This window comes from Callospermophilus lateralis, chromosome 9 (genome assembly GCF_048772815.1).
Source record: "Callospermophilus lateralis isolate mCalLat2 chromosome 9, mCalLat2.hap1, whole genome shotgun sequence".
Lineage (NCBI taxonomy): Eukaryota > Metazoa > Chordata > Mammalia > Rodentia > Sciuridae > Callospermophilus > Callospermophilus lateralis.
Genome location: NC_135313.1, coordinates 51,614,346 through 51,758,524, shown reverse-complemented (window position 1 = coordinate 51,758,524; position 144,179 = coordinate 51,614,346). Strand labels below are relative to the sequence as shown.

The following is a 144,179-nucleotide window of genomic DNA, read 5'->3' as shown; positions in this document are numbered from 1 at the left end:
TATTTTTTTGGAGATTAATAATGGGATTTGTGTTTTGATTTCTTGCTGAGATAGTTTATTAGTGTTTAGAAACGCTACTGATATCTGTATGTCAATTTTGTATCTTGTAAGTCTATTGAAATTATTTATTAGTCCTAGTAGTTTCTGGAGCTGGGTCAGTTGGAATGGGCCTGGAGCCTGGTACCACTGGTGACTGCAGCTGCAGGGACTGGCCTGGAGCCTGGGACTGGCTTAGCATCAGAGCAGGCCATAAGCTATAAGGTCTGAGTCCATGGAGGCAGACATAGGCTGTGGGGTCATGGGACTACTTGCTGTTATATGGCTCTGGAAGCTATGTCTGCAAGTGCTTTCCTAGCACTGGGGCAGACCTGAGCCTGGGTCCATGGGCGGGTGGTCTGGCACCAAGTTTCACTGGGAGAGGGCTGATTCTGGTGTTTGTGGCAAAAGAAGGCTCTCACTTCACCGTCCTCCCCCACACAGAGGATGTCTCTCTCCATACTCTGCTGCCTGGGATTGGTGGAAGGATGACATGAGTAAACTGAAACTGTCCTTCCTGCCTTCTTCATTATGTGTCTTTTCTTTTCTTTCTTTCTTTTTTCTGTTTATATCAACTTTATTTATAACAGCTAAAAACTGGAAAAAATAATAGGCAAATGGATAAACAAAATGTGGTATTCACACATTCAAATAAAAGGGAATGAACTGATACAACATAAATTTCAAAAGAATTATGCTGAGCCAAGGAAGCCAGAATAATAGGTATTGTAAGGTCACATTTTTATGAAATTGAAGAACAGGCAAATCTAATCTATGGTGATAGAAATCAGATGAGTGATTGCCTCTGTAGTAGGCAGGGAGGAATATGGGGATTGACTAGAAAGGGTATGAAGGAACTTTCCAGAGTGACGGAAAATTCTATATATTGATTGGTGATTATATGTCTGTCTATAATTCTCAAAACGTACAGAATTACCTATTATCTGTGCATTTATGTAAAAAATAAACAAAAATAAATAGGGTCTAGTTTGGTAGGTTGTGAACTTGCTGCATTTCGGGGTCTGTCTGTCCCACTTTGGAGTATTCAGTCCACACACTGAGCTAGTCCCTTCACACCTATTCAGGCCTGGAACCAAACCTAAGTCTACTTATTTCCCTCTGTCATGGGCTTCTGGGCTTCCCTGGTATTCAGGATCTGGGCTGCACATGTGACTCAACACAGGGGCCAGGGCTCCACTCCAGGAGTTGTGTGGTCAGTTCTGATCATGATGTCCAACCTTCCAGGGATCATAGTGTCATTACATCAATGGCCTGATGGTAGTGATCCTCACTGCCAAATCCTAAAGAGGAAAAATCTCGTCTTCTTCAGTGGCACCAGCTTGAACAACCTGGCTGCGGGCTGGCTTTGTGGGGACCATTCGTGTGCAGGGCTCTGCTTCGCAGCTGTATTTGAGAATGTGATGGTGATTTTCAATCTTCCCTGAGATACTCAGCTTCCTGCCTGGTCTCATCATCACCCTAATTTTCCTCAAAAACCAGTGTGTTTCTGTGTTCATCAGTTGGAATATGATAGAGAGGTTATCTATCACTATTGTCCCTCTTGGTAGGTGGCTTCACATTGCACAAGGTTTTAGTGTCCTATTTGTCTATTGATTTTCAATTCACCCCCGACACCTTCACTATAGTGAATGAGCCCAGAAAAGCCCTGTGACCAGCACAGATACAGGCCTGTTTGCTCTCTCATATTCAGCTGCCTTTAGAGTGCTCTGTGTATACAGATGAATTAGGTATCATTTTGTCACATTTTTTTTTTGGTTTTGTACCAGAAGTTGATTTCAATGGGGAGCTTAACCTCTGAGCCACATTCTCCGCCATTTTTATTTTTGAGACAGAGTCTTCCTGTGTTGCTTAGGGCCTTGGTAAGTTGCTGAGGCTGACCTCAAACTGGTGATCCTCTTGCCTCAGCCTCCTGAGTCACTGGGATTACAGGCCTGCGCCAATGCACATGGCTTCTTCTCCTTTCTTTAACCTTCTATCAATTTTATATGCTGTCAATCTATTCGTTTATCTAGGCAACATTTACTAAGTACCTATGAGATGCAAAGCATTTCTTTGAAGCACTTATAACAGTAACCTTAGGCAAATCATTCAGCCTCTGCAGGCTGAGCTCAGCTCTCCAAGAATCCTTTGGTGGTTTAACAGGAAGAACTTTCAATTAAGGGAGGCTTCTTTCTTATTTCTGCTTTATATCCATTTGCCTTATCTGGATTTCTTATTTCTTGGGAGGTATTTTCTTATATGATGTTCTTCTAATTAATGTTTCTGCAAGATGAGTCCTGGAAATTCCATGCACCATCTGGCAGGTACATTTTTTTTTTTTTTTTTACAATGGTCTCTTTTGATGCGTGTTACTTCTGTGACACCAATTGTAATGTTTCCTCTTTCACTTATTTTATTTATTTGAATTTTCTCTGTTTTTTTAGTGTAGCTAACATTTTGCCAATTTTATCTTTTTATAAAACAAACTTTTAGTATTGTTGATTTTTCCTATTGTTTCCCTATTATCCATTTCATTTATTTCTGCTCCAATCATTAACATTTCTTTCCTTCTGCTAAGTTTAGCTGAGTTTATTCTTCCTTTTCTTGCTCTTTAAGGTACAAAGCTAGGGTGCTTATTTAAGATCTTTCTCTAATTGTAGTACAGAATTTTATCACTGTAAACTTCTCTCTGGGTATTGGTTTTGTTGTATCCCAGAAGTTTTTGTTTGTTTACTTTCATTTATCTCAAGATATTTGTAATTTCCCTTTTTTAAAAATTTACATATGACAGCAGAATGCATTACAACTCATATTACACATATAGAGCACAATTGTTCATATCTCTGGTTGTATACAAAGTATATTCATGACAATTCGTGTCTTCATACATGTACTTTGGATAAGGATGTCTATCTCATTCCACCCATAACCCCATGCCCCCACTCTTTCCCTCCCATCCTCTGTCCTATATAGAGTTTGTCTATTCCTCCATTGTTCCTCCTCACTACCCAACTATGAAACAGCCTCTTTATATCAGAGAGAACATTCGGCATAGAGTTTTTTGGAATTGGCTAACTTCACTTAGCATTATATTCTCCAACTCCACCCACTTACCTGCAGATGCCATGATTATAGTCTCTTTTATTGCTGAGTAATATTCCATTGTGTATATATGCCACATTTTTTTTATCCATTTATCAACTGAAAGGTGTCTAGGTTTAGCTATTGTGAATTGTGCTGCTATAAACATTGATGTGGCTGTGTCCTTTAGTATGCTGTTTTTAAGTCCTTTGGGTATAGACCAAGGAAACAGATAGCTGGGTCAAATGATGGTTCCATTACCAGATTTCCAAGGAATCTCCAAACTGCTTTCCATATTGGTTGCACCCATTTGCAGTCCCACCAGCAGTGTATGAGTGCACCTTTTCCCACACATTCTTGCCAACACTTTATTGTTGTTAGTCTTCTTAATAGCTGCCATTCTGACAGGAAATCTCAGAGTAGTTTTGATTTGCACTTCTCCAATTGCTAGAGATGATGAGCACTTTTTCATATATTTGTTGATTGATTGCAGTGTGGATCTGAGACATTACAGTTTCTAACCTATATTCTTGTAGTACCCATGCAGATTGTCCATACCTCACCTTGATGTTGGGCTTCCAGACCCTGCATGTGTCCCTCAATGTATGCTACTGCAAATAAAGAGGGTGGTGGCAATAGCGGAGTTACCTCGAGATAATAGTAGAGGTGCCCCAAGATGAATGTAAGGTCTTACAGTGATGGGCTGAAAGGGTGGGCCTTACACTCTCTTTGGGATGCCTGTTTTGAGATGCAGCTGCTTCTCAGCCCTGTCATCAAAAAGGTAGGGGCTATTGCGTGGGGAAGGTTATGGTGATGACTGCAGTGTCCCAAGATGGAAGTGGGTTAGGCTTGGGTTCCCAGGGGTTGGAGGGGGCAAACTCTGACCTACCCTGGACCTGGGTCCTGCAAAGTCGATGTGGGTGGATCTGGGCCAGGCCCTGGGCTCCCATGGTTGTCTGCTGGTCTGAAGTGACAATCCTGTGCTGGTGGCTGGGCTCTGGTGGGTGAGTCTAATTTCCCTTTTGATTTATTCTTTGACCCATTGCTTTTCTAAGAGTGAGGTGCTTAATTTCCAAGTAGTTGAGAGTTTTCCAATATACTGTTACTAATATGATGTTGACTTCTAATTTCATTCTATTTTGGCTGGAAAGGATACTTAGTATGATTTCACAGTTCTTAAATTTAGGACTTGTTTTATGACTTAACATGATGTATCCTGAAGAGGGCTCTGTATATACTTGAGAAGAATGTATATTCTATTGCTGTTGGGTGGAATGCTGTGTGTGTCTCAGGCTCATTTTGTCTATAGTGTTATTCAAGTCCACAGCTTCCTGATTGACTTTCTGAGTATGAGGAGGGCGCACTGTGACCTTTGTGTTTCAAAACAAATGATATTTCACAAGGTCTTTAGTTGAAGTATCAAGAAAATAATTTTAAGGGCTTTAATTTTGTTTTGGTATTATTCTTTTAATCAGACTACACCTGATACAAACTTTTCATTAGCAAATTTTGAAGTAATATAGAATAAAAGTTTCCTGCCACTCAAAGGAAACTACTTTTTTGTTTGTCCATTTTTTTTCTCTACACCTAGGTGTATCCAGAATCTATTTCCCTTTTATTAAATAGCCCTTGAACAATTAATGAAACATGTATTTTTTTAAATATGTACTTCACTTTGCTTCTGCTTTCTGTTTTGTTCTTAGGAAATATTTCTTTTTTCTTCTTACATTTTAATCATCATAGATTTATCCTGGGGCTTATCTGGCACTGCTAATTTCATTTCATTATTTTTCTGACTTAATAATTTTTGAAGTTTTCTTAATTTTAAGGTGTTTTACTAAATTACTGGATTATTTATTCATGAAAAAAGTTCTAGTTGATTCATTTCTTATGCCTTTACATATCTGCAATATTTTTGTCTCCTTTGCAAATAAATCAAATGCCAACTAATTCATGACTCTTAAATTAAAGACCATTTTAATTAAAATTTTGGAAACAATTCCTCATAACTTGCTAGAAAGCCTTTCCAGATAAAAAGTTGAGAAACACTTGAAGTTTTATTTTTTAAAATTGATCATAAGTAACTTTTTGCTTTGTGGATATTTGCATGATATTTTTCTCTTTACCCTTGACAATCAAGATTTTCAGTAAAATATGTCCAAGAATGTGTCTCTTTGCACATATTTTCCACAGAGTTCTATAAATGTATTTCAGTCTGCAAAGAAGTACTTATCATGTATGTGTAGTATGTCAAAATACACTGTACTGTCATGTATATCTAAAACGAACAATAACAACAAAAAAGCTTCAGAGATGTAAATCTTAAAAAAATAATAGAAGGTACTTATCAGTATTTTTTGAGTATACTGAAAATATTTTTGCTCCCAAGTTCTTTCTCTCCCATAGAAACTTATTGTTGCTAATTTTATATGAATTCTCTGCTTATCGTATTTGTGATTTTCCTTCTCCTCTTTATCCTTCCCTCTCCATTCCAGTATAGATCCTCAGGTTCACCTCACTAATCATTCCCACGTTTGAGTGTTAGAATCACTTGGAGAACTTTTTGTTACACACATTCTCAGGCCCTACTCTACCAACTGAATCAGACTCTGCAAGGGTTTTGTCATGTGTGTGTGTATTTGAAAAGCTATTCATGGAAGTTGAATGCAGTTCTTAGCAGCAGTTGAGAACCAATATTGTACATTGTGTTTCTGTCTATGTTTGTGTTGATTCTGTACTTCATTTTAAATTTCGCTAATTTCATTTTCCCTATTTTCTTATATATCCCACTCTATTTTTGCCTTATCTAGTGTCTGTGTCAATTCAGTCCACCCCTTATTTCACAGAGTCAATGAATCAAGATGGAGTCCCTGTTTCTTCAATGCTCACAGGCATACTTTCCCTCTAAACCTTAAAGAGATTAATGTCCTCCATTTATGCTATGAAATACTTCCATTGGCTTATTGAATTGGAAGGATGCAGCCAAGTCTAATATGCCACTTGGCAAGGCATGTCTGCTTGCTTTGATAGCCCTCACTGTATACTGCTGTGCTACCAGACTTTCTCAGAGTGGGTACCAAACAAAGGTTAATCAGCAGGTTCTCTAGTACAAAATATCTATTTTATAAATTCTTTTATTTACTACTGTTTTAACAGAGGGAAATGGGTTCTTTTTCTCTGATTACTCTTTTAAATATGAATAGGTGACTTGATTCCTCAATAATATGCTAGAAGAAAACTTCAGCTCCTGTGGATGCTGAGTGTTCTCAGGAACTCCCTGTGTCTGCCCTTACCTATCACAAAAGACATCTTTCCTGCACTTCATTGCAGCCTGTGTTCTTTACTCTTGGCCAACTTCCATTTCTAGATGATGTGGTTTCATTAATGGGTGTTGGAAAGAAGCTATTGATAGATAGTGGAGGCGTGAATGATGGGATAAATTCTAGCTCTCTCAGAAAATAAATCTTACTTGTAAGGGGTTGGTGCTGGTAGTTCTGAAACTCCCAGGAAGTGAGTGGAAACTTTCTCTTCCATAATTTCTCTGTAGTCATGTTGTTTCCTAGGTCTGGATCCATAGTATCTTTTATAGATATGTCAGCCACACAATGTAATTCCAAAATTTTCTTGTAGCTACATTTAAAAATGTAAATGAAAACAATTGAAGTTAATTTAATAATATATTTAACACAGTATGTAAAAATTATTGTCTAAATGTGCAACCAGCACAAAATTTTTTTCATGAGATATTTTGTTCTTAGATTCTCTCAAAGTCTTTGAAATCTGATGTATATTTTACATTTACACTTACAAACATTTCCATTTGAAATAGCCACATTTCAACTGGGTTCTGTGGTGCATGCCTATAGTCTCATTGACTCAGGAGGATGAGGCAGGAAGATCAAAAATTCAAGGCCAGCCTTGGCAACTTAGTGAGATTCTCTCTCAACATAAATGAAGGAACAATCAAACAAATAAATAGGCTAGGGATATAGCTCAGTGGTAGAGCACTTCTGGGTTCAATTTTCAGTTCTGACCTACTCCTTCAAATAGCTACTTTCAATTGCTCAGCAACTGTACATTGCTATCATATCATTAGCTCAGGGCATTGATCATTTCTAAATCAGATCAGTTATGCAATTTTATAAAAATTTTCCCCAAAAGTGTAGTAAAATTTTCACATGTAACTGTCTTCTATTATATTATGACTTTGTATCTCTTTTAATATTCTTATACAAATTTCTGTGGAGGCATTTATTTGACTGTTGTAAATTCAACACAGCTAAGTATCCATTATTACCTCCTGGTAATCCTCCTGTAGGATCCTGACACTTAAAATTAAAGAATAACTAACTTTATTGCTTTGAGTATTAAATATAAAGTATTATCTAATGACAGCACATTAATTAATTATTTGCCTTTTTTGCAATGAAAAAGAAAACAAAATAATAATAACTACTTATTTGCCTTTGTTGGGAAAAAAAAAACGATGTTTAAAATCCACATACTTGGCTGATTTAAGCTGCCTTACATAACATTTGTTCTCTTTTTGGTACTCTGGATGGAACTCAGGTGTGCTTTACCTCTGAGCTATATTCCCAGCATTTTTTAATTTTGAGACAGGATCTTGCTAAATTGCTTATGGCCTCACTAAGTTCCTGAGGCTGACCTCACACTTGTGGTTCTCTGGCTTTAGCCTCCAGAGCTTCTGGGATTATTGATGCACACCATCACACCCAACATTTCTCAGAAGTCTTTGAAACTAGATGTTTTGTTCCCTCAAAATGTAACTAGTTCTATATCTATGTGCTAAGAGCTGACCAATAAACTAAACTGTTTTCTTCTTCCAGAACATCAGCTTCATCTGCTTCTGGTGAGTGTGTCCCCTACTCCCACAGTTACCAGAGGTGGTGGTGCAGGACTGAGAGGCAGGTGATAAAGGATGATCCCATCTGACATTGTGTGATCTGTTAGAGACCTCAGGCCACCTAGGTTTTTAAATGGCATATCCTTGTCTTTCAGACAAAGAACACATAGTTGGATAAAGCAGGCCTACAAAGAGGAAAAAATAGTCCTGTTCTAAGGGAAATTTATTTCAAGTTTGGAATATACTTTTGGCCATGATCTTCCTAAGATTAGAAATCACTGTTGTATTTGCCCCAATTAAATGTGAAGTGCTGATAGGTCCTTTCACATGCCAACTCATTCAATTCAATTCCCCTCAACCCTTCTTCACTTCAATTTAGAATATTCTTGGTTGGAGAAATAAGAATATTCCTGTGAATACTACTATAATGCCCTTGTTGTGGAGCACGTGATTGACATAAATAAACATTCAGAATTATCTCCCACCCTTGACAATATAACTAGTATTTTTCAGAAGCCTATTTGGCTTAGTTTACCACAGTCTGTGTCATGAAGAGATGTGACATAATGTGATTCTACTGGGACAGAGATTATAATTGTGGGATGCTGGTGGTGCACCTAGCTGGTGACTATTTCATTATAGCATGATGTCCAGTTTTTGAAAAATCTCAGCAGAGTAAACCTTTAAGGATAATTAAGAACTTTATTGGAGATAGCTAGCTGCCCCCTTCTCTGGGGTGTTCAAAGGGATCTCCCAGGCTAAAGTGATACCTCAAAATTAGTTCAAATAATTTATCGTGGCATTAACTGAGTAATTCTTTCCTGGAGAAAGGGAGAAATAGCTCTGTTTCCATTCGTCCACAGGTTTTTTCAGCCTTACCCTCTATTCTTCTGTTTGCTCTGCAAAGGCCACAGAGGACAGATATGAACACAATTCAAGATTCATTTCCTCACAAAATTCTGGCCTAACTAGCTTAAACAGAATTTCCCAAGGTGCTTGTTTAGTAGTTATGAAAACATTTTATCAAAATGTGAACACACTGAAACTGTGGATATGGAATTAATTTGGAGGAACTTTGGGAGAATGTATGCTTATGGGTATCTTTTTGTATTATATTTGAGTGATCTGATTTAATAATTTAAATTAGATCATGGTCAACTTCTGAAAAACAGGTTCTTTCTAAACAGAGTTTCCTATTTTGAGGAAATTCTTTTTGTACTAAGGTAGATCGCTTTCTTGGATGAAGAACACATTATTATTGTATATCTTGGACCACAGAATAAATGAGATAACAGTATGGTCTATGTGGAGAGCTATTCAGAGACAGTTTGCAGAGCAGCTTTGAACTCAAGGAAGAGAAAAGAATGCTCACTCTGTTCCATTTTTTATAACAGTAAATCTCATAGCAGCAAATATGTAAGGCTGTGTGGAAGGAACATGTCTTTGGAGAATAACATTACTGAGCTGGGATAGCAATTTTATCACGTCAGTAATGTAACTTCTCATACAATGTTTAAATTCTCTGTTTTTTTTTATGTTTATATAGGTGGTTACTGATACCTACTCCAGAGAGTTGTTGAGGTGAAAAGAATGAAAGTTCTTCAACCATTTTGCCAGCTCTGTAGTAGGCATTTCATAGGTACTATTTTCTTTGCTCTATGTGTAATAATAATAAAAAAATTGTTATTTGGTAGACCTCTGCTATTTCCCTATTTTAAAGCTATATCCATTTAATTGATAATAAGAACATGAGAAAGTATAAGTCACAGTTTGCTAGCACATAAGCCATGGAGGTGTCTGATAAAAACAAGTGAAGGGATGTATCCCTATATATGTGATTGTGACGCCATTTACATCCTTGCTATGACAGGAAAGCATACATGTTAGATACAACTCTGTCTTCACAATGTAAAGGGAAAGCTGAAAAAATATTGCTTTTAAACATTTTAAAATGATTAAATTTTAAAATAAAATAGCTATTTTAAAATAAGGGAAAACATAAAGCATATTCATGATTTGGAAATAATTTTCTTTGCAAAAAAAAACAACCTTTTATCACATCCTATGTTGATGTGGGCTCATAAAAATTTAGTATAAATTTCAAGTTTTCATGAAAATCTGATGGTGCAAATTTTTATTTCTTTTTTCCCTGGAGGTATCCGTGAAGAACTCCTCTTAAAGATGGTGTACAAAAGTGAAGATAAAATGAAGTGTATTTTACAGGAGAATAGATATTTTCATGAATAAATTGATGTGTGCTAGTAAATTCAATGTGGAATATTCCTTTCTTGATATAGTAGCAATTCAAGTGTAAGCAGGTTAAATTTAGGGTCCTCTTAAACACTATTTCTGCACTATTTCTTGGCAGTCCTTCTGAATGATGAATACGTCATTTCAAAAATTTATCTGGGGAATTTTATAGACTGGGAAGAGAAGTTTATTTTAGTTTTTTTTTTAATATTGTGTGCAGATCTCTTCTTTATTGTTACTTTCAGTCAGTTTAAAGAGCTTTTTATAAAACAGTTTTTATTTCAGAATGTGTTATTTGGAAATAATTTAAAGAATATAATAAAGGGGATTTTATTTCAAACTCGTACATGTTCATTGATGCCATCTGCAATGGAGAAGCACTTTGAAATGCTTTAGGAAGCTGAGCAACCTCTGGCAGTTTCTTATATTTCATCTGTCTTTACACACTGCTGTGACAGGAGCAGAGTGGCACATGGCAAACTGAGATCCCTGAGGACTTTTGTTGTTGCTGTTGCTGTTTGAGAGATTATTCATGCCTCATTCAACAATAATTCCTCTGACTGCAACAATCATTTTTTCCCACTCTGTCTCAGTAACAAGTCCTATTGACAGTCCTCTACTCATCTTTGTTTGTACATTTTTGTAGAATTTTCTTTTCCCAATTCACTGGGACAAGATGCCACTCTGAACAGAGCACAGGGAGACCTGATTTTTACATCTCCTTTGTATTTCTTAAGTATGAACTCCAGTTTGTCACTTATTAAAGTAGACAATTTTTCCATAGGTACCTAGAGAGAGAACAATCTAGTGATTAAGAGGTCCATGCTAGCAAGCAAGAGCTCAAGTAGGAGGTCAGCCTACAGGAATATTTGATTTTAATTTAGAGGGACAAATACTAAAATTGTGAGTTTAGGCAGAGCTCCTCAAGATGATTTGATAATTAATGAGTAAGTATGTATGTACCAGAAGGGCCTTTTTCAGATTGATTAAATCTGATCGGAGTCACTTTGTAAATGTGTGTATATCCATGTGTCTGTGAAAGCATGCATTTTCCAAGGTATGCAAAGATAAATTAGGTGAAATTTAGGGAAATTTTTCTAAAGTAATTTTGGATGCAGATCCTAGAGTATGATGATGTTGTAGAAGAGCAAATAATCTACAAAGTTGTAACAGCTTGAAAGGGAATATGCTTTTGGTTCATCTGGGTGATATGATGGCCACAGGTCCATATAAATAGCTGCTTTTTGAACTCTGGAGTAAAAAATATGTCACCAGTAAGAGCTTGTTATTTGTTGGTAACAACCCATCAAATGCATCCCTCACCTCACAATCATCTGATGTCACCTAATGTCATATGTGGTATAAAACTGATGGACGATTCAACATGTATTCTATCCTCCTTCATCTATGTTCTGTATGGCAGAGATGAGACAGCTTTCTCGGACTCCTTTTAGAGCAGATGCCCCAGATATATTCAAGTCAGATACATTCTGGAGAAGCTTGAATGCAGAGCAGGAAGATGTGGGGGAATAAATTGAGCGCCTGGTGGGGTCATGTATTCTCTTGATGCAGGGCCTGACTCAGGAGCCTGCTCTCAGCAGTAGCTTCCTGATTCTTGGAGCTAAGATGAGGCACTTCCTTCAATCTCCAGTTTCTGACTGAGACCAGGTAGAAATTTCCTTGCTCGACCAGTTTTGCAGTGATGATCTGAGCATCATTCTGGAAGCTCAGCCCAAGAGAGCTTTCTCTTGACCATCCAGCCATTTAAAAGCATTTCATTCCTGATGTGAAATCCCTCTGGATCATGATAGCTACTGTGTCTTCTGTGTTCAACACAAACTGACACGCAGATACTTGATTATTTTTCTCTTCCTGTGATTCGTTCCCTTTTAATCAGTAAAGACATTAAACAATATCTACTTGAGGTCAATGTTAGCAAATAATTTTATCTATATTCACCACAGAAACATAATTTGTGTAAAATTCATCCAAGAGGTTCAGAGGTAAAGTTGGCATGAGGACAATTTCAATCTGGGGACTCTTTCAGAGTTAATACCATCTATCTACAGTGTCAATAGTAATCTATTCCAAGAACAATGAAAAGCCAGCTATTGACTCACAGTAGTCATCTAGAATTTTGCAGCTCAGTTAATAACCATTTATATAGGGATGAAACTCAAATTTTATAGGCACGAGTATTTTATGAAGACTTGACATATTTCCTGATTTTTTAAATAAAATTCTGACATAAGGAACGAGAGAATGGTATTTTAGCAAAAGGGAAAAGTTTGGGTTTCTTTTTGCTGGTATATTTTTCTAATTTTTATGTGTTCTTTGAAGTCATTCCATACAGACTTGGCAATGTAGAGATGGGTTTATTTTTATTCTTTTCACTTTGAATAAACTTTTTTTAAGAATATTTTTATATTTATAAAAAAATTGTGGAAATAGTACACAGAGGAGTTTCCAGACATCCTCTCACACAGTCTTCCTTATCATTAGCATTTATATTAATTAATTATAATTAGTAAACCAATGTTATTGCATATTATAAACATTAGTCCATAGTTTATTCAGTTCCTCTAATTTTCTTTTTTTTTGCCCCAGGTTTCATTCAGGACACATTACATTTAGCTGTTCTCTTTCCTCAGGTTCCTGTTGGTTTTGATGACCTTGACCGTTTGGAAGGGTCATACTCAGGTATTGTGTAGACTTTGCTTTAACTGAATATTGCCTGATATTTTTCTCATACTAAGACTAGAGTTATGGGCTTTGGAGAGGAAGACCACAAAGATGAAATGCACCATTCATCACATCACATCACAAGAATATATATGATTGACATGACTTACTACTGTCAATCTTAATAGTGATTTCCTGACTGAGGTAGGCTTGTTAGCATTCTTTACTGTAAAGTTATGCTTTTTTGTCCTTTTAAAAGGAAGTCACTATGCATAGTCCACACTAAGGACTGAGAAATTATGTTCCATCTGCTTGAGAGTGGAGTATCTGTATTAATTTTCTGGAATTCTTCTGCATGGAAGATTCATTTATTACCCCTCCATTTATCTGTTTATTTCAGCATATGCTCTTGCATATTTATTTTATCATTGGGTCATAACCAAGGCTACTTTAGTTTATTCTTTATGTAATCTCAACTTTGACCACCGAGAGCTCAGAGTTCTTTCATTTGGCTCCTATGTCCCTCTGACATGCAACATTTGTGTGTTTTGTTCATTTTTTAACACTTCCTTGCTTTTGATACTACAGATGCTCTAGCCACATCTTATGTATTTCTTGCCTCACTTCTAGTATCAGCCTTTTCTGCTAGGAACCTTGCTTCATTCAGGTTAAGAATGGTATTAGAAACTAAGATTTGTGCACTAGATGTGTTTATTACTACTGAAGAGTCTTTACTTCTAGGTCCTCTTTCCTGGCAGAGCAAGAAAATATATAAATGTATACTAACCTGTGTATATACATGTATCTGTAAATATTTGTATATGAAATCATCTGTATCTATATTAAGATAAACATGAGTTCGTATTTATGTTTCCAAACACTATAATCCATTACCACATGGATCATTGTAGCCTCCTTTAACTTTCCTGTATCCTCCCACTCCAATAGTGGGAAACCTGGCTCCCATCAGTCACCCATTTATTTAGTTGTTCAATTCTAGTGTGCATATATAATAATATCAGAATAACCTGTACCCCTGGAAAAACAACTTTCTCAGCTCAAGTACTATGTTGGTCAACTTTCAACTACTGTAATAAAAATCTGAGGTAAATAAATTTTTTTAAAAAGAAGAAAGCTCTCTTTATGCCACTTCCCATAGTATCAAAATCTTATTATAAAGCTTTAAGACACAGGTCTTTGGAGGAAACAAATCCAAACAATAGCAAATACAATTTATTTTTTATTTTTTTTGGCTTTGTTTTTACTTTAGTGTTACTGTTTCCAATGATCACTTCACACCTTTACTTTAGTGTTACTGTTTCCAGTGATTTCTTCACACCTTTATTATATGATTTGAATGTTTTGTCACATCCTGCATTCCATACAGGGATCCCCAAATTTTTTTAAATGGTTTTGAAAAATAATATATATATTTTTTCTTTTGTGCTAAGAAGTCCTTCAGTTTTCACAAATGTGTAGTGTCATGTACTCCAAATTAGAGTATAATGCAGAACAGTTTCATCACCATAAAATTCCTCCGTGCTTCTATTTAATTCTCCCCACTCTCCTGGATGCTTGTCAACCACTGATCTTTATCAATTATCAATTATCAATATAATTTTGCCTTTTTGAATGTGATATAATTGGAATTAAATAACATCTAGCCTTTTTAGATGAAGAAATTTGTATTTAAGTTTTGTTCATGTCTTCTCATCTCTTAAACAGGACATTTTATTTTATTGATGAGTAGCATTCCATTGTATAGATTTGTCACAATTTACTAGTTCTCTAACCTATTGAAAAGACATCTTGGTTGCTTCCAATTTTTGATGATCTTGAATAAAGCTGCTAAAAACATTCGAGTGCAGATTTGGTGTGAACATAGGTTTTCAAATGAGCAAATACCTAGAAGAGTGGTAGCTGGTCATATGCTAAGCCTAAGTTCAGCTATGTGTTAAACTATTGAACTATTTTCCAAAATGACTGTACAATTTTTCATTCGCAACACAGCAATAAATGAGAGTTTTGTTCTACATCCTCACTGGCATTTGGTATTGTGAGGACTTGAATGTTGAAGTATATACTAGAAATATATATATATATATATATATATATATATATATATATATATAAATTTATATAAAAATATATACATTATACTACACACACTACTTTGAAGTATATAGTAGATATATACTTCATCATTGTTTCAATATGAAATACCCTAATGACATAATGATGAGCATCTTTTCATATGCTTATTTCTACCTGTATATTCTCTCCCGGGAGGGAAAGAGTTAGTGTGGATTTTTTGCCCAACTTTTAATTGAGTTTTTTTTTCCTATTATTGGATTTCTAGTTTACTGTGATTTGTATTTAAGTCTATGTTCCATTTTGATTCCATTTTAATTTTTCGAAAGGTCAAAAGGTCTGTGTTTAGATTCATCTTCTTAAAAACGAATGTCCATTTGTTCCAGCACCACTGATTGAAAAGACTACCTTTTCTCTATTGATTTGCCTGTGTTCTTTTGTCAGAGTTCAATGGACTATATTTATTTGGATCTATTTCTGGATTTTTATTCTGTTGCATTGAGTTATGTGCTTATTCTTACCAATATCTTACTGCCTTGATTATTAGAGCTTTGGAGCAAGCCTTAAAGTCAGGTCATGTCAGTTCTGCAGCTTTGTTCTTTGTCAGTATTATGCTGACCTGGCTGGGCTGGGGTGCTGCCTTCCACAGAAATTTAAGAATCAGGCTTTCAATATTTATACAATATCTTGTTATGATTTTTATTAGAGTTGCATTGAATTTATGGATCAAGATGGGAAGAACTGACATCTTAACAGTTCTGAGTATTCCATTGACTCTAGAATATCTTCCCATTTATTTAGTTCTTTCATTTCTCTTACCAAAAATGTATAGGTTTCTACATGTAAGTCCTTTATGTATTTTGTTGTATTTATACCCATGCAATATTTTGGCAACTGTAAACAACATTGTGTCTTTAATTTCACATTCTGATAATTCACTGCTGATGCATAGGGCAGGGATTGTCTTTTGTTTTTAATTTTGTGTCCTGTGGTCTCGCTCTAATCACATGTAAGACTCAGGAGACTTTGGTTTTGTGCCTCTTTGCTTTTAGTCAATTCTATGGAATGTTCTATGTAGATAATCATGATATCTGCAAGCAAGGCTGTTTTCTTCCTTCCCACTGATATGCCTATTGTTTCCCTTTCTTGCCTTATTTTACTAGCTAGGACTTCCAGTGTGATGCTGAGTAAAAGTGCTCAAGGAGACATTTTTCTTGTTTCTAGTCTTAGGAGAAACATCCTATATCTATAGATATTCTTTATGAAGTTGAGGAAATTCTTCTCTATTCCTAGCTTTCTGAGAGTTTTCCTCAAGAATGGACATTATTTCATTCTTCTTTATGGCTGAGTAATATTTCATTGTGTATATATACCACATTTTTCTTTATCCATTCATCTGGGGCACCTAGGTTGGTTCCACAGCTTAGTTATTGTGAACTGAGCTGCTATAAGCATTGAGGTGCCCATGTCACTATAGAATTCTGATTTTAAGTCCTTTGGGTATATACTGAGGAGTGAGATAACCAGGTCAAATACAATTCCATTCCAAGATTTCTGAGGACTCTCCCTACTGCTTTCCACAGTGGCTGCAACAATGTGCAGTCCCATTCAGCAATGCATGAGTGTACCTTTTCCCCCACATCTCACCAACATCTATTGTCATTTGTATTCTTGAATAATTGCCATTCTTACTGGAGTGAGATGAAATCTCAGTATAGTTTTAATTTGCATTTCTCTAATTGCTAGAGATGTTGAACATTTTTTTCATGTATTTGTTGACTGATTATAGTTTTTCTTCTATGAAGTGCCTTTTCAGTTCCTTTGTCCATTTATTTATTGGGTTATTTCTTATGAGTGTTAAGGTTTTTTAGTTTCTTTATATATCCTAGAGATTAATGCTCTGAGGTACAGATGGCAAAGATTTTCTCTGTTCTGTAGGCTCTCTCTTCACCTTGTTGATTGTTTCCTTTGCTGTGAAATGAAATTGTGGTATTTGCCAGTAAATGGATGGAACTGGAGACTATCAGGCTAAGTGAAATAAGCCAATCCCTAAAAACACAAAGGCTGAATGTTCTGATAGATGGATGCTTACACAGAACAAGTGGGGTGGGGAAGAAAGAATAGAAGTTCATTGGATTAGACCATAGGTAATGAAAGAAAGGCAGGGTCATGAGAATAGAAAAGACAGTAGAATGAATCAAACATAACTTTCCTATGTTCATATATGAATACAACCAGTGTAACTCCACATCACGTACAACCACAAGAATGGGAAGTTATATTCCATTATGTATAATATGTCAAAATATACTCTACTGTCATCTTTAACTAAAAAGAAGAGATAAAAAATTAAAAACAAAAAGAATGGGCATTAGATTTTTTATCAAACACTTTTACTTTATTAATTCATATGTTCATGTATTTTTTTCTTTAGCCCATTGATGTAATGGATTGCATTAATGAACTTTCAAATGTCAAGTCAGTTTTGCATGCCTAGCATAAATCCTATTTGGTTATGTGTATAATTACTTGTACCTGTTGTTGGATTTGATTCACTAGTACTTTTCTGAGAATTTCTGCATCTATGTTCATGAGGGATTTTGATTGTTACAGTTTTCCTTTCTTGTAATAGCTTTATTTGGCTTTTGTATTAGGGCCTCATAGAATGAGTCAAGATGTATTTCCTCTGCTTCTGATTTCTGGAAGAGACTGAAGAATTGGCATTGTTTTCCCTTAAATATTTAATAGAGTTTACTAGTAAAACCATCTGGACCTGATGCTTTTTTTTTCTTTTCTTTTCTGAATATATTTGTTCTTAGCTCAATTTATTTAATATATTTAAGCCTACTCGAATTATTTATTTCTCTTTGTGGAGTTTTGGTATCATGTGTCTTTCAAGGGATTGATTCATTTCATCGTAATTATCAGTTTGTAGGCAAACAGTTTTTCTCATCATACTTTATTTTCCTTTTAATATTTATGGCCTTGGTAATGACACCTCCTACTTCAATGTTTATATTAGAAATTTGCTTCTTCTCTATTTCATTCTTGGTTAGCATGTTATAGATTTATCAAGTTTATTGATCTTTCAAAAAAATAAGCTTTTTCTAGGTGTGGTGGCATGTCTGTAAACCCAGTGCTTGGGAGGCTGAGGCAAGAGGATCATGAGTTCAAAGTCTCAGCAATTTCTTGAGGTCCTAAGCAACTTGGCAAGACCCTGACTCTAAGTAAAATACATAAAAGGACTGGGGATGTGGCTCAGTGGTTAAGCATCCCTAGGTTCAATCCCAGGTACCAAAACAAACAAACAAAGGAACAATCCAAAAAAGCTTTGTTTTCATTTATCTTTCTCTATTGTTTTCTTGTTAACAACTTTATTAATTTCTTTTATAATTTTTTTAAATTTAATTTCTTCTGCTTTTTAGGCTTAAATTGCTTTTCTTTCTAGTTTACTAAGGTAGAAGCTAGGATGGTTAATTTCAGATCATTCTTCTTTTCTAATATTCACATTTAATGTTGCACATTTTTTTTCTCTAAGCCCTGCAGTCCACAAATTTTGATGAGTTGTATTTTATTTAGTTCAAAATATTTTCTTGAGATTCTTCTTTGACCCATGAGCTATTTACAAGTTGCTTAGATCTTACATCTAAAAGAAAAGGAGTCCTTCACAGGTTAGTTTCTCTAATTTCGTAATATAATAACTTCATATTCATATAATCAGTTGATATCCAGATACAATTTTCATTTGAAACATCAAAATATTTAACTGTAAATTTTATATTTAAGTCTCTTAGTATATCAGAAAGTGAGTTTCAAATGTGTTAACATAATAAAATTAAAATTCAATGAAATTGACCCATCTTTTATCAACCCCATGGTTAACCATGTGCACAGGTAATATTTTCTAAAATTTTATGAATTAATAACTTCAGTTTTGGACAAATGGATGTTTCAAATTATATTTAACAGTAGGCGAATGCTTTCATTCTTTCTTTTGAGGATAAAAATCCTAGTCAAAATTTTATTCAAGCACTCAAGTAATGTATCTGATAAAAATGACATCTATATTCAATTGACTTTATAGTTCAGAAGAATTTGTATAACATGTAAATGGATTTCTACATTACTGAAAAAATATAATAATTTTACTGAAAATGGTATGCTGTAAAATTTCCACAGATAAAAAAATGTGCTTGGTTCCAATATAATAAAACACATGTAAAGGGAATTATATTAGCTTTATTTCTCGCTGGAATTATCTGAAACCTAAAGTTTTAGGTAAAAAGTTAGGGAGGGGTTGATGATCTTCAAATATTACCCCCAGTTGAGAGGATGCTTCTATATTTTGGTTGCATGTAAATGCTGTAAGATTCTGCCTGACCCTCAGGACATTTGAACTCTCAAGGGTAATGATGGTATTCAGCCCCTTTGCCACCCATTCCTGAAAGTGTGTCTTTCTCTCTACAACATACTTCAGTGCTGAGGGCTTGGCTTGCCAGTGTTTCTCCTACTGACCCCTTTTACTATCTCCTGTCTCTCAGGGAGAGTGTAACAGAGGATAGGCCTAATGGTGAAGGAACTCACACCCACTGGCATGATGAGACCAAGAGCAATTATACTCTATAGAAAGGACACATGAACCTGCAGCAGAGAAAGCAAACCAAATAACAAGGACACATGGCTTTAAAGGACACAGACCTAAAGGGAGAAACAGAATAACACATTTTAATTCATATGCATTATAATTTATATACTTCCAAGGGATATGATTAGAGTCCATAAGTGGTGTTTGGAGGAAAAAAAAACCATAATTTTTACGATTTTAAATACTTAACAGAAATCAAAAAGGGAACATAATAATCAAGCTACTTGTGTAGATAATTTGATAAAATATAAACTCTTAACATAATACAAAGAAAGAAAATTATGACTACATTGATAAAAGCTCTAAAAGACCACATAAGCTAATAATAATTCCATAAGGAGAAAACGGAACAGATGGAGACATATGCTGGACAAAATCCTTCCTGCAAACAACAAAATACACTCTGGCTACTTGACTAAGTAAATGAATTGATTAAAATGTATTTGGCAGAATCCCCACAATTGGCTGGAAGCTAGCTTGACTATGGGGATAATAAACATAATGCCCCAGAAAAATGTGGGGGATTTTTAGCAAAAACATGATGGTCCTCACCCCTGGATACCTTTGCCACTAGAATTGAGGGTCAGATTTTGAAGTAAACCAGGAAAAGTGCTCAAGCACAGAGTGCTTCTACAGCACAAATGGCACTGCACGGCTGCTTTAGGAACAGAGGCCAAATTTCTGTTCCCTATTATTCCCAGAGAGTGTGGCCTCTCCACTTTTAGTCTTATCTGAAGACCAGTTCTCTCACTTGAAGATCATGTCTGATAACGTGGAGGGTAGAAGTAACATTGTGGAAAATTACTATTTATGGGTGACATTTCAAGATGTTAAGCATCTACAGATGACCAATATCCAATGGATGATATAATATTCCAAATATTGATACAGGGTCTTGGAGATAAAAAGAAATTTGAGTTTTCAGATGAAAAGTGTTGGTTACATCACAGAAAGGATTAGTTTTAAAAGCCAGAAACACAGACATATAAGGGATAAAATTCTCTTGATGAACTATCAGTTATTATCATGCTCTCTGAGGAATATCCACACTGCTTCCCATAGTGGTTGCACCAATTTGCAGTCCCACCAGCAATGTATGAGTGTGCCTTTTCCCCCACACTCTCACCAGCACTTACTATTGCTTATATTCTTGATAACTGCCATTCCTACTGGGTGAGATGAAATCTTAGAGTAGTTTCAATTTGCATTTTCTCTAATTACTAAAGATGTTGAACACTTTTTCATATATTTGTTCAGTGCATGTATATCATCTCTATTTAGTTCCTTAGCCCATTTATTGATTGGGTTGTTTGTTTTCATTGGTTTTAAGTTTTTTGAGTTCTTTATATATCCTGGAGATTAATGCTATATTTGATGTGTGTGTGGTAAAAATTTGCCCCCATACTATAGACTTTCTCTTCACATCATTGATTGTTTCTTTTGCTGAGAAGAAGCTTTTTAGTTTGAATCCATCCCATTTATTGATTCTTGATTTTATTCATTGTGCTTTAGGAGTCTTGTTAAGGAAGTCGTGGCCTAATCTGTCGTGATGAATGTTTGGGCCTACTTTTTCTTCTATTATGTGCAGGGTCTCTGGTCTAATTCCTAGGTCCTTGATCCCCTTTGAGTTGAGTTTTGTGAATGGTGAGAGATAGGGGTTTAATTTCATTTTGTTACATATGGACTTCCAGTTTTCCCAGCACCATTTGTTGAAAAGGCTATTCTTTCTCCAACATATGTTTTTGATGCCTTTGTCTAGTATGAGATAACTGTTTTTATGTGAGTTGGTCTCTGTGTCTTCTATCTGTACCATTGGTCTACATGTCTGTTTTGGTGCCAATACTATGCTGTTTTTGTTACTATTGCTCTGTAGTGTAGTTTAAGATCTGGTATTATGATGCCTCCTGCTTCACTTTTCTTGCTAAGGATTGCTTTGGCTATTCTGGGTCTCTTATTTTTCCAAATGAATTTCATGATTGCTTTTTCTAGTTCTTATGAAGAATGTTATTGGGATTGTAATAGGAATTGCTTTAAGTCTGTATAACAGTTTTGGTAGTATGGCCATTTTGACACTATTAACTCTGCCTATCCAAGAACAAGGGAGATTTTTCCATCTTCTAAGGTCTTCTTCAATTCCCTTCTTTAGTGTTCTGTAGTTTCCATTGTAGAGATTTTTCACCTGTTGTGTTAGATGGATTCCCAAGTATTTTATATTTTCTCTGGATTGGGTGTATGAGTGTGTGTGTGTGTGTGTGTGTGTGTGTGTGTGTGTGTGTAGAGTCAATACTATTCTGTTTTCAGACACAAATATCACCATTCCCCAAGTTTTGCTCCTCTTTTTCTCCTCCACTTCTTCTTCTTTCCCCTACCCTCTCTTCCTCATTTTTTCTGGGTCTGCTGCCTTTCTATGACAGAGTCCTTGGCACATTTTCCAGGCTGTCACTCCTGCTGTGTCTCAATGGTCAGTGTTCTCTTTGGAAATAAATTAAAATCAGCTTTGTCTTCATGGTACCATTTCTAATCCTTTTGCTATTGTTGGTTGATGTATATTTAGCCTTTTACTATCATTTCAATGAGTCCTCAGGAAGCAAGGGATATAAATCTGTTTCAAGTCTCCCATCAGGACCTGTAAATGTCCTTAAAGTGTTTTATAAAAATTATTTTTGTAATGCTAGTATGGTTATAATATTAAAAAACTTGTGAATCATTTATGATTCTTTTCCTTACATTAAATTCAAACTGATAATGTGTCTCCCCTTTTTTTTAAAGTGATAAGAAAGCACATCCTGGAGAATATTTAACACTTGCACTTTCTTTTATGTAATCTCATTCAGCATTTTCACTCATTTCCTTGGTCTGAAATGGAAAGCTGCTGGCCAGCCACCTGAAAAAGGATGACAAGTATAGAAGGTACCAGCCATCAATCATTATCCCTCTTGAAAATTAAATAAAGTTAAATAAAATACATTTTTTTACTGGCAAGCCAAGCCCTCAACCCTTTATATACTTTAAAGGGGGATCCTGGGGTGAAGATATTTGAACATGTCATGCAGACATGTGGAGGAGCACGGGCCCAATGGCATCTCCTCTGTCAGGGGACATGAATGGTTACCTGTGTGTTTCATTGTCTCCGACACCTTGTCAGTGGAACGATTCCCATCCTACACTTATGGGGTTGGCTGAACATCCGACATTAACATAAGACTGAAGAGATTAAAAGCAGTCTATTAGTCACATGTACTCAAATCCTGGGGAAGGAGGACAGTTCCTCCTATGCAGGGCATTGTGGGTCTGTGGGACCAGAATGAATAACAGGAGCTATGGTAGGAAGGACTTCATAATGATAACATGGTAGAGGGCCTCTTGGTTCCCAGGAGAGATTGAGATTTGGGAATAATTCTACAAACTGGCAGGGAACTGAAATCCCCTACTCAGACATAAATAGGAACTTCGCCTGGTCTGTTTGATAGGAACGGCATTTGGCTAGGGAAACTTATTCACAGGAGCAGAATGTGGAGGAGGACTTGCACTTAAGCCATTTGAGTTCCTCCCAATTTCCCCAAATGTCGAGGACACACATAGTGTTGAACCTTAATTTAAGTTCTTAAGTAATGATGTGTTCCATAAATGGACAAATAATTTTTAGGTGAGAACACGGAATCTAATATTGGTTTGTTTATTTTTTTTTATTGTTACTTAATTAGATTTACCAGATTTTCTTTCTGTGTGAATACATACTACACATTATTGAGAAATCTTCAATCTCTAGTAATTTGACTCCATTAAGAGGTTTAGTTAGCTGAAATCTCTAGCAAAGTTGTTCCAGCCTGAAGGATTTAACTCAGTTTTATCTCTATATAAAATACAACAAGGGCTGGAGATGTGGCTCAAGCGGTAGCGCGCTCGCCTGGCATGCGTGTGGCCCGGGTTCGATCCTCAGCACCACATACAAACAAAGATGTTGTGTCCGCCGAATACTAAAAAGTAAATATTAAAAAATTCTCTCTCTCTCTCTCTCTCTCTCTCTCTCTCTTTAAAAAAATAAAAAAAATAAAATACAACAAGTTAACTTGATTAAATGGTGCAAAGGACCCATGCTGGCCACTCTCTCAGTTGAAATCAGAGCTGTTGAACACATAGAGTGAGAAATAAAATTTTGGGTTCTCCTTAAATAGATCCTTGTTGGTAGAAATTCTACATACTTCCTTGGTTACTTACTGATGCCTTAATACTAATAACTAATAAATTTTGGAGACAGTCTAATATATCATATAGGCAACTCAGAATTACTACTTTCAGGAGGAAGAAAGACTTAGTAGGCAAATGGAGAAGAATTTAAACAAAGTAATGTTTGGTTTAGTGACCAATGGAAACGTTTGTGAATGAAAATCTTTTTGATCCATGGAATGTTAAATTCATCTTTGGGTTTAGGAACTCTCATTCAGGGAAAGAATATCAGTAAGAGAGGAAATCTGGCATAGTAGAAAGAAAATTGGACTGAACCAAGTTTTTTGAGATCCTTCTTTGTATCAATTAGTGAATCTCTCTTTGTCTGTTTCTTCCCATATCTATAAAATGAGGAATTAGTCAAAATAATCTCATAGGCATGATCCAGCTTCAAAATCGTGTAATCCGAGAAGTCTCAGGACTCTTACATTTTATGATGCTGTCAGAGGCAGTGTTTTCACAGTGCTCAGGACATCTGCATTCTATTAGGATAGGTATCAGTCTCCTTTGCCACTTACATTTCCTTTTTATGGGGGAACCTGTCTTCCAATCATTATTCCTCCTGGAAATTAAATAAAAGTCTAACAGGAGTGTCAAAGCATAAACAGACTAATAAATGTTTTAATGTAGTCACCTTGTTAATTTTCAGAGAACACCATAAAGGGGCCATAAAATACACTCCTCAGCTAAGAACACTGTCAGCCTTTGGCTAAGACATTGCTCCCTGGTATTTTAGAAACTTCTTTCTAGCTGCTGAAAAAAAGAGCAGGACTATTTTTGAAATGGTATTTAATAGAACATGTATGCAAAATGTCTTTGAAAATTAAAAAGCACTAGAGGCATAAAGGCCATTTAGTCAACTAGCCAATAATTGGCTCCCTGCCCCCACCCCCCAAAAAATGATTTGAGCTGCAGTACCCACAGCCTTTCCTGTGATGTCACAGAATCCTCAGAGGTATGTTTGTCCCTCAGTCTAGGATATTAGTAATACTGATAGCTAATGTTTATTCAGAACTTACTATTCAAAGGGGTTCATTGTCATTTAATCTTCACACTCTGTGATGTATGTGGATATCATTCTTATTTTATATGTGAGAAAAGAACTAGAAGTGAGTTTAAGTAACTTGTCCAAAGAAAGTCACACAAGTCTTAATTTGATTTATGGTGGTCAGAGAACACAGTCTGTAAGGTTTTAGTTTCTTGAAGTCTATTGATACTTGCTTAATAGACCTGCTATATGTAGTCCTTCTTGGTACTTTTCCCACATGTACTTGGAAAGATTGGGTTTTCTACAGTTATTAGATGTAATTTCTAACAGATTAAAGTAGCAGATAGTGCTATTCAGATTTTCTCTACCTTTACTTATTTTGTTTTTCTATTTGTGTCAATTACTGAAACAGATGTCTTAATCCCATTTAAGAGAGCTTCATCACCATGACCAAAGACCTCCATCTCCTACTACCATCAGTGTGGGAGGTTGAATTTCAGTATGTGAATTTTACGGGTACACAAACATTCAGATCACAATCATTATTTCAGAGAAATTATAAGAACTCTGATACAGTACACCTTAATCTCTCCTCTTTAACATTGGTGTGCTCATATACAAGTATTATGATTTCATTAATACAGTGTTTTCCATTTGGTTTACATATACGTCTCTTAAGATAATTAAGGAAAAATGCATAGTGTCTTATTTTTAATCACATACTTACAGTTTATGGTAATCTTCATTTCTTTCTGTAGTCTGAGTCAGTCTCTAGTATCTTTTCTTTCAGACTAAAGAACTTATTTTAGCATTTCCTGTTGTTCCTGTCTGCTGGCAATTTTCTCATTTTTTTGTTAAATCCATAAAAATCTTTCCCACTTTTCTTATTAGAATAATAGCTTCAATGGTATTCTATTCTCTGTTGACTTTTGATCTTTTCATTTAGCATTTTGAATATGTATTTCTCACTTCTTCTGGGTCTCAGAGCTTCTAAGAAGCAGTTTTTGCTTGTTGTGTTTTGAAGCTTACTTATTTACATGAATAAAAATTGGTATAATTTGGTCCCATGTTCATAAAAGAATGAATTAGAACTTTTATCATTGTGAAATGATCTTTGTTCTTTGTAATATTTTTGCTCTGATATCTATTTTGTCTTGTATTAGCATAGGCATTCCAGCTTTCTTTCATTAGTATTAGCATGGTTTATCTCTTTACAACCTTCTACTTTAAATCTGTCTGGGTCTTCTATTTAAATTGGGGTTCTAGCAGGTGGCATAGACTTGAATCTTGCTTTGTCTCTAAACTGATCTGAGAATTTCTGATTTTTAATTATGTTTTCAGAGTGTTTACATGTAATTATTGCCCCTCAGGCAATTATTTCAAAGCCTCTGGTAGTTTTTTCTAATGCATGCACAGGGTACTACTTAGCTAAAATTACAAGAATTCCCTCTAGATCTCTGGAATTCCTGTTCTATGCAATGCTATTCTCTTTGATACTAGGTTCTGCACATTTAGGCATCTTGGTCTCCTCAAACTTTCATTTCTATCTCCTCAACTCAGAGTCTACCAAGCTGTCCCTGGGTTCTCCTTCCCCGTGTTGCATCCAAAAATCTCATTTCAGGCTATAATCTGACACTTGTGGAGCTCACTTCTTTGTTTTCAATCTTTTGGAAATCAAACTTCTGTACTAAATTATGTTCGTATTTTGTTCTGATTTTAAATTTTTTTTCGGGTGTGAGGTAAATCGAGTCTTTGTTATTCTATCTTGATCAGAAAAGGAAGCCCTAGACAATGAAAATTTAATTCATAAATACTATGCATGGATGATTCAGTTGTCATCTCAGTCATGACACTTTTGCATATATTTACTTTTTGAGATATAACATATTACTGTAAAGTGCACAAACCCTAAATGTACACTTTAACAAATTTTATATATGTATGCATATATGACAACAAACTACTGAGAGGAAAATATAGAACATTTCTATTACAATAGACAGTTCCCTCCTTATCCTTCTCTGGTATCTACCATCCCATCTGGTATCTACTTTTGTAATTTCTAGTACCATAGACTACTTTTACTGTATTTAAATTTCATGAGTTGAATTGTATGTACTCTTGTGCCTGGATTCTTTCATTCATAATGTTTTTGAGATTTATCTATGTTGTTTTATCTATGTTGTTGTATTGTCGATTCATTCATTTTTATTGCTATGCATGAAGTCCTCATAATTTGTCTATTTATTATTCTGTTGATGACTATTTTGATTGATTTAAGTTTGGGATTTTGTGAATAAGTTTGCCATAAATATTCTTATAGTCGTTCATTATTATTATGTTTTTCTGGGGGGAATTTAAAAAAGCAAGAAAACCACTTATTGTAATTTGTTGTTGGAACTACATTGTGTGATTTAGAATTATTTAATTTTAAATTATCTATTTGTAGGATACTTTTGTGAATCTACACTAAAGCACCATTTATGTTGACCCCAAATTACTACATATTTTGAACTGACTAGTCTCTAAAAAATAATTTGTGCATAAGATAATGGTAATTCTAATATAATCTTGACTAATTAATTAATCATTAAAATTTTATTTTAATAATATTGCCACTAATCACTTATTAGTTACCATTAATCTTAAAAATATTTTACCTTCACAACAGTCTTAAAAAGCAGTAGTGATTATTCACTTGTAACTTGTGAAAATATTGAGGCTGACACATGTTAAGTGGATTGTACGTGGTCACAACTATACATAGTGAAGCTAGACTCTGAGTCCAAGTTAGTCTGGCCTCTGAGACTAAGATTCCTTTGTCAAAGCAGAATTATTTTGTGTAACATTGAGGGTCTCCTACCATTTCCAAATTACATATAAGAGGTTGTGAGGGGAAAGGGGGGCGGGAAACAAGGGAGAGAATTGAACAACAGCAGATGAGGTAGAGAGGGAAGATGGGAGGGGAGGGGTGGGGGGATAGTAGGGGATAGGAAAGGTAGCAGAATACAACAGTCACTAATATGCCATTATGTAAAAATGTGAGTGTGTAACCGATGTGATTCTGCAATTTATATTTGGGGTAAAAATGGGAGTTCATAACCCAATTGAGTCAAATGTATGAAAGATGATATATCATGAGCTTTGTAATGTTTTGAACAACCAATAAAAAAAAGAAAAAAAAGCAGAATTATTGATAAGTGCTGGTGGTAGGAGAACAGCTAATTTCTATGTATTAGTTGAAATTTCATGATGGCTAGCTGATCCTCTTATTATGATTTTTGGCTACCAAGTTAGTTCTCTCAAGTACACAATTACAACACATTGTAATTCAAAATTCATGTATTGGCAGTGTGGCTATGTCAATAAAAAGTTATACACTTGTTCACTTAGAAAGAATTTTTAGTGGTTCAGAGACTGTGAGATATTGATGCCAATCTTATGATAGCTTTTACACATCCTCAGTCTGGCTCTGTCAGTCTAAATCAATCCTGGTTATGACATCTTCAGCATCATCACACCCATAATAAATCTCCTCTTAACCAAATCATTTTGTGTGAGGAAAATGCCATAAATCAATTTTATTTCTAGAAGTCTCTTTAGTTTCATAAAAGTGACTAATTTCCCAGTTCACAAAATTATTAAAAGTTTCTTTATGAAAATCACTTAGTTATGGTCTTGTTCTGTCAATTCAATCATTAGTTTATTATAACAATAATAAAAGAGTCATAAAGGACAGAGAGCAAGATGAGCACACACTAATTTCCTCTGACAAGGCACATGGTGATTATGGCAATGGAAAATGGAACTCTTATTATTCGGGAAGTCCATTACTAGGGCGTATTAGGATGTAGTTCACAGAGGCATTTATTTCAACTGCACCTGTTAGTCAAAGTTCTATCTCAGCATTTAAGCATATGTTTTCCAAGGTTATGGCTAGGCCACTTAAGTGTTTACTAGGGGAAGGCTTAAATTACAAGGACCTAAGCTGACTTTGAAAAATAGACTCACCGAAATAAATGCAATTTAAGTTGGTTGAATTTTAGGCCAAAAGGATATTATCAATAGTTCTGTGGATTAGTAAGGGAATAATTTATCATAATCATTAGATTCTGGCAGTGATCAAGAACTAGAATTTTACATAGTTGGGTGTGAGTCACAAGGTGAATTTAGCAAATGAATATAAATCTAAAAATAAAAGTTATTTTTCAGATGTTTATAAGGACATTTCCTTCTACCACAATAGAGGAAGTATAAAAGAGAAAAAATGGAAAAGTTGGACATAACCTGAATAATCCCATAATAGCTTACTCAGAGACTATTAAAGATCTGGGTTGTATCCACAAGATCAATAGCAAAATGGCTCTAAGAAATTTTGCAAGTGGAATTTCCAAGTGAGCAGGGTAGCATAAGGCTTTGCTAGTCAAATTTTACTCTACATATGTGAGTAAGCTATTACTAAGCATTATGTTCTATATTCCATATTTAATTAAAGTTTATATATATGTATAAAGAACGCTTTAAAAATCAGTTTCCCTTTATTAGCAAATCTGAGTTATGCTAAATGAAAGTAAGCTTTCAATGAAAAGAGTTTTCTTTTTTGTTTCTTTTGGTGAAAATGGCAGTTGGTTCGTTTATTACAATAATATAATATTTATTGAGAATAAACTATGGGCCAAACATTGTTCTTGGAATAGAGGGCACAGCAGGGTACCATTTCAGTCTAGGATTTAGCCTAGTAAAGTAAACATGATATGTAATGTGTAAAAATAAGAAAATCAATTAATAGTCTCGTGATAAGTACAAAGAACAGCTCGTCACTCAATAGAGGTGTTGACACTTTCTGGTAAGAGCAATCAGAGAAATGTCCTCTGAGGGGGCTACTCTGAAGTAAGATTGAGTGAAAAGAAGTGGATCAGGGCCAAGTTTGAGTGAAAACTTCCAAGCAGAGGGCACACAGCGCAAAGGCCTTGAAGAAGGTGTAAGCTTGCTTTTTGAAGTGTGAGAAAAAATCAGGATGGCTGGAGGATAGCAAGAAAGTGGGGAAAGAGCTCTCTAAAAGTAAGTATGCTAAACAACAGAGATTTTAATATCTCCCTTGCAGGTTGTTAAGAGAACTGGCGTGTGCCTACTGTGTGCCAGTGCTTATGTTATGAACCACAGATGAATACTTTTGTTCATTGTGTGAGCAAGACCTGACATATTCAGGATGGGATTTTAAAAAATAATTATGCTATTTTATTCATGCAGAGATGAACAGTTAACAGTTACAGTTTGTAGGCTATTTTCATGTATCTTATATATTTCTTAGGTTTTTGAAGTAGAGTACTGCATGCCTGCTCACTTGCCATGAATGTGCCGTGGTCCTTTTCTGTATTATCCTAACTTAAAAGACTGAATGTTTTCTGTTTTATGCAGATGGTAATTCTCAATAAGGGGGTTGATGTCAAAGAATAGAGACACTTTGGATTAGGCAGGAGGGAGTAAAGGGAGGGGAGGGGGTCCGGAGGTAGGAAGGAGAATAGAATGAATCGTACATTATTACCCTGTGTGCATATCTGACTATTAAAACTGGTGTAAGTCCACATAATGTACAACCAGAAGAATGAGAAGTTACACTCCATTCATGTATGGTGTGTCATAATTCATTCTACTGCCATGTGTAATTAATTGGAACAAATAAAAAAATAAAAACAAAAATAATAAAAAAAAGCAATTGTAGGCAAGATTGCTACTTTTCTACTTAAACAGAAGTGGGGAGAATTTTTTTCAAAAGACCCAGGATGGCTTTTAATTAAAAGATACTCATCCTTTCCATCTTCTAAGCTGTTCTTCAATTTCTTTCTTTAGTGTTCTGTAGTTTTCATTGTGTAGGTCTTTCACCTCTTTTGTTAAGTTGATTCCCAAGTATTTTTTTTTTTTTGAGGCTATTGTGAATGGGAGAGTTTTCCTAATTTCTCTTTCAGAGGATTCATCACTGATGTATAGAAATACATTTGATTTATAGGTATTGATTTTATATCCTGCTACTTTGCTGAATTCATTAATTAATTCTAGAAGTTTTCTGGTGGAGTTTTTTTTTTTTTTTGGATCCGCTAAGTATACAATTATGTCATCAGCAAATAATGACAGTTTTAGTTCTTCTATTCCTATTTGTATTCCTTTAATTTCTTTCTTTCTTTTGTCTGTATAATTGCTCTGGCTAGAGTTTCAAGGACTACGTTGAATAGAATTAATATTGTCAAAATGGCCATACTATCCAAAGTATTATACAGATTCAATGGGATTTCTATTAAAATTCCGATGCCATTTCTTATAGAAATAAAAAAGGCAATTATGAAATTCATTTGGAAAAATAAGACACTGAGACTAGCCAAGGCAATCCTTAGCAAGAAAAGTGAAGCAGGAGTTATCACAATACCTGACCTTAAACAAGGTCTGGAGATTCCTACAAAGCTATAGTAACAAAAACAGCAGGGTATTGGCGCCATATCAGACACATAGATCGATGGTGCAGAATAGAAGACACAGGGACCAACCCTGTGCAGAATAAGGACACAGGGATCAACTGTATGAGATAAATACAGTTATCTCATTCTAGACAAAGGTGCCAAACCATACATTGGAGAAAACATAGCCTCTTCAACAAGTGGTGCTGGGAGAACTGAAAATCCATATGTAGCAAAATGAAAATAAACCCCTATCTCTCCCCAGGCACAAGACTTAAATCAAAGTGGATCAAGGACCTAGGAATTAGTCCAGAGACCTGGTGCCTAATACAGGAAAAAGTAGGCCCATATCTTCATTATGTCAGAGTAGGCCCTGACTTCCTTAATAAGACTCCTAAAGCACAAGACATAAAGTCAAGAATTAATAAATGGGATGAACTCAAAGTAAAAAGCTTCTTCTCAGCAAAAGAAACAATCAGTGAGGTGAAGAGAGAGCTTACAATTTGGGAGCAATACTGTAGGCTCACAGTCATCAAACAGAGCACTTATCTCCAGAATATATAAAGAAGTCAAAAAACTTAACACCAAAAAAAAAAAAAAAAACACCCCAATAAATGGGCTAAGGAGCTGAACAGATACTTCTCAGAAGCAGCTATACATTCGATCAACAAATATATGAAAAAATGTTCATCATCTCTAGCAATTAGAGAAATGCAAATCAAAACTACTCTAAGATTTCATCTTACTCCAGTCAGAATGTCAGGTACCAAGAATATAGACAACAATAAGTGTTGGCAAGGATGTGGGGCAAAAGGCACACTCATACATTGCTAGTGGGACTGCAAATTGGTGCAACCAATCTGGAAAGCAATATGGAGATTCCTTAGAAAACGTGGAATGGAACCATCATTTGACCCAGCTCTCCCGTTACTCGGTCTATATCCACAGGACTTAAAATCAGCATACTATAGTACCACCGCAGCCACAGCAATATTCATAGTTACTCAATTCACAATAGCTAAACTGTGTAAGCAACCTAGAAGCCCTTAAATAGATGAATGGATAAAGAAACTGTGGTATATATACAAATGGAATATTACTCAGCATTAAAAGAGAATAAAATTATTGCATTTGCAGGTAAATGGATGGAGTTGGAGAATATCATGCTAAGAGAAGTAAGCCAATCCCCCAAAAGCAAAGGCTGAATGTTCTCTCTGATACGTGGATACTAATCTAATGGGGAGGAGGTAGGCATGGGAAAAATGGAGGAACTTTGGGCAAAGGAGAGGGAGTGTAGGGAGGGTGCATTAAGGCAGGAAAGATGTTGGAATGAGATGGACATCATTATCCTAGGTACAAGTATGCCTGCACATATGGTGTGATGCTACATCATGTACAACCAGAAAAATGTAAAGTTGTGTTGCAGTTGTGTACAATGACTGTTACATCCTGCTGTCATATATGCCTAATTAAAATAAATTAATTAATTAAAAAGAAAATTTTAAAAAGATGCTCATCCTTATTTTTCTAATTTCCCCATCATTCTGTGCTGCAGGGGAAGATGTTTTGCAAATAAAGGTAGACATTTTCTTTGTTAAAAAAAAGGACAATTATTGTTAAAACTACTGGTTTGTAAAACCCAAAGGCATCTTCACAGATACTTTATCAGAGAAAATTGTTATTTAGCAATATTCTTCCGGGAAGATTTACAAATACAGACAAAAGTATTTGAAGAATTGAAATGTTTCCTAAATCTACAGTGAAATAGTTATAGCCTAAACATTCATATTGTTGTAGAGCATGCTATTTTAATATATTTGGAGTCACTCTTATATAAACCTACAATCATAATAGCTTAGAGGCAGAAGGTACTTTAGAGATTATTTAGTCTTTTAATTTCACATTTTACAAGCTGTACTCCAAAGTAGATTTTACTAAATATTAACAAGCATTTCTCTCTCTCTCTCTCTCTCTCTCTCTCACACACACACACACAGTTGAAAAATCAGGATTCTAAAATAAATTTTGTGACCACTTTTTTTTGTAGGACTTCTCAGAGCTTTAGCATGATAATACATATTTAAAATTTTAATAGCATTTATTAAACTTATTTTATCAATTGTCCTATTCTCACCCCGATCCATGGAAGAGTTTACAATTCTGATTTTACTAGCATTTTATAAAACATAATTTGTAAAAATAATGCGACTGACAGTCTATTTTTCTGTTACTATAAGAAAATGATTGAAGCTGAGTGGCTTATAAAGAAAAGAACTCATAGTTTTGGAAGATGAAAGTGCAAAAGCAGGTGGTTCCATCTGTTTGACCTCTAGTGAGGGCCTATGGCAGATGATATCACAATGGCAGGAACATGTACAGAAGAGATCACAAAGTGATACAGGAAACCAGAGGAATTCAGGGACTAGGCTTGATCATTTTATCAAAACTCATTTTAGTGGGAACTAACAGGCCCATGAACACTACATACAGCTCTTCCAGAGAGCTAGTTACCTTGAGCTAGGTCCCACCTCTTATAAGATTACGTTACCTCCTGAAACTGTAACTCAAGGGACCAAGTTTTTAACTTAGGAACTTTTGGGATATGTGCTCAAACCATACCCAAAACATTGCAGTAGCCTACGGGTAGCTTTTCACATAAATCAGGAAACTTCTCTCTTAAGCATTCATTATATGTGACTATTTTTTTTCCTGTTGTTGTTGTTGCAGGGTGGGGTGGGGTGGTGGTTACGGAGATTGAACTCAGGGGCACTCAACCACTGAGCCACATCCCCAGCCCTATTTTGTATGTAGAGACAGGGTCTCACTGAGTTACTTAGGGCCTTGCCAAGTTGCTGAGGCTGGCTTTGAACTCTGATCCACTTGCCTCAGCCGTCTGAGCCTCTGGGATTACAGGTATGAGCCACTGTGCCTGGCTAAATGACTGTTTAACTTTGGTTTGAATAATTCTAGTGATGGAGACCTTCTTATGCCATATCTGTATTTTTTTTTTGTAATTAGAACCTGTTATTTTAATTCATTTAATTAATAAATATAAGGAAAAAAGCAAACACTTATTGAGTACTTATTGACAGAAATTGTTTTTAAACACTTTTGTATCTATTAAGTTATTGAAGGCTTATGACAAGTTTATGAAGTCAGATAAGGTGCTATTTTGCCCTTCATTACCATTAAGTGACATGGCATAGGAAATTTAAACATCTTTTTTTTGTTTGTTTGTTTGTTACCAGAGCTTGAACCCAGGGGTGCTTAACCACTGAGCACATTCCCAGACCAGTTTTTTGTTTTAATTTTAAAAATATTTTCTAGTTAGTTATATATGAAAGTAGAATGTACTTTAATACATTGTACACAGATGGAGCACAACTTCTCATTCCTCTGGCTCTACATGGTCACCCCTATAGTGTAATCATACATGTATATAGGGTAATAATGTCTGTCTCATTCTACTGTCCATCCCATCCTCACAGCCCCTCCCTTCCCCTCACTCCCCACTGTACAATCTATAGATCCTTATTCTTCCCTACTCTTCCCCCACCCCTATTGTGGATCAGTATCTGCTTATCAGAGAAAATATTTGGCCTTTGGTTTTTGGGGATTGGCTTATTTCATTAGCATGATATTTTGTAGTTCCATTCATTTACCTGCAAATGCCATAACTTTATTCTTCTTTAAGGCTGAGTAATAGTCCATTGTGAATATGTACCACATTTTTTTATCCATTCATCTGTTGAAGGGCACCTTCATTGAGTCCATAGTACAGCTATTGGGAATTGAGCTGCTATAAATGTGGCAGCATTACTGTAGTATGCTGATTTTAAGTCCTTTGGTATAAACCAAGGAGTGGTCTAGCTGGGTCAAATGTAGTTCTATCCCAAGTTTTCTGAGGAATCTCCATACTGCTTTCCATAATGGTTGTACCAATTTGCAATCCCACCAGCAATGAATGAGTGTACCTCTTCCCCACATTATCACAAACATTTATTATTGTTTATATTCTTGATAACTGCCATTCTGACTGGAGTGAGATGAAATCTTAGAGTAGTTTTGATTTGCCTTTCTCTAATTGCTAGAGATGATAAACATTTTTCATATGTTTGTTGAGATGAGATTAAACCTCTATCTCTCACCCTGCACAAAAAATCAACTTAAAGTGGATCAAGGATTTAGAACAAAGACATTGTGTCTAATAGAAGAAAGAGTAGACCCAAATATTCATCGTGTCGGCTTAGGACATGATTTCTTTAACAAGACTTCTAAAGCACAAGAAGTAAAATGCAGAAGCAATAAATAGGATGGGTTCAAACTAAAAATCTTCATCTCAGCAAAGGAAACAATCAATAACATGAAGAGAGAGCCTACAGAATGGGAGAAAATCTTTACACCCACAATTCAGATAGAGCACTGATCTCCAGGATATATAAAAAACTTAACACGAAAAAACCAAATAACCCAATCAATAAATGGACTAAGGAACTGAATAGATACTACATAGAAGAAGAAATACAATTGATTAATAAGCATATGAAAAAATGCTTATTATCCCCAGACCGTTTTTTGTTTGTTTGTTTTGAGACATGGTCTCACTAAGTTGTTAAGTTCTCACTAAGTTGCTAAGGCTGGCTTTGAATTTGTGATCTTCCTGTCTCAGCCTGCTGAGCTGCTGGAATTATGGACCTGCAGTTAAACATCTTGATTGAGGACACAGAGCTAGTAAATGGTGCAGCCAGCAATTAGAGGCACTATGACTCCTAGGTCCAAAATTTTATCCCTACACTGGAAAATACTCTAGAGACTTATGTTCATATTTTTTCCCCAAACAACAAGACATACTTCAAATTCATCGTTCATATGACTTTTCAGAGTTTTATTGTTAATCAAATATAGGCACTTTTCCACATGAAAAGATTATCATATCTTCTCTAAGTCTTCTCTCTTTCAAATTATTCATTCCTAATTCCTTCAGCCCTTCTTCAGTATGACATTTCCACCCATTCTACTCCCTAAGTTAGTATTCTAGTTTGACACGTTTTTTTCTTAAAATTCTCTTTGTGATATTTTTGAATTAAAAAATAATATAAGGTAAACTGTGAAATCAAAGCTAGATACGGATACTGAACTCTGACTTCATAGATTGTATTGATACACATTTCCTCACTTGTAAAAATAGGGACAATAATAAGTATTCTATACATTGACTGTGAGGATTAAATCAGATCGTACATATTTAGAACATCTTTATTGGACCTGGCACAACATAAGCAGCATGACAAATGCTGATTCTTTTCTCATTTCTTTGGATGATAGTGATCTGGTCCATACTTTTGAGTTCCTGGACTAACTTCACTTGAACTTTTCATCCAGACATCATTCTTTCCATTCCAGTGTCTTTTCTGGAAGATGAATGCATTTCTTCATCTGATTTCCAGAGATTCCTTTACTTTATAATGACTTTTTTGGGGATCTTTTCCCCTAAAACTGGAGGAGGACCCAAATCCTGGCTGTGTGTAGGCTGAAAAAGAGCACCACAAGATGTATCAGTCTGCTTTTGGCTACTATAATAAAATACCTGATTATGGACAACTTATAGAGAAGAGGTTTATTTAGCTCATAGTTTCGGAGGCTGAAATTTCAAACAATGTGATACTGGCTCTGATAGCACCATCCAGTTGTGCCTGATCGTGGCAGGAACGCTTGTGAGAAGGAGAGGTCAAGTGATGAGACTGGAAGTGAGGAGGGACCAGTCTTGGTATTTTATAATAAACTTCTTGCAAGAAATGACTGGGATTGCATGAGGAACTATTAATCCCTTTGGTGATGATGACCCCAGAAATCTAATCATTTTTGTACTAAGTGCTTCCTCCTAAGAAATCTTTAAAAAATCCAGCCACTTCTCAATATCACCACACGGAGGACCAAGATCTCATCACATAAACCCTGAAAGACAATACCATACCCAAACTAAAGTCAGTGTCTACACCCGAATCCTCAGAACCTGTGAATATGTCACCTTACATGATAAGTCATCACTCTTCATGTGATTAAATTTAGGATCTCAAAATGGAAAGATTATCCTGGTTTATCTGAGTAGGTCCCATGCAATTACATAGGTCCTTAGGATGAGAAGACAGTAAGTCATAGCCCAAGAGAACAGGTAAGAAAGGAATCAGAGTTAAAACTTAGGGTGAAGCACACTGAAGAGGAAAGAGAGCCCCAAGCTACAGAATACAGTCAGCTTCTAGGAGATGAAAGAGACAAGGATGTGGAGCCCTGTGGACACTCCTGACCTTCAGAGTTATGGGATAATAAAGTGTGTTGCTTTAATTCACTCTGTGTAGAAATTATTTTACAGCATGAGTAATAATCTAATACAAAGCCTGACCATGTATCAGTTAATCTAATTATTTTAGGACTCAGATTCCTATTGGAGATATAAGACATGGAGAAACCTTTTACAAGTACCAGAACATAAAAAAATAATAAATGATAATAGGGGTGACAAAAGAAGTAGTAAAAATATTTATCACCCTTATTATTTATTAGACCCACATATAACACATGTCACTAAAATTTTGAGACCAATATTGTTCATTGTTTAAGACTATTTAGAATTATGCTGATTTCTGGCTTCACTGTTTAAAACTATTATATATCTTATGTCTGCTTAATGCTTCCAATTAAAATAGTATCTCAATTAAAATAATATTTGAACATGTAGTATGGTTCATGAGGCCCTTCAGAACCTGCCTTATGTCAGTCTTCTGTGCTGCAATCACTCTGTACATCCCTCCATCAGGGATTTTCATTTACTATTTCTTCCTAGAGTGTAGGACCCACTCCTTATCATTCCAATATCACATCCTCAGAGAGGTCTTATTTTGATGGCATCAGTTCATATTTTCCACCAACTAGGCACTTTCCCTCATATTCTTACTTCTTTGGCTTCATGGTACTTATCTTTATGTCGAATTACAATATATTTGCATGTGTTCACATTTTGCTATCCAGCTTCTTTAAAGCTCCATGAATGCAGTAATTTATTTATCTTGTTCTTTACTGTGTGTTCAATGTAATTGCTAGTCTCTTGGAGCATCCAAACATGAACCTAGTGTGGGTAGTGACTGCCACTTGTGGTAGTTCAACTCTCAAATATCAAATGTCCTGATAGTTGTCTCTCTGCATATGGCTCGAGAGCAGCTCTTCTGTTTGCTAATGGTTGAGATTTCTCAGCCTCAACTGAACATCCTAATATGACTCTGTGTGATTTCCAAATCCTGTTTCTTTACTCTGGTTTATAGTTCAATTTATTAAGATCTAAGACTTATGGGCTAAAATTCCAGCTACTACTCCAGCTTACAGTATATCTACCTCTAAGATTCTTGTTGACTACTCACAGCTCAATTGTCTGTCCACTTCAAATAACTTAAACCAGTTTTACTGTTTCAATTTTTCTGTAGTTTCCACCTATATGCAGGTGGAAACTACAGAAAAATTTCACACATAGCATAGGAATTTCTTAAAAATACTTCAAAACCTGTTTTTTAAAAAATATTTTTGTCCTCCATTACTTTTAGTTATTTTATTAACCTCTCAATACAGTATTGTTGTGATTGCCTTAGAGAATTAGTTATTTTATAGCAATTAAAAATTTAAAAAATCTATTATCGTTTTGTGCTTATCCATGGATTTTCATCTCTGTATGTAGATCCAAGTTTCTGTCTTGTATTGTGCTCTTTCTTGTGAAAAACATCTTCTCGTGTTTCTTGTCATGCAAATCTCCTGGCAATTTTTTGTTTATGAAACATTCATTTTTGCTTTTATATTTTTTGAAAGATATTTTTTTTTCCTGGGAATTTTCTGGGTTGACAGAAATTTTTCTTTCAGTAACTTTAAGATGCCACTTCATTATCTTTTTAGTCTACACAGTTTCTGACAAGAAGTCTGCTTTAATTATTATCTTTAATATTTTATTTGTAATATGCCTCCCTCCTCCAACCCAGCCTGCCTTAATGTTTTCCTCTTCATTGAAGTTCTGCTATCAGGTGTGATGTTTCTGTGTTTTGTTTTATTTTTACTTTATTTTATTTTTAAATAGGTATTTATCCTTCTTGCAGTTCTCTAAGTGCTTTGGATTTTCAGTTGAATGCCTTTCATAATTTACTTTTGGAAAAATTGTTAGTTCCTGTCTGTTCAAATATTTCTTCTGTCCTTTAATCCTTCTCATCACAATAATAAGGATGGCAATGGCTCTGTGTTGTGCTGGCCTAGTCTCAGTCTTTGGTCCTTAGCTTTGGGTTTGGGCTTTTTAATATTGCTGTGTTTTCTTCACATGGTGGTCAAACTCTGTCTTTTTTCTGTGGTTAATTTTGAGCAAAACTTTCCTGACCTTTCCTAAGTGTTAGAAGATCACCTCTGCTTGGCCTGGAGTAGGATCTTTGGGACAGGATCTTCCTTTGCCCTCTCCCCGACCCCCAACCTGACCAAGCATAAGAATGTACCTTTTCTATAGTAGCTCAGTCACAGTGGGTGTATTCCTAGTCCTTAGAGATTATGGCTTTTGTTCCCCTTTTCTTATTGACTCCAAGGCTTTGCTTCAAATGAGACCATGCAGAGATGTAGGGTTTCCTGAAATTTTCTCCCCACCATCCACTAATCACAGGACTGTTCTGCCCAGCGGTTCCATTTTTGAGCTCAGGCTCTGATACTTTCTTTCTCATGAACATCCTGTGGAGATTCATGATGTTGGAGTCAGGGAGCTGATAGAAAAATAAAATCAGCTATGCTTGCAGCCCTCAGCTCTTCCGTAGAAGAGCTACCATGAGACATACTAGGACATGCGATTTAACAATGTGTGACAATTGTAGCAATTTCTTTCAAGCCCCTCACATGGTGAACACTTCTTCTTCCCATGGTCTGTCACAAGTGAGCCAGTTGGCAAGCTTTGTCTCTGGAGAAACTAGTCCCTCTTTGGAAGTCAGCTGATTTGTTTGCTGAGCCTATCTAATTCTTCTACTGGCTAAAGTTAAGATTTTATAGTTTCCCCCTTTTTCTCATTATTAATGTTTGAGCAATGTTGTTCACAGTTTTCTGCATTCTAAGAGAAAGAGCAGAAACCCAGCCAGTTTTAAGACTGATTCTACTTCATGAAAAGCCAATTTTCTTCATTAATGGCTCTGGATTCCTTTCCTTAGGAGGTCTGTAATCTAATAGTAAAGGTCATAGTTTTGTAAACCTTATTTTTACCATGTCAGTTACTTTCACACCACAAACATGCTCCTAATCAGGAGGGAAGGAATCCATGGATTAGCACTCAGGTTGCAGTTTGCCATTTGAAGGATGCATTGAGCCTGGAGTTGACAGGACAGACACAAGTGGACTTCAGACTCTTGTGATATGCTTCTTTCTTCTTTAGACTCCCTTTGCCTGATTCATCATGCAGGTTTTCAAAATTAGCAAGTTCAGCAATTTCTGATAATCATATGACAGGGTTAATAGCACACGCTATTCTGTTAAAAAGAAAACTGTATACATTAAATGATGACAAATATGCTTCTCAGTAGGAGTAATGATTGCTTCATTATAGAGTATAATATTTTAAGAATATTTTTTAAAAGATGGTCATGTTTATATGATTTTAAAAACATGTAATTTCAAATTTTTGTCTTTAAATAAATAATTGGTGCCCAATAATGAGAGTGAAATTAGGAAATAATTTAATCCTGGAGGTAGGTTATCAGTCAATCCCAGTAGGTTCAGAGGTAACAGGCATAGATAAATCTGCCACATGTCACAAGGGATAGATTTTAAAGTAATAATTTAAAAGAATTAACCAGAGAAAGAGGCTTTCTTTGACTGGGGAGGAATTAAAAGATGGCAAAGGCTACAAATGAATATTGCTTTTATTGCAAAAGTACACAGAGATAAACTCATCCCTTGAGGAGTGTTTCCCAACTGAGTGAAGTGATTGTATGGAACAAAGGAGTCTTAATAATAATGAGCAATAATCGGCTCTTACAGCTGACCTTTCCCATAAAATCCCCTAAGGACTTAATGCACGTTGAATATTATACCAATTTGAAATAGTAAAGAGGATTGTTAGGCATAGGAACTATTTCAGATACTGGAAAGACCCATAAACTGTGACAGAGAGAATTTTTAAAGGCTACCCAGGGATTACAAAGCAAATGCCTGTAGGTATTGGATAGGTAACATAAATGAGTAAAGCTGGCTTGCTGTAACACAAATAGAAAGTTTTGAGTGCCCTCTGAAAGATTTTCAAATTTAAGCTGTTTTAAAAATTTATTTTAACTAAATTAAATACGTTTGAAGGCTCTTGGGTCCCCCCTCCCTACCATGCTTTCAACAGTGACATTTTATTATCACATAAACTAAAATGTTCAGTTTCATGACTTGAATCTGTAAGTCTTACCATGTCACACAGTCAACTTACCTGACATATTTACTCACCAGGTAGAGATTGATTCTAAATCCTAAGATCTCCCTAGACATCTTTCACAGTTCAGAGTACTATGATGCCCCCAAATCTCTCCTGAACTTAATAAATTATCAAAACTCTGCTCATGAAGAACCTCTCAAATCAGAACATTGTTTATCCCCTGAAGGAGGCTTATCTGGCTCTTGCTCACTGTGAACTAGGCAGCAGGTGCCCTTCCGCAAGGCTGTCAGAGGGCTGAGAGGAAAAATGAGTGACATCAAGATAAGGCCTTTTTTTCTTTTGTTCTTCATAAAACATTGGCCCAAGAAGGCATGCTTTATCTAGTAAGTAATACTGTTTAACTTGTAGTTGAAAGAATGGAGAGTATGACTTGCATATTGATGTGGGAGATAGCACACATTTTTATGTATAGGAGGAAAAGCAACCACGTGTACTTACACACAGAAAAACCAATAACAAGTAAAAATGAAGTGTAGAGAAGTTTAGAAATAGACAAGCTGGGTCAATTCTATGGTCAGTAGGAATACAATATCTTGTGCTGTCTTCTGGGAGACTAAACAATTTCTGGCTTTGGGTAGAGACGCAAGATTGAAAGCTGTGTTTAGTGGAATCACAATTCCAGTGCTTAGATAGGAGGTGAAATTCTTACCTCATTTGTTATGAACTGTATTTGAGAAGGCAAAGCTCATAGGCTGCTTTTCTTATCTATAGAGCCAACATAATGTTGTTTGAGGGATTGCAGCTGCAAGAATTTCAATAGATTAAATAACTGAATGTCGTACAGTGGGTAATCCTTAAAGAGTTTGTCATATTTTTCTTAATGGAGGCCCATGAATATGCAGGAGCTCATGTTTAATGGATCTTTCTAGTTTAGTGCCTTGAGTGTGAGTTTTAGAGTCAGAAAGGTAATTCTATTATTTGGAACCACTAAATGTTGAAACTTGCTTATTGTTTGTACATCTTTTGAAGCCCCTTTGAAAATTCTTATAAGATTCTCTATATTGACTTAAGTTGATTTTAACATAATGTTAGTCAAACATACTGCAACAGAATAGATAAAATCTCATTTGCTAATAGTCCTTAGATAAGCAGAAAATCTAAGAAAACTCACTTAATATATTAAAAACTACAAATAAATTATGTTGCTTTGCTGACATGACATTTTTGACTAAAATGTGAATGAAATACTGAGTGTATCATAGTCCTGAATCTTAAACCACAGTGTACTATTTATCAACTCAAGTCTCATCTCGCTTCTCCCATCCCAAACTAAAATTATCCAAGCACACAACATAGAGCCATCAGGATCTGGTTACAGTCTGCATCTTAAGATAGACTGGTACTTGCTCAATGCTTCATGCTATTTGGGATATATTTTAAGAGACTCTGTGTAAATACATAAAACAGTAGACAAGAAAGCAAATGTAGATAAAGCATGCACTTTGAAAGAAGCAAAATATTATAATATAAAAATACTTAAAGATTATTCCATTTGTTTTCTTTTTAATGTACAATTTTATCATGGAAGTCAAATTGTAGAAATGATTTCCAGTACCCCCCCACACACACACACTAATAGTTGTTATTTTTTATTGAAATTATTTCAATGACTCTTAGAGGATGGACTTCATGTGAGGCTACCCTGAAGTGCTCTGTCATCACACAGAGTCCATGCTCCAGTGGGAAATTGCTGGCAGCCATTTTGGCAAAGACCCATCCAGGGTCAGGGAAGAAGGCTGATGAAGTAGGTGGGCGGCTTGCAAGCTTACTCCGGATGCTCAACCAGGGGGTGATTATCCAGAAAAGTCACTTTTAAATTTGGGGAGTTGGTAAGCACACTCTGAATTATGGCTTTAATTTGCTTCTATTACTCTACCCTTGGTTGACGTGATAGCCTTTTGGAGATTAAAAAATAATGTTCATTCTAACTTGTAATGCTTCCCAGGAATTGGGGTGAAAGATTATAAAATTAACATTTTACTTTTTTATTTTTATATTAAATTTTTTTACAAGGCAGCCCACCCAAGTTGATCTCTGGCTATGTTGTGACCATTAATCAGGAAGTTAAGGCTGACTCTGGCTGATTTCCACTGCTACAGTTTTGACTAAATTTCTTGCCCAAGGAAATGTTTAGAAAATTCAAGTCTCAATATCCTTTCTTAAATAGTGTTAAAATACCTTCCAGAATATGGAATATACTATATTTCTTTCCTATGTTGCTGAAGATATTTTCTTTCTGAAATATTCATGGGCATTTGATTGGCAAATAAGGAGAATGATGATTGCTAGCCCTTAAAATCTGTATATCTTTTGCCATTAATCTATAATTTGAAAGTATGCAATTCATAAATTTTAGGGTGAACTTAATGTAGACATTTCACTTCTGAAATATTGAATATAATCAAATATATTTTTACATATTTTAGCTTATCATTTTTATTATTATCATTACATTGCCTTCCATTTTTAAAAAGGTACTTGTTACAGTCGATTAGGAAGACAAGATATCAGTTTCATCAAATACACAGCTATCAGAAGTCAGAATATGCCCCAGCTATTGTAGAATCTGGTGCAGCACTTTTCACAGATATTTCTCTCCTTACATGTGACTTGTGAATAGCTTCTTAAGAACATTCTCCTCTGACTAAATCCCTTTTAAGAGAAGAGTGGTTATCTCTGAACAAACCCTACAGAGTAGTCTTTATTTTAAAATTTATTGCTCCAGAATTGAAACCCAAGATCTTTAAGTCTTAAATTCAAGTGATTTCTTGAATAATAGGATTTTTTTTTCTTATTTAGCTGCTATACTAACAATACATTATGCCCAAACTAACCAACTGTATTTCCTGAAATGTCTAAAAACTCTATGGCTGTACTATTACCTTCATCAACAATAGTTAGCCTTGTTATAAATCACAATGTGTCAAAACAAAAACAGAAAAAAAAACACCCTAATCCCTAGATCTGTTTATACCACACACATAGTTGAATCCATAGAGAAAAAGTATTTGCCAAAGTAGATGTGGAGGTGTTGCTGGGGATAAATCCACTGATGGTGTAAATTGAATGAAAACATTAGGATGTGAAAGAGGGACAATGATATAATACATCTTTGTTTATTTATCATACTTCAGGCTTACTCTCAAGTGAGATTTTCTTTAAAAATTACATTAATGAGCAAGTACCATATGGCTTGCAATGAAGATATTGCAAGAGTGGCATAAATCCAGCTGTCCATTTTCACTACATAAGCAAGTTTTATTTGCTGTTTAATTGTTTTTTGTAAAGGAATTTGCTTATGTGCTAAGTACACACAAAATATTTCATTTTCTTTTTATATGGTTAATAATGGATATTGCATCATCATTATTATTTTACATTTACACGGCACCTTTCCTTTGAGTAATTCACATAATTTATAACCAAATCACAAGCCCATTTATGTAAATATTTTGCATGCCTATTTAACAACATTGAAGCTTGCCATGTGTTCACACTCATGGAATCACAAATAGTTTATAGAGGGTCAGTTATGATGAAATGGATTTTATTGATTTTATTTTCTGTTTATTCAAGCTGTGGAATTGGGGAGCAGAGGCAAAACAAGTTAAATAGTAGAAAATGTATCATTACAACCTCAGTTTTCTAACAATAATGTATCTGCCAGGGAGAGGAACAAAAGAAAAAAATTAGGAAGTGATTTTTTAAAAAATTAAATCATTTATTTATTTAAATTTGTTATACATGATGGCAGAATTCAATTCATTTCATATTACAAAGAGGGTAATGTCTAACTTATTGCATCATAATTCCTACCCCTTTGCCCCCTCCCTTCCCCTCTCTCCCCTTTGCTTCATCTAAAGTTCCTTCTTTCCACCCATGCTACCCACCCTTCATCACCATTATGAGTTAGCATCCTCATATCAAAGAAAACATTTGGCATTTGGTTTTTAGGGATTGGCTTACTTCACTTAGCATTATATTCTCCAGCTCCATCCATTTACTTGCAAATGCCATGATTTTATTCTCTTTTAACACTGAGTAATGTTTCATTGTGTATATATACCAAAGTTTCCCTATCCATTCATTCATCCACTGGAGGCCATCTAGGTTGGTTCCACAATTTATCTATTGTGAATTGTGCTGCTATAAACATTGATATGGCTGTGTCCCTGTAGTATGCTGATTTTAAGTCCTTTGGGTATAAACCAGGAGTGGGATAGCTAGATCAAATGGTGGTCCCATTCCAAGTTTTAGCAAGTGATTTTTAAAATGGTCTCTGAATCCATATAATGAATCAATGTAATGCCTTTTTTTTATTTTTAGAATCTCCAAATATTCAAGTGATTTTCAACAACCTTTTCAACCTAGGTATTGATAAGATTGTGTTTTATTGTCTATACATGCAAAAATATTTTACTGAGTGCTAACATTTGTCTGAAACTTTATTATACATTGGTATTGGGCATTAAAATCAGAATAAACATTAATTCAGAATTAACAAGCTTTCACTCTATCAGCTGAGTCAGATCCGTAATATTAGTATTTTATTTATAGTGTATTTTATAAGCTTTTGGTCTCCATGCAAATTTTAAATATTGAGATACTTAACACAATAATATGTATTGAGGCTTCTTTTAGAAAATTGAAAGATTTGACAACATTGAGCTCAGATTTCTTCATAGCAATTGTTTTATGGGGCTATTAGCCATGGCCCCTTTAGAAGGGCATGTCCTCTTTAGTTGCCTACCTCTCCCATCACTAACTGGAAATTGTTAATGGAGCATTATGTTTGAAGCAAGGAAAAGTTAAGAACAGAGAATTATGCTAGGGAAATAAGATGAATGCTGTAGAACATCTGAAATTGTTTAGAGTTAATATTGTGGACTATGAGACTTTGGAAAACTATGAATTAGAAAGTGAAATAATTTCACTTATATTTTAGAAAAAATGTTCTGATAATAGCATGAAGAATGGTTGGAGGGATTGATAAATGGATAGGACAGACTAGGTGAAGAGACTGTTGCAATAATACATGGAAGAATGTTTAGAATAGAAAACTAAAGAGACAAGATTTTATGTTTAACTAGATATGATGGGTAAGAGACAAGTCAGAATCTATGATGAATGCCATGATGTTTTTCTTGTGAGTCTAAATAAATGGTTGGTACCATCAATCAAATGGAAGAAGAGATGAACAAAAGAAGTCATTTATTTTTTTAATATTTTAAAGTTGAAGTGTTTGTGGCCATCCAGGTGGAAATACATTATAGGCAGATGAATATATGACTCTGAAGTTCAAGGGTGTAGAGGTTATTGATACATAATTGTAGTTAGTACACTAGTGGAGGACAAGAGCAGGAGGAAATCCAACACAGAAATCCAACCACTTTTTTGTGGAACATCAAAGAAAGAGTAGTGAAATATGATAGGAAAAGTCATTGTTAAAGTAAGGAATTTTTTAAATGGGTAGAAATAATATATAGTAAAGTGTCGATTGTAGTTGGCAATTGGATTAGATAGATTAGCAAAGCAAAAGTGGAAGTTTAATGAAATAAAATTAAGAAAATGTAAATTAGATGTCCATTTTCAGTAAATATGGCATGATAGAATACCCAGCACAGGAAGATATTTGCATTTACCTGGGACTTTATGAAACAACACTCTTCTTTAAGACTTTGTAATCATAAGCCTGTATTCATTCCAAATTGGGAACTCTGATTTGTACTACACACATAGTTGAAGAACCTCAAGCCCTGACATTAACATAAAAGTGATCATAAGTTGATAAAAACCTCTTGATGTTAAGCAAAATCAAACATGAAATACTTCTAGGTGATATAACTTTAACCCAAGACTTGTAGACCACCATAAATAAAGTTTTATTTAACATGTTCCCCAAATTCAAATAATCAAAACACTCTTGCAAACAATATATCATGAGCAGGAGTCAGAAGATATGACAAACAACAGGATAAACCACTAAAATCTTCCCATCATGGAACAAGTGAATTGAAACCACAAAGTAAATGTGTTATCTACAACTAAAATATAAGAAAAAAAGTGATGCTATATAAAATGAGTAAAAATATATTTAGAATTTATAGAAATGAAAAATAAAATCATTGTCTTAAAAAATACTCAATAAATAGTAGATTAGATACAATTAAAGAAGAGACTAGAAAACTAGAAGGTGGATCTTTCTTTCACAAAAGGTAGTAAGTAGAGATAAAAAGAATACAAATATGAAAAGAAGCTTATGAACCAAATAGAACGTAAAGGGAAGGACAAACATATTTTAATTGAAGTTGTAAAAGATGAGAAAAGAGGTAAAGTTGGGTAACCAAGACATCGTTTAAACAACCAAGCATTTGCTAGAGTTATTGAACAACAAATGCTCCAACTAAAAAAATCCCAAACATGACAAATAAAATCAAATCTTTACTTAAATATATAACAATACAATGTACAGGAATGGAAAAGTAATGTCTTAAAAGCATTTGGAGACAAAGATCTTAATCCACAATAGGAAGTGAATTAGGTTGACAGCAGTTTTCCTTAACAATAAGTGGAGACATCATAATAATATATTTGACAGGTTGGGATAAAACAATCTATGATTCTATACTAAACTAAAAACTATCATTCAGGAGAGAGAGTAAAATGTTTTTATTATCAGATAAACAGAAATCAAGCTTTTAAAAGGCTTAACAGTGTAAAAGAGGGTAGGACAAAGGGTAGAGATATGAAGTGGACACAGAGATGGAAAATAAATTCAAGGTTGGAGAAGCTTGGTAACGTTCATAGAATGAATGAGGGGAATGGATAGAGTAAATAATAACAATGGCAAAAGACAGAGAGAGAGAGAGAGAGAGAGAGAGAGAGAGAGAGAGAGAGAGAGAGAGAACAGAAAATCATTGTTATTAAAATAGAAACTATGAAAAGTTATGTGGCAGCATGGAGACAAGATAGTATTGTATATATGAGTAAGTGAGGGAAAAGAAAGTAACTTTGAAAAACTGAGGGGGAAAATGGAGACAAAGCTGACCAAAACTTGGAAAATAATGGATAAGGGATCCTGAGAATTGAACTAAAGTTTCAAAGCAAAATTCCTTATGGAACTACCCTTACCATTTCTGTTCTTGAACTAAAGAAAAATCACATTTCTAGAACTATAATAGTTTCTGAATTTTACACAGATAGCTTTGGGGAAGGATTTTTAATGGGAATTTTAAGCATGTGGCCATCTGTGGCTTTGGAAATCCAAAATCAGTGATTCCAAAAGTAATTGCTTTACTCTGGAGTGTCAAATAATTTTATTCAGTTCCCTAAAAATTTATTTATTTCATAGTGGGAAAATATTGGAATAGTAATTTTTTCTTTCAGAACCAACATTTAGAGGCTGGCTGGGATGCTGAAACAAGGACGAGTCAGTTGGTATGTGAAGAGTGCGGAACCAGAGACTAGCTCGGCAGGTTGAGTGCAAAGAAAGATGGTTCTTTTGGAATTTTCTGTGTAGCAGCGTAATCGAGACATACTTAGGACAGTGAACTTTGTTTCAGTGATACCTGATAATTTAGTTTAAAATTTTCCTCCCATGTTTTTGACATTCCCATATCTTATTGAGAAACCTATATACACTTGGGAGACTAAGGCAAGTGGTCATACTGGCAAAGGGGTCAAGATGAACCAAAGAGAGCAGCTGTTCCACTCAGGAGCAGATAAAAAACAGCTCCAGCTGATGAGATTTGGGCATTCCCTGGAGCATGGATCTGGATTTGTTGTATAATACCTTGGATGACAAAAGCTTCGAGGACAAGATAGACCTCTTACAATCACATAGGGTTCAAATTGTAATTATGGCTGATTTGGATACTGGAGGAAAGGATAACTTAGAAACCCAAATACTTGGATTAGAGATTTCAGAATCATCTTTAAAATTGTTTCTTAATTTTCATTAAAACTATAATCCTTCATATGCAGAAGACTTAGAATCCTTAGCATACTCTTCTAGTACTTTTAAAAAAACAGTATTTTACAAACCCTTTTATATTCTATATAATTGTATTTTCAAGTCTTTCCAACATTAAGTTATTTGAGGGGAAAAAATAAACATTTTCCTCCCCACTTTCCCTACTTCAACATCAATATGAATTCAAATCTTGAACTGTTTTTTACCTTATATATTATTTCTTCTCATTTGATTTTTTTTCCAAATCATCCAAAATCTGCTTCCACTTTGCTTATTAGATGTGATCTCTAGCTATTGCAACCACAAAAGCCCACACCCCCGCTGAGCTTACCCCTCATTTTTCTTTTAACACAGTCAAATTTATTCCACCTATATTGTTTTGTTTCTGCTTTTTCTGTCATCTAGAATTGTCTTCTCTGATTACTCAAGTCTTTTATTTACTTAAAGCTCAAGTTCCACATCCTCTCACGACATTGAATATCATATATCTTTAATCAATTACTTCAGGGAGGAGAAACACCTTAGTACTATTTGCATCTCTCACATAGCTGGCATTAAAAAACGTAAAACATGCTTAATAAATTCAACAACTTGTGGTTGAATGATCCATATAATGTCTACCTATTTTTTTCTTCTTCTTCTTTTTTAATTGGTGAAGAAAAGGGTAGGAAAATACTGGTATCTTACGATTAGGCAAAGACCTATGGTAAATATGAGAGAGAAAACTTGGTATCCATATGCATAATCTTAGCTGTAGGCACCAAAACCAATAGATTGGTACAATTTTTTATTCTAAATGTTTATGGGATTGACTAAAGAAGATTAAATTACACCAGTAAATCTCAGGGGACTCACTATTTGGAGTAACACAACTGAAACCATGAAATTAATAGACTTTCTTCTCCCACATATCTTTCAACAAAGATTTTATTTTGTGTAGTTAAAATTGCATGTATAGCAACTAAATTTCATTAGGTTTCCTATATATTTCTTTTAGTAGTTATGCATGTTTTTTGTGTACATTTATCTATTATCCACCTATCTGGTCTATCATCTTTAGCAAAAGTTGAATTCTGGACTGTTTTACCTTGTTGCTAAGGTTTGGATGTTGTTTGCCCATACAATATTTCATGTTGTGGTCTCAGGTTGGTGATATTAGGGAGTATTGGGATGGTGATACTAGGAAGAGTTGGAGCCAAGTGGGAGGTCCTTGGGTCAATTGGGAGATTGCACTTGGAAGGGATTATGAGATCCTGGTCTTTCTCTCAGGTCTCCTGTTTTGAAATGTCATCTTTTTCCCCACAAATATGTTACTGCCATGATATGACATAGATAAGAGGGCCCTCAACTGAGGCCAGTATCATGCCCTTGAAATTTCCAGAACTGTGAAAAATATAAACCTCTTTTCATTAACAGTTAGCCCATATCAGGTATTTTGTTATAGTAATAAAAATTAATAAATATGCTTATCAATATTTATTTAAGGTCTCTCTGTTCAGCAGTCTTCCAACTCTCTTTGTATCACTTGGATTATTTTCATTGCTTCAAAATATTCCCACATTCAGGCTTCATTCAATTCTTTTTAATATAATTTTATTTCATTTGTTTATTTATTTTATATGTGGTGCTGAAGATTGAATCTAGTGCCTCACATGTGCTAGGTGAGTGCTCTACCACTGAGCCATGACCCCAGACCTTAAATTCAGTTCTTTCTGTTACGATTTGGATATGAGGTATCTTCCCAAAAGCTCATGTTAGACAACACAGGAATGTTCCCTGATGAAGTGATTAGATTGTGAGAGTTGTAATGTAAGCACTGGATTAATCCACTTACTCGATGAATTAATAATTTGAATGGATTGCTGCGTGGTAACTATAGGCAGATGGGACTTGGCTGAAGGGAGTAGGTCATATACGCCTGGATCCTACTTGTTCTCTCTCTCTCTCTCTCTCTCTCTCTCTCTCTCTCTCTCTCTCTCTCTCTCTCTCTCTCTCCTTTCGTCCACTATGCCATTCCACCATGATGATCTGCCTTACCTCAGGCCCAGAGTAAAGGAGTAGGCAGACTATAGACTAAAAACTCTGAAACAATAAGTCCAGATGAACTTTTCTTCCTCTAAGTTTTTCTCATCAGGCATTTTTGTCATAGCAATGAAAAGCTGACCAACACACTTTCCTTCTACATCAAGTCCATAGAGCCATCTTCCCCTCCCCTAGCTCTGTCACCCACTGATCCTACATTCCTATAGTCTGAAGTATGCAACTCCGTACTAGCTTATGGTGTTTTGTTTTTTTTACTTGCTGGATGGATATTTCTGTTTTACTCCTCTCTTGTACATCTAGAAATTTTACTTAGTTGCCACCCTTACTTTTCAATCTAAAAAATAATGTGTATGTAAATTCTTATTGGATGATTGGTTATAAATTAGATAACAAAAACAGCATTTAACTTTGATTGAAATTGAAGATAAATAGAAAGGTGGGGATGTTGCTATGAAACAAGCAAACAAAAAGTTTCATTATTCTGTCATTGCTATAGTGTACCATATAAATCACAACATTCTGAAAGAAAAGCAGTAGTAACAATGATACTATGTAAAAAAAATTACTTATGCTCACAGGTGAAAATTTCTATTATTTATCACATTTTTTGTAATATAGTCACCAGTATTCAATTTACAATTTATTCATTAACAGGGATCTTTCTTTTAACCCTTCTATTGATGTAAGTTACAATATTGATTTCTCCAAATAGCCTAATGGTCTATTTGAATTACTGGCAAACTCTACTGATCTTGTCTTGTTCTATTTGCAAACCTCATTTTAATCAATCTTCCAGATACTCAGCAGTCAGAAAGATTGTTACCAGTCTTAGCTTAAAAGGATTTGTGCTATTCCATGCCTATGTGCATTATACCCAAGACAAATTTGACTTCAGGGTTGGGTGTAGGCAGTTCAATATTATTGTGTTTAAAAAGAGATTACTTGGAATACAATGAATATGAATATGACAATAGGAATCTGGCTTGAAAATCAGAACATTGTCCAATTCTATAATCATAGAGTAACTGGAGGAGTATAAAGACAAGTTCAGGGCAGATCGATAACATTGCACAAAGAACAAATTGCAATAATAATATAAACGTATTTGAGAAACATTATAAAATCAAAGTAATTGCAAATTGCAATCATTAGAGCACTAAATGTATAATGTCAATGGCACAAGAATTAAATCTCTGGTAATAAATGAATGTTACAATGTGTTGCACACAGCAAATAGAAAACAGGTAGAATTTTGAATCTTCTTTTTTAATAGACATGTTTCTGCAACACAGATATGAACTCAAATAAATAATTAAGACAAAATTCGACTTTAGTACATATCATCAAATTATATCTATGCCACTTAGGGAAACATTAACATATAAAGATGGTCCACTGCCTTTAGAAAGTAGCTATAACAACCAAGCTGAAAATTGTCAACACAAACCAACATGCTATTCAAATGTTCTTGACACTAGTGGAAGATTTTCCAGCACTTGCTAGTGATATTTGGGTCATATAAAATAAAATGATTCAAACTATGGTTGTTCTATGTCTGCCAAAATTTTTATAGCAGAAAATATCTATAATAATTTCCAAGAGCAGTGATGCTTTGTGGGAAGAAAAAAAAAACCTGCAAGGATAGAAAGGAACCACTCCACAGAGGTGAGCTGCTAGGTGTTGCTCTCACTGGAGGAAATATGCACCCTTAGCAGAGTGCTGGGCTCTTGGGGTGCTGTCTGTAAGAAGGGGAAGTTGGATGAAGTCCTCTCTTAGGTGCTTTTCTTTTATACAGTTTCTTTTGTGGATCATCCCATGAGTTCAGTGCCTGGATGTGAATCTGATCCTTTGAAGGCAGTTTGCTACTAAAAATATGTAGTTATTCATTTTTTAATAACATGGTTGTGTAAATAGACTAGGGCTCATATTTACATGAAATATGGTAAAGGCTGCATTATACGTCAAGTGTTCTAGTGTGTGTCTTCCTTAAGATATTATTTTACTTAACACATAAACCAACTGATCACTGGGGACTTTGCTTCCTCTGAGTAGTTGTTGCTTGGAAAAGAGACATATGGTTGTATGCATTTAAATTCTTCATTAAAAAATGTTTACAGGAGGGGAAAAGTAATATACTCCAAAATGGGAAGCATTATAGAGGATTGCAGAATTCAGCTCAAAGAGTTTTATATCATTACTTTACTACTTAGAAATAAACATTATGTCTAAATAAGTTGTTTATACAGACTACAAGGAACTCACTTTCCTGAGTAAATATTTTGGTTGAAAGGATTCTCCAAACATTCAGTTATTCTAATTTACATAAATATAGGGAGAATGTTATTTAACCATATTATTATACAGATTTTTTAAAGATGAAAACATGTTTTGTTAGTGCTATATCATTTTAATGGAAAAGTATAGTTTATTTCATTTTGCTAGTTCTGTGGTTAAATATGAATATATTAGTTGTTAGAAATTAATTAAATTTATTTTGATTTAGAGTTTGATTTTATGTCCAAACTACCTTAGTAACCACAGTTGGCAGTGTGGATGGTGTTTATTCTGAAGTGGATATCTGTGGCTATAATTCCCTCTACCATCTTCTACCTGACATATCTCTGCTCTCATACAAAGGTCAAAACACTTAGAAAGAGAAACGAAGCCACTTCAATAAAGAAGCCTGTTCCATAGTTGGTGAGCATACTAAAATCCATCAGAATAAAAAAAAAATAGAAGTAAAAAGAATAGTCTAAAGAGCAGGACCATTCACCTAGAGGAGACCAACAAAGAATAGGTAATTGAAACACTAACTGATCCAAGAGCAGGAGATAGTATTGTTCCCCCACCTACCCTCATCCCAAGAAAAGCTTTGGGTACAATATTCCAGACTTTCTGCTAAACATTTGAAAAAACAATATAAGAAGGAAGCACTTATCTGGTTAGAGGCTTAATTCATGCTTCTATTGGCAATGAGAATTATTAGCAATGGTTCTCTTTTCTCCTGGAATTTATGGTCTAGTGACTACCATATAGGGAGACAGTTTTGGGTGGTCAAGGACACAGACTTATTCAAGAGTATGCTATTAATTGAAGTCCATTTTTCTACTTGTGGTCCCTATCCATATGCTTTAAAGGTAATGGCAAGCCCATACCTTACTCTGAACATGGTTTTCTCTTGGGCTTCATAGAGTGAATTTGTGTCCATGTTTCCTTCAGTCATCAGATCTGGTTCAGTAGTCATGCCAGCAGTTCTGATGTCTGCCCTTCCAAACACAGGGCAGGGCCTACTGGGGTCCTGACACCTGAACACCTGAATTGTTTAGCATGACATCCAGCGCCAGTCGTGATTTCTTTTTCTTTGTAAAAAAAAATGCTGATAATTTCAGCTTTGATGACCTTTGTTTGTTTCTTACAATTCTGCCAAAATGTTACTCAATATTTTTCATTTCCTTATTTTATAAGTTTATGCAAACTTATAAAATATATTTATAAGTTTATTTTTAAAAGGTAGGAAAATGAACAGGCAACATAGAGTAACACCTCACCCAACTTCTCTCACCACCTTTCTCTAAAAACAAGATGGCGCAGCAAAATAAATCAAAAAAGAGCAGATCAAAGGTTAACACTGTGACACCTAAAGAGATACAAATGAAAATAGTAAGAGTTCATTTTTCATTTTTCCATTTGGAAAATAATTCAAATTTCCTAACTCCCAGTATTGACAAGAATATGAATGCAAAAAGGGGGTGTTCTCCTTCACAGTTAATGGGAATGGGGTGGGGTATTGATTTGAATAACCACCCTGAGGGATAGCTTTTTAATTTTTTCATGTTATTTTATAGTCAATGTGACTGGTTTCTGTGAAAAAAAAAATATATGTGTGTATATATTTCTGAAATATATGTATATATGTCTGAAATACTACCAGGAAAAAACAGTTCTATTATTTCAATCATGCATAAGTACTCCTTTATACTATGACATTGCGATCACTCCTTCCTTCACTCAAACCCAGATAACTAAACTGTGTTTTCCACTACCATAGATTTGTCTTTAAAGAACACCACATAGATGGAGTCTCATATCATGGAGCCTCTGGAAATAATTTTGTCACACCACATGACAATGCTAAGATCCAGCCAAGGGTGTTCTATGGTACTATTCAGCAGTAGAGTAAAGCATTTTAATTTTGATGAAGTCTAATTTTTCATTTTTCTTCACAATTTCATTTTTCCCATATTTTTTAATCTATGTACTTCAAGAAAGCAACAACTTTTACTCATGCTTACTTCTACAAGTTTTATATTTTCATATTTTACATCTAGATCTTTTATGAAGTTTTACTTACTCTGTAAAGTCAGTGATGCTCCTTCCCTGTTTGGATATTGAGTCTATCCAGAATAATTTATTCCAAATCTCCCCTTTATTCACTGACTCGCCTTGAAATATTTGTCACAAATCTGCTGATCTGAGTGGGTCCATTTTTGTCTGTCTGTACCGTTGCATTTATCTATGGAACAGATCTATGGGACAGATTTTTCCAGTATTTCAAACTCTCACGATTACAGTACCTCTGAAACAAGTCCTAACTCTAAAACTGCTTTGTTTTCTATAGGAGTTTTAGGAACACTTCAGGAATTGTATTCTTCAGTTTTAAACTTTCTATTGTGTTCTTTTTCAAAATTTCTATTTCTCCGCTGAGAATACCTACCTTTTCATTCATTTCAAGTGTGTTTCCTTGAATTCATGGAGCTGTTACAACAGCTGCTCGAAAGACTTTGACTGATAGTTCTAAAATCTGGGCTGTCTCAGGGTTGTTATCTCTTGATTATCTTTTCCCCTTGAGATTTAGACACATTTTCTGCTTATTTTTATGTCAAGTGATTTTGGATTGCATCCTGGACAATGTGAATGTTATCTTGTGCAGATTCTGAGTCTTATTATGGTCCTCTGGAAAATAATACTGTTTTTGTTTTAGCAATTAACCTGGGTAGGCTCACTCCATAAGGTCTACTTATGTCTTCTGTGGGGGTCATTCAAATTTCAGTTAAGTTCTCTAAGTCTTTGTTATGTTGTTATGTTGTTTGGGTCTGCCTTACAATTGCATTATTGAGGGGTTAGGCAGAGAAATGCATGGACTTATATGTAGAATTAGCAGTCTCTTTCTGGAGCTTTGTGTTCTGTAGAACCTGTCTTTAACCTGTCCAGCAGAGGTTCTTTTTGGTTTCTTCTGGCCAAAGAGATGGGTTTTCTACCACAGTGCTTAACTCCTGCAATAACATATTAATCTGCAAACTGCAAAGTTTGAGAAAAAAATATAACAACGATTACTTCTGTAATTTTTTGACTCCCTAGCCCTATCTCTCTGCTACTGTTTATTTCCAGAATTTTCATCCAGATAGTTGGTTGTGTTTTTTCTGTTTTACTTCTTAATTAGAGGGAGGCATGGGCAATGGGGTACTATGTTGCTCTATTGGAACCAAACTTGTCTCTCTTCTTTTAGTAGTTGTTTTTAAAAATAAGTGAGGTACAATTTGTGCAACTGGAACATTTTAATTAGGTGTATATCCATAAAAATCTAGATGTGCAGGTTGTAAATCTATTTACTTTTATACAAACTGGCTTTTTTTTTTTTTTTCCTTTCTCTGATTTAACTTGCACTTGAAATTGTTGGTGAGTTAGAGCTATTTAAAGACCTCTAAGTGAGCATTCTTCATGTAATTTCCTAATCTTTTAATGTCAGGGTTATCAGAAGAACTGCTCCGTGGTGATGCTTTTGCTATTTCTTTATTAGTTCAGATTTGCTTTCTGATGATTTAATGGCTCCTACACAGAGTTGAGTAAGAATCGCCTTCTGGTGCTATCTGCTGTTTGCTCTGCCCTTTCCCTTTGGCAAGCAGCTGATTCACCAGGAGGGCCTGCCTTTACCTCTCACACTCCATTGTGTTTATTGCCTCTTACTGTGGGCCGCTCTCTTTCATTAAACCCTTAGTAATGGACGGACTATTATCTCACAACCCAAATCTACTGTAAATGCCTCATCAGTTTGTTGGATACTTACACTCTGCCTCACAACTTCTTGATCTTCCTTTTTGCTATGGCTGTTACTGCAGCAGCCGGCTGCACAGAAACATAACCTAATAACCTCTCACTGCAGCTGTGCCCTGTGTCTTGTGCTTTCTTTGCTAGGGCTTTTCTGCCCCTGTTGACTGAGACTTCCTGTGGAAGCCTGCTTAGCTCTGCTTGTGTGTGTACTCATACTTTCAACTGGAAAGGAGTTACTATTTCCTAAAACTCCCTAGGAAGTTTGTTCCCATATTTTACCATCCATAGAAATCACTTGGGGATCTTTAAAAGATAATGACTTCTGACTCTGGCATTCTTATTTAATCGGTATAGGGTCTCACCTGGGCACCACAATTTTTAAAAGTTCTCCAGGCGATTCAAATGTGCAGCATGTATGGCAAACACTACCTTGAGGGCAATCCTTGAACCATGGGAGTTGGGATCCAGTTGATGAATAACCCTTATTTCCACACTTGGTCATACACTTGTGAGGTACTCCAGTTATGTATCTAATTTTCTGTTCAATTTTGTATCTTTGAGTTGATGTCTCCTCCTTCCTTATTTTCTCTTCAAGACTCTCTAGTTCCCTGGGATCCTATAATAAACTGCGTAGAGATGCTGGTCTCAGGATCTGCTTTTGCAGATAATTCAGACAAGATGACTGGTGCCAGAAATGGTCCTAGAAGACCATCTGATAGCCCGAAAGTAAAGGGAACACACTATTGGTAAGAACAGGGCTGGTGACAGACTGGCAAGCAACAGAATGACAAGGAATGACTCAACAGGGAACTGAGGTATATTGAGATGGGGCACATAAGGAAGGTAAAGCAGCAGCTTAGGTTTTAATGACACTTAAACAGTATGGGGAACATGGTAGTTAAAGACTATGAAGTTGGCTGACTTTTGTTAATAAATGCAGAAGCTTTGAAAGAGAAACTGGTAGACTCAGGTCATCCAACAATGAGCTCAGGGCACACTGTGAATGTCAGTTATCTCTTCCCTTGCGGCCAAGGCCCAGGGTAACAGAGCTAAAAGAGGCTCATTGAAGCACCTCTGTAGGTTTCAATGCCCAAACTCAGGTTCGGTTAGAAAAAGATCGAAATTCTGGAAACCAAGATAGGGACATTTGGATGCATAAAACTAAGAGTTTTGAATGTCCAGATTCTCCTGAGTCCTCTGGATTAGGAAAATCAGCTTCCTTTCTCTTTGAAGTGAGTTGCCACCTTTTATCTGGAAACCTAGAATGACCTTGGCTGTGGTGGCTGTCCTACCTGATGCCTACTATCCTCTCAACACTAGCCTCCCGGCAGCTTCTTGGATTCAAGGTCATTAACTGAGGTCACTTAATAGCCCAGCCCAAGAGGAAATAATACACTCCTCTAAAGAACTGTAGGGGATGCCTAATATTTACTGCTGTGTGAGAGAGGATCTTGAGGGAATTGCACTAAAGAGAGGTGAATATAAGGCTGAGCAGGGAAGAGTGCATTGGTGTGACAGCAGCACTCCTGTGAAATGCCTTAATGTCCTGGCAAGGACATCTGGGGTTGGCCCTAATATGCTGCTAGAATGGCTCCTTGAAGCTTGCACACAACAATGGCCTGTAGTTAATGAGGCAGATAGACTAAAACTTCTGTGGCAGAGTATTAAGAAAGGGATCTGAAGGCCTCAGGGCAGAAAGGTTAGGTTAGGTTTACCATGTGAGAACAGAGAACTCTAAAGTCCACTGTGCTCCTTAGGAGGGCCACCCAACTTCCTTCATTAAAGCATTGAGAAAGGCACTGGTGAGTCCTTGAATTTTTTGAAAACTCCCTGAGGTTGTCATCTCCTCACATCAAGCCAGGGTTGAGAGAGAATACTGTCATTTGATTCTGCTCCTTAGTATCAGTAGGCTGGACAGATTCTAAAATAGCAGAGGATCAAGTAACAGAACTTACCTGGCAGCAGCAAGGTAATCTAAGAGGCCAGAAGGGCAACGAGGATGCACTGACTTGCAGGGGCCTGTGTCAGTGACTCATAGAGCATTGTGTTATTGTGGAAAAAATAGAGGGGCTATTGACTAGGATTTTGCTTGAGCTGTATTTAAAAAAAAACAAGAGCTGGCAAACGGAAGGCTGATGTCAGCCCCTGTCATGAAAAACTGTCATTCACTACCAGCTTCTAAGTTCTTAAAGGCACAGTTCATTAATTGGAGCAAAGGAAGGGCCCCTGGAAGAAGAGTATCGCAATGCCAACAACACAGTGTTAATGATACGTACCCCACCCAATCCTTCCTCCAAAGGACATGTGGCCATTTACCAAGGCAACCATATCCTGAAAACAGGTGAATGTGGTGCAGGAACCAAAGGATAGATGGTATGATTAACCTCTATCACTATCTCCCTAAGTAAACCACTTGCAGAATTCAAGTTTCTTGCCCTAATGACGGGGAAGGGTCTCACCACCAGGAGTTACAGTAAATATTTTAATAAACTGGAAGCCTTAATTATCTGGTCATTTTTGCCCTTGGGTAAGTTAGCAAAAATTAGAAGAGTTACCAATTTGGCTACTGGCAGGGTAATTGATCATGATCACCACGAAGAGCTAGACCTGTTGCATCACAATGGGAGAAGACAGAGCACAACTGAAGCCCCCAAGAGTCACCAGGATGTCTACTAATGCTTATGTTGTTGGTGATAACATACATGGATGATTGCGGCCACCATGGCTAATAAAGGTATATACCAGAGACTCCAGTCCCTCTGAAACTGAAGCCTGAATTACCATACCATATAACCTAATCCTCTTATAGTATGGCCAACAGAGAGGTCAATCTAAAATGGAAGTGATGAAAATCAACCAAGTTTTCATATACTTGCAGCAGGGACTGTGGCTTTTTCAACTGACCTTTCTATATGGAGTTTTTTCCTGCAGACTTCCAGCAAGTACCACCTTCAAGTGTGGTTTAGAGTAGTTTTCTGTGGTTATGAGTAGTGCAAATGGCTAAGTGGTGGAGTATGAAATGAGTATACTAGTATACTCATTTGAGTATAGTATACTAGTAAACTATAGTATGAGTATACTAGTAAATGAGTATACTAGTAAAATGAGTATACTAGTAAACTTATACATTGAATTGAAAGCTAAAGTGGGTTAAGAGAAAGGTATAGGCCAGAAATCATGCTGAGTTCACCTGATATGCTCTTTAAAAATACATAATCAGGAGCTAATTTATCACTATGAATTATTTTCATAAGAATTCAGGTCCAAAACATCTATCGTATTTTTCTATTTATAAAATATTGTTATTTCTTGGCATTCTTATTTTGAAAATTGTCAAAGCCTCAGAAAAAAATGACATTTGTTACATTGACTTTATCCTTTTATTATTTCTTGCTCCCTACTTTTTTCCTAGATTTTTATCTTTGATTACTTCATCATATAATTCTGAAGTCTAGACACACACAGAGAGGCACACGTTTACAATATTTTGTCACAACTAAGAAATTAGCAATACTTCCATAAAAGTCATTTAATAGCCAAGACAATCCAAATTTTCTCAGTTGCTCCCAAAATATTTTTTTTTCACTCTCAAAAAGTTTCAGCAGAGAAATATAATTAGTGGAGAAAAGAGAAAACATCATCTCAGTGACAACTTCCTTTGTTGATTGAATGGCACACCTCTGTCCTCCTCTGTTGGATGGTGGTGTTGTCAACTCCTTTGTGTACAGGGTTCTGATGTAGGTGAGTAAGCAGCCATGAAGTGAGTGTGTTGCCTTTTGTGCAGGAAGTGTGCTTGTGGGATTTGTCTACATGTGGGGAGGCTCTAGGAAATGAAGCACCATGCCCGTCCCCTGACTGCGCAACAGGGAAAAAGGATCTGATTTTTGTTCCTTGTGCTCGGGGCACATTTGAGCACTTATTTCAGATTTACCTTGATATAACAAATTGGTTTTGCAATTCCTCTCCACAGACTTTGAATCTCATCAACCTGCCAACAATAACCATTTTGTATCTTCAGGCGTTTTGGATATTTGCTGCATCTTTCTTTATATAAATTGAGTAATACACAGTTTAAGTTCTCATTGCTGACTGCAGTGTCTTTAAAGGTTATGTTATTTTTTTCCTGGAAATGTTTTTCTATTTCAGCTTGTGAAAGTTATCAGTGTCCTGTCCCCCCGACCCCACCGGATGCCCCCTGCATTCCTCTTTTTAGGCGCTTTTCAGAAAATTTGATGTATTTCCTATTTGTTAGACTATTTTTCTGAAACTCAGAGAATGCTATACCTATCTACTTTTATGATGTGTGAATTTTACTTTTCAAAACCTTTTCACAGATTTTTTTTTCAATTAAAAAACAAAGAAGGAGAATAATTGTTATTTTTAGAACAGGATCATTTGGAGAAATGTCTACAGGTTAATTTGAAGGGAAAATTAATGGTATGACTGCTGGACTGTGGAAATAAAAGGGAAAAAATTGACTGAATTAAATATGCAAGTATGATGTTCTAGAACAGCCTTTCAATTTGGGCATTGAAAAGACCAGTGACCCAAATTGGATTTCCCCGCTATTTTTTTAAGATTCATGGAGTTCAACTGTGTTGTTCCTGAGAACCATCCTTCTCCATCCTCAGGGTAAGTATGTAATTTGTAAGTAGGTCCAGGGTTGGCTCATGTAGCAACTGAGCCTAAAATAGAATTTTCTATTTTGAGTATGGTAATGGCATTAAGTGGGAAGCTGTTAAAAGGAGCAAATAATAATAGCAAATTTAAGTTTGAAATGTAATGATGCACGTAGTATTTTAATGTAATCTAATGAAACTAATGGTGTTTAAGCTTTGGCAAATGGTTGCATTTCCGTATATTGAATGAATGGATTCATTCTGTAGTGCTGTTAAATACACAAATAAAATCTCATGTTTAAAAAACATTTAAAACTTCAAAAAAAATACTACTACTAAAAAAAATACCCAACTTATAAGGAAATGGACTTGTTTAATGTGCTTCACATTGTAAGAGACCACCCAGGACTGTAGCTTTTTCTGTTATTCATTAGTTTTGGGCAAAATAATGGCATCCAACTTCATATTATAAGATTAAACATATAATACCACAATCTTTTAGGTATTCTGCCACTCTTATCCAGGAGCACTAGCTCCTAGAGACTTTATACCCTAAGAGGAAACTTTGAAATTTTCTGTTTTGCAAAAATAGACTAACAGCTTTATAAACTCTCCCTACCCCTTTTTACTCAATGGGCAGTTGTGGAGTGGTGGGGCTTCTGTATCCCTGAATAATTCCCTGAGACATGACACCCTATCATCTTCCTACCAGACTGTGCTGAGGCATAATTAGAAACCAACAGTATGTGTAATATCACTGTGTAATACACAGTTTAACATGCTTGCTGGTGGTCAGGGCTGCAGCCTGGCCTGCTGGAGGTGCCCCACTCCATGATTCAAATAAACTCCAATAATCCATCCCCAGCTGATGGGTCCACAGCCTGGTGACTATTCTTTGGCCAGGAATTGTGCCCTATCTCATTTCTCCTAGATGCTGTATAACCGAGCCTTCTGTCTTTGCCAATACACTTCTTCTACAGGATCATCAGAGAATTTAAAGAAGAAAAAAGTCCCTCTGAGCCATGACAGACTTTTCACTACAGGAATCTTATGCAAACATAAGTAAAGTGTCTGGGCCACAGAGGGAGCAGTTTCTGCTGTGACTGCTGACCTCTTTGAGCTGTCAGTCTTGTATCTGAGGTTGTCAATTCCAGCCTGGCATCTACCCACTGCCTAGCTCCTTGGACTTGATATTGCTAGGTAAACTGCAACCCCTATCTGGTAATGTTGCCAAATGCCTACTAAATACAGCTACTCAGGTTGTGTTTTCTTTTTATTTACGTTCTGAGACTGGTGTTCTCTGTATCTGAACACCAATCTCACTTTGTGTTAAAGATGAGAACCTTTGCTTTCTCTAATAATAGGTTTTAAATCAGGAGGCAGAGAACTTTAACTCAGTTGGCATGGAGGGCAGAATGTATGGTGCAGTGCATAAACAAAGACCTAGAAGGCTTTTGTCAGCTTAAAATACTCCCTGCGATTGTTTTTGATAAAATAATAATAATTACAGTGATGGCTGATGCTTGCCACTGAAAACCTGTAATTTCTAACAGCTGTGGCACAACCATGACAACTACTAGCACATATAAAATAAAATGTACATTTCCCTGAATTGAGATCACTCATATATGTAAATACCCTACTAACTTAATATATTTGTTTTTAATTAGTAATTTACCCAAAACACCATAAAGATTTATATATTTTCAAAAGTCTGGTTTTATGAACACTTCAGAGAGTTTAAGGTCAATGAATTCTTTAAAATATATTAATAGGCCTCATCAGGATATAAATTGTTAGATGAAATTGTTTATTCCATGATTCAAATCAAATAGATACTGCAAACCTAACATTGACAAAACAGTTATTCAATGGTAAGGATTTGCCATTTTCCTTGGCATTGGCACCGTTAAGACTGTATGGTAGGTGAAGGATTGCATGTGTGATTTTCATAGTAACCAACTACTGTATTACGAAATTTGCATTTGTACTGTCATTACTGTTTATCAAAGAGGAGAGAAAATCCTCTTTAGCTCTCTGTTTATTTTAATATTTTGACAGTTGTTACATGATTTGACACCGTTTGCTAAATAAATACCTACTCCATGCAAAGAAGGCACTATGCTTAGTATTAGAAAAAGTAAAAGAACCAGGTGCTTGCTTTAAAGAACTTCCAATTTATTATGAAAGAAAGACATATATAATTTTATTGCATTTAATTAGAAATAAGAGCATTAATTTAATTTGAAATAAGAGCTTTAAGACTGAAATAAATACATAGCTGTATGCATTAAGAGGTGACTGCAGTTTGATGCAACAGGAAAGGCTTCAAAAGGAAGAAATTAGGACTAATGTGATTATAAATGAATAGAGTAGTTTAAAACAAGGGTTTGCATGGAGAAGAAGAACTATATTTCTCAGAATTAGAAGGAGATGTTCAGGGAAGACAAACCTATGGCAGGCATTATGGACACAGAATGAGTCTTGATTTAAGAAGAAGAAGGAAGAGAGAGAGGAAAGTGTGGGCCAAGGGAAGGATAAGAATGAAAGCGTGCATGTGAGAAGATTCAAATTGTGCCAAGTAGACATTATTCGCTTGGGTGAGACAATAGAGTACATATTTATTTACTTCTTATTCAGTGTAGAATCAGAATTAGGGACAGGACTAATTTTACAAGTAAATTTATATTAGAACGTGATTATGTTCCTTTGATGCCTACTTTTTCTTCAGGAGATTTCATTATTATACATGTAAATGTAAAAAATTATGTGTCAATCAACACAATGAGCTAAATCCTTCCTAAGTTGGTGTGAAATCATAAATATGTTTGAAAACAATACTGCATGCTGATTTTTCATAAACAATTTGATATCCCTTCACAGCTTGGATGAAGCTGCTTTGCTCAACAGGGAGGTAGTGAAAATACACAATGTTGTGGCCTCTGGTCCTGAAATAAAAATAGTGGTTTGATTAAATGCCAGTTGGTTGTAAATGATAACCCACATAAACAGTGGGAAATCATTACAGTTAAGCAGTGAATTCTAATTTAATTTTATGGCCTTTGGAAAAAAAATATCCCCTAGGCCAGTCAGCAGACGCTAAGGAATGGTGGTGGAGTGGGAGCTGGAGGGTTAGGATTCGGCTGGGCCAGCACTGAGGGGGCCCCTGCCTGCTGTGTGTATTTGTGTGGACTTGTCCCTCTCTTCCTCAGATGGACTTATTTTATTGTTTGATCACTCCACCAAATTCTTGTGTTTGATGTCCATGTGTTTCAGTTATTTATTATATTGCTGCATGTAAGAATATCTCCCAAACTTAGCACCTTTAGACAACAACCATTTTTATTGTATATAACATTTTTTTTTTTTTATGGCAGGAATTCCATCAGGGCTGAGATCGGTGATTTTTCTCCTTCATAAGGTGTAATAGAGGGGTCCCTTGGTGATATTCATCGGATATCTTGGCCACTCAGAAGGAAACACTATAGATTAACTCAAAAGAGGCATTTCGATGCTGACAGCTGGAAGGCTGGGTTCACCTTGGCCTGGCGCTTTCCCCTCATGGTGACAGCTCCTCTTCAGAGTGTCTCTCCAACATGGCTGTCAAACTCCTCTTGGAGTCCAGGGTCTCCAAGAAACCAAAGTGGAAATTGCCAATCTTTTTAACGGATAGATTGGAACTGAAATAGCATCATTAGTCTAAATAGTCACAGGCCAGCTTAGACTTAAGAGGAGGATAAATAGCTTTCACCTCTTAATAAGAAGGCTATCTAAGGAACTGTGATCTTGTTTAATCTACCATACCACACACAAAACAGGGTCTCCTGGAGAAATATCTTGGGAGAAATAAAAGATATTAATATGTGTAGATAAAAGTCAACAAAAATTGTTTATGGTGCAACTTTTCTTTACATGGTTCATTGAGCAGATGCAACCTAGAGCAGTTTACAATTGTGTGAAGAAAACTCTAACAAGTGGAGGCCTCTATGGATGTCTATGAATATGTGGTGTACAGATCTGAGATTCTGCTTGGTCTTAGCCTCCATCCTTCTTTTTCAGGGGGTGGGGACTACAGATTGAATTTAGGGTCACTCGACCACTGGACCACATCCCCAGCCCTATTTTGTATTTTATTTAGAGACAGGGTCTCACTGAGTTGCTTTGTGCCTCCCTTTTGCTGAGGCTGGCTTTGAACTTGCCATCCTTCTGCCTCAGCCTCCTGAGCTGCTGGAATTACAGGCATGCACCTCCATCCTTTTTGTGACTGCTTGGGTTGTGCTTATGTTCTACGGTTGTTCCTTGTTAACATTTTACTTGATATATATGTCCTGGGATTTTATCAAACACTAACCTATATAGCTTGCTTGTTGCATTTTATGGATGTGTATCTCAGGCAATAGCTGCAATACACCCTTTTTTTCTTGGCAGCACACATACTTTAAGCATCACACTGCTTCTCCTAATCCTGTTAAGACCGTCTATTTTGGCACTGACTGACAGCAAGTGCAATAACATGTAAAGGCGCCTGCTGGCATTGATTTGGCTTTGCAGTCAGAGAAGACAAAGGGAGATTACTTTTCAGCATTTTGTGCAGGGGTTGGGGTTGTTGATCTAATCTTCTCTACACAGGGGCACATATAAAGAGGCAAGTTGTATTAGGCAGGCATCTGGAGCTGTCTGGCTTGGAGAAAGATATGAGATATCAGAAAAAAATTAGGCAAAATTAGCACACATTCAAATGGTGCCAATACAGGTGTAATGTTGGTTGATTGCTGGAATATGTCACATAGCAACACAATCACACTCAGTAAAGGAAGAAAAAGTTATAGATATGATGTGCAAATAGAAAACATCATAGGTCATTTCTTATGTATCCATGACATACTTGGATTTATTTAAGCACTTATAAAACTCCCCAAGATTTCCTTTCAGGTATTATGAAATGTTTTGAATCAGAGGAAGAAAGACAAAATAAGGAATGAAAGTCAGTCTTTGCAAATTTACTCTGGAATTACTTCCCTTCCTTCCATGCTTCAACTCAATAAGAATTTATTAACTTATCCCTGTCTGTTCATGTTTTTTTTATTCATACATTCAACAGGATTTATTGAGTACCTGCTACTTATCAGGCATTCTTCTAGGAGTAGATACTTGCTCTATAGCAAAAATTGACATAGTTCCAGCCTTTAAGGAGCTTCGAGACTATTTAAAGATATCAATCAATCAATCATAAATAAATAATATATAGTTACAATTGATATAGGTGTTATGTAAAATATTAGCTCAGTGTTATTTTACAATTCAACTTAGAATTCCAGGGGGTTTTCATGACAGTTTATTTCTTATTCTGCAGCTCAATCTCATTGTTCCATGTTGGGAAGCAATCTTGGCATCTCTTTATAAGCAGAAATTCAGGGACCTAGTTTTCTACATCTTGTGGCTGAGTTCTTTTCCAGACCTATGGGTTTTGCCTGTTTAGGTGGCATGTGAGGGACAGACACAGTGGTAGGATGGTATGTTGGAGGATTTTAAGGGCCTAGCTTAGAAATGGTTCATGCTGCCCACATTCTGTGGTTTAGAATTCAGTCCCATGGTCACATATGACTCCAGGGGAAGATGGAATATACAGTTTAGTTGGTGCCCCACAGGAGGAGGGAAATCATTAACAGTCTCTGCCAAATGCCTGTGAATGAAAAGGGTGCTTTCAAGGTATGATGGATAAAGGAAAAAAGCATAAGACATGACATCATCGTGAAATGTACAGTTTTGTAGGTGAAATATATAAATGCGATTTTTAAATTATATAATGCAACACAATTTAATTTGAATAAAACTGAAAGATTAAAGGAAAAATATTTTGCTATTACTGAATCTGTTTCTTTCTTTCTGTAAAGAATTGTACTCAAAGCTAAAGTACTTGCTAAAGTAATATGGCTAGTTAGTGTCACAGCTGGGTCACATGTGTGTCAAAGAAATTTTCAGTGCTCAGTGCTTACGTTCACCCTTATCCTCATAATGGATTCCTATTTTCTACCTACTATCAAGTAAACCAACATTTGTAACTTAATTGTGCTTATTCTCAGTGCTCAAGATTTTCTTTGAAAGATTCCAAAGGGGCCTCAATCCACAGTAGAATCACTGCCCACATTGGCCACAACTAATCCACCAGAGTAACCTAAGCTAAAGAAACAGGTGCATGAAGTCTGAACTTACTTAAGTAGTTTGGTGGGATAGGGCCAAAACAGCCAAAACTGGTTCACAGAATTTTAGAGCTATTTTTGGGGTGCTTGGCCAACGTGCCACCTGGCAATGGAGGCTGACTAAAACTTAGGCTCATTTTATACTCCAGAACTGGCCATGGCTAAATCATGGGTTGTCTACCATGTTGTTCTTACACAGGAGATTAGCAACAACCTTCATTGCATATCTCGCAATACTGATGTGAATGATTTCATATCAAAAAATTGAAGTTTGGGCAGCTTGCTTTGGAGTTAGTTTCTGGGGTAAGAATAAAGAGAATTTGAGATATGGCTTATAGAGTCTTTCCCACTTACTAAAAAAAATTGAACCTATGTCTTATACAGTCTTCTTTAAATATGTTTTATGAAAGTGATATGAACAATACATAATATACAAATCAAGGAGTTGGAGAATGCAGAGTAGATGCAGTTTTGATATGGGCAAACTCTAGAGAACTGTTAGGGATTAGGAAATATCTCTAAAATGTATAGTTTGAAGATGCCTTGCTTCCTGATCACCTAGAATGCTCCGTAACATGCTCCTGGGCCTCCTCTAGGTTTATGATTAGACTCTCAGGCTTTTGACCTGGGATCCAGTATGTTAGCCAGATTTCTTTCAGGTTGAAGGAAGTCTGCTAGAAACGGTTTGAGGAAAACCTGAACACTGGTATTGGAATGTAAGTCATCAAATTGCTCTTCTACATTTTCAAAGTAATACATCCATTTTCAAGGTGAACATTTTCTAGTCACTCCAGATTTGCATCTAATGAAATGTTCTCTCTATATGTGGTCAAATCAAATATATAATTCACCCTTGCTTCTTCCAAATAGAAAGAATTGTTCATCTGCAATGATTGCTGTTTGTTAGAATGAGCTGTCATGGATTATGTTTGGCATGCTAGGGTCTTGTGAGAATCAGCTGTCAGGATGGAACAGAATTATACTGTTGCTACAGGTCAAAGGAAAGAGTGTATTCTGCTCATGGAATTTTGACATTGTGTCAGTGGTGGTTTAGCTACTTATATTTAACAAAGGTGAGATTTCATTAAAAATCCTAAAGCACTAAAATATTTCCAAATTATGAAAAATTTATTTTATGAGTTTAATTTCCCTCGTGGTGATAATGAGATACCGAGCAAACATTTTCAGTATTAAATTCTGATTTAACACATTTTTTTTGTTGTTAAGACTTTTAGAGGGATTCACTCGAAACACTGAATATGATTTTCTTTGAAATTACTCTGGATACTAGTTAGACACTAGTGAATCGATAAGGCTGATTTTTTGTTGATAACATTATAAAATATACAAAATAAATAAGTACTTTTTGAATTAATTTTCAATAAAGAATCTAGAATTATGTGAGCTTCCAATAAATGCAAAACCATGAACCTGCCAGCCCTGACATACATCAGTATTAGTGAATTGAATGGCAAGATTCTCACTTCCTCTCCTACAGGGGTCTCTCCATTTGTGGGAAACAAATTAGCCATTCAAGGGGTACATTTATGAATATATTTAATTTGTAGAAATAATATGTTCAGTTTTTAATTAAATTAATTTATTTGGAGATTGAATGATTTCATATAAAAAATTCAGATTTCTGGATTCTCATAAAAACTCAGATTATTAGTACATTTTCCTAGAGTAGCAATGGGAAGTGTCTCCCCCTTTGGATGTCCAAGTCCTTGCCAACATGAATCTTATTTCATTCATCGACAGTACTGGCCTCTGAGCTTGTGTGTCCTAAAGACTTGGACTTTTTCTTATTAAAATGATCTGTTCTTTTTTAAAAAATCTGTAGTGCCCTTCATTCAGGATGCTCCTAAGATTATAATGTACTTTCTAAGGGACGACCTGACTACATTTTGTAAAAATTCATGTGCATAAGAACTATATCAAAGTGCACAGTCACAGGGGCACAAAATTTATCCTGATTTCTCAAACTTAGAAGAGAAATTATTGTGTTCTGATTGGAGGGACTAAAGTTAATAAAATGAAATAAAGCATGAAAACATGAAGCCATAAATTTAAATACAAATACACAAATTTTATTTCACAAATACAAATACATTTTAAAAAAAAAATCAGTAGGGCTGGGAGTGTAGCTCAGAGGTAGAGTGCTTGCCTAGCACGCAAAAGGCCCTGGGTTCAGTCTCTAGCACTGAAAAAAAAAAAAAAAAAAATCAGTTAAGAAAATGCAAAATGATGGAGACCTAATTTGGCAGTATTTTTATGAAAACAAAGTTTTAGTAAGTGAGAAGTGTGTATACATCATTAGAGTGATATGACTACTTTTAAAAAGAAAAACAAAAACCCAGATGCATTCATAGAAATCAAATGTACAGATGGTAGAAATTACAGCCTTTTCTACTTTGTGTTTGTCAATTTGAGCAATGTTCTCTCTGAAGTGTTAAAAAGGCACTGACCACAAAGCTCCAGGAAATGTGAGAACAGGTGACTTGGATGGAGCAGGGCCTAGCAATTAAGCCATGTAAAGGACGTTGAGAATGCCATATGCTTCAGTCAGAGAAGAGAAGATAAAATGGAAAGAAAAGGGAAAGGAAATTGGCAAGGTCTTTAGATTAGAAATTGGAAGGCCTGTTACCCACCGTAGGGTACACACTTGTACTCTGACTCCAAGGAGCAGAAAACAGTAAAGACTTGTTTATTTTGAAACTGTGAAAGAAGGTAAATTGTAGATTGTTAAGGCAAGAGACTGACACTATATATGGAAATATTAACAGATGAATTTTCAATACTTAGCAAAGAGATAGATGCCTAAAGGCCTTGAAAAAAAAATCATAAAGAAGAACTTAAAGTTTTTAAATAGTCACAAAAACATCACACATAGGGGGAAAAACTAAAATGACTGTGAATTCATATTTTACTGGAAATAACAAGATTTTTTATTATAGTCTTCAAATTCCTTTTGAGAAGTTATACCAGTAGATAGTTGTTTTCTTTTTCTTAATCAAAATCAAGACCCGCTATATCAGTTTTTCTGTAATGTTTCACCTTTTTCTATTTCAAGATGTATAAAAATGTTTTATATTTAAATTATTTAATAGTATACTGTGATATTTAATTTTAATATCATAATTCAATATTTATTTGTCATTGGAAACTTATACTGTTTCCTCTAGCATGAAAAATGAAAAATGTAATCTATTATATTGCCTAATTGTTTTTGTAGGATATATTTCTAAAATGGGATGATAGTATTAAAGAATATGCATTTTTTTTGGAACTGTGATATATATTACAAATTTTGCTTCAAAAATGTTTCACAATTCACACTCTCACCAGCTGGTAAAGACAGAGAAACTTTCCCAATATCTATATTAAATTCAATGTATTTAACAATTTTTCCCAGCTTAAATTTTTTTGTGGTTAAATATATTTTGCTTTCATTCTTAAAAGTTGCATATGTTTTTCACATATATTTTACATGTTTATTTATTTTAGGGCTTAATTATATGTTCATATGTTTAGCTCATTGACTTTTTTTAGTACATGTTTATCTTTTCCTATTGATTCATGAAAGCTCTTTTGTAATTAGGTTTAGCCTATTGACTTTCATATTGTGCAAATATTTTTCCTGGTTTGGTATTTACATTTCAAACTGATTTATTGTGTATGTGTCAACAACTGTGAAGGGTCTGGGATTTTATCCTAGCTAACATTTTAGCCTGCCATAGTTTTATGAATTTTAGTGGAAGTCATGATGCTTTTGAATCAGAGAAAGTGGATAGTTTACTACTCATAGCAATAACAGCAGCCAGAAAGATGGTATTTTTAAATTGAGTTTCCAAATCTCTGTTCCCCAAAAGGCACCATGACAAGGGCCAAGGAAGCTTCCTTATGCACTGGGCTTCATTATAGAAGAGAAACCTCAAGCTCAGGAAATTCCAATATTTTCTAATAGTGAGAAAATCAACCCAATATTTGTCTTTTATTATCTTTATTATGCTGAGTAGCAAACAAATCTCTCTCTCTTTTTTTATATCTAATGGCTATTGATAAATTAATACCCTTAAAAAGATTATTCAGAACAAAGCCTGTCAATGTTTTGCTCCCAAGATATGCAGAAATATGAGGGACTCATAGTGACTTCTGCCATATAAAGTTTAAAATTAACAAGATTTATAACTTTTTCTTTTTGGTTTTTGTTTTTGTTAGAGAGAGAGTTATTAGCCCCTGCCTTGTCTTTTATTTATTTATTTATTTTTGCACTGCTGGGGATGGAACCCAAGGCTTTGTGCATGTACTCCACCACTGAGCCATATCCCCACCCATAATTCCCTTTTTGAGAGTATTATTAACTGCCCAGTTGGACAATTCCCACTTTGGTACTTTTTAAATATTTCCTCTTAAGTATCTTAATAGAAGAAGGCTTCCTCATGAATGAATTTTGAAGTCCTACATTTTGTCTTAAATATTCATTCAAATGATTTTTTTCTATTCAATAAAATATTTGTTTTAAATAGAAATAATATTAATATTCCCAAAGCAAGTACCATTCATCCAGGAAGCTATGCCTTTCTCATCCTTTAGATTTGAAAATTTTGACACACCATGCTTAGTTTTGTGGCATATGTTATGGTATATTAAGCACCAACTATGTGCCAGAAATTATCCCAAATAATTTACATTTATTAGTCCACTTTCATCTTGCAATAATCTGAGGTATGTATTATTTTCATCCCTGTTTCATCAATGTGAAAATGAAGCTCTGAAATAAAAAGCAATTTGCTCAATATCAAATTTCTGAGTTTGAGAATCACAATCACAGTTCATCCAATTTCAAAAAGAATTTTTTTCTATTCCCTCATATTCTTGAAAAAGATGGACAAAATTAGGTATAGAACATATTTGAGAGGTGAATCTATGTGATGCTAAATATTTATATTTGTAGTTCATTTAAGAATCTAATTGGTGTGGTGGTATACATCTGTAATCCCAGTGGCTCAAGAGACCAAGGTAGGAGGATCTCAAGTTCAAAGCCAACCTCATCAACTTAGCAAGGTACTAAGCAACTCAGTGAGATCCTGTCTCTAAATAAAATACAAAATGGGCTGGGGATGTGGCTCAGTGGTCGAGTGGCCTTGAGTTCAGTCTCTAGTATCTCCCTGCCAAAAAAGAATGTAATAAAAGCTGTAACTCATCTCTCAGAGAAAAAAAAAAAAAAAAAGCTTTGTCTTACATATACACAATATTGTACATAACTTATGGTTTGTCCCTTTAAATGGTATAGTCAGTGCCAATAAATAGACATTTGTGACATTGAAGGAGATATCCATGTTAAATTCTGCTGTTTGCTATATTTTTGTTTAAATTTTAGTGTTCTTAAACATTTTGGCAGCAGATATTTTATAATAATTTAATTTCACTTCAAATATGTATATCTAAAATGCCCACTGAAAAAAAAAGCAGATATCTGCAGTAGAAGAATACATTATATTTTCTGCCATTTGGCCTTTGCTTCATCTACCATGGGGCCAGAATGGAATATGAAGAAGAAGATAGACTCTAGGGGCACTCAGTTGGGGTTGGTATCCTGATCCCAACCAGGGGATATTTTAAAAATGCTTCACAACTGGGAATGCTGGGCAGTCAGAATGGCCATACCTGAAACACAGCTCTACCACACCAGCTCATAATCAGCCCTTTCTCCACCACTTAGTAGCTGCATCTGTATCAAAGTCTGGCAACAGTGGCTATCTCATAGGTGTTTTAAGAGGGTTAGATGTGATAATACAGTCAAAGCCCCAGAATAGCATTTGGTGGAGTGAGATGTGAAACATTAGATGTTGTCATCCTCACTGCCATGGACATCATCATCGTGGCTGATATCTGAGGGACTCCAGAGCTTAATAGAGTGTTAAAGTCTTCTGCTGAGAGAAGACAGGAAGATCTTACTAAGTCTGTGAATAATACGAGTCTCTAAGGGATATTATTTGAATGGGATAAGATTCAGAGAGGTCTTGAAAACCTAGTAAAATAAGCAAGACCTAACTGAGTGGCAAAAAGTCATAGAGGATTAAATATAAAGTTCTTCTTTTTAGTTAAAAACAAAAGCAAATATCTGTTTGTAAGAAGGAAAAAAAATACCTCAAGAATGAAAAGAGATTCTACTGAAACCTATGCCAGGAATTTTAATTGACCCATCAACAGGAAGCATGGTATTGCCTCTGAGTAAGCTTATGTGATTTTCACCATAATGGTCAGATTAATGCTGCTCTGAGTGGCCCCAGCACATCTATAATGTACTGAGTTTCAGAAACCAGGCTGTAGATAGAGAGAGAGGGATAAATTGTGATTTGTGCAGAGAAATGTAACCAGAAGAATAAATAATAAAGGGACTCAAACCAGGAAAGGTATCCAGGAATATTTTTCCCAGTAAGGATTAAAGGGGAGAGGTGATGAAGATTTTCAGGCCTAAATAACTCTGATATGGAAGCATTCGCTGTGCTCTGCAGGAAGGACTAGAAAAACTCAGTGGGAGCCAGAAAGAGGTGAGTTCCAAAGTTGTTCTTTTTCAGTGAAGGCATTCAAGAGCAGAGGGGATAGCAATAGGGGCAAGAATGCTCCACGGAGAAGTTTGTCATTAGGCAGAAGTTGGTAAGCGCTTGATTTTTTTCCCCCCAAATTCTTAAAATCTAAAATTTCAAGTGATGAACCATGATAGTTATGAAATGTAAATGGAAGGAAGAAAGAAAAAGTTAGGGAAGGCAAGTAAGCATAAGTTTATTGCTTCAAAGAGATTTTTTTTTCTCAACCTAAGAATTTTCTAAGAATAAAATTATAGAAAAATAGAGAAGAATAGGCTGCTTTCTGAAGAAATAAGATATTTTTGGAGATGGTTGCTGTATGATATAATCATGCATCCTTGGCAAGTAATGGGTGCTTGGAAAATTTCATTCTGTTAAGTGAATTATCACCTGTCAGGAATGTTGTTCAAAGGATTCCTGAATTATTTGAAGATAGACTAGATGAAGTCTAAATCTTGCAACTCCAAGGTTTTATTATTTTGATTGTTTCTATCTTGTACCCAAGTACATTTTGTCTTATTTGTTCCATATTGAATTCTCTCAATGCCTACCTGTGAAATATCTCTATTTACTAAAACCAAATCAATATTATATGAAGCAAACATGATTACTCTTCCAGAAGTGGTTTATTGCTTTTACCAAGCTGCTTGGTTTACTTTGATCTTTTTATTAATATATCCTAGTGATATTTGATCATCCTTAGAAGAGAGAAATTTCTTTGTTTATTCCCAAATCTCATAAATGTGGAAAATAAATACCAAAAGTATTGAGGCTTCAGATACTCATTAGCATTTTTGAGTCTGAGCATAGTTTTTTTTTTTTCCTTCCTCTTTCAAGTGTATGGATTTAACTTATCAGTTCTAAAATGGTGTTATTGTAAGTCATTGGGCATTTGATTATTAGGTCAAAATATGTTTTTATAACATTTTTTCCATTACAAATTTAACAAGTATAATTTATAGAATAGAACGAAAAACACACAAATAAGGAGAAAAAAAAATTAAAATCACTTCTTATAGTGGTTTTCTAGGAATTTTGTAACAAATTTTCTCAAATTTTGTGACTTTTAACAACAAAAAGTTATTTTCTCATAGTTTTGAAGTTGAGAGGTCCACCACAGTGTCATCAGGGCCCTGGCTTCTCTGAAAGCTCTCGGAGAAGAGCTGTTCTTTTCTTCTTCCTCATTTCTGGTAGCTCCTCGAATTGTTAGCCTCGCTTGGCTTGTAACTGTGTCACTTCAATATATGTCCGTCTTCATATGAACTTTCTTGTATATATTCAAGTTTCTGTCAGTGTTCTCTTTTTCATGTAAGGACACCAGTCATTGGATTTAGGGTTCGTCCTAGTACCCTTTGACCTCATCTCAATTAATTACATGTACAAAGGCCCTATTTCCAAATAAGGCACATTCTGTGGTTCTAGGTGGATATAAATTTTGGGAGTTAGTATGACTAAATGTTGTTTGGTCCTCAAACTTACATGTTGAATTCCTAATCTTAAATACCAATGTGATGATATTTGAAGTTGAAACCTTTAAGAAGTAATTTGATTTGAACGTAGTCATGGGGCTAGAGACTCTGTGATGGAATTGGTACTCTTGTAAGAAGATGAAGAGACCATATCTTGTTTGCTCTCTCCACCATGTGAGGAGATAATCCTCCTCCTCATATGAACCTGAAAGCAACAATCTACAAACTGGGAGGAGAGCCCTCATTCTACCTGAATCTCTTGGCTACTGGATCTTGGAATTCCCAACCTCCTTAATTCTGAGATAACGAATGAATGTTGTATAAAGGGACTCAAACCAGGAAAGGTATCCTGTAATGTACTGAGTTTCAGAAACCAGGCTGTAGATAGAGAGGGATAAATTGTGATTTGTAAAGAGAAATGTAACCAGAAGAATACATAATAAAGGGACTCAATTTTGTATAAGCTACCCAGTAACTGTTACAGTTATCAGAACTGACTAAAACAGATATTGGTTCTAGAGGTGGGATGCTGGTATAATACTTTAAAATGTGAACATGACTTTGGATCTGAATAATGGGTGGAGATAGGAAATATTTGAGGTACATGCTAGAAAAAGCTGATTTTGCCATGAAGGCACTGCTAAAGGTTATTCTGCTGAGGGCTCAGAAAGAAAAAGGAGAAAACTATAGAGAAAGATCCCATCTTCTTAGAGAAAAAAACAGAATAAGTACAGATGTTGGTTGAAATTTGAATGGTAAGGCCACTCTGGTGAAGTCTTTGATGGAAATGAGAAATATGTTTTGGAACAATGGAGAAAAGGAGATTATTGTTATGAAGGACAAAGAATTCAGCTGAATTCTCTTCATGTTCTAGTGCTTTTGGGAAGGTTGGAATTTTAACGAAGAAATTATATATTTAGATGATATTTTTAAGCAAAGTTTTGAAAGAGAAGCTTAGGTGTTTCTTTCTACATATAGTAAAATTGAAAAGAGATGAATTAAAGAATAAGTTGTTAATAAAAAAAAAAGCTAAACCATTAAGATTTTGGAAATTCTCAGCTTATCCATGTTGCAGAAATGGTGCAGATGATTGACCATTTGATAAAGATATTGGTGTGGCTATGAACCTAGGACCCAATCGGCTATCCCAGTAGAAGTCAGTAAAAGAGATAGGATTATATTAAACACTGCCAGCTGGGATTAAGGGAAACAGAGGAAATAGGAAGAAACAAAAGAAGGCTGTCAGAACCTTAGACCCTACATGACTTGAACATATAGTTATTCAGCTGCAAGGATCAGCTATTTTCCAAGACAAAGAAAAATAATGGCAGCCACTTCCACCACAGGACCAGAGTGCATGGTCCTGGGGCCAGGGCTACCTCCACTTTGGTTGCAAAGAGTGGGACCATTGTTCATCGGAGCCATGTAGATTGGACCATTGGTTCTAACAGACCACATGGTGATTACTAGCCTAGTAGGTTCTGACAGTGGAACTGCTACCTTAATGACAACATCATCAAGCCAGGAATGAATATTCTCAAACCTTAAGATCTGATGCAATTTGATCTGTTTTGGATTTGCCTGCAAACTGTCACTCCTTTCTTTCTTAGGGTTTTTACTTTTTAGAATGAGAATGTCTATGCTATGCCTGTCCCACCTTTGTAATTGGACACACATATCTTATCTGGCATTGAGAGAAATTTTGCTTCAGAAGGAATTGGATTTAAGTCAATCCCATATCTGATTTTGATGATATTTAGTAAGACTTTAGACTTGAGAGATGATGTTGAAATGAGCTAGAACTTTGGGTGTGTTGAGCATAGAATGTGAGGACATAAATGGGGGGAGGATTGGGGCAGAATGGAATGTTTGTTTCCCTTCAGGGGTCATATGTCAATGCCCCAATCTCCAGTGTGATGGCATTTGGAGCCAGGGCCTTTGGTGGTAATTGGGTTTCAATAAGGTCATGAGGGTAGACCCGGTCATGAGATTAGTGTTCTTATAGCTAAATGAAGAGACCAAAGCCTCTTTCTCTATTTGTCATGTAAGAACACAATAAAAAGGTGGCCATTTATAAGCAAGAAAGAAAGACCTCAGAATACACAAATCTGTTAGCACCTTGATCTTGCACTTCTCAGTAACTGGAACTGTGAGAATTAAATGTTTACTATAGCAGAATACCTTAGAATAGGTGGTATTCTGCTATGGTAGTTCAAACTAGGACAGGAGGACACTATTCCACTCACTATACCTGAAATCACAATTTCGTCAGTATATTTTTCTTTCTTTTTTATTGTAATAAAATACACATAACATTGACTTTTTAGTGTATAGTTAATGTATTAAATATATCCATATTTTGAAACCATCTCTATCATCTATCTCCAGAATTATTTTTATCTCACAAAACTGAAACTCAATATCTATTGTTATGGTTTGGACCTGGAATGTCCCCTAAAGGCTCATGTATTGAGGGCTTGATCCCCAGCATAGAAATGTTCAGAGTTGGGACATTTTGGAATTGATTGGATCATGAAGGCTTTAACTTCATCAGTGGAATATCCATTGATAGATTCATGACTAAATGGACTAATGGGAATGGTGGAAACTGTTGGAGGTGGCATCTACTTGAAAGAGTTGACTTTGGGCGTATATCCTTGGGATCTGTACCTTGTCCCTAACCCCTTTCTCACCATCCCTCCTCTGTTACCTGGTTGCCATAAAGTGAGCAGCTATGTTTCATATTACCCTTCCAGCTGATGACCTGCCTCACCAAAGGGCCAGAATCATAAACTTCAATTCTTAGAGGGAGGTTAATATATATCAGCAAAGCAGAAAAATAAAAAGCACAAAGAATACCAGAAATGACAGACGAAATGGGATTTTTTGGCATGACCCATTTGAAAAAAATCATACTTTCCTCATTTCTACTAATTTTAACCATGTATAAAAAAAACGGGCCTGGGTTTTTTTGCTTGTGTGTGTGTGTGTGTGTGTGTGTGTGTAAGAAAATACCAATATCAAATATTTTTGTGTGAAATATTTTATTTTTTAACATTAGAAAAAATAAAAATTATAAATAAAATAATAAACAACACTTTGTGAGCCAAAAATAACACATGTGGGGGAAATATTTGCTTTTATAACATTAGGCTGTGAATTTCAGTCTTAATTTTGACTTTCATTTATGGTAGTATTTCTCTTTCTGTTGAGTTCACTATTGTATTTGTTTTGTTTTTTTATTAGGCAGAGTTCCAATTGACATTCCTTACCCTTAACTGACCCAAGGGCACTTAGCATGGGTTAAAAAAAACAAAACCCAAGATATTACAAATGTCGTGGTATACCTTCCTGATGCATTAGCACATAGCATAGTTGTTCAACATTAAAATTGTAATGTCAGCTTAAATCTCTCTTTTGGCAGTCAACTGACTTTTTTTTTTTTTTTTTTTTTTGTCTTCTAAGTATCTGGAAAGAATGAATAGAAACTTTTTCTCTGCAGATGAAAACACTCAGTCTTACCTTATGAATAAGAGGAGTGTAGGTTTTCAATTTAAAACATGCAGGTGGTCAGGATTTTCAATGAATATATCCTTCATTTCCAAAGAGATATTTTGATGTTCGTATCTAAAGTACTTGATTTTATATTTAATTTATCATAATTTTACTATTTTAATTTTCCTTTTAAAGTTTCAGTAAGTGATGTTTTCCTAAATATATGACTTTTAATAATTATCATGTAAATTCTTTTTATATAAAAACTACTGAAAAGTAATCTAAAATATAAGGTTTTGCCTTTTGTAAATATATGGTTTTGCTACTCATATTACAAACTATGAGTCTTAAAATTCATTATGGCATATAAATAAATAATTGGGATAAAGTTCACAATATTTCCTTAGAGTTAATATTAAAATAGCTCTTAAATAATCGTGTCCTGTCGTCTAATGCTGATTGTATGATACAGGTGGAAAAAAAAAAACTAAATATTTGCTCATGTGAAGTTGACAATCTAATTGGTCTTGTTCATTGTGTACTATGTTAACCATAATATTGATAATCAAATCTTCTGACACTTGTGCATTTGTCATGTGAAACAAGCTGGTATATTTCTGACTAAAATTGATTTTATTGCAACGACCAATCACAATTCTGATATTCCTTAGAGTCTCCTTATTTCTTGGTTCAGTCAAAAGATACAAAGAGTTATTGACTAGAAAATAGCTTGAGCTCCAAACTTGAAATGGAACAAGAGAGAATTTAAAGGAAAATATTGACAGGAAAAGGTGTTAGAAAATTCACACTTCTATTGCTCTCTCATGCCAGTGGTTTCCAAAAGAGGCCTGCGTGAAACAGATAAGGAATTTGTGGGAGAGCAAAATAAGCATGACCTACATAGATTGATGGATTTACTGCTCTGCAGAAGTGATAATACCTCTTCCAGACTGAGCTATGTTGGGGAAAAGAATAGCAGTGTAAATATTTTAATTGCACTTTTTTTTAAAGATATTATAGCTTTTTATAGCATGGCAGCACATGCTAAATGATATAAAGAAATGTCTTTGGCTGACAAATTCTAAATACTTAAAATTTCAAAATAATTACCTTGGCCTGATAAAAATCAATGCAACTTGTCACTGTCTTCCTAGTTAGGAAGACACAGTGAATCTTTCTAAGATTGAGCCATATGCATGATACTATTTTAATAATGGAAATATTCAAATTTTATGACAATTCAGGAATCTATACATCTATATAGGAGTGATGTACTGATTTATAGTACTAGGAAGTTGGTTTTTTATCACTGAGTGAAAAGTCAGAAATATATGTTTGAAATACCTAGAAATGTTGTGCCTGTGTATAGGTATGAGAGAAAATGCCTGTGTTCTAAGAATGGATTGGAAGCTAAAAACAACAATTTTTATAATAGCAATTTTATTGAGAAATATGTCACATGCCATAAAATTAGTGCTTTTAAAGTGCAAAATTCATGATAGTCACAAAGTATGGAACCATCATCATCATTACCCAATTTCAGAATTCTTCATCATCCCCACAAAGAACTCCCACATACATTATCCACATCCCTTCCTCAAGGCCTTTTCTTCCTTTACTTTTGGTCAGCCAAGCTAGCATACACTGAATAAACTGCAAGATCACCTACATTCATTTCAGAGAAATTGACCTGATGAAAGTATACTTAACCAGATCAAGACTTAATAAGGCTAAACTTGACTGCTGGTGCTCTCTCAAATGAAAAAGGGTTAATAAAATAAGAGGAAGGGAGTTTTATCCACAGTGCTAAATATGATGTGTAAATCCTTGTGCAACTACAAACACAAGATCACCACATAATGTACGTACATACTTGTGGTTTACATACTGCTTCTTTTTTAATACAGGCATTTATAGCTATAAATTTTCTACGAAGCACTGCTTTAGCTTCATCACGTAAGTTTTGGCATATTGTGTTTTTCTTATTGTTTATCACTAAGTATTTTCTAATTTTCCTCGTGATTTATTCTAACTGAGAATTATTTAGGAATGGTTATTTAATTTCTAAATATTTGTGAGTTACTGATTTGGTTACTGATTTCTACTAATTTATTCCACGGTGATTAGAGAACATCCTTTGAAAGATTTCAGACATCTTAAATTGATTAAGACTTGTTTTATGGTCTTACAATGGTCTGTCTTGGAGAATGGACCATGTGTGCTTGAGAAGAATGTATTCTGCTGATGTGGGGTGGAGTGTTCCATAGTTGTCTGTTAGGTTTACTTGTTTTATAGTGTCTTCTATTTCCTTGTTCTTCTATTATAAGAATGTAATGTTAGACTTACTATTGAAGTCTCTTATTACTGTTGAATTATCTATTTTCTCTTTTCAATTCTAACAGGTTTTGATTGATTTGTTTTGAAGCTTTGTTGTTAGGTGCCTATTTGGTTATAATTATATCTTCCTAACAAGTTGACTCTTTTATTATAATAAAACTTAATTTTTGTCTATAGTTACAATTTTGTCTTAAAGTCTATTTTGTGTGAGAGCAATGTTACTTTGCATGGTTATTATGTCTTCTATCCTTTTTCTTTTTATCTATGTGTATGTCTTAAAATATTTATCTTGTAGACAACATACAATTGAATAAGATTTTAATTCATTTTGTAATGTTTACTTTTTATTAGAGTGCTTACCCATTTGTATTTAAAACACCTACTGATAAGATTTATGCATACCAATTTTCTCTTCACTTCCTATATGCTGTATGTTTTTTTTCTTTATCCTTTTTATTCCTTGTGTTTATTATTTCCTAGTATATCATTTTAATTCCCATGTTGTTTCTTTAATTATACTTCTGGAGTTATTGTCTTTGTGGGGGCCCTAATGTTAACTTCTAATGATTTGGTTCAAATTAATACAGACTTAATTTTAATTGTACATAGAAACTTTCTTCCCATATATCTAAATTTCCTTCTTTTGTGCTATTATTGTAATATTTATTCATTACACTTTTTATACATTACATCTTTATACATTATAAACATCAATAGAGTCTTGTAATTATTGCTTCATGCAATTGTCTTTTATTTTGTCTCAAAGGTTAGAGAATAAAATAATAAAAACTTCATTTATTTTCTCTTTATTTGTAGCTACATATTTACCTTTTTATATGTTATTTTTTTATTCATTTATGTATGAGTTTCTCTCCAGTATCCTTTTTATTTAAGCTTATAGTATTTGCTGCATTAGTTGTTGCAGACCAGGTCTAATAGCAACAAATTCTCTCCATTTTGAATTACTCAAAAATGTCTTAATTCCTTAATTTTTGAAGGATAGTTTTGCTTGACAGAGTTTTTGGTTGCAGCACTTTGACTATGTAATTTCACTGTCTTCTTTACTCCACGGTTAAGATAGGAAATCAGGTATTAATGTCATTGAAGTTTCCTTGTATATAATTAGTCACTCTTTTCTTACTGAATTTAAGATTTTTATCACTGTCCTTGGCTTTCAAAAATTGAATCAAGATGTATCTAGGCATGAATATCTTTAAATTTATTCTACTTGAGTTTGTTGAACTTCTTAGACTTAAAGATTATTTTTGTTCATCAAGTGAAGAAAGTTGTATGGTTCTGAGGCTCAAACCCAGTATCTCACACATGCAAGGCAAGTGCTCTACCAATGAGCTATAACCTTAGCCCTTGTGCCATTATTTCTTTGAATATTCTTTCTGCTTGATCTCTCTTTCTCTTGTTTTTTGAGACTCTCATTTGTATATATATTCCCACAAGTCTCTGAGTATCTGTTCCTTTTTCTTAATTTTTTTCTACACCTTTGACTAAGATTCTCAATTGACCTGTCTTCAAGTTTGATTTTTTCTTCTTATACTTCAAATATGCTAGTAGTCTTCAGTAGTACATTTTTATTTCAGTTATTTTACTTTTTAATTCTGGGATTCCTATTTGATTCCTTAAAAGTCAGTGAATTATATTTCTTTCTTTTTATCTTATATTTGTTAGAACATTTATCTAATGTTTCCTTTACCTCTTTAGATATTGTTTCTTTTAGCTCTTTAAGCATATATTTATAAGAGCTGACTTACTATTTTTGTCTATTTAGGCCAATAGTTGGGCTTCCTCAGGGATTAGTACATGTTAGAAATCAGTAATTATTCTCTTTTTTCTCTCATCTCCTTGCTCTACTCCACTAATTTCCTTCCACTGTTATTATTATTATAATTATATATAATACATATATACATATATGTATATATGCAGGATGTACATAGCATAATTGGCAGATTTTGTTTCCCAGTACTTCCTTATGCCATTCCCTCCTCCCTCCCTACTGATCCCCTTCCTCTGCTCTATTTATGGTCTCCATTTTATTTTATCCCCAGAAAGCTGATTTTTAATACATTACCCTAAAGGAAGGCTTTTATCTGCTGACACTTATGATATCTTACTATTGGAGGCCAGATTTTATATATCTATCTATATTTTATATTTTTATATAAATTTTATACAGATTTTTATATAGATTTTATATGGAGACTTATAAAGCAAAAAAAAAGTGTTTTTAGAAGATGTTCAAATAGGCAACATTTTCCTTTTATATCCAAGATAAGTTTCTAAGTGACTAATATCATTTTAAACATCAGCCCTAACTTTTTAAAATATAAAAGCAATATTCAAGGTGAAAGGTGGCATAAAAATTTTAGCTGTTTAGAACGCAGTTCCAAAAGATACTGAGTGGTAAATAATCATTGTATACATTTTTTTTCTGTGTTGACTTATTGAAAACTTCTTAAGAAATGATTTTTAATCTCAACACTTGATATTTAGTTTGGATAATCCTTTGCTGAGGGGGTTAAGGGTGGGAGGGAGATGCTCTGATCACAATAGGACATTGAGCAATATGTGGCATCTGTCCACTAAATGGCAGTAGCACTCTTCTTCCGAGCATGACAACCATTGATGTCTCTAGACACTGCCAAAAATTCTTTGCAAGTAGGGTGAGGGAGAACCACCCTGGCTTGAGAACCTCTATAGAAAAGATAAATATAAATAAATAAAACAAAAGTTTTCAAAGGAAATTGGTTAATTAATTTTAGAACCACATTATTTTTCTGAGTAAAACTTTGCAGATTATATCAATTGATTGTGTGGCTATGAAGGTATTATACCAGAATGGTAATTGAGACTGTTACTTCCTATTTCACATTATAGAGTACCTTCATTTCAGATACCTCACAAACAATTTAAAGCTAAATAATCTAGACATTCATCAGTTAGAACATAGCCAAACCTGTCACATGGAAAGGGAACACAGTTGCCACAAATATATTTCCAGAAAGCAGAACCATGAACTATGGTACTAATTTTAGGAAGACATTTTGATTTGTGATGGAGAAAATGGTTCTAATGATTGGTAGTGTCTAAAAATGGCACAAGAAGCCTCAAAGTTCCCTTTCAATAGAGGCAATCAAGCCAAAGTCATATGTTAACATTTCAGGAATATTGCAGAGGAATTTAAAACCTTGGCTGGATTTAAGATCTCATTCAGTCCTGAGAGTCCAGAATGGACAGGAGGGCCATGGAAACACCCAAAATTAGGTGGCATCAGACAAAAAAGAGGTAAGAAAAGACAAAGGAGCAGTGGTGGGAAGCTGCAAAGCTGAACTAGTATTAGAGTAAGGAATTAGTATTTAGGAAGCAAGGCTTAGTGGGAAGAAAAGAATGATTCAAAGGTGTGGGCTTTCTCTGTTGCCATTCTCAGAGTCAATGGACTGGAGCCTTGCAGTGATTCCTCAAGCTGTTTGGGAGGTACCTGTGGACCTTGGCTTTAATACACTTCCGTACCTTTATGGATGCTTCTGTCATTTTCAGGAGTTGGAACAATGATCATAAGAATCCCATAGATCGGAGCCAACTTTTTCTTCTATCAGACACTCTGATCTACATATTGTGGGGTCGGGCTCCAAATTCCTCAATAGGACACCCATAGCACAAGAGTTAATAATAAGAATCAACAAATGGGACTTACTTAAACTAAAAAGTTTTTTCTCAGCAAGAGAAACAATAAGAGAGGTAAATAGGGAGCCTACATCCTGGGAACAAATTTTTACTCCTCACACTTCAGATAGAGCCCTAATATCCAGAGTATACAAAGAACTCAAAAAATTAAACAATAAGATAACAAATAACCCAATCAACAAATGGGCCAAGGACCTGAACAGACACTTCTCAGAGGAGGACATACAATCAATCAACAAGTACATGAAAAAATGCTCACCATTTCTAGCAGTCAGAGATATGCAAATCAAAACCACCCTAAGATACCATCTCACTCCAGTAAGATTGGCAGCCATTATGAAGTCAAACAACAACAAGTGCTGACGAGGATGTGAGGAAAAGGGTTCACTTGTACATTGCTGGTGGGACTGCAAATTGGTGCGGCCAATTTGGAAAGCAGTATGGAGATTCCTTGGAAATCTGGGAATGGAACCACCATTTGACCCAGCTATTCCCCTTCTTGGACTATTTATTCCCTAAAGACCTTAAAAGAGCGTACTATAGGGACACTGTTACAACAATGTTCATAGCAGCACAATTCACAATAGCTAGACTGTGGAACCAACCTAGATGCCCTTTAATAGATGAATGGATAAAAAAAATGTGGCATTTATACACAATGGAGTATTACTCTGCACTAAAAAAATGACAAAATCATGGAATTTGCAGGGAAATGGATGGCACTAGAGCAGATTATGCTAAGTAAAGCTAGCCAATCCCTAAAAAATAAATGCCAAATGTCTTCTTTGATATAAGGAGAGCAACTAAGAACAGAATAGAGAGGAAGAGCATGAGAAGAAGATCACCACTAAACAGGGATGAGAGGGGGGAGGGAAAGAGAGAGAGAAGGAAAATTGCATGGTAAAGGAAGGAGACCTTCATTGTTATACAAAATTACATATAAGAGGGAGTGAGGGGAAAGGGGAAAAAAGAACAAGAGAGAGAAATGAATTACAGTAGATGGGGTAGGGAGAGAAGATGGGAGGGGAGGGGAGGGGAGGGAAGGAGAGGGGAGGGAGGATAGTAGAGGATAGGAAAGGCAGCAGAATACAACATACACTAGTATGGCAGTAGGTAAAAAAGTGGATGTATAACTGATGTGAATCTGCAATATGTATATAGGGTAAAAATGGGAGTTCATAATCCGCTTGAATCAAATGTATGAAATATGATATGACAAGAACTTTGTAATGTTTTGAATAACTAATAATAGAAAAAAAATAAAAAGAAGGAGTGAGGAAGAAGGCAACACATTGATAACACTGATCCTTTCCCAGTACATTCTTTCCCAGTGAGGAGACAATCCCTGGGGAGGAGATGGCCATCAAATCTAGAAGGACAGTCTCTGGGAGGACCCAAAGCATTGATCCTTCTCCAAATAAATCCTTTCCCAATGATAATGCAATAGGATTGTGGAGGGGAAGAGATAAATACTGAATGTTAACTCCATACCCTCCATTCTTCTCCAAGACAAAATGTTGCCCAGTAAAAACAAATCTTTTTCCTGAGTTCCTAAACTGACATGCTCTGTCAATAATTAAGTCACCTCCCAGTGTAAGCTATATAAGCACAGAGTACCCCTTTGGCCAGTGGCTCATTTTCCACCAGGAAATTTGGTCCATCAAAGGCATGACTTCATAACTGAATAAAGGCCATGCTGATCCGTGAGGTTTGCATCCCTGGCTCCATCTTTTGGGCTAACATTATCTGTCCCTAAGTACATACCCACCATAGGAAGGAAGTAATCCAGACTTTGGGAATGGTACCAGAAGATCTCAGAAATGATCCCCAAATTAACAAGTGAATTACAACTTCAGACAGAGAACACAGTGGTCTTTAAGTCATCTCTTTAAAAGCTTCCCATTTCCACTGATGAGCAGAATCATAGTCTTTGGGACAGGAGTCCCTGTGCTTCTCCTTTGCTAGAAAAGCAATAAACCTTCTTTTTCCTTTTTCTCAAAAAAAAAAAAAAAAAAAATCCCATAGAGTGCTTGCCAATCAAACAGAATTGTGGGACCCACACGCAAAGTTCAGTTTCTTATTCCTCTTTGTGAGCTGGTGATTCTGCATTGTAAAAAGACACATTGGGGAATTCTAATGCAGGGGACTTAGGCTCACCCTCTAAGCAACAATTTTGGAATGTGTAGCTCAGTCTCCTACCTGAGCTCTGTGCATTTTGTAGCTTGTTTTGGTGAGTTAAAAAAAAAAAGTTTTATTAGAATGTTATAATTATTCATACTATTTTGGTTCATACTGATAAAATCATACATGCAGGGAATTTGATTTCAATTCCTATCCCCTTCCTTTTCATCCCCTTCTCCCTCCCTGTTTTCTCCCTCCTCTACTAAACTTCCTTTCTTCTACATATACATAAAGATGAAATTCCCTTCGGTACCTTTATATATGAATATAATGTGATTTTGATCAATTCATTCCAGTTTTCTTCCCCTTTTTCTTTCTTTCTCTCTTACTCTCATTCTTCTTCTATTCTACTGATCTTCCCTGTATTTTTATGATCTCTGATGCCCTCCCTGACAGCATTCTTTTTCTTGTTTTGTTCTAGTTTCCACATAGGAGAGGAGACATTCAACCCATGATTTTCTGAGTCTGGCTTATTTTACTTAGCATGATTTTCTCCATTTCCATCCATTTAGCAGCAAATACCAGTATTTCATTCTTTTTTGTGGCTGAGTAAAACTTTGTTGTGTATATATACCTCATCAAAAAAGAGAGGATTCAAGGAAAATAGCAGATTACCCCTCAAAGTGTCATACCTCTAATTTAATCTCCATTACTACTCTTTCCAAGAGATGTGAGGGAACAAAAAACGTTCATTTTCTACAACTGTGAGAGTTTCTTTCTTTCTCTTAGCATATTATTGTTTCCACCCCCTCTGGCCATATTCAAACCCTAATGGCACAGCCCAGCTTTTTACCTCTCTTCAGTGGGTTATTATTGACAGTTTCTTCTTTGAAAAGAATTTGGAATTCTAGTTAAAATACTTAAAATACTAGAGTGCCAGTCAAACCAGAGTAATCAGAGGCTTATGTCATTGTTTAACAATTTGGACTAACACACCTGCCTGACTTCCCTTTCATGCCCCTGGAGTGAATAGTACTTATGTTGAATATCTTCTGTTAAGCAAGTTTGTAAAATATCCAGGTGTTAGAAAATCAGAGTCCAATGGAGAAAGCATGACCATTTTTGTGGTTTCACCCAGGGATCCTATTCCTATCTCTTATCTCTGATGCTCCTTACATTTCCTTTAGGATTCCAATTCTGTCATTCCATGTTCCTAGCTAAACTTTCTTTTCCTTATCTCTGCTTGACCTCACACCAGGATCCTTGATCAAGCTTGAAGGGGACACTTTCAAGGAAGAGAGTAAGTCCTCTCAAAAAAGAGAAGAAGGTGTGCTCCTCCTATCCTCCAGTTTTATTGAGGAAAGTTTCCAGAGAGTCCTGTCCAGGTATATTTCTTTCTTTTGACTGACAGCAGGATGACATTAATTTTTAAGTCCCCACCGTACATGACAACTCTGGGTCACTTTGGCCTATGTTGGTAGATTCTCATTGGAAACTGTTATTACAGATTTTATAGGTAGGGGTTATTATTCTTTTTCCCTGAATTCTGGGAACTGGTCTGTTTCTGGGTCACAAAACATCCCCCATCAGGGTAAATTGCATTCTTCTTTCCAGTATTTTGGGGCTGTATTTTTCTTACAGATAAAAGGTTGTTTAAACAGAAATGTGACATACCCTGTTGACTTAAGTCAGGCACGTGTGCAGGTAAATTGCATTTTAGAAAATAAATTATGGGGCTGGGGATGTGGCCGCTTGCCTAGCATGAGTGAGGCCCTGGGTTCGATTCTCAGCACCACATAAAAATAAAAAAATAAAATAAAATAAAGATTAAAAAAAGGAAAGAAATTATGTTGGGATCAGTGCAGTGGGCCCAGTTCATAGAATTATTCCCTCAACCTTGGGTTCCTACTCTTCACATCTGTCTGCTCCCTACCAACCTGGTGTCATTTCAGGAAGGTGAGGGATTAGAGGTCACATCTAACGTGAGCAGGTCCTTTCCCAGGATGTATGTGGACAGGCAAGGAGACACTGAGTTTGAAGTCTACAGAGCCAGAAGTAGTCTGGAGTAAACTTTTTCAAGGAGCACATGTGTAGAATTTTAAGCAGAGGATTCTTTTCTCCTTGACATCAAATCTAAACAGAAGTTCTCTCCTGTCAGCAGCACACTCAATAATGAATACACATAATTACAAATGTATTATGCACATCATATTTTAAGAGATAATGGAATTTATTAGAATTCTTGGTATGAGGGGGCCAACCCAAAGAAACATTACAAAGAGTGAATGTATCAAATATGATGAGCCATAATTTATACATCTCAATTATCAATAATAAAAACACATTTCAATCAACTCTATCAGAGAAGAGACTGAGTTATCATTATGCTTTCTCTATAGAAAATATTATTACGAAATTATGGTCATGTGAGAAGAGTTCATAGCCAAATTTTCAGGGAAAAACATCTCTAGATTGTATCAGGAATTTATTAAATATTTATTATGTTGTTTTTTCCAATAATGTGTATATTTCTGCTTTCTCTTAGCCTTTTAAAATTCATAATTTTGTAATTCTTTTTTCCTCATTCTAAATAAATGTTCATTTAGTATCAAATTATATATTTGTGATTTTATATTCTTTTTGTAAAAGAGGTCTCTGAACTATAATAGTTTCATGTCTGATGGAACCTGGCTATGACCTTTGTTTATATTTTCTATCAATTTTCTGTCTTAGTTTCTTGATAAGTGAAAATTGCTTTGCCTGCCTCTGAATAGAGTTTGTCCTGCTGATAAATAGTGGCCAGGTCATGAGAAGATGTGGCTGCCTTGGGAATTCTCTGGAACAAACATTTCTAACAGCCTTCTCCAAAATGCTGCCTCCTCTGGGATTTAGTGCCACAGGAAATTAAGGAATTTATAGTATTAGTTGTATAAATGCTTTCATTTATATAAATTTTATAGTTCATAGTTATTTTTATACATTTTGCTTCATAGGGTATTCAAAATGACCTGCAAATATCTCAAAATCATTAGGTAAGGAATGCACTAAAAATCTTGGTCTCTTGATTGGAAGAATTACTATCACAATAACATAACACGGGACACCTTACAATTTAAAACAAATATACAATTTTTAGTGGCAAATTTTTATATACTTTATAAATGATGCCACATCAACTTACTTCTCAGGTAGAGTATGAGCCACTTTTCTGGCACAGAAATCAACTGTTGGGAATATTTGACTCACATTCTATCTCTGTAACTGTCAGGAACCTATTGACACTTTGCAGGCAAAAAAATCACAATTGTACACTTTTGTCTTACAGAATTGAGACATGCAAAAATACCTAGAAAGAGGCACACTTTATTAATAAGATGATGCTTTACATTATTTTATACCATTAGGCCATTTTTCCTGATAAATCCATCACATGTATATTGGATATGACTGGGATGTGATAGGAACAAGAGTGAAGAAGTAAAATGTAGGAACAGGAAACTCATGATTGGTGTGGAATCCCTAGTAAGTCCTTCTCCCTACCAACACCTCCTCCTTTAATACACTCCTATCTTTTCAAACCATTTTGAATTTCCTTGGTGAAGAAGATTTTCCATGGTGACACCACCAGACATCAGCTACCTCATTGTTCTCTCCAGTTTTCCGTTTTCTTTCTCTCCTGCCCAGGAGCTGTCTCTTGGTGTCTTTTTCTCTACATTTGGAAGTAGTTGGTGGTAATTATGGTTTCATGTTTTGGTCACCTGTATTTACATGGCTAGAAGTCTCCAGGGAGTCATCTTCCCCTTGTAGAAGAACAACTGAACTTTCCTGTCCTCTGGCACTTGCACAGTGTCTGTTCTGTTTTTTAGTAGGGCTTTGAACCATGGTGCCCCTAGACAAACAGAATAAGATGGCAGATGCTTCCAATGGGCAAAGGCACAGAAGAAGAGAGGAAGAGGGCAAGAGAACAACAATCTATATAAAATCATAAAAAAGGGAGAGAGAAAGAATGTATAAGTCAACATAATAATGTAATACAAATAAAATAAGCTGCCCTTCTGTATCCTAACATCAATAGATCCACAGAGACCTCTGCCATCCTCTTCCTCTCTGCACCTCCTCATTCCCATCATGTGATTTGATCTCTGCAGTGATATCTATAAAAAGCCTTTCTGCTTCCACACCTACTACGATGCCTTGTTTCCTCTGTAAACTTCTAAATGGTCCTCTCGGTAGTATTTGTTCTCTTTTCTCTAATGTACTCTACATACTTATTTCAGACTAACTTTCCAAAATTACTTCCCTGTTCAGTCTGTTCCCCTGCTGAAGATGGCTCCCCACTGACCACCACGTCTGTGTCTGTACTGGGAGGTGAGTGCACAGATCTCAGTGGTGTACTAGTCCCTCTGCTTTTCTAGCAGAAGTGCTTTAATTCCGATGTGTCTTCCAACTAACGCTGACTTCTAGCCTGTTTCTTGTAATGTTCTTGTCCCTGGGGCTTTGCCCCTTCACCTACCTGGAAGACTTTCTCATGTCTGCTCTATAGACAAACCTTACCTCTCAGCAATCATCGTAACTGCTACTCCTTCTATGAAGTATTTCTACTTTAAATTACCTTCAGTTGATTCTCTCATGCCCCTAAGCTTATTATTCTATCTGGCATTGGAGATATCCGTGTCCTTTATTTCTGTAAAAGACTGTATATTCTATAAGGGTAGAAACTATGATAACAATATTCATATATGGGTTCACATGATACCATGTAAACATTAGGTACTCGGTATCATCATTTTCTTTCCTAGTTAACTGTGAAATATGAACCAAATGACTCAGAAAATTGAGACAAAAAAGGAGGCAGATTCTACCAAATGTTGTTAAAATATTTACAGACAGCCCCCCCGCCCCAATCATCCACAGAATCTGCATGTGCAGATTTGCCCAACTGTGGAACAAGAACATTGAAAAAATTTTTCAGGAAGTTCAGAAAAGCAGAATTTGAATGTGCTATGTGAGTGAGCACTGTGCTGAATCCACCCAAACTATGCAATGTCAGGTGCAGCCTACAGTAGCCTCCCGCCACTCCACAGGTCCTCCCTCTCTCCAGCACTTGGTGGAGCATTGTTTGCTTCCTGTCTCATTTGTGTGCAATGCAGTGAAGCCTGTGATGTTTTCTCTGTACTGAGTGAGTCCAGACTTTTTCCCCTGTCATTATTCCCTAACCAGCATAGCATTTCCTAAATAATTATTTACATAGCATTTATATTTTATTAGGTATTGCAAGCAATCTAGAGATGACTTAAAATATATAGGAGGAGACTGGGGATGTAGTGATAGAGCTCTTGCCTAGCAAGAATGAGGCCCTGGGTTTAACTCCCAGGACTGCCTACATATATAAAGAATGCAGGAGGTCGTGTGTAGGTTGTGTGCAAATCTAAACCATTTTATATAAGATATTTGGACATCTGAAGATTTTGGTATCCTTGAAAGTCCTAGGACAAATGTGTGGCAGACATAGAGGGACAACTGTATACATATGTATGTATAAAGAATTTGATAAATATGTGTTTTAGTCAGCTTTTGCATAGCTGTGACCAAAATACCTGGCAAGAATAACTGAGAGGGGAGAAAGTTTATTTGGGGCTTGTGGTTTCAGAGGTCTCAATCCCTTGCTTTGGGTTCAAGGTGAGGCAGCAAGCACATCATGGGGGAAGGCCCAGTGGGAAAGCTGTTCAGATCATAGCAGAGTCAGGAAGCAGAGAAGAAGGGGCAGAGAAGATGCGCTCTTCCTGGACATGCCACCAGTGACCCACCCTCTTCAGCCATGCCCCACCCACCTATAGTTACCATCCAGTTAGTCTGTTCAAACTAGGTTACAGCTCCCATAACCTCATAATTTTAGCTCTGAATACTCCTGTATTAACAGGAGCTTTTGAGGGATACCTCATATCTAAACCATAACAATATGTAAACAATTAGAAAGACAAAATAGAAGGAAACGATCTACCCCAAAGCACTTTCTCACAGTTTATTTCATGCACATTTCTAATTGTCCCTCCCTATATTCTGCTGCATCTACAATACTGTATCTGCCTTCTTTTACCTTCCAAATTCATTTAGCACAGATTTCATCCTTTTAACACTTGAGGGGTATCAGGAGGGCACCCGACAGGGTAAACCTTAGTGGTATCCATGCTCCATCCCAATACTGAGGTAATCTGCTGGATTTGGTGTGATAGATTTTACAAAGTGACATCCTCAACAGAACATCATCATCTTGGACGAGATCACGAAGGTTAGAAACTATGGAATATTTCCATGAGGGACCAAGATTATATATTTAGTAGAGTCCAGAAGCACAATGACCTAGGAAGGCAAAAAATCATATTGTGATTGACTTCCACCTTTTATTTTATAACCTTTATAAGATTTTCTGTGAAACTAAAGAAGTCTAGCTGGTGTGTCAGGGCCTTCTAACTGTAAGGACCCTGGGACAGGCCAGAGTGAAGTTGACTTTAGAATTTTGTTTCCTTTTACTTCAAGCATTCACTCTTCCTTCCCCTGCCAAATTGTACAAGCTTCAAGTCCCACAAAATATAGATTTGGCCCTACCCCTTATGCCTTCCTCCACACAGGTTCTGTCATTGCTAATTCTCTAAAATAACAGTAATTATATTGAGAGAATAAAAGCTATGAGCTTTCAGTTTCTAATTGGGCAAAAGTCCCTGTGGGCTTCCCTTTCTATGCCTCTTTTTTCCTCATTTTTTAAAAGGCAAAAACACAAGAGAAATAATGAAGGGCATGTATTTTCACAAAAATAGTGATTAGACAATACCTGTTTTTATTTTGACTAGGAGCCAAGCAATAACTTGGCTTTCCATAATTAGGGAAATGATTTCCATATTAAATTGAATTTAATATGAGAATAATATACATAACAGACTGAGGACCATAGGAGGAAAGATAGGCAAGGACAAAATATAAACATTATTGTACGTAATGATTGGGAGAAACCATATGCAAAAGGCTAGATTAAAAGACGGATATCCCTAACAGCTGGGAGATAATTCCCTGTGCATCTTTTGTGTTTCTGCATATCTTATGAGTGAGGTATTAAATTCCTATTATTCTGGACTGTCTCTTCAAGGAGGAAAGGATAGCAAACAGCTTTGACAGGTGCAGATTGTATCTAGAGCAAAGGGCAGGAATACTTATTGCCTAGTATAAAAACTTCAGGTTTCTTTCCTTTAGTACAATTCACTGCAAATGCAGACATCATCTGGACCCACTTGTGACATTCTGTGAGACTTGGAGGCCAGAAAAACTGACACAATATCATGATACCCATGATACTCCCTGTGGTGTGAGAAATGGTGCTCTTTGTCTCTGACCCAGGATTCGTGTGTCTTTGGCCAGTATCCATAAAATGATAGCAGACTCATTGTTAGTTTGCAAATAGAGTAAAATCTCAGATCCTCTCAGTCCTAATCATTGACACAATGAGCTCACATAATGCAATAAATAAAAACAAAGGCAATAGAAAATCAGTAAAGCAAATATTTTGTAGTGAATGAAATATAAATAGGTATGCTTTAATATCGTTATATCTTTACTAGGTCAGGACACATAAAACCAAATAATATTGGGATAATATTTTTTTATCAGTTGGATTTACAAAAAATAAAAATAACAATAATAGCCAGATCTAGAGAAGAGATGAAGAAACAGATAATCTCATGCATTGCATTGCTAGCAGATGTGAAAAGTAATAAAACAATTTAGAAAAATTAGGGTTTATTTATACCTATTTGACCAGTAATTCTACTTTTGGACTTTATCAAAAGTAATAAAGTCTCTAGTGACTTACTCTTTCTCTCTCTTTCTCTACACACACATACACACACATCTCCATACACACTTATATAGATGTATTTGTGTATCTATGTATATGTGTATCTATGTAAATGTGTTTATGTGTACATATCTAGAGAGAAGCTACTGTGCATACTAGCATTGTTTGTCAGCCCCCAACCTGGAAATGACCTGGCTGCCCTGTAATAGAATAATGTTTATATATAAGTAGTTCATCCATGACATGAAGTGGGATGCAATCATGACATCGAATATGTTGAATCAGTATGTGTTAACATGAACAGTGCCCATGAGATATTAAATTTAAAAATCACAGATGTAACATACAGGTGATTTCTTTTTTATTTTAAAAAAGAATAAACTGTGAGTGTGTGTGTGTTTGTATGTGTGTGTGTGTGCAACCTTCTGGTAACCTGTTACAGTAAGTAAGGACTGAATACATTATTTAATGCAAAAATGACTGCAAATCAACTTTCCTTGTGTGTTGTGAGAGAGCCTAATGGCTTATGCTGAATTAGCATTTCAATCCCAATAGCAGCCCATCCAGGTAATCCCTAAATTTTGCAATCAGATAGACTTGAGCTCCCATCCTGATTGGACAGCTCACTGGCTGAACGAACTGACTGAAGACCTAGCCATGTGGTCTGAGCCTCTATTTTCTTAATCTGGAAAAATTGAAATGACAGTTGTACCCAACTCACACAGTTGTGAAAAATAATTTACAGATGGTATATGATCCATTAGCACATTTCTTTCAGTCATAGAGTCAATGATGATGTTGATGAAATTTAATACCTACCGGGCATTCATTCTTTGATCTGATTCAAAATAAGGTAACTATTTTTCTTTTTTCTTCTCATCCTTTTAAAATTGTAGATTTTTCACCTAGCAGCCTGTCAAGGAATTCAGTACCTCAAGTTTTCACATCATTTTTCTGTACAAGGTCAGTCAAGTAGCAATTGAAACAAGGCCTTGAGGTTCCCATGAAGCAAGCAGCATCCTCCTTGCGAGTGTGGTGAGTGCTGCTCGGGGAAGGGCGCTAGCGCTGCAGCCAGTAGATGGCTTAGTGGGTATGAGGAACGCCTCTGAGAAGGCAGCTGGGGGAACATTAGCATGTTTACAATTTGCCAACTAAAATAGTGGTTACATTTTACAGACGAAAAATAATCATCCCAAACCTTCCTTAAGTAAAAGCTACAGTTTCTTGTCAAATTGAATGCAACAAACCCCTAAAAAATTTAAAAAGGCAATCATCCAAGTCTTTATTGCTAGAACATCAGAGAAATGAACCAGCTGAGCTACTTATCGTCTGCTTAAAATTCTCAACTCTGGAGTGCTGCAGTGAATGAGCCATTTATAGGTCCTATATCTCCTTTGAATCTTTACCTTGTAGGGATAGAGCTGGATTAGGAAAACCCCATTTTGTTCAGGATTGCATAGACTGCCAGCAGATCATGGTTTTGAATTAATCAGGAGCCTGATTACTTTCGCTGGAACTCTCCAAGTATTAATGATTTCCCTGTCAGCATTTAATGAGCATTTCCTTTGGATTGATAGTCTCTATTGCTTCGTGCACATACTTACAATTTTTGATCAACAGTTTAGGCAAGATGTGAGTATTTGTTTCTAATGCCATTGGGGTGACAGCAAGAGAGGACAATGGAATGACTAATGTAAGTTAAAATTAGAACCTGGCAAGTTGGCAAGCTTGAATATGAACATAAAGATGCTCCCTAGAAGCCATGTGTCTTAGGGTGCTGAGATCATTGTAGAAACCTTTTGAAATCCCACAGAACAGGCACTATGCCAAAAACACTGTCTCTGCTTCCAGGACTCAGAGCAGGGCCAGGCACCGGCCCCAGGGGAAGAAAAGAGGAAGAGGATGATACAGCAATGTAAGACAGTCGTTAGAATTTTCATTTCATGCAGCAAACAATCTATGGGTTCACTTAAGTGCCAGAGCGTCCATCAAACCTCTTCTAAAATCCACATACACACGAAGCTTTATTTCATCTGAGACAGAATGTCAGTTTCTGGGGATAAAATCATGGTGAATGCCATTTCTGTCTTACTCACAATCCCTCTGGATCCCTTGTCAAGTGACATCTTCAATAGATATTGAAAGGAAAGGCATACGTGCACAGAGAGGTAGGGCACTTCTTACAAGGGGCCCAGAAGGTCAGCAGGGATTTCCAGGATAGATTTGTCTTCTATTTTCTTAGGACTCTGATGTGAAAGACGATTTACTAACTGCATTTTTTCCCCCCATGAAATGTTTAGCATGGGAGGAGACCACCTAAGCATAAGCCTTCTAGGGAAAAATGTTAAACAGTAATAATTGATGTTAGCTTTTATTTACCCTTTTAGGGTTTTGAATACTCTAAAATAAAATCTTGAAGTCCTACATTTCAAAAGAAACAGTTTATTTTTCCATACGTGAGCCTGTATATGTAGCCAAGAGGAACCTAGAAATTTTAGATACTATGTTCCAGATGTAAAAACAAGCAAAGGACCAAAAGTAGGCAGAGACATCAATAAATATAATAATAGCATTGTATGATAGGACTCTAAAGCAAGATGCTACACTTACTGTATTTTTATTCTTGGACAAATTCTTTAAATTATCTGTGTCTAGATTTTCACATTCACAAAGTGGATAATTGTAGTTTCATTCTTTGAAATTTGTTTTGAGGATTAAGAGATATAATTCAATGTAAATCTCTTCGAAATACATTTGGCACATATTATATAAAATTTGTCAATTATCAGAAGACAGGGAAATGTGTTAGAAATAAAGACAAATCTAAAAATGGCAATATGATAATTGTATCTCTTACCTTTAAGCTCCTGGAAATAGAAGATGGGACCCTAGCTCTTCTGTCAAGTGAGTCAAGAAGGCTCTAGATGGCCAACTATAATACAAATTCAGAAACCTCAAATTCACAGAATTCACAGATCACAGCCATCTTGAGGGGATGGATATTCTAATCAATAGGCACTTGGCCACTGCCAAGAGTCACTGGGCCAGCAGTACCTGTGGGATTACCTGGGAAAGAATGAAGTCATGTTCTCAGCCTGTGCTTTGTGGTAGACACAGTGAGAGGTACCCATCATAAGTGTACTTTCAAAGTTACTAAGAATAGCATTACTTTTTTTTTCTTCAATCAGTCATGGGTTTGGTCAATGCCAGTCAGAATACATATTGAACTAAGCATACCCTATGAGTTGGCTAAAGGAATGTTGGTGTTTCCAGTTCAGAAAAAAAGTTAGCAGCCCGAGGGGAAACTGAGGATTTGCTCACACTTGCCTAGGTGAGCTCAGAGGGAGCTGACATGGTAATAGAGTTGAAGGGTATCATGTTTCTTTTGCACAACCTATGAAACCTTGCTGTCTAGTACTTTGGATTGTTTGGTTGTCATTGCTTAAACTTATTTGGAGATTTTTAATTACCTCAACCATTTCTCTCCAATCTTCACCTAGTTCCAAAGAGTTTCAGGAACAGAGTTGAGGATCACTAGAATAATACCAGTGATCTCAGGTGAGGTTTCAAGGTGATGAAGAAGTTTTAGGTGTATATATGTAATTATTTCTTCATGGATATTTGAATATGTTATTGTTTTAGTTCTAAAATGGTCATTATAAATTTGAAGTAAGAGCATTTTTCCAATATTTATTCTGTTCTCTGAAACATTTTTACAAAAGAGGTTGAAAGAAGGAAAGTAATTATAAATTATTGCATTACCATGAAAGGGCAGAGAGATGGGGATAATGAAGGAGTGGGAAGATAAGCAATTTCCAAAAGTTCTTATATTAATCTTTTTCCCTGAGTAATTATTGATTTGTAGATTAAAGATTTTTTTTAAAAAATGTGCCTTTGCTTAACTGCTGAATTGCTATTAATTCCATAAACTAGACTATGCCATTAATAGAAACTAATATTTTCCCATAGCAGTTCTTTTTTAATAGTATTTAAATGGCAGACATCCATTACTTGACAAACCAGATGCCTGGCATTTGCCATAATTTTGTTTAAAAAAATGTCATGCTAAACATAATTACAGTTATTTTTTCTTCAATGGGAAGCTTAGTATTGAAATTTCTATTTATGTTCCAGAATCTAAATTTCTGTTTATGTCTGAACAATTCAACAAAGTAATTGGTCTATTTTATTAACACAAAATGTGACTATATTGGGAGCTTGAAATATACACACAGTGTATACATGTCAGAAAATTTAAAAAATGGAAAAAGTAGTGTGTTGTTGTTGGTTTCAGAACCGAAAATAATGCAGTAGTAGGGATGGAAGCAGGAGTGGGTGGAAGCTCTGCCTAGATATCAGAATACCCAGGTCTCAGTTTCGATTTAGAAATGTAACTGCGAACTTTAGCACATTGCTGAACCCTATTAATCTCATATTTCACCTATGCAAATGGATGCTAAAATCTGGTTTAATCTTCCTGTCCAGTTTCTGTGAGGATCTAGTAATATCGTGTTTATGAAAGCTGTATAAATGTGTGACACTATTTATCGATGTATGGTCTCATGTCGCTCTGTTCTCTTCTTGACGTCAGTATTTAGGATACTCTGAATTAAAATTTCCTCTTTCATCACACAAGGAATATGTGAATATATTATCATCATAGAAATCCACGTGTTACCATAAAGTATAGAGGAGAAAATGGAAGACCCTTAACTGGCCCATCTCCAATCTTGCTCTCTCTTCAGTGGTATATTATAAATAGCTATGTGAGTTTTCCTAATATATTCTCGGTATATATGTTTGCACATATCTGAAATACAATTTTATTTCAGGTAATTGGAATCACAAAGTTCATTTTCAACTCTAAAATTTAGTTTGCTAAAACAAAAATAAGGGCTTCCCCCCCCTCTGTGTTTTGCCTAAGAAAAATGTGGCATAATTACTGCTCCAGTTGTTTCATGTGGATTGATGGTGGACGGTTGAAGGGGTTGTAGGAAAGATGGAATGGCTTTTTGTATCCACAAGAAGGACAAAACCCACGAACAAATGAATGTGTTTCAGTTGTCAGAGTCATGAAGCCCCATTGTGTTAACAAATGGGAAATAACACCTCATGGCATCCAATCTAAAATAATCTCTATGTGATGAGTACCACCAGCAGATCTGCCAAGACACACAGATTCTCAGTGTGATCACATAGATTTCATTGGTCACAAACAGAGAAAAGCACATGATTGTGCTGAAAACGATGACAGTGCTGCCAGCCCAGAAATCACAGCTCGGGCTCCTCCACGATAGCAGACTATCACACCTGCCACTTGACAGGTGTGCACTAAAATTTATGAAAAGCTTTTCTAGCCAAGCCATCGGGCTGCTGAAAAGAATGGTGGATGCCTTGAGCCTTGACATTTATTACAGCTTTGCCAGCATATCTGTCTTGTAGAGTGTGATTTGAAAAACGATATGTCTAACCATGATCTTAATAAGCTCATTTGTTCCAGGATCTCATTGTACTTGTGCTTGCTGATAGAAGAGGAGAGGGCCAACAATATAAATAATGGAGGCTTCCTCATGAAACGGCTGTACTTATTTCAATATGGAGACAGTGCTGATGTTTAACATGGCCAGTTACCGTACACACGAGAGGAACGGTGATGCTGCTCTCAGGTGTTTCGTGCCTGTGAAGCTCCAGTTCCTTAGTGACCTCAGTTTCAATCAGTTTAGCTGGAAACGCTGAAATGAAAGCCCATACTAAATATTCTGGTGGAGATGCAGTTTCATTAATATCACTCAGAATATATATATAATTTTTATATCTTTAAATATATTTTACAAGAAAAATTCTGAAGCCTTATTGAACATTCATTTTGAAAAGATTAAAATAACTATTTTATTTTCTTATTTACTTTTGAAATAGTCTTAGAAGAAAAAAGATGGGACAAGTGTCACTCCTTGTTAATACAGGGTGAGCAAGAGGAACTCAAGCAAGATGCTTGAAATCAGTTTCTCCAAATTTCTTTTTCACTGAACTTATTTTTTTCTGGTTAAGTATAGGCCTTAGCCAACAGCACCTATATTTGGAAACTTTTATTTTGATAAATGTGCTAATCTATTAAGCCACAATGCTCATTTAATTAGAGATAATAAAGTTGCACTTTAAAAATAATTATGTTATCAAATAATTATTATGTTTTTGTGTATCAAGATACACAATATTTTTTATCTTATAGAGAGTCCTATCTTATCTTTCTTCCTCTACTCCCTGCTGTCAAAAAAATGTATTATTTAATGAAGTTCTTATCACCTCTTGCTTTTCCACTTCTATTTCTTTATTCTAGACAATTAATGAATCTTTTCCTTCCTGTTTTTATGTCTATGGACTTATTAATTTTAAAGACTAGCATTCCTGGTGAAAATAAATAAGCCAAGAAATAAAAAGACCCAATTAAGGAAAAAAAACCTAATAAGTAAACAAAATTAGAAAGAAAATGTCATAGTGACAGAAATCTCTTAAAAGGATGTGGAGAGAAATCTGTGTAAAGCTCTGTACAAATGGATTTTAAAATCTCAATGAAATAAAATGAACATTTTTGTTCATTAATGAATATTAAGTACTGAAGTTAATATTTAATAAACTTAAACAGAGCTAAAACTTCCATCATAGAATTACCTTTAAAAAAATGGATCCAAAGCATGACAGTTTCAGTAGAAAAATCCTTTCATATTTTCCAAGGGACTGAAGATCCCCCAAAGTTTTTCCAGCACATTGAAAAGGATAGAATGCTAAATGATCTATTTTATGTTAAATTTAGGTGAGATGGTACCAGAAAGAAAACAATACCCGGGTTTCCCAAAATATACTTGAATGCATATGCAGCAAATATTCCGGTGGAAAACGAAGTACAAGCAAACTAAATCCAGCATCATATTTTTTTTTACAATACCATTTTTTTGAGTGGGTATAAGGATGGCTAGCTACTAAGAAATAATTCACAGAATAAGTTACACAGATTGATCAAAAGCGAAAAAAAAATTACTTTAACCTCAGACAAAATTCTGAAAGCATTTGTTGGATTTCAAAGTCCATTTTCAAGTGCAGTTCAAACACCACTCTTTCAAGAAGCCTCCTTCGATTTCTTTCGTTGAAAGCTAGCTGTCTTTTGTACTTTCATATCATTGTATTTATTTCTTCCTTTTGACACTGCTCACACCCTATCTTGGGTTATATTTACATTTGTTTTTGTATCCTGGTTGCTTTACCTACTTTTAATCTCTAAATCTTATGTTTATTTTTCATGTCTCATAACATCCAGGACAGAGTAGCTTCCTTATAAATGCTTGCTGAGTAAAAAAATATTTGGAAGTAAGCATATCCTATTTAAAATGATGTGTATAGATAAGAATAACAATTGCTTGTCTAAACCTCTTTCTTTGGTATAATTTAATAACTGGGTGCATCATGTGTGCCACAGGTCAGAATGTATTCTTTCTAACTACTTTGTCCTGGTGATGTGTTTCTCTGACATTACAAAGAAATACATATTTTATTCCCTGGTGGGGTTACATTAACATTTCCCCTGGAAAGAATACTATTGCTTATTTTCCTTTTCCTTTTTCTTGTCATATTTAGAGAACTGTTGTAAACATTGTAGGCAGTATGGTAATGCAACAAAATAAATTAATTTCTGTAAATTACTCATGAAATCATAAAATATTACAGAATTTTATAATAAGTGGAGATTCCTATGAAAATAATACAATAATTTTCCTCTAAATAACTCCAAACACTTTGATCTAAGTTTTCTCATATGACTGTTTTGGGGATATCTTATACATAGATACATGTTAGTTTAGGTCTTTATTAAGGAATTATATCATTTTGGATAAATCTAAAGTGACCCCATGTTACAAAGAATTTGCTCAGTAATGCACAAGATGGTCCTATGTTGTTTTGATCTCTAAGTTGAAAATTATAGATACTTCTTCCCTGTGTTTGGTTTGCCTCTGTGTGAGTATGCCACAGAGAGACAATACCATGGATTAGAAAACAAACAAGATTTGGTTAAGGAAACAACTGGTATCTTGTCACTGCTCTGGCATTCCATGAATCTTTTCCTTGGGTGAGCTTAGGGACATTTCTTAATGATTTGCTCATTACCCACATAGGGATTTTGCATTTATGCTAAAGGCTGAATTATATAATGGTTCTGAAAGCATCTAACCCATAGTACATGCTTCACCCATCATATCTTCTCCTCTTATGCAAAAGATCATGGATCATAGGAATTTTTGTGTTTTTGCTAATTAGCACAAAGTGATTTTTTTTTCTTCAGAGCATCTAGAAAAAAAGAACAGAAGTTCCAGGAGGACAAGAACAGACCTAATATGCCCAAATTTGCTAATCAGTATTTGATACATAAAGATGCCCAATCAACTAAAGGAAAGAATAATGAAAAGGTTTCTGAGATTTTTACTTTTATCTTTCTGTTTTCTGCTGAACAATAGTGATTTCTAAAAGCCATAAGACATAAAATTTTCACTGGCAACATTTAATTCCTAAAGTTCTTCAACATCTTTCTTATATCCTTACTTCCCTCCTATTATTATCCCTAATAAAATCCAAATTTATCTGTATGCTTTTTAAGGACTTAATTATAAGTTTTTCCCATTTTTTCATTTTTATTTTCTTATATGTTCCTATTAATAGTATACACCCTATACAATATAAACATGATGCTCTTTACTCTTTCCTTAATTGAGATAGATAGATCCATAACTATTTCAGATAGATCCATAACTATTGGATAATTTTAATTATTAAGAAGTTATTTTTAGTTCAGCCCAATTTGAAAGATCTATTTAATTTTGTTTACTTATCATTTCCTTGCTTTTCATGAATAGCTGGACTTTATCTTGGAGCATGGAGAAAGTGCCAGCCCACTTTCCCATTACTGTCCCCATCCTGCCACCCCCACTTCTGGGTCAATATTCTCCTGGGTTTGGATCCCAGGGGAAGAGAATAGGACTGATTATTTCCTATTGAAGGCACAGCTGAGTTCGTCAGGTGCCTTAAGGGGACATCCTCATTACTGCTAAGATTTTTCCATTGCCTCATTACTGCTAAGGATTTTTTTATGTGAACTCCAGCAGTGTACTCCATAGATTCTTGCTTCTAAAGTTATTCTTCCAGCAGGTTGTCATCCTGAATAGGAGTCCAAGGCTAACATTTGCTGTATCAACTTGAGCTACAAGAAACTTACCATGCCAAATGACCAAAGCTCAGACTGCTGCATGGTACAGCTCCTTCTGGCCCTACTATCTCTTTCCAGTTCTTGTCTCTACACCTGAAATAGATACAGGGAGTACTTACTTCCCCACTTCAGTTTGTGGCTGCAGAAATATTCTGTTAAGGAATGAAAACCGCTTAGAACACCTCTAAAGTCTATAGATGACTTTCTTGGAAGTCATCTGCCTTGAATCTCTGCAGACTTCTGAACATAACCAGTGTCTCCAAAGTCTTGTGATTTCCATTCTCTCCTTACTTTCCATTTAGATTTTGTATGTACATGTTTAGGGAGCTCAAAGAGAGAAGAAGGTAGCAGAGTCAGTTTCTCTGTCTTCTAATAAATTCTGAAATGTTTTTTTTTTCCTTTCCCCCCTAAATTTTACTCTGTTCATATTGTTCAGTATTTGACAACTATTTTGTCCTAATTCTGGTGATAAAGGAAAGAAGAATTATCATCATTCTGTTAATTTTTCAAAATAGTGCTTACTTCCCCCCTTAAAACTTTCCATCAAAATGATTAAAACTTAATTTCTTACAGAAATGTCATTCTACCTTTTTTTGTTTTGAAAATAAGGAAATATTAGGAGATACAAGGAAGTCCAAGAGCATCAAATTTCTAAAAATGTCCTGCAATAAATCACTATAAATGTCAAGGGTGAGTGGAGGGTAAAAAAGCAAGTTACTAAAGCAGCAAAAATTACTCATATAGTGCCACAAAGTTTAATTACTTCTAGGTACCATATAGGTGGGACCCACTTAGCACCAGCTAGGCAGATAAAGCAGTGTGCTATTATGAGATGGAGGAAATGGAAATCTAGGCAAACTCACTGAATTATTATGAGGAGGAGAAAGAAAGGCACTTGCAGTCCAAGGGAGAGACACAAGACCTCCAGTGTAGCCCACAACCAGCCGGGTCCACACTCAATTGTGTAATAGCAAAAGGTCAAGTTCATGGCTACTCCAAATAGACAGTCTATCAGTGGTATGTAGGCTCTTCTCTGGTATAATTTTCCTTTGGTGATCTCATCTGGGTGCAGAGAAATGCTTTCCTGAACTTAAAGGATACCTCTCTAGAAGAATGAGCCCTCTTTGCCTTAGACGTAAATATATCAAGCAAGACTTAAATTCAAACACACAGGAAGGCTGGAAGTTGGAAAAGTAGATTCAAGTCAAAATATTTAAAGTATGTTTCAGGATTTTAAAGGTGACAAAACTTTTATTTATTCTTAAAGATATTTGCATCATATTATTTATTAGAACTCACAGCATGTAACGAATCCAGGGACTAATTCTATCCTCTATGTAACAAGATCTTTTATATATATATAAAAGATCACACATATATATATGTATATGTATTCTTAAGCTTTAGTTAGATACAATATCTTTATTTTACATTTATATGGTGATGAGGATCAAACCCAGTGCCTTGTGCATTCTAGGCAAGCACTCTACCACTGAGCCACAACCCCAGCTCCATTAAACATATATTTTTAAACATGAAATTAAGATAAGGACAAGCTACTAACATACTTTCAAAATGAAAAGTTCTAAAAACCTTCCATTTCAAGTAATAATCTGAGTGAGATTAAGCAAGGGAAGAGGAAGCAGAGATCAGGGATCAGAGGGGCTTACACAGAAGAAAAGCAACAAGAATCCTCAGGATGAGAGTGAAGGGAAGGGTGGTAGATTTGTTCTGCAGAAATAAGTGCACATTGGAGCTGAGGGCCATAGAGTGCCAAGGAGCAGATGTGAGAGAATGGCTTATGGTAGATACTATGGGGAAGAATTCAGAATTCAAGTAAAAATGACCCAGCAACCCCTGTACTAGGTGTATATCCAAAAGAGATGATATGAGCACCTTATAGAGACAGCTGCATCTCCATATTCATTGCTGCCTTTCTCACAATAGCCAACATATGGAAACTATTGTCTGTCAATGGAAAAATGGATTTAAAATGTGGTACATATACACCATGGGAAGCTCTTTAACCTTAACAAAGGAGATATTGCCATTGGAGACAATATGGATGAACCTGGAAGATATTATGCTAAGTGAAATAAGTCAGAGAGAGACAGAAAGAAAAATGTTACATGATCTTCTTTCCATGTGGAATGTAAAAAAGAAAAAAAAATCATCAAACATATTGATTGAAACAGAGGGGTAGAATGGTTATAGTCAGGAATGACGAGCAGAGAGAAAAGAGATGTTGGTGAAAAGTTTAAACTTGCAGTTGTGTAGGATGAATTTATCCAGGAATCTAATGTAGAACAGAAGGACTATATTTAGTAATGTTGCATTGTTTATTAAAAAGTTTCCCAGAGTAGATTTTTGTGTGCTCTTACCACACATGCATACAAAATGTAACTTTGGAAGGTGATGGATGTGTTAATTTTCTTACCTGTGGTAATCATTCACTGTGTGTAAGTATATAAAAACATTAAGTGAAAAAAGACAATTATTAATTGGTGGCAATTATAAAAGAAAAAACCATTTCATACTGCATGGCTCATGTTTTAACATTTATTTAGAAATATTGACATTAAAAATGGAATGCTTGAGCTGGGGATGTAGCTCAAGTGGTAATGCGCTCACCTGGCATGCGCGCAGCACTGGGTTTGATCCTCATCACCACATAAAAATAAAATATAGATGTTGTGTCCACCAAAAAACTAAAAAAATAAATATTAAAGAAATTCTCTCTCTCTCTCTCTCTCTCTCTCTCTCTCTCTCTCTCTCTCTCTCTCTGTCTCTCTAAAAAAAAAAATGGAATGCTGATCTAACCAAGAGTTATAATAATTTGGACCTTGGATGAAGAGGAAATATATGGGTGGGAAAGAGTCATGGTGAAAAAGCTATATCCTTAGCAACCATGGTATTTTAAAAATGGCAACATAACCATTTTGAAAAATGGTTTTAAAAATAAAATACTCATAGATTTGATGGTAGTTACCTATATGGAGCAAAACTGAGAATTGTAAGGGCAGTCTTTGGACAGTTGTTTTTTCATAATAAAACAAAATCATTGTTAATACATTGTTACATAACATATGTAAGAAAGAATAGCTCCAATAACTGCAAGAGGAAAAAGTAAGAATGGTAAGAGAATTGATGAAGAAGCCTGGGCACATTATAGGAGCCTCTGCCAGTTTCTCCCATGTATCCCCTTCTTGTGCCTTAATGGAAGCCCAGGATGAAGACTGTATTTATTACCTCCTAACATGCAACATATGGGCATAGCCTTGAGATACCTCTGGCTTGTGAGAGGTAAGTCTGCATCTGATAGCTGCTTCTCAAAGCCCTCCCAAGGACACAGTGTGTCAGGTCTCTACACTTTTTCCTTCTTCGTTCCTTCCTTCTTCCTTTCTTCATTCTTCTCTTTGTCTTGGAGTAAGAACATGGTTGCCACGATCATGTACCATGAGGTTAAGGCCATGCACAATTGAGTTATAAAAAGAAGGAACCTGCCTCTTAACACAAAGGCACATTTGATCTTCCCTAGAAATACTAATGCAACATTTGTTTTGGATTTACTGAAACTCATAATTGAAGATGAACCTAACAGACACATTTTTCACTGTTAATAATATTATTAAATTTGCTGCCAACCAAAATGAAAAAGACATGAATAGAAGACTAAATCAAGGCATTATAATAAGAAAGAGAGTAAGACAGAACCAATATAACAGGATAAAAAAACCATAGCAAAGGTCAAAGTAGACATGAAAATGTGATTATAATTGCATTTCAGATTATTAGAATAAGGTAGACATAATAGGCTATGATAAAATCATGGGTAATATATAAACATACATATTTATATAAAATATACTCATTAAATATACAGTAATATGTTTATTAAGTACGTAATAAATTGAATGAGTAAAAACTATTCTGGGATTGTAAGAGTGAAAATTAGCTTGGACAAGAAAGGAAATAGCAGTCCTGCCATTCATAAGGCTGTGGGTGTAGATAGATCAACTCTGCTTCCAAGTTGAGGAACCTCTGTTTCTTCATTTTACAACAGCTCTAAAATTCTAAAATAAAGCCCTGTTTGAGTAACTAATGCTACTTGCTAATGATATGCCAGGCCCTTTGCCATACTTACCTTTAACTGGGAATAACCAATAGCTAAGCCATCTTGTCTCAGGACAGCACTGAAACCCTAGTTAAGCCAGTTTCTCCATTTCCACCTTTGGAGCAGTAACCACCTGTAATGGTTAATTTAAATTGTGAACTTGATTGAATTAAGAGATGCAGAAGATTAAGAGGCTTCTGGGTGTGTCAATGAGAGTATGTCTAGGAATGACTAGCATGTGGGACAGGGAACTGAAGTGTGTGCCCTATGTGTGGGCAGCACCATCCATAGGATGATGGCTTAGATGGAATAAAAATTGGAAGAGCAAGGAAGCAGCAGCAGATGCAAGCTCAATTCTTCCTGAACAGGTTCTTGATTGCTACTGCAATCACCTAAGTATAATCAGCTCTCACTTCTTCATTCTTCCAAAGCAAACTCTACCAGTGATTCTCCAAGGAGTTTTCAGAAGCCTTAGGTCTTCGGCTAGGGTCACATCTTTGGTCCCTCTTGTTCTGAGGTTTCCATCTCTTGAACTGCACAGCTATTGGTTCCTCCAGCTCCCCAGCCTGCAGACGGCCACTGTGGAGTATCCAATTTCTGATTGTGTAAGCCAATCTAATAAATCCCCCTTTTATAATCATACTTTTTGTTGATTCTATTCCTCAAGAGAACCCCGATAAATACATCACCCTAGAACAGATCCTCAATTGCCTTGCACACTCCATGGACCACTTCTGTGGGAGCCCAAAGCTTACAAAAAGTCTTTTTCTCCTCTTTTATGGGGAGCTCCATACCATGATTCCTCTGGGGGGCCTTATCTCACTGAGTCAATAGCTCTTAAATTGCCAGACTACAGGCTTATTCTTTGTCTTATAGTTTAAAAAGTTGGAATTATGTCTAAACTATTTTATGTCTTTTCTTAAAATAAATTTCAGAGAGATTAAAAATGAAACAGTCAATAAAATTAAACCATAAGTGCACTAGAAAAACATGCATGGCTATAAAAGTAATATTTTGTTAGACCAAATTTTAAAAAATCAGGACACTAATGTCAGAACCCACAAAGGGAACTGTTGCTCACTTTGATTAAAGAAACATTTATAACATTTATATAGTGGGGAAAAATGGGATAAGAGAAATTAAAAGGCAAATGACAAATTGCAAAATATTTACAAATTTTATGCTGTAAAAACACTCATATGCTTAATATATTAGAAGACTTTGTCATTAATGTTTCAAAAATCCTTGTCTTCATTAGAAAAATAGACAAAAGATAAAACAAGAAAATAAACCTTGTGGGCTGGGGATGTAACTCATGGTATGAGAGGCTCTGGGTTCAATCTCTGCCCAGGTTCAGTCCCCAGTAATTAAGTAACTAACACACACATAAGGCTTGACTAAAATATGGAAATGTCTCAACTATACTTGTCATCAAAGACGTGTGGTAGATGAAAACAGTGTAATGTGTAGAATTTTGTTATTGTAAAATATATCTTGAAATTGTAACACTCAGTACCTGAGAATGTGATCTTATTTGAAACTCATTTTTTCCCCCATATTTTATAAACTTGAGGTCACGAGGGTATATCCTAATCCAACATGATTGGTAAACTTTTCAGGGGAGGAAATTTGGACATGGACACAAATAAATACAGGGAGAATGCCATGTGACAACAGAGGCAGAAATGGGGGGATGCAGCTTCAAGCCAAGAGATGCTAAGGGTCGCTGAGCACCACAGGTAGCTAGAGAGAGATCAGGCAGGGCACTTCCTCAAGATTTTAGACCAGCAGGACCTTGCTTCTGTCTCCATCTGGGACTTCTAGCCTCCAAAAACTGCAGACCATAAATTTTTGCTGTATTAAGCCACCCAGTTTATGATACTTTGTCAAGACAGCCCTGGGAAACTAACACAACAGTAATGAAGCACTACTTTTCCACTCTCAGACAGGCACTGATTAAAATGATTTTCATATACTGTTAAGAATGAAGAAGAAATTGATCTAAATATTTATTAGAACAATTTGACCTCAAGTTCATATATGTTGAAATTCTAGTCCTATTTTTGAAATTCAATCCTAAAAATAAGTGAAAATGTAGGAAAAATAGATAATGGAAGGGTATAAAAATAGTTTGTTTACAATAATAATGTAAAATTTCAAGGAATATTTAGATATTCTAAATACTCTATCCTAGCAAGTGGTTTAATAAAATAGACTACAATACCACCCTTAAATTTAAAAAAAAAATATTGAAATGGAAATTGAATTCATTCTTCAGTGGAAAAAAATTCACAGAAGATCACTTCTATGAAATAGTTGAAAAGATATAATCCAAAATGCTCATAGTGGCTATTTTCTGCAAAATAGAACATAATTATTTTTCTTTCTTTTTTTCACCTATATGCATTTCCTCAGTTTGTAGAATGATAAATATGTACTTTTTGATTACATGCCAATTTTTGATTACTTATTTTAATGAATGGAAAAAATAATTTAAATTATATACTTTTCCCTTTAGAGTCAATTTTCTTTTTTCTTTCTTTTTTTTCAATTAAGATACTTTTAGCTATACTAATTATGTTTTTTTTGTGGAGATATTAAGGTTAAAACTAGTAAATAAATGTACCCAATACATTAAACACTTTTCACAAGATCTAATTGGAAAAGCAATTTTATTTTGTCCCTCATAATCTCTTCATATCTAATTAGAGGTGCTGTCCTTACCTTGATAATGGACAAATATGGTTCTCATTGCTTTTATGATATAATTACACATAACTCACATTCTCAATTCAGTAACTAAAAATGTCCAGTTCCAAACACTAATCTCATTTTTGTATTTGATTTAAAATGAAGCCTCTTCTCGCCTAGCTGAGACTGGCTGGATGCAGAACTTAAATGCAGGTAATCTGGCCTTTCTTCTCTCTTATTTTGCTCATTGTTGCCATGTTTCTGGTTTTCCTTCACTCTGCTATTGGGAGAAATTTAGAGGTGAAAGGAGCAGAGAAGGAAAGGGTTATTACTTACTAGGCCCTCCTACGGCTTTGGTCTCTGTGAGTGGCACAGATGTTTAATGCTAGCTCACTGGGGGAGCACCTCAGTTCCTGGGATGCTCTTATCACATAACACCTCCCTGCAACTTCTGTGCTACAGGTGGTGCATTTTTCCCCAGGTTACAGCTTCTCCTTCTGCCCTTGATTTTTCAGGTATCTACTCCTCAAAATCTTTGCTATTGAACAGGTCCTAACAACTCACATATCCTAATGTGTTCTAGGCCATAATGATCCATCTCAGAACTCACTCAGGGATGGAACATCTATTGTCTTTCTGTTCAGCTGCAGAGAGCAGGAGGCACCTAGAATTTCATATTCTATTAAAGATAGATAGTTTATGCCAGGGGGCGACAAGCAACTTGTGTAGATTGATACAGCAGGAGAGGGAGCCGTTTATTGTAGGACCAGAGCGATATTTATACATTCCACACAGCTTATCTAATTAACATAAACTAGATACAGCAGTCAACCAATCAGGAATCTCCACACTTAATGGCTGCTGGAGTTACTTCACAAACCACTCCCTCTGGCAAAATGCCAGGCGCCGTCCTGACTTGTTTACAGACTAACATTTCTCTGGCAAAATGCCAGGCGCCATCTTGACTTGTTTACAGACTCTAACACGTTTACATTTTCTAAGCATATGTAAGTGGATCTAGCTCACAGGTAATGGCAGAACACTGGTTTTTGACTTGGGAATTATGGTTGCTACCAAAAAGAAAACATCCCAGTTTTCTTGCATTTTTAGACACACTGATTTGTGTTTCCCCACAGGCTACTAAAACTATCTTTGAGCAACATCACTTATTTTATTCTTTCTCCAAATATCGTTTTAACTTCCTTGTCTCCAATTCGTAGAATCCTGGGATTTTTATAAACATTTAATTCTTTTTGTTTTATTTATTTATTTATTTATTTGTTTGTTTGTTTGTTGTTGATGAACACAATGTCTTTATTTTATTTATTTTTATGTGGTCCTGAGGATCAAACCCATTGTCTCATGTGTGCTAGGCAAACACTCTACCACTGAGCCACAACCCCAGCTCCAGCAATTAATTCTTTTAAAATTCTTTTTCCTCTGCTTTTCTAAAATCACCCTACATTTGCTTTCTAAAAGCACTACCCTAAGCACAATTTAACACAATAGCATAATGTTCAAGCATCTGGCCGGGAAACATGGCATTCATTTGCTTCTTTTACTAGAAGGATATCCTGTATGGAAAGAGAAGAAGGCAAGTAATGAATCTCCTTGCCAAATGAATCTCTGGATTAATAGACTAGTACTATCTGCTAGGAGGAAGAGACCTGAGCTCTTAAGTGCCTTTGTCAGGATATCCCTGATGAAGGACTACCCGTAATATGTGGAACTCAGGTTCTGTGAGGCATGACTCCTTGCAGAATGTCACACAGACTATAAACCCTACTGCAGTGAAATGGAGATGCTTTATAATTAAAACACACCTTCCTGTGTAAGAAACCCAAGAACCTCCCATATGGATTGTATCTGTTGTCCTGGGCTAGAGGTGCATGCCACTTCTCTTGATGTTCTATACCTCCCTCTGCTGCATTCTTACTTCTTGAATACCTTTTATTTTTGTATTAATTTAATGAAGTGTGGTATTAAGATTCCTGTCACATGAATCTGACTTAATGATCTGATCTTCAGCTCTCATTTGAAAGCTTCATCTTAGATTATTATTCTGTAGTAATAACTTTCCAGGAACTTTATGTTTACTTCCAAAATACATCATACTGATATAATTTTGACCTTGCCTTCAACACATTTGGACTGAAATTACATTTCTTTGTTGGGAAAGGCATTAATAGGTGCCATTTCACAATTAGCTGATTAAAAATGTTTCCTACACATAATTATTTTTCATACCCACAGAAATTATTTGGACAATGAATAAACTGCCTTTAGTTCCTACTGGACTCTGGATAATTCACCTATACTTTTCACATATTCTTAAATCTTTAAATTCATTTTCATTTCAAGGTTTAAATTCAGTCTCTGTGATTTTCAAAATTTATTATATATATATTTTTGGTATTAATTAAAATTCCTATATACCAGGCCCTTTTCCTCCTCTTCCTTCTCTTTTCTTTTTTTCTTCCATGCGTTAAGACTGGTTCAGATCTTGCTTTCTGTTCTCCTCTGGAGACCCTACTTTTTTTCCTGGTTGGTGTCCAAAGGGGACCTCATTGTATCTTTCTCTTTTCCTGCCATTTTGGAATGCAAATAATTTGGCTGTCTTTATCGAAGCTCTTCTCCAGAAACATCACCAATCTAATTTAATACAATTGGCACCTGTGCGTCTAACAACCACCACAATCCTCTGTTTGAAGGACTGCCACTCATTTTTGGCTAGGTCTGATTATAAACACAGGCTCATTGGAGATGAAATGTATTGAAGAAACATTTACAAGCCATTGTTCTGGAAGCTGGGGGAAGAAAGTTTTTCATTCTAATGACTTTGATCTGGATTAGAAAGGGGAGGTTTAACCATGAGTACAAGGTCAAAGGAAGAAACAGAGAAATAGAAGATATTGTGAAGGAGAGAAAAAGTTCCCTTCCTAGTGGGAAAGACAATGAAGCTTTAAAAGTGAAGAAAGCATGCACTTGAACTCTGAGTCTTGAGGCATGGGGTTGAACAGACTTCAAAGATGGGTTAGATTAAGAGGAAGGGGACTAAGAAATCATGGAGGGGTACGAGACAGCAGAATCAGCCTAGGAGGAATGATTGACTACTAAAGGATTTTTAACAAAAAGTCATAATGGATTGTCATATGTGTTGGTTCTTTTGATTTAAAAAAAGAAATTTGGTGGCTCTCTAAACATGATAAAAATTGTGGTGTAAAGTAAAACTGCTCTAGGTATTTGAATAGTCATTGTGAAGGAAAAAAAAAAAACACACGTTTGGGAGGCAGGAGTAGTTGTGTTAATCAGAGTTGGCAAATCCCCTGTCAACAGTCAGGCTTCTGTTCTACCCACTTTCTGCTCCCCTTGCCAGGCAGCTGGCAGTTAATTTCTACTTATCTAGAATTGACTAAAGCAAAGAATTTATTCAATAGCATTTTCCTCCAAGGACTCCCTTTGACATAATAATAGCTTAAAAGTTTATAGATCTTTGAAGATTTTTTATTATTATTCAATACCAAAGTAGAACATCATCAAAATCTTCATCAATAAAATATCATCTACTCACCAGTGTGAGTTGCTAAACTTTAGAAATATGTCTCTGCTAAACATGAGCAAAATAATCCAACAGAAATACAGGTCATAGACTTAGCATCGTGATTTAAAAAAAAAACAAAAACGTGATTTATAAAATGGGAGCAAAGACATTTTAGAGTCATGGTTTTCACCACTGGAAAACAAGGTCTTCAATCTAGACCTGTGGGAAATGCCATGTACTCTAAAATCTGGTAACTTTTCCCCAATCTTGCTGCTATCTTAGACAAGTTCCACTTTGAATAGTCACACTTTGAATATTGAGATAGCTTTGAAATTGTTTCCCTGCTTCTAGTTTTGCTGTTTATCAGCACAGCTTCATTATTCTGTGGAAATCTAAATGAGATCCTACTAACTCACTTGTGTTGAAAACCTTCCAAGGATTCTCTTCTCCTGGGCAGTGAGGCCAAAATCACCCCCATGACTGTCAAGAAGTAAATGACTTACCTCCCCCACTTTGCCTTTTAGACCCTATTGGTGTTTTATTCTCTTTTTCTCAATAGCACACTAGACACCTTGCTACTCTTTATACAGGCCAGTTTGTGTCCTTCCTCAGGGACTTTGGAGTTGCTGCCCCTACACTTTGGGTGTTCTTTCCCCATAGGAAACCTCCTCCCTCAGCTCAAGTCAGCTTCTTGTTTTACTAATTAACATATTATATATTTTAATACTGTATTATTTACGTTTTACTATTAAAATACTATATCTCTTTTAAAATTTATTGTTTCATTTTATGTCTCCCTGAATAGAATGCAGACTCCATGAAGACAGGGATTCTTACAGTTTGGCAACTGCTGTCTCTCTCCAATGTCTAGAACAGTTCCTGGCACATTAGAGATGCTAATTAATATGTGTTGGATGGATGAATAAATTAATTTTATTCATTACTGAATCCCTGCTGGCATATATTTTGTATGCTAAATTATGAATATAGCATTTTGATTTTTTTTCATCTGACAACATGGGAAATTTTATTCAAATGTTTTCTTTAAAGTTTTGTAGTTACAAGTTTTCAATGCTCCTTGGCATTGAAAAAAAAGTATAGAGATGAAAACTATTTCCTAAAATTCAATCTAAATTCTAAAATAGTTTAAGGTAATCAAAATACAGCAGAATTTTTCCACATTATCTTCTGACTAGGGTGTTGATATTCAAGCAATTAGAAACTTCATCAGTGGCCATATGGTCAAATGATCTCATTATAGACCTTTGAATTAATTTGCATTTTTCATTACACTTCTATTTTTTTTTCTTTTTCTAATATCCTTTTCTCTTTTTTCAAAAAGCAGTGGATTATATTCTCTAATATAAAATTTCTTTGGCTAAAAGAGAATTTTTAATATTATCAGAATATGTTTCAATACATAATTCTCACATTCCTTTAATTATTTGCTTGACAAACTAAGTATTGAATATAAATTTGTGTAGATGAGAGTATTACCAATTAATAATTTTAATGATCTTTAAGTCACACATCTTTATTCAAATATATATATATATACATCTGTTATAGTAATTTATGAGTGGGAATTTATTGGTAAATTAAATTCTTACAAGTTACACACACACACACACACACACACACACACACACACACAGTCCTTTCTTTCTTTCAGAGCTTGGTATATGTTTTTCCAGGATCTCCTGGCTTTGAAGATCTGGATTTAAAACTCTGCTAAAATACAAATTGGTCTCCTCCTACATGTGATCGGATTCCTCTCTCTTGCAGCCTTTAAGATTCTATCCTTATTCTGTATGCTAGGCATTTTCGTTATAATGTGACTTGATGTAGATCTATTGTCATTTTGTATATTTGGTGTCCTGAAGCCTCTTGTATTCAATTTTCCATTTCATTCTTCATATTTAGGAAATTTTCTGATATTATCTCATTGAAGAGATTGTGAATTCCTTTGGTTTGAATCTCTATGCTTTCCTGTATCCCCATAATTCTTATATTTAATCTTTTGATACTATCCCATTATTCTTGGATGTTCTATTCATGGTTTCTCATCATCTTCACTGAGTGATCAATTTTATTTTCCAGATTGTATACTTGTCTTCATTATCTGACATTCTGTCTTCCAAGTGATCTAGTCTGTGGGTGATGCTTTCTATTGAGTTTTTTTTTTTTTTTTTTTTTTGGTTTTATTGTATCCTTCATTTCAAGGATTGATTTCTTTCTTTCTCTCCTCCTCCTCCTCCTCCTCCTCCTTCTTCTTTTTGGATCTCTCTTTCTTGAAGTAATCTGTTACTGGTATTTGCTCCCTTATCTCTCTGTTGGTGTGATCAATCATTGCCTGTATTTGCTCTCTTATCTCTTTGTTGGAGTGATCAATTTATGCCTATATTTGTTCACTTAGGTCATTATTTAATTCACGTATCATTTTAATTATATACATTCTGAAATCCTTCTCTCACATTTCATCAACTACACTGTCCACGGATTCTATTATTGTAGTATCTTGGTTTGTTTGGGGCACTTTCTTCCCTTGTTTTTTCATGTTGTCTATGTGTCCTCCATTCTTGCCCTGAGGATCTGAGGTATTACAGTTTCTACCCTATAATCTTGTAGTGTCCATGCAGATTACATGTACCTCAACTTGGTGTTGGGCTTCCTGTCCCTGGCTGGTGTCCCACATGGATGCTACTGCAACTAAAAGTGGTGGTGGCAATAGCGGTGGCAACTCAAGATAGCAGTGGGGGTGACCCAAGGTAGATTCAACCACTTTCAGAGATGTGGGCCTTATAATGGCTTTGGGATAGTGTTCTGAGATGCAGCTGCTTCTAGGCCCTGTCTGCTGTTGCCAGGTGGAAGCTTCTGCGTGAGGAAGGCTATAGTGATTGCTTCAGTGTTCCAAGATGGAGATGAGCTAGGCCTTGGCCCCCAGGTGGGCCCATGGGGGTGGGGGTGCTGAATCTAACCTGGGCCTGGGCTCCTGTTCATGTCAGTGGAGGTGGTCCTAGACCTGGGCTTGTATCCAGCCTATAATTCTATTTCTAATTTGTAATACTATATTTGATTATTTGTGTGTGTATGCTCAGAAAACTTTGGGAGTTCTTATTTCATTGAAAAATATATACCTTCAGGTGGAATGTAAATAATATCTATATTCCAAATTTAAATTTTAAATCACTGTTATTAATAAAACAAAAATAAAAACAAGTGATTTGCTTCACTGATGTGTCTGAACATTTTCCATGCACCTCTATGAAAGAACTTATATAATAGTGCTATGTTTTTTGTTCACTAGTTAGGTTCAATAAAATTTTAAGAAAATGACTTTTTAAAATTAACTGTGTCTCTATTTAATTTAATTTAGTAAGAGTTGAGAGGGTCTCTTAATTTAGGGAAAGTCTCTGAGAACTTTTCCCCATTTTCTCTACCCTCTCCATAAAGGAAAATATCTTAAATATAGGTCAGAAAGTGCCCGTTAACTGGATTTTGATTTGCTGTCATTCACCCTTCATTGTACAGTCTTTTTTTTTTTTTTTATAGCTCTTCCAGGGCATTTAGAAATAATGATCCAATTCTATTATCTTCACAGCTACAATTTCTTCCATACATCTCCAATACCTGATGAGTGGCCCCTTTCACTAGTACAGCCTCCTAGGTGTGAATGTTTTAGCAACTGGATTGTCACTTTATGCAAGGGAGTGGGGAGGGTTATTGGCACTTCATGGCCACTAATGATGGGACACTTATTGCTAGTTGGGTGTGAGTGATCCAGCTTCAAAACCATCTTATTTTCTGCTCTCTCAGACCTGAGAGTATATGTCATTCCTGAGACATGAGATGGAGTCTGAGATGCCAGATGTTTATTAGGGACCAACATTTGCAAGAGGGAGGGGAAGGAGCATTATTGGGAAGAAGAAGAAGGCAAACTGCACAGCAGCTCTGAAAAGTATCAGCCCACTCTGCAGGAAGTTCATGAGTGAGTTTCATCCATCAGAATGTCCTATATTAGTCCAGGTTTTTATAATTCTGCCTCACATGGTGACTGGATATAGACTTCCTCAAGAAGGACTAGGACCTTGAACCAGATAATGCTCCTTATAATGCTCTAGAGAAGATAAGAGAGGGAGGCTGTCTTCTGAGCATACTTCCAGCCCTGGAAAGCCTGTCTTTCTTTGAAGTTAAATTTGGATTGCATATTTCCATGCATACCACAGATATTCTGGACTGTTAACCAGAGTTCAGTAGCCAGATCTTGGTGGATGGTTGTTTTTAAGTCCTGCATTTACTTTCCACTTAGGTAATTTGGCATCGGGGCAAGAGTTGTATTTTGGAAACATTGGTTAAGCTTAATGGTTGTGGTTATAGAATGGAGTTTTAACTTAAAAGAATGGTTAAAGCATGGAATTGTAAACTACATTGCTGAAGCATAAAATACCCTTAGTCTTGGGCACCACTGAAAGAAGTTTCATTTTTCTTCATAAAGGAACCACTGTGATCTGAGCTGATATGTGGACCAAAAAGGTGTTACTATTGAAGCCAGTAGACAGGAGAGCATGAAAATGTACAGAATGACATTTAGTGGAAATACTGTAAACCTTTCAATTGTACTCTTTAAAAAGTGAATCATAGTCTGTATGAATTGTATCTCTATAATTTTTTTAAAAAAATCTTTGTAGAACAAGTTTTCAACTCATCATTTCTTAATAGCCAAAGAAGGCAAACATCTTCGATATGACCTTGTAGGGTACTTGTTACAGCCTCAGATAATCACCTCACCAGTCTTTCCCACCAAGTAAGCATTCCAGATATATTATGCTACATAAGGGTGGGGGTGGAGGTAGAAAAGAAGTAGATCCTAGAGATCCTGTTATTTGGGGCAGAGGGTTTTCCAGCACTTATTTAAAGTATTAAAACAGATGCGACAATTTATATTTTGGACTGGCAAAGAGGGTCAATCAAATATGATTGCTTATGGGTTTGTCTTTTTAAAGGAGCTTCTTTGAAAACTGGCTCTTGTCCAGAAAAGAATGGCTTCCAAGGATCTATTTGGAACTCCTTGAGGATAGTGAAACCATTGGTGCTTTGAGACTAGTCAGACCGTCATCTATTCAGAATGCATCATAAAGGTGCCTACTAAATACCAATCATTAAGCTGGCCACCATAAACACAGAATTGACTGGGATGATTCTTGCTGTCATAGAAGAAAAGATTTTAAAAACCCTCAGAATTATACTTTACTTTATTCTGTAATAGATTCATGCAGAGAGCCTATGGGGGTAAAAAAAAAAAGTTTTTGTAGAACAAGTTTTCAACTCATCATTTCTTAATAGCCAAGGAAGGCAAACACCTTCAATATGGCCTTGTAGGGTACTTGTTACAGCCTCAGATAATCACCTCACCAGTCTTTCACACCAAGTAAGCATTCCAGATATTTTGCTACACAAGGGTGGTAGCTTTTTACAAGTATAAATCACTTGTACAAAAATTGTGCCTGCAAAAATTGTATTTGGCTGACAAAACTTAAATTGTTTTGTGGCCATATTCGTCTGTTCTTTTATTTTCTCTTCTTATTCCCTTCCAGTCTTCTTTTGGATTCTCCTAGTTCTACATACGAAACAAAGTCATAATACTTCTGGGAAAATATACCAGAGAGGTAATATAATGGTGAAAGCATCAAACCAAGTATTCAAGAGGAGAAGCTGGGATCTTATATTGGCAACTACTTCTGGTTCACTCACTTGGATTATTATGCTATTTAGGAGAATATGCATGCCAAACACTGTAGCAAGACACTGGCACCTAATGAGATCTCAATACAGTTAGTTGAGATAGTCATAAGGGTTCTGGGTGGGAAACATGATTTTGTGTCTGAGCAATGTGTATTGAAACATTGAGAGTCACAGTTTCAGAATAGGAAGAAAACTTAAAAACCGATCATAATATGGATGTAAGCCACACCTCTCCTTTTTATGTTTAAATATTTTCTGTATTTTTGGATTTTTTTAAATTTTCAAAGTAGTCAATACATAGACAACCAATCTACTTTAAAATCACTTGAAGATTATTGAGGAGATAATATTATTGAAGAGATAACATGTATTATTAGAAGAAAATTGGCACCAGTATTACTACTAATCCCTGCTTCTTTTTTAATTAACTGATTAATTTTTTATTTGTTCTTTTTAGATATACGTGAAAATAGAGTGTATTTTGACATTTTATACATCCATGGAGTATAACTTATTCTAATGAGGATACAACTTTTGCAGTTGTAAATGATGTGGAGTTTCAGTAGTCACGTATTCTTAATGGAGATAGAGGCATTCTAGGACTTGTTGCAAGAACACAGGTTGTAAGCCGTGTACATGATTCAGGAACTCTGAAGGTTCTATTCCATGTGCACCCCACTGACCCTTCCCATCCATGCAGAGAGCTGCTCTTATCTAGATCAGCACATCTGCAGACTACAATGGCCAACAGTGGGGATTTTACAAAATAACTCAGACCTGGCCAGAATCAGAAATATCTAATTCCCAGTCTAATGTGATTTGTGATCTAAAACTTTGCATAAAAATAAGATTAATTGCTTTAACACTAAAGGAATAATTATTAATAGCTTTTTAGATAGATGTGAAAGTACTCTTCTTATTGGGTTGCACATATGATTTATTTCTTTTTTATTATCAAATATGACCTATATTTAATAAAATCTATTTCTTCTTCAGCCCTGAACCACAGATGCAGTACTCATGTAATGCAGTGTAATGTGGCTTGCAGCTGCCAAGGACCATAAATAATGCACCTCAGTAAAGCACTGTGATCAGGTTGCTGGTGCATACAGGCGGCTGCAAAACCAGTCTGACACCAGCTGCAGGCTATTTCTACTCAGTGGTTCAGCATACTGAGAACAAGATGCCAAGGTTTCCTTGGGCAAACTGGCAGGTCAAAACTAGGATCCAGGGCCAAAAGTCATTATTTATTATGAAAATTTAATGGACATTAAATAGATTAGAGAGAACATTAGTTAACAACCACCTACATCACTTCAGAAATTAATATTAATTTCATAGTTATTAAAGTTTTATAAAAGAAGGATATTACGTTCTGCTTCAAGCTTTTGGAAATAGTTGGGTTTATTACCTAAGGTTGTGAGCAGGGCTGCATCCACATTTGGCCCTTCTCGGAATTCACAAAAATTCCAAGACAATAAATGTGTTCATGTAATAGCATATGAAAATGTTTTGCTATTTGCAGTAGTTATTATAAGATAGAGTTAATAGTAGATATTGGAGAACATACAATTTGAATTAGATTCAGAACACATTGAGAAGAGACTTTAGAAAATCAATTTTTCTTATAATTTGAGTTTTACTTTAAGAACTCAAAATTTATGCTGAATATGAACCAACACAATTCATCAATCACAGTTCCTAAGTGTGACTTTTCTCCCCTTTATCTGATTACTCGATAATTACTTGACCTGACTGGGGAACAAAGTGCCACTTTCTCCATGTGATGGCACCTTGATGTTTTTGTAGAGAATCTCCATTTGGGGAAGATGTAATACTTTTAGATGTGATAAACGACTTACTTAAAAACTACAATATTGCAAATATTATTTGCAAATATTATTCCAAGGACAATAACTTTCAAAAAGTTGAAGGATGAGAATCCACACTTTCATAGGTTTTCTCCTAAGAAAATATCTGATGATTTCTCCTAAGAATTTATTAAATAAATACATGAGATTGTTAGATAAATACACTTGACATGAAATTCTGGTTTACTAGAAATAATTAGTGAGACCTATCAAATGTTTTCCAATATTTTCTGTTCTAATTAAATGTTAGAAAATGTCATGGACTTTTTTTGATCATGTGTATATATCTGGTTAGAACTTTAAAATGCTAGCTTTCTAAATGACGTGATGGAAGCTCTCCTCTCTGGATTATTTTGGATGAAGAGCACTCAGGTGTTGGATATTCTGGAAGACAATTGTCATGAAATGACTTTCTGTTTCCACTTCTAACTAATCTTCATCCTGTTTCATTAGACAGTTGTCTTTATCTGGCTTCATCCCCAATTTGTTTTCATTTCTCCTTTTACCGTCGTCCTGTTTTCCTTTCTCTTTGGGCACTGCCCTTATCCCTACTCCATTCCACACTCTTCTATTTTTTCCTCTCTTTCTGGCCTCAGCCACAGTTCAAACCCTTTCCAAATTAAGTGTACATCAAAACACTCTAGGGCAGTGGGATTTCTTTAAAATCAAACCAGTAAAACCTAGAGAAAGAGGGGAAACCATTTGCTTTTGCCAAGGTGCATGCCATTTTTACCCATACTTCAGATTCACCTGTTTAAATACAGTAAAAAACCAACTCTGCTGTTTAAATTTAGTAATACAAGTTAGTCAGCTTTCTACTGAAATGATAAAATAATCTTAACTCTCCTGTTTTTCAGATGGGAGGATTTTCTGATTGTCATGTCTGGTGGAGAGTATGAACTGCAAACAATTCCTTGATATCTTGTGATATGTTGCTGTACTATTCTACTAAAGAACAGCAGAAATAAATTAGTTTTAAATTATAACACAGGTAAAAACTTTATGTTTTACTAAGACTTGGAGGCAAATCAAGATATTTTTCTATTGAATTCCTCAAAAGATGATTATAGAGACCACTTTCAGAAGATTTCATGACCTGGTTATTTAGAAACCCAGCACTTATAGAAAAACTGTAAGAAATATCATGAATCAAAGAATCTACAGTTAAAACAAAAAAAAATCAATGTCATAAAAATTTTAAGAATTTAAACTATAGATATTTTTCTGTATAATCCTGAAGGTTTTGGTTTAAAGAATATTTTGCTACAAGGATTTCTGGGTGACAAGGAATATTTATTATGGTGTGTTTCAACACTGTCTTAATAGATAGTATATTTATAGACTGTAATGTGTATGAAGTAAAATGACACTCAATTGTAGACTAACCTTTTAGAATATGTATTACTTAATTCTTATTCTTAATGTCACAACAGTTGATCACTTACCCTACTGACATTTTATTAACATTTATAATCATTCATTAAAATAATAGGTTTTATTTTACCTTTTTAATTTCCAAATGTGAATCAAAGATTTATTTTGACCCTCTTGAATATATATATATATATATATATATATATATATATATATATATATATATATATATTAATTTGATTTAATTTGGAATCCCTCATTTGAGGTCATAGTATGACTGAAGAGGCAAGATAAAATCAGGTTCTCAATGTAATTTGGGGGTTCTTTTAAAGTTCCACCCACATCAGCTTCCTTTCATAAAAATGTTTAAATTATCCTTTGCATCATGGAACCCAGAGTCCTGATTTAAGTTATAGCTAAGTTTGTGTAATTATGGCAAAATTAACATAAGCCTGCTTACATGGTTCTGAATTTATATCAGTTTGCAGAAATGTGATGGGATAACCACCCATTAACTTCTTTGTTACTACAGTTTTATGCCTAAAAGGTCATATTTGCATATGATAAAAGAGCATATGACTGATTAAAGAATTCATGAACTTTCAATCTTATGAATCCTAAAATCATATTAATATGGCATCTAACTACTTAGCAATGGGACCCTTGGAGCACTGGAGGGTTTTCTATATATGATACATGTTTGTTAGGCTCATGAATATTTCCTCATGACTGAAGGGATCAAGTTAATGTCAATACCCAATGAGAAGAAGACAGGAGGAACTGCTGAGGTAGACCTTTTGCCAGGGTGGGTAAGGCATTCATGCTTTGGAGCCAGATGGAACAAGTTCTCTGGCTCTCAGACCTTGGGCATATTATGCATATTGGTTTACTCAATTGTGAAATATGAGTGTAATGATAAGTGCATTTTAGAAGGTAATTTAAGGAAAGTGCTTAGTAGTGTCTTGTCTATAATATATATTCAATAAATAAATATTATTTGTATTGTTATTATTTTAGTGTACAGTTATAATTTCAGTTGCTATTCCATTTACTATAACATAATTCCCCCAGGTAACTCAGCCATTTGTCACAATATCTTGGTTCCAAGTATGGAAACTTGGCATAGACAGTTCCATCTCCTTACTATCACTTTCCAGGAAGAGTTCAAGGATTCTTCTTAAAGTGAGTACAATGAAGCTTTCAGCATCACCTTGTTTAATATTTAGTTGGAAAATTCAAAAGAGTATACTTAGTCATTACATAAACTCAAGTAATGTTTCTTCAGTCATAATAAGAGCAGGGAAATCTTTTCAGTGGTTTTCAGAGTGTGTTTCCCAGATCAGCAGAGTCTGGGAACTTGCCCCTAACCAGATCTCCTAAATCAGAAACCCTTGGGTGGGACCCAGCAAACTGTATTTGAATAAATCTTGCTGATGTCTCTGATACATGTTAAATTTTGGGAGCTATTGCTTTAGTGTTTCTATCTATAGGAGGCTATAAATACTAATAATCTTTACATAGAAATTATAGGAGCAAAGACCCTTTTAATTGATGGATATAGTTTCAAATTTATAGTCTTCTGTTCAGAGGATAAGTCTGGCAAGAGAGTACTTGGTGATAGAATGAACCAAAGTGAAAAACTTGAGTGTGGGTGGATTTAGAAGAAAGAAATAATACTGGAAATAAGGTTTTGGTGTTTGAAGAATCCTTGCTGTTGTAGTCTGCTGCTGGAATTATGTTAGAGTGGTAAAAGGCAACCCCCATAACATAAAATAAAATAAAATAGTTGTTTCATAGCATCTATTCTGCATTTCCTATGATTGCACATTCAAGGGATTATGGTCATTTTACAGTGTTTTGAAATCAGAATCAAATTACCATATGAGGGATAAAAACTAGAAGAGAGAAGGAGTGGATAGTGGGAATGCTAAAGAAGCCATAGGTTTTTCCCACTAACTCAAAACTGGACATGAATAGAATCCTTAATATGAACCTGGAGTCTAGGTGCTGTTTAGTTCTCATTTCAGCCTTACCTAATTGAATTACCTGTGCTTTTCAGAAATGAAGCATTAACTGTCCCAAGGAGTATATGTAGTATAGCGAGAAGAACCCGTGCTTTAGAAATAAAGCAGATCTCACTTACTATTTGACATTAGCACATTATTCATGTGTCAGATGTTTAATCTGTAAAATAAGGCAAATGATACCTACCCTTTTAGATAGTGGTTCCCAAATGTGGACATGGGGCAAAACGTCCTTGGTGGGAGTTGTGGATGGTGACAGGTTCAGAGAGGATATTGCACTTGATGGGCAGTTCAGGGGTGCAGGGCACCCCATCACAAAGGACCATGCTCTGCACTACCATTTTCTGCACTTCTTTTTGATGCCTCTAAGATATTCTTGTGGGTTAAAATTCTCTTCATAATTATCTAAGCCTAGAATTAAACTGTGTTTTATAGAAACATAAGGTATTTTTTGCATGATTTTAATATACACTAAATTCTTCAGTAATATAAATTACTAATATGTAAATTCAGGAAAGATTATACTTTGTTTTGTTTGCACTTCCTTATCAAAAGTTGTTTATCCTTTAGGGGGCAAATCATATAACCAACAGTGATATATGCAGGTAATTTGATCATCAGGAAAAAAAAAATGTGCATCAGCCTGCTTTTGAGGAGGTTGCATTCCCAGTGGTATTAAGTAAGGGGTAAATCACTGACTGCCTCATTGTGTCTCCTAGTAATAATTCCTGGGCATTTTTTTACTAAAAAACTAATTGAAATATGTTAATGAGATGCATATTATTTTAACATAAATTCATTTTTTTTCTCCTTTATATTACAGTTAAGAAATTATATTATTTTTAAAAATTATGAGTGAAGGTAGTTTATATGAGCTATAAATTTAAATTCAGGATAGTAAATGTAGAATGGCAATCTGTTCTGAAGGGAGATGTCAGATCCAAAGACTGGGGTTTGCTTTAGAGAGGATGAAATGAGGCAATGTTATTGGAATAGTTAACGTAATACCTGATACCTAAGAAGTGTTCATACGTAGTTGCTGTTATTTTCATAATTAGGAGGTAGTGGCCCTGGTGGGATTGGGTACCAGTGTAAATAGTACCAGGTGGCTACTTACAGGCCAGGATGACTGTTTCTTGTTTTGAAATGCAAATCCAGGCCAGCCTGATGCTGGGTATGTACCCATGGCAACCTGTACTTCAGGATGATGGTGAATGCAGCCTAGGAGTTCGGAGTTTAACCCTAAGTCTCTAAGAGAAAGGGGAGACAGGAGACAATCTGAACTGGAAATGGTAGAAAGATTAGGAATTTGATTCAACACATTGGTTTTTAATGCTGAACAGACATGGTGCAGGGAATGTTTTGCTTGCTACTATTACTCTTATTCTCTGGTCATTGCTTTATGCATCTGTTGCCTGTATAACTCCCTCCAGTGTTACAGATATTATTTCTACAACCCCTACGTTACCAGAGCACATTATTAAAGGAGGGTGCCTGGAGTAGCATTTTAGAATACAATTTAGAATACAGTTCCAAAACCAGAGCTATCAGGTTTTGGAATGACTACTGTGGCCTGGAGACTGTAACACTATAACTGATACATAAGCATAACAGTTGGAGTGGTTCAACAGGAACTCTACCACTATTTTTAGTTCCATTTGGCTCATGAGTTGTGGCATATTCTCAGGACAAGGATATCAGCATGCTTGTGGACAATAAAATAAATAACTGAAATCCTGAATAATATTTTAGAGTCATTTCATGTACTAGATGATATCCCAGGATATGCTGGAATTGTTCCCATATGCTAACCCCAGGTATTATAAAATAATTTTATAACAACTAATGATGTACCATGTACAATAACAGATATATTTTTAGTAAGTATATAAAAAGAAAACCCTCTTTCTACACCTAAGCTAATTAGAAAGAAGAGATTAAGTTCCGTATTTATGAAGATTTCTATGAGTTTTTATGTGAAAGCCATGAAATAGCCTAGATGATTTTTATGTAGATAATTAGAACCACTCACCCAAATACTGCCCCTGGCTTGTAATGTTTATTGGCCAGAATAATTTGTAAAACATGAAGTGAGCATTTAAAGAATTTTAATGATGATAATAATAATGACATTAGGTAAATAGTTAAATGCAGAGTGATGTAGCATGCTAGGTTTTCACATACTGAAATAATTGGCCAGTGAATAGTATCAATCAATACAAAAACCTAGATATTTTTGCATAAAACCTTTTTAAAATATAGCAGAGTGGGGTCAGTGGTAGGACCTAGAAAGACAGCTTCCTTTAGACTATGTGCACTTAAAATGAAGAATATTATCCCAGAAGCCACTTCGCCTCTAAGGTTTGTTTGACCAGAACACTTGGGAAACCTGAAATATGCACTGACATTTGGGAATACAGAGGCTTTCAAAATTTCATCCATTCTGATATGGTCTATCTAGCTAGTGGAAGTATTTCTTCCCCTCTGCGTTTTCAATGCTGTTTGAGTAGAAATAAAAGGCTTAGGGAATTTCTTGAAGCATTGTTCAGCTTCTTTCCTTTGACTCTTGACTTGTCATACAAAATATGTTCTTCCCTTTATAAAGGCGTATTTTTCCTGAAAGCCAATTCTGTGTAAAGCTGCTTTCTGGATAGTACAGTCTCTTGTTTGATACAAGCTCAGAAAGGAACGGACACGATTCCAGCTGGGACTCCAAGTCTCCACACTCATAATTGAAATATATACTGTACATGGTTCCTTTGCCTTCAACATTAATACCCATCTGCTGAAATGGCAAGGTGCCTGCTCTCTGGTTGATTGGATGGATGCCCTGGAGCACAGGTGCCTGGCAATGATGGGTTTAGAGAAATCCCCTACAAAACATTGTTCGCGACATTTCCTCTCCAGGACACCTCTCCTGGGTGCGTGTTATACAGAGGACTCTCTCTTTCTGTCTGATATCATGACTGCTGCTGTATGTCTTCAGCAATTTCTGCTCATCATTAAAAGCAAGAGCCTCAAAACAAGGTGACATTTAAAAGTGGAAAACATAATATTTTTATTCTTGAGGTCTGGCTTAGAACTTTTTTAAAAAGTTTTTTATTGGAAGATGTTAAATACCAAGTTTCCAAGCTTAAAATTATCCTTCCAGGTATTAGTTATACACTAAACTGAATTTCATACTTCGCAAAAGTTGTTGATAAAAAGCCAAAACACCATGCTGTAATAATGTAGATGTGACATATTTTATAAGATGTATGTGTATGTATGTGTGAGGACTTCATATAGGGTCATATTTTGATTATCTCATTATAAAGGTTATTGTAGCAGGTGAAGTTTAAAAAAAAATCACTCACCAGTATTATTTTTCTCCCCTATGGTGATTTCTCCTGGAGGGAAAATTGGAGTAGCTAGTTAACTTTGTTTAATCCCTCAGCAGACAGATGTGACAATATAGGGAGAAGAGAAAACTCTGGGTCATCCTGCCTTTAGGAGAAGAAATAGCTTTCAAAGGTTAAAGATTTGGGAAAAACAAGAGAATAAATATAGGGTCTCCTCTGCTCATTATCCAGTCTAGAAAACAATTCCCTTAAGCTGGGTAAGGGAGAGATGATGAAGAAGAAAAGAAATAGAGATATGTTAATGGACCTTTGAGAAAGCCTCCTGTGTCCATCTCTTGGACAAAGCCCAGTGGGTTTGTAAGAACTCAAAGAAGAAATGACTGTGTGCTTCCTACAGATAACTGGCAACCACAAAACGCTTTGTAGAGATAACCTTCATCTTCAGGTACTAAACTAAGAGTTATTCCAAGTTTAGCCCTTGCCTTATACCCAGGTTATTCAAAGACTGCCAATGATCCAAAAAAAACACATTATGGCTGGAGCACATGAAAGCATTCTACTGATACTTCGATACAGAAGAGGAAAGAAGAGTAGAAAACCAAAATTCACAGAGTGCATTTCCTTCCTTGCTTCCTCTGTTCCCCCCTCCCCCACCGCCTCTCTTGGCTTGTAATTGATTTTAGTTGTTAAAGAATCATAAAGTTATATGTATAGATCATTCAAGCATGTGTAATATGATTTATGTAAACTACACTATTTATATAGTGGCTTCTAGAAAAAGAGTTAACGACTACTGCAAAACTTCCTTTTCTATTTTGTTAAAGACATGTCTATGTTTGTGCTTCATTCACATGGGTTACTGATTACCTAGATTTCTCATTCTGTTCACCAGAAGCCTAACTCAACAACCTAGTGTTTTCCATTCTAGCTCTCTACCACAGTATTACAGGACATTTTAGCTATTTTGCAAAAAACAACAAATCAGTTTCTTTTTGATAATAACCAAATCCAACAAAGTACAATAAGATCTCTCTCCAATCTAGTATATATATTTACACACAAGAATATACAAAATCCAATTTGAGGGAGCTTGTTATCAATGTCTACCTTCCACTACCTCTTTGCTAAGGAGTCACTAATAGCCTTAAATCTGCCCACAAAAATTCTGGCTAGGAGAGAAGGTCCTTTAATGAGTTGGCATGTTTCTCTTGTGCCATGCCGTCTATACTTTGGTTTCAAGATTCATGTGCTTGAACTCTCCCCAACCCCAATCTTTGCTGACCAAATCACCCAAAGGAGAACATTAGCACAGAACCATTCCTGGCTGATTTTCACAGAAGACTTTTCTTGTCCCCCGGATGTTTGCATGCTTTTGGTGTGAATGACTCCCTGTTGCTGCTTGTGTGACCCCTTTAATTTGAGTCTTTGTGCTCTCCTTGACCAGCGTGTTCCTTCTGCCTGATCAGCATTCTGAATGCACCATCCATGCTCTGAAGCTGGGAGGGTGGCAAGGACATTTTAACCATCTTTTGTGGGCAGCAGTCACTTTATGTAAAAGGTCCAAGATGAAAACAGATTTTCTCCCTTATTCATCATCAAGGAATTAGGGGAATTAACACAATTTAACCTCTCTGCCATCTGTCTATTTGTTTTTTTTTTTTTTTGATTTTTGAGTTTATATCCAAAAGAAGATGAACACATTCACACCCAGGAACTTGCAGGAGAAAAATCAGTAAAACTTTACCCTTGGCTGAAAATCTCTGCTCTTTTTGCTTATAATTGTGTTAGTGAGTCTACATCTGCCTACTGCCTTATTACCAATATTTTTCAAAAACTGGATTTATCCCAATTTAGGAAAAACAATTATTAATGTGATTAGAACTATTAAAATCATTCTGATTTTCAAATAACTTGAAAGAGTTCTAACTAATACTTTGGGGTCTCTTAATATACTCTGCTTCAAGCATGGGGGAAATGGGAACATGTGGAAACAATTCATAAGACACTGTAAAATCTAGTTAAATAAATACAAGCAACAGAAGGCTGTCTGGGAATAATTTTTATTGATTAACCTTTAGGTCAATTTTTTTATTTTTAAATAACCAACTGTGACTTTATTTCATATCTTTAACCTCTGGATTCTTTCAGTTGATTAATTTTCAAAATAGCTAATTATTTGATAAGTACCAAATAATTTCTTCTGTTTTTTTGCTGACTAATGATTTCTTTAATGAAAGAACAGCACTTGAACACAGTATCTCTAGAAGATCTATCTCCTTCTTTGAATTTTTATATAAAAAAGAGAGGAATGAAGTATAATATTGTTTTTTTAATATAAGTGAGATATTTATAAAATCTGTATGGAATATAATACTACATCTAATATTGTAGGGAGTAAAATAATTATATGGATGTAATAGAAAAATATATATCATGTTGACAATTTTGTTGTAAAACCTGTCAAGTTCAAGTTAAGAGGCAGTATAAGAGATTGTGTTTTAATCTATTATTGTCAAATTTTAAAAAGAATAAGAGTAGGAAAAACTGCATGTTTGGAGTGTTTTACTCAACTAAAATGAAAAAGAAAAAGAAGCTGGTTATATGGTCAATTAAAACTAAATTATCCTGAATGAAGGGAAGGGAGAGGAGATGAGCATAGAAAAGACAGTTGAATGAATTGGACATAACTTTCCTATGTTCATATATGAATGCTCAAATAGTGAACCTCCACATCATGCACAACCACAAGAATGGGATCCTAATTAGAATAATTTATACTCCATATATGTAAAATATGTCAAAATACACTCTACAGCCATGAATATCTAAAAAGAACAATAAGAACAAAAAAACCCTAAATCATCCTGCTTGAAATATATTGTTATCTCTAATCATTGTTGTAGTTTCTTCTTTTTGTGTTATTTTATTAATGTATATCTGGCCTTTATATGAACCTAAGTAACAACAATAGTAACAAAAAAGAGTCCAAATAGAACAAAATAGAGTTAGATTTATAACCCAGATTCAGCATCCTCTATTTAGGCAAGACTGACATTGTACTAAAAGCCTGAGAGAGAAATTCCATATTTATTTACTTTGAGTGCTGAATCAAGCTCAATGAAAAGTGATTTGTAAATTGCTTATTCAGTGAATGTGAATAAATAACTCTCAAATCAATGTCTTACAAGAATGTGGCAACCAGATCATTTCATCCGAAACCAGACAACCTATCGATTTCTTTCTCTGGATTATGATGAACGGGAAATGTTGGAGTAGAAGCAGGCCAGTGTATATTTACCTGGCATAAAGAACAGCTTATTTCCAAAAGAGAGGATAATGTGCCTAGATTTTTAAAACACCCCTCTTTCTATCCAGCACTACCACTCTCAAGACCAAAGGAGAGAAACCTCTGCCATGCAGCTTGCACTTTGGAGGACCAAGGTCTGACTTTACCAAACCACTCTTCATGGAGTAGCTAACAACAGGCAGCTGTGTCCACCCAGACCAATGTTTCCTCCTTCTAGGCCATGCTTCCAGCACTGAGACCCCCAAACTCATCTCTAACACCTGGACAGGGTCCTTCCTGACCCCTTCCTGCTAGGAGCAGGCCACCCTGCACCTGGGTTTGAGGAAAGCTTAGACATCCAGGATGCAATGAATGTCCTCATACATGAGTGCAAGGTCCTTCATGGGACCAGAAGAGTAAGAGGAGAAAACTAGTAGCCAGACATAAGGAAATGGGTCTAACACACTCCTTTATGGCACATTTCCATGCCCAGTTCTAAGGAATACAAAAATTCCTCATCTGAACCTGGCCTTCCAGATTCTAGTGAAAACACTGAGATAGGAAATTGATGCACTTTTGATTTAACATTGTGGCAGCTGACTTACAACTTATAAATGTTGGGATATACATGATATATGGGCCTCCATTTGTACTTTGCCCCAGGCCCTTTAATGTCTTGGCTTACCAACTACCAACCTATCATCTATTCTCCTTTGCAATGGAACTTCTCTCGTTTTCTTAACTTGCTTCATCTCATTTGCTCATTCTCTGCTTACGTCTCTCCTCACCTAACTTGGCTTGAGTCCCTGCAACTTGAACAAATCTACTTTTATTTATGCTGTCCCTCATTTCTTTGTTAGAAAATTCCAATGGGTATTATATGTAGCCTAACCTTGTTCTCTTAACATTTTGCAACACTCTTTGTTCTTGGTTGCTAGGTCTCCATGATCTTCTCGTTTTCCCTGATACCTCTCTCTGGTTCCTCCTTCTCTCTTTACCTTATTTTAAGTCCTTTAGTGGTTATTCTTATGCTCTTGTCTCTTCTTTTCATTATTTTCTGTCTGGCTCATTTCATCAGGGCTGTAACTGCCATCAGTATCAGGAGGAATCACAAAGTGATCTCTTTAGCCCAAACCTCTCAGCTAAGCTCTCAACCCATATTTCCGACTGTTTTCCTCACATTTCCCCCTCTGCTGATTTATACATGCCTCAAAATTAAGATGTCCAAATTGAACAATTTATCTTATCCCCAAAAACCTGCTCTTAAAATATTCATTAGAACTTCATAATGTTGCCATTAACAATTCAATTTTGCAAACCACAAAGAACTCTTCTTCTATACCATTTCACTATCGCTTGTCTCTAAAAATCTCACCAAGCTCTCTTGGCTTTATGAGTTTCTAATATAGTTTTTTCTCTTGATCTTTTCTCCAGATATGGTCCTTACCTGCATCTCCAGCTTCACTCAGTAGAAATCAGTTCTTTATATTCTCTGCTCTAACACAGCCTGTCTCAATCTTTTTATCCTGGGAAAATTTGATATAATTTTCAGATTTCAGAGAGTCATTTAATATTATAATTACAGCACATAGTTAAATTATTGTATCTATAGCTTGTCGTGTGTTAGCATGAATAGGAAATTGTAGATAAAACAACCTGATAACAATTGGCAGTGCTTCTTTTGAAAAAAGTATATTTTTTAGTGCATCTGTTTATTTTAGCTAATTCTCATGCTGTCCCTTCTCTCCACAAATGATGCCCACTATAGTGCAAGTAGAGCATGTAGATAAGAATACTCTGGCTTTTCCTTTATTCAAACATTTCATGCTTGATTTATTTTTAAAATAAGCCAAATTAGACTTAAAAAGTCTTATTATAAACTTCTATTACATAAAAGACTAATGAGGTTTGCTATGTAGAATATGACATGCACAAGAATTGCATTTTTCTCTATTGAAAACTAAAAATGACCCTTTATCCAAATTTTTCTTTAAAAAAATCAATTTTATTACTATATTTAAAATTGTTTTCATTTCTTCCTTATTGTAAGATGAATATATTTTTTTTAAAAAAAATAATGGACTTGATTCAAATGGCATTTAGTTTTTCTAAAAGGCTATATAGATTTTTTTGAATAAATGCAATAATCTGATTTTAATAATGTTCCTTAAACATAAAAATTTCGTAACAATGGTGATTAGTAAAGCTAACAAAAATCATAAGAAAAACTCTATAAATAAAAATATAACATAAGACCACTAACCTGCATGGGACCCAGGCTCACAGTAGAGCCGGGTCCATCCAACCGGCAGACACCCCAGGAGCTCAGGTTCCAGGACAGGACCCCCTCTTCTGATCAGCAGACCACCATGAGAGCTCAGACCTGGTCCAGATGGGCAAACATCAACCTTTGTGGAACCCAGGTTCCCAGTAAGCCCAGGTCCATCCCGCTGCCAGCTGACACCCACCAGAGCTCAGGCCCAGCCCAGATCCTCCCACACTTACATATGTGGGACCCAGGCCCAGATTAGGTCTGAATTTGCACCACTTCCCCAACCTGGGAGCCCAAGCCTAACCCACATCCATCTTGGTATACTGCAGACATAGCCACAGCCTTCCTCATGCAGTAGCCCCTGCCTTTTGACAACAGACAGGGCCTAGAAGCAGCTGCATCTCAGAGCAGAAATCCCAAAGACAGTGTAAGACCCATTCTTTTAGCCCCATCTCTGTAAGTCGTTGCATCCATCCTGGGGAACCTTCACTATTATCTCGATTTCACTCAGCTATTGCCACCACCACCTTTAATTGCAGTAGCATACATTGAGGGACACCAGCAGGGTCTGGAACCCCAACATCAAGGTGAGGTACAGACAATTTGCACAAGTACTACAAAGAATATAGGGAAGAAAGTGTAATGTCTTAGATCCACACTGCAAGAAAGGAAGACACATAGACAACATGAGAAAACAAGGAAGGAAAGTGCCCCAAATAAATCAGGATACTAACCAGGATACTAAGAGAACCCATGGACAGTGAAGTTGATGAAATGTCAGGGAAGATGAGTTCAGAAGGTACATAATTAAAATGAGCTGTGAATTAAAGAGTGACTAAATGAGAAAATACAGGCAAAAGTTGATTACTCCAACAAAGAGATGAGAGAGCAAATACAGGTAGCAAAAGACTACTTCAAAAAAGAGATAGAGACTCTGAAAAAAACAACAGTCAGAAATCCTTGAAATGAAGGAAACAATAGCCAAATTAAAAAAAAAAAAAAAACTCAATACAAAGCATAACCAATAGATTAGATCACTTTCGAGAAAGAATGTCAGATAATGAAGACAAAGTATAAAATCTGGAAAATAAAGTTAACCACACATGAAGATAGTAAGAAGCCATGAACAGAACATCCAAGAATTATGGGACAGCATCAACAAGACCAAATCTAAGAGCTATTGGGATAGAGGAAGGCAGAGAATATCAAAAGAAAGGAATGCATAATCTCTTCAATGAGATAATATCAGAAAAATTTCCAAAGTATGAAGAATGAATTGGGAAACCAAATACAAGAGGCTTACAGGACACTAAATACACAAAATTACAACACATCTACACCAAAGCACATCATAATGAAAATGCCTAGCATAAAGAATAAAGGATAGAATTTTAAAAGCTGCAAGAGAAAGGAATCAGATCATATATAGGAGGAGACCAATTCATATCTCAGCAGATTTTTCAAGGCAGACCCTCAAAGCCAGGAGACCATGGAATAACATATACCAAGCTCTGAAAGAAAATGGATGCCAACCAAGAATCTTGTATCCAGCAAAATTAAGCTTTAGATTTGATGATGAAATAAAAACCTTCCATGATAAACAATTAGAAAGTATGCACTACAGAACATCCTCAGCAAAATATTTCACTAAGAGGAAATGAAAACCAATGATGAAAATCAGCAGAGGGAGGTATTACACTAAAGGAAAAATTAATCAGAGGAGAAATGAAGTCAAGTTAAATACCAGAAATAAACAAAAATGGCTGGGAATACAAATCATGTTTCAATAATAACCCTGAATGTTAATGGATTAAACTTACCAATCAAAAGACATAGACGAGCAGATTGGATTTAAGAAAAAAAAAAAAGAACCAACATGTTGCCCTCAAGAGACTCATCTCATAGGAAAACACATCTATAGACTGAAGGTAAAAGATTGGGGAAAATCATATCATTCACATAGACTGCGGAATCAAGCAGGGGTTTCCATCATATCAAATAAAGTAGACTTCAAGCTAAAGTTAGTCAAAAGGGATAAAGGACACTACATACTTCTCAAGGGAAACATATACAAAAAAAGACTTAACAATTATAAATATACATATACCCCCAACAATGGAGTATCTACATTCATCAAACAAACTCTTCTCAAGTTCAAGAGTCAAATAGTCACACAATAATTTTGGGTGACTTTAACACATCTCTTTCATTACTAGATAGATCTTCCAAACAAAAGCTGAACAAAGAAACTATAGAACTCAATAATACAATCAATAACTTAGACTTAACTGACTTATATAGAAAATTTCATCCTTCAATGAGTGAATACACTTTCTTCTCAGCAGAAGATGGATCCTTCTCTAAAATAGACAATATATTACACCATAGAGCAACTCTTAGCAAATATGAAGAATTAGAGATACTACCATGCATTCTATCAGATCATAATTGAATGAAATTAGAAATCAATGTTAGAATTCATCTGTGTATCCATCTGGTCCTGGGCGTGTCTTGGTTGGTAAGCTTTTGATGGCTTCTTCTATTTCCTCACTTGATATTAGTCTGTTTAAATTGTGTATATCTTCCTGACTCAATCTTGGCAAATCATATGACTTAAAAATTTGTCAATGACTTCAATGTCTTCTATTTTATTGGCACATAAGATTTCAAAATAATTTCTAATTATCCTCTGTATTTCTGAAGTGACTGTTGTGATATTACCTTTTTCATAATGTATGCTAGTAATTTGAGTTCTCCCTCGTCTTCTTTTTGTTAGCGTGGCTAAGGGGCTATCAATTTTATTTATTTTTTGAAAGAACCGACTTTTTGTTTTATCAATTTGTTCAATTGTTTCTTTTGTTTTGATTTCATTGATTTCAGTTCTAATTCTAATTATTGCTTGCCTTCTACTGCTTTTGCTGCTGATTTGTTTTTCTTTTTCTAGGGCTTTGAGATGTAGTGTGAAGTAATTTATTTGTTGACTTTTTCTTCTTTTAAGGAATGAACTTCATGCAATGTATTTTCCTCTTAGTCTGTCAAATAAAATTGACAGACCCTTAGTGTCATAGTGTCATAGATTTTGATATATTGTGTCTATGTTCTCATTTACCTTTCAGAATTTTTTAATCTCCTCCTTGATGTCTTCTGTGACCTATTGTTCATTTAGTAGCATATTGTTTAGTCTCTAGGAGATAGAGAAATTTTTATTTTGTATTTTGTCAATGATTTCCAATTTCATTCCATTATGATCTTATAAAATGCATGGTAGTATCTCTACTTTTTTTGTATTTGCTAAGAGTTGCTTTGTGGCATAGTATATGGTCTATTTTAGAGAAGAATTTGTGGTATATATGTGTAATAAGAATTGTAATGCAAAAAGTACATGTATAAAGATGTTGATTGGCATGAACATACTTTATATACACAGATATGAAAAATATGTGTAATAAGAAGTGTAATGCATTCCGCTGTCATGTATTTAAAAAGATAAAATCAATTAAATAAAAACAACAACAACAGCAAATAAGTAAAACGCTACATCTCAAAGCCCTAGAAAAAGAAGAACAAATCTACACCAAAAGCAGTAGAAGACAGGAAATAATTAAAATCAGAGCTGAAATCAATAAAATTGAAAGAAAATAAACAATTGAAAAAATTGACAAAACAAAAAGTTGGTTCTTTGAAAAAATAAATAAAATTGACAGACCCTTAGCCATGCTAATGAAGAGAAGGAAAGAGAAGACTCAGATTACTGACAGAATTGATGAAAAAAGAAATATTACAACAGACACTACAGAAATATAGAAGATAATTAGAAAATATTTTGAAAACTTGTACTCCAATAAAACAGAAAATATTGAAAGCATTGACAAATTTCTAGAATCATATGGTTTGCCCAAATTGAATCAGGATGATATAAACAATTTAAACAGATTAATTTCAAGTGATGAAATAGAAGATGCCATCAGAAGTCTACCAACCAAAAAAAAAGCCCAGAACAGGATGGATACCTAGCCAAGTTTTATAAGACATTTAAAGAAAAGCTAATACCAATGCTCTTCAGTTTATTTCAGGAAATAAAAAAAGAAGGAGCACTTCCAAACTCATTCAATGAGGCCAATATCACCCTGTTTCCAAAACCAGGCAAAGTCACATCAAAAAAAGAACACTTCACACTAATTTCTCTAATGAACATAGTTTCAAAAATTCTCAATAAAATTCTGGCAAATTGAATAAAAAACATATCAAAAAGATAGTATACCATGATCAAGTGGGGTTCATTCCAGGGATGCAAGGTTGGTTCAACATATGGAAATCAATAAATGTAATTCATCATATCAATAGACTTATCAAAAGATAAGAACCATATGATCATCTCAATAGATGTAGAAAAAAGCATTCAAAAAATAGCACCCCTTCATGTTCAAAACACTGGGAAAACTAGGGATAACAGGAATATATCTCAACATCATAAAGCTATCTATGCTAAGCCCCAGGCCAACATAATTTTAAATGGCAAAAATTGAAGGCATTCCTTCTAAAAACTGGAAAAAGACAAGGATGCCCTCTTTTACCACTTCTATTTAACATAGTTCTTGAAACACTGGCCAGAGCAATTAGACAGATGAAAGAAATTAAAGGGATATATATAGGAAAAGAAATCACATTATCTCTATTTGCCAATGATATGATTCTATACCTAGCAGACCCAAAAAATTCCACTAGAAAACTTCTAGAACTGGTAGATGAATTCAGCAAAGTAGCAGGATTCAAAATCAACACCCAAAAATCAAAGCCATTTCTATATCAGTGACAAATCCTCTGAAAAGGAAAGGAGGAAAACTAGCTCATTTATAATAGCATTAAAAAAAACCTTGAGAATCAACTTAATGAAGGAGGTGAAAGGCCTTTACAATGAAAACTACAGAATGCTAAAGAAAGAAACCAAAGAAGACCTTAGAAGATGGAAAGATCTCCCTTGTTCTTAGATACACAGAATTAATATTGTCAAAATGACCATACTACCCAAAGCACTATACAGATTTAATGCAATTCCAATCAAAATCCCAGTGACATTCCTCATAGAAATAGAAAAAGCAGTCATGATATTCATCTGGAAAAATAAGAGACCCAGAATACGTAATGCAATCCTTTAAACTACACTTTAGAGCAATAGTAACAAAAACAGCATGGTATTGGCACCAAAACAGACTGGTAGACCAATGGTACAGACTAGAGGACACACTCACAAAATAGAGGACTAACTCACAAAACTAAAATTATCTTATATTAGACAAAGGTGCCAAAAATATGCATTGGAGAAAAGATAGCCTCTTCAACAAATGGTGCTAGGAAAACTGGAAATCAATATGCAGCAAAATGAAATTAAACCCCTATCTCTCTCCATGCACAAAATTCAACTCAAAATGGATCAAGGACCTAGGAATTAAACCAGAGACACTGTATCTATTAGATAAAGAAAAAGTAGGCTCAAATCTTCATCATGTTGGATTAGGCCCCAACTTCCTTAATAAGACTCCTATAGGGCAAAAATTAACATCAAGAATCAATAAATGGGGTGGATTCTAAAAAGCTTCTTCTCAGCAAAAGAAACAATCAGTGAGGTGAATAGAGAGCCTATTAATTGGGAACAAATTCTTACCACACAAATGTTAGATAGAGCACGAATCTCTAGGGTATATAAAGAACTCAAAAATCTTAATACTCAAAAAACAAATAACCCAATCAATAAATGGGACAAGGAACTGAACAAACACTTCTCAGAAGAAGATATACAGTCAATCAACAAATATATGAAAACATGTTCAATTTCTCTAACAATTAGAGAAATGCAAACAAAACTACTCTAAGATTTCATCTCACTCCAGTCAGAATGGCAGCTCTTAAGAATACAAAAAACAGTAAGTGTTGATGAGGATGTGGGGAAAAAGGTACACTCATACACTGCTGGTGGGACTGCAAATAGTTGCAGCCAATTTGGAAAGCAGTGTGGAGATTTCTTAGAAAGCTAGGAATGGAACCACTATGTGACCCAGATATCTCACTCCTCAGTCTATACATAAAGTATTTAAAGAGCATACTACAGGGACACAGCCACATCAATGTTTATAGCAGCACAATTCACAATAGCTAAACTGTGGAACCAACCTAGATGCTCTTCAGTATATGAATGTACAAAGAAAATGTGGTATGTTTACACAACGGAATATTATTCAGCATTAAAAGAGAATAAAATCATGAAATTTTCAAGTAAATGGTTGGAGCTGGAGAATATAATCTAACTGAAATTAGCCAGTTCCAGAAAACCAAATGCCGAATGATTTCTTTGATTTAAGGATGCTGATTCATAATATGCATGGGGTTGGGGGAGGATTAAATGATCTCTAGATAGGGCAAAGGGGAAAAGGGGAGGGAGGTGAAGGAAGGGGTCACAGAGGTTTGAAAGATAGTGGAATGAGATGGTCATCATTACCCTAAGTATATTTATGAAAAGATGAAAGATGTGACTCTATTTATGTACCACCAGAGATATAAAAAATTGTGCTCTATATGTGTAATATGAATTGTAATGCATTCTGTTGTCATATATAACAAAATTAAATACATTTTTTTTAAAAAATAAACTAAAATATATAACATAAGAATGATTCTGTATAAGCTATTAATAAACATTTTCTTACTGAGTCACATGTCAGATTCAAATATATGTTCAGACAGATAATAAAGTTTTATATACATATATTAATTTCCTAATCTCTTTTATAGGGTTCTGCATGCATTAATTGAAAGTAAATAATGGAATTTACCTCCATAATGTGAAACATGTGTTTGCTTTCCACTTCACAGATACTAAAAATTGAAACTGTTCGATTAAGGAAGAGAGTCAGTGAGGAGCTCTTCGCCTGGCAGGGGACATGTACTATGGTACCAGGTAGGAGGTTAAACTGGCCATTCTGTTCCATGGTCTTCAAGGTGGGTGCTGGTAAGATAGGAGATGGTCTGATGATATTTCTCACTCAAATACAAACAGCACAGCAAACATTTCAAGGTTTTTCATTGCAACCTGATTTTCCCCAGTGATTCTATTTCTTCCAAAGCCAAGCATCTTGTCACTTGGAATCAAAACATTTTCTTCAGGGCCTTGCAGATACTCGTCCAACTGGTTTATGTGATGAAAAAATGTTTGCTAAGCAGGTTGGTCTCTGCAGCTAGTCTTCACCATTCAATCACACAGTAAAAATATGACCTTCTGTATTTTTCTGCCAGTATTCCTGCAATTCCATTCTCAGTTCATATACCCTACAGAGAATTTCTCTGTTAACTACAGTATATGGATATCTGGTGGTCATACATTTGTGTTGTCTTTGTTCAGAGTTTAAAAAAAAAACTGGTGTTTGTTTAATAAAGTTAACCATTTTATAGCATAACCTATAAATTTTTTAATTTCATCTTCAAGTTTTAATGCCAGCATCTCTCAATAAAGCAAGCAATGGGTATTACAATATCAGAACTTTAGTTTTTCTTTTTAAGCATTAAATGTAGATCCTTTCACGTTGATTATCATTAATAGCAGAGATGCCAACACTGTCCACTGTTTTCAGATTTGATGATACTACATTAAATAAATCTTGGCCTTTGTATAGATAAGCTAGATGGAGCAAAAAGTTTTCTTAGATTTCACAACCATTTAGGAATCATAAAAATGGTATGTCAAGCTACTGGCACATCAGACATGTGTCAATGGACACTGCCTACACACTGACACACAGACCTGCAAGATGTTAGGCCACCCAGTAATAACCCATTACTGCCAATGCTAATATTTTATGGTTTGTGAAGTTATAAAAAGATGCCCCTACTGGTTTATTTTCCTAATCTAGTGAAAGCTCCAGTAATCCCTTGCAGACTCCTTGAGTTCTATGAACATTCCAATGAGGAACCTGGATTTATTTTAAGTGATTTGTTTCATTTATTAGCATACATTATTAAATGCTTCTCACATTATAATCTCTTCAGCTTGGAATGCCCTTGTCTCATTGACTCCATGACACTCAATACTCCAAATTAGTTCAGGTCTCTCCATTATAATTTTTCATAGTTCCTGATACTGCCATTCACAGCCTCACTACAACTGTACTTGAAAAATTAAGAATGTGATTGATGTTTCAGTATTTTTCTCTTCTTCATGGACATCAATGGCAAAGTCATGTCTCTCATGTTAACTGCTAACCTTCCACTCTGTGCTTTCTTTGAATAATGTACACTTCAACTTTTGTTGCTTGGGATTAATGAACACTCTGAAGTCACAGATGGCTAACAGGTGGTAGACATGAGGACTAGGACAACTTGGTAGATTTCATGACTGGCCTTTTTTTAAAATAAACACTCAAATATGAATTTATGTAGCGCAGAATAAATAAAAA

General features: G+C 35.4%; 1 long non-coding RNA gene across 1 annotated transcript; it reads left to right on the top strand.

Moving 5' to 3' along the window:
* Nucleotides 1-43,535: 43,535 nt before the first annotated feature.
* On the top strand, nucleotides 43,536-125,969 carry LOC143642130 (uncharacterized). The gene is made up of 3 exons (XR_013155595.1): nucleotides 43,536-43,616; nucleotides 124,296-124,429; nucleotides 125,884-125,969. It is a non-coding gene; the product is annotated as an uncharacterized LOC143642130 (long non-coding RNA).
* The last annotated feature ends 18,210 nt before the right edge of the window (nucleotides 125,970-144,179 follow it).